Source organism: Sorex araneus, chromosome 2 (genome assembly GCF_027595985.1).
Source record: "Sorex araneus isolate mSorAra2 chromosome 2, mSorAra2.pri, whole genome shotgun sequence".
NCBI lineage: Eukaryota > Metazoa > Chordata > Mammalia > Eulipotyphla > Soricidae > Sorex > Sorex araneus.
Genome location: NC_073303.1, coordinates 269,351,139 through 269,495,317, shown reverse-complemented (window position 1 = coordinate 269,495,317; position 144,179 = coordinate 269,351,139).

Sequence of the window (144,179 nt, the reverse complement as noted above, 5' to 3'; positions counted from 1 at the left end):
CTGGCGATGCACAGGGGTTACTCCTGGTTCTGCACTCAGGAATTACCCCTGGTAGTGCTCAGGGGACCATATGGGATGCTGGGAATCGAACCTGGGTCGGCCGCGTGCAAACCAAATGCCCTACCCGCTGTGCTATCACTGCAGCCCCTCACAATTAATCACTTTAAATTAAAAATATGTATATAATGATCTCACCTCATTGACACCAAATTGCCCAATTATTCCACCCACCTCCTATCTCTCTCTCTCACTGTCTCTCTTGTCTCTCTGTCTCTGTCTCTCTCTCTCTCTCTCCGTCTCTCTCTCTCTCACACACACACACACACACTGCTATGTTATACTACTTTTTCCTCAACATTCCACTGACCCACTTTTCCCTCTGCTATTTTTTTTCAGTTTTTCAATGAGGGGTCAAATACCGTATCTTTTAATACTATATACCCCCTTGTTTTGGTTGTCTATATTCCACAGGTAAGTGACATCATCCTTCATCTGTGTCCCCTCTCACTGACTTTGCTATGAATGATGTCTCCTAATTTCATTCATACTGTGGTGAATTGTGTGACTTCATCTAACTGTTGTATAGTATTCCATTTTGTACATAAGATATCATCTTTATCTATTCATCTGCCATCAGACTGAATGACCACAATGAACTTTAAGTATAGTTTATTGTGGGATTTCTCTGTTAATAATAGTTTGCTGGTTCTCAACTTTTTACTTTGAAAATAGAAATAGAAAATTCCTATATGGCACCCAGTCACCCTATCATCTGGACAGCGTCTAAGTTACTTCTATTGAATTTTCACTTAAGTAGCATTTAAAGTTACACTGAACTGGCTCTCAAATAATCTTTGAGCTTTCACATTTCCATTCATGCTGGGGTTTCTGTTAATTATCATCCTTTGTTTCTTCAACCTCAACTTTTGTTTTTCAAGCCAAGCAAATACCAACTCAAGAGGTTGCAATTTTCTTCAATTGCCTCTGGAATAAATAATGGTATCTCTCAATATTTTACATATTACTATGATCAAAACTTTCTTATCACATTATGTATTGATTTACATGGCCTTTTTGGTTGATCTTGAATACACAGAATTAAGTTCTATATACCTAATAAAATCTTTGGCACATAATAATACTTGCGAGAAGATCTTGCTCTAAACTAAAAGAAGAGTAGGGGAGAAAAACATATATAACATTAGGAATGATTGGAAAATGTTTACTTTATTGCAGAGGTAAGGATAAAATATTATCTTTTATAAAATTTGAGCAACAGAAGAAATTATTCCTGACTGGGGGGAGAAATCTTCAAACAGATGTTCGGAGTAGTAAACACAACATCAAGCATATGCCCAGATAGTTTAAAAGAAGATATATAAAAAACACACTTGGAGTTGTCTCTGATGGATTTAGCTAAATAAAATATATCTAGGGGGTCAGATAAAATCGTTGACTATAACTTCACAAAGGTGAAAAATAGAAAGTCTTGGGATCAAACTTAAGTAAATATTGATTCAGCATCAAGGAAGGGAAATTGGAAAGTGGAGATGATAGATCAGCGTTATTGGTTTTGAAAACAGCAAATGTTAAAAAATTTTTAACGTAAATGCCTGGAAACGGAAAACAAATGCTTGCAATGTGATATGATATAAATGACTTTCCCATACATTCATGCTTGACAGAATGGTGGCAGTAAGTGGAAATCAAAACTAATTTCTCTGGATTTGCTATGTAAATTCTAACTCAGTTTGTTTTAAAGACAAATCAAGCGGATCAGGCATTTCAGTCCACTCTTTACTCTTCCCCACCTCTAGTCTCCAAATTATGTCAATAACGAGCTCTTTATCACAGAACCCTCTTCCTCCCACACCAAGCATTGCTTCTGCTTCTGCCCATATATGGGGCAGGCCAGGAGGAAGGCCTGGGTGCTTTGCTATTTTGCTATTGAGTCCCTCTTCGTTGGCATCTCAGCGGCATGGGATCATAGCTGCTTCCAGGGACCAGGTTGTCTCTACTCCCTGAATGGGTCTCTACTTAACTTATTGTGGAAGTCAGAAAAGCAATCCCGCAATCCCACCCCGCCCCATCATATGCCCCCCCACCCCCATCCCACGTACCACCCTTGGTTCTGTCTCCTCTTCCGGTTTACAGAATCAAACAAGCCAAAAGGCTTCCTTTCTGCCTCCCAGGCAAAGCTGAAATGCTGCATCCTGCAGTTACTTGTATGTTATTTCCAGCCACGGAGGTCTGAGTGGTTCAGTGTTAGGGGCCAGCAGTGCTTGGGGACCACAAAAGCTACAGTGCATACCCCTCCTCCAAACACACACACACACACACCTGGCAGTGTTGGGTGGAGGCATATGGACTGCTGTGGGCTTCTAGGTATGTTCTTCCACCTCAACTTACTCACTAGACCTTTGGAATTTTGTCTTGGAGCCTCTACTATGTCTATACACAGCATCTTTCATTGCATCTCTCTGTTCAGTGACTGCTCTGGTTGCTGTTTTCCTTGTCAGCTCCTAAAGGTTAAAAACATACTGTATTTGGGTGTGGGGAGATTGCTTAAAGGGCTGAGTGCATGTTTTGCCCATGAGAGACACAGCTATAACATACACTCAGCAGAGCCGGGAGTAGAGAACCTTCAGGGTTTGGAAAATCAGAAAACAAAAAGCAAACAAAGTAAATATCTTATGTCTTAATTAAATCAATGAATTGTTTGGTTCTTAATAAAAATGATTGAGTTTTTATTATATAAAGTAAGGCATGTCTATTTATCAATTGGCTGAACAACTTTGTCAAGATAAATATATTAATCTTAGTAATAAATTAAAGTCTTTACAGTCATTAATTAAAAACTTAAATGTCTTTAAAGAGAATGGTTCTAATGCTCCCAATTGTCATTCATGTTAATACTATCACTAACAGACCAGTAAGTTTGTTGCAAACTAGTGAAGTCACAGTTCTCATTATGAATTATGAGAGCAGATCCTGAAAGGCCCTGACCTGACTTTTTTTTTTTTTTGCTTTTTGGGTCACACCTGGCAATGCACAGGGGTTACTCCTGGCTCTGCACTCAGGAATCACCCCTAGCGGTGCTCAGGGGACCGTATGGGATGTAGGGAATCGAACCCGGGTTGGCTGCATGCAAGGCAAACGCCCTACCCGCTGTGCTATTGCTCCAGCCCCTCTGACTGACTTTTGCAAAGAAACCTCTTTCTAGAACAGATTGTTGCTTCCAGATCTACTTAAACTTGCAAACCATTATAGAGATCAATTTGTTTTCTCTCTATTAGTGACTAGGTAATTAGTGTTTCAATATATGTTTAACATTAATTTGTAATTATCATAAGCAAACCAGCCCATTGGTTTCAGATAGTCTTGGGAAATTATTGACAAAAAATGAATATTATGACTATAAAAATGTAAAGTATGCATGCAAGTAGAAACTGAAAAGAGGTATAATAAAAATTAAGTGTTATCAGAGAGCCAGTTTAGGGGTTAAGGTGCATGCTTGGCACGAGGCCAATGGTTCAATCCCCAGCATCACATCTGATCTCTTAAGCACCACTAGCAGTAATTCTTGACGACAGAACCATGAGTATCCTCTGAACAACACTAGGCTTGGCCCATCCCCTTTCCTCAAATAATAAAATAATGTGCAAGCATGATGGAATTATGAGTGATTTCTCTTCTTAGTGCCCGAAACATGAACCCGGAAGTTCAACATGAAATTATCTTTGTTGCTAAATCTTCCACCCCTCTTGAGACTTTTGCCTAGTGAGGAGATAATATTTGGAGTCTATTGACTTTCCTACTTTCAACTGGGATCTATTCTCTACCCTCTACAATAGCCAAAATAGTTTAACATAAAATAATCTAAATTGTTAGACATTTAAGAAATATTGCAGCTATTATAAACTCTTCAATGGCCATGCTTTCTTGGTACAACATACTGTTAACAGAACACTGCCTACCTTTATCTAATCTTGGTCTTGAGATATGGCCTTCCTCCGACCTTGCTTTGACCTATGATGATTCATGGATAGGCACAGAAAGGAAAGATGTGATGAATTGCAGCTGTGAGAGTTACTGTGTATTTTTATTCTTGCTCAAGGCAGCTCCCACATTCTTGAATTAACTGGGAGATGGGACATTTTGCATGTTACAGTCTGCCATATCGTCCTCACTAGGGGGGCTGTTTATGAACAAGAGAAATTGATCCTGCATTTACTAATGGCATCTCATTTCTAGAATGTGACAGAGAAATGCAACCATCAATAAAATGGATGCCCCCCCAACCCCCACAGAATTGGGGCTGGTAAGGAGCTGAGTTATTTGAAATTACACACTGCCACCTCTTTGGTCACGAGGCTTTATCTCACAAAGAAAGTATGTGGTAAAATGATTCATATAGATATGAGGGTTATAATAATATATGCTCTAGTATATAATTTATAGAAAATATGTAATTTATATAATATATTATACTATGTATAATAATTATATAGTATCTACTACACAATCATATTTAGTTTCTTAATATTATACACATTGTATATATTATTTAAGTTTATATAAAATTATATATTTGAATATAGTTTTGTATATATATATATATATATAAGCTACTGAGAATATCTCGCCCACATGGCAGAGCCCGACAAGCTATCCAGAGCATATTTAATATGCCAAAAACAGTATCAACAAGTCTCACAATGGAGACATTACTGGTGCCTGCTCAAGCAAATTGATGAACAAGGGTCTGACAATGATACAGTGATAGAGATATATACAAATCTCCCTAGCCCGGGTGTTTAAGAATGGAAATGTGTTTTCCATTCTTTGCTTCCTACTAGACTTGTGTGAAGAGATAGGTCTGCTTGAATAATGGGAGATAACCAATCATGATGTTATGTCTCAGGTTCTAGAAAAGGAAAAATGAATTACAGATGTTCACAAGACATGTTCACAAGACATCTGTAACTTCTGCTCATTAAAATAGATCTGTGCCAACCATACAACTCATATTCACTCTGCAACATTTTATTTTTTAGGATGGGACTATCTTGGTCTGGGCTGGAGCCATAGCACAGTGGGTAAGGTGTTTGCCTTGCATGTGGCCGACGCGGGTTGGGTTCCTCCACCCCTCTCAGAGAGCCCGGCAAGCTACCTGTATCTCACCCACATGGCAGAGCCTGGCAAGCTACCTGTGGCGTATTCAATATGCCAAAAGCAGTAACAACAAGTGCACACATGTGTGTGTTTACCTTTTCATTACAAAGTTCCCAAGTCTAAATTCCAGAACAATCCTAAACCCAGCTATTTTAGATAAGAGTTTGTGGACCTTTGTTTTCTAGTTACCTAGTTGCAATCTCAAACTGGCATATGCTCCAATTTAAACACAGTGAATGAACAAATGTTACAGAGAGAATGATGATTGATATTAATATCTGAATGGAAGTTTACCCTTGCCAACAAATTGAACTCAGACTTCTCCACAATTGTGTGAGAGTAACTTATTTTTTTGTAGTCAGCCACTGGAAGTGAATAAAGATCAATGACAGATGAGATAAAGAGGGGCATAGAGAGATAAAGAGATGAAGGAGAAGGAAATACACATTAATAAGCAACTCTTGGTAAAGTTCTTGAACTTTCTGTTTGATTCCCCATAAGTGCTTCATCAACTTGGCATAAACAAAACCTTCCATCTTCTGAAATCATGGCTGATGCCCGGAGGCTTGATTCCTGGTTGAAGACTTCTGCTAAGCTAATTGAGTGGCTTTTCTTAGCAATGCCCACACTTAGTCCACTTCTGCCAGCTAGATCTGAGAAGGGGTTGCTTGAAAGTTCTCTTTAGCCTGGCAAAGGTGATGTAATATTTTCTGTGTTTTGAAATGGGCCCACCACGTGGGGTTCAGGAGGTCTAGAGCTTCCTCCAAGCAGTTCTCTGCCCGCAGGCCAGCAGTTCAATGAGAGGAATAGAAGCTTAGACTGCACGAACTATGTATTGCAATCACCTCCTCCTCACACCCGCACCCCCTCTACCCCCCCCTCACCCCATCCACACACACCCATGATGCTCAGGGTCCTCCAGCACAAACATTAATGGGTTTGCTTGAGGATCTCCAGGTCCATACCCAGTGACGCTCCAAAGACCGTTGGTGCCAGGAAAGGAAGTGAACTTAGCTGCATGGGAGTGAGGTTTGTTCCTGGGTCCCTAGCCTGTCTCTCCAGGCTGTGGTGCAGTGGTTTCAATAAACCATCACCAGCTGTCAACCAGTAGGCAGAAGCAATTTTATTGTGCATAGAACTTCCAGAGGTCATCAGTTCAATCCCTAATGTTGCAAAATATAAATATAAAAAAAACAAAGAAAGTCCTCTGATATATTATTTCATAAAAAGAATTTCTATTTGGGTATTTCTAAATTGCACTAAGTCTTCATAACTTCATAGAAGATATTATTTCCTATCTGTTTTATCTCAATCAGAGTCCATACCTATCTGTCTATAATTTTACATAAAGTATTAAATAATACTTAATAATATAAAATTTAACATAATTATATTTATACTTAATAACTATTAAATAATATTCTAAATAATGGTATTTTTATTACCTATGTGTGTATCTGCTTGGATACTATACATATTTGTAAAAATGATGTTTAAGAGTAGTCTTTTTTATTTTCTGGAGTCATACCTGGCTGTGTTTAGGGCTTATTCCTGGCTCTGAGCTCCAGAATCATTCCTGCCTGAGCTCCAAGTAGCACTGATCTTACTTGTAAGTGGCCTTGTCAGCCATACTATCTCTCCAGACCAAGAATGATGTAACCTACTCTTAAAATTTTACTGCATTCATTTTTTTCTCTAAATTTCAAAATTCCTGAATAGTCTCAATGAAGTCAAATTTCTGTCTATTTTCAATTTGAGCTGGAGTTGCTAATTGATCTTAAGTAATTTTTCCTAATCCATTTCTCTTATAATTATGCAATCCAGTAAACCTATGCTGGCTTGATATCCCTATAGGAAAGGAGTTGTGAAGGCACTTAATCTTACCAAAAACAAAGACATTAATTCCCCAGCCTCTGAGTTATTTAGAACTGCAGCTGATCCAATGAAATGCATTCAATTAAATTTGATATTTACCCAGAAGAATATTCTAGTAAACAACAGTTAAATGTTATTCAAAGACTCCTAAGAAACATTCAAGTAGTATTATCACAATCACCATTTAAATGTGTATTGACCCTTCTTGATTGCCTACCCGGGATAATAAAATACAATAGAGACCAAGAAAGAAAGTATCTGATGCAAACATCAAATCATTTTTAGTTATTTTTTAAAAAATAAAAGTCAAAGAAGCTAAACGTAAATGGATACAACTCAGTTTTTCTATTTTTCTAGATATCCAAACATACTTTGGATCAAGTCCTCAGGACTCTTAGCAGGTATCTCCTTGGGTGTATGTACTCCTAATGGTTTCTACCTAACTGTCCCTAACCACAAGGGGAGTATGTCTTTGTAGCACATTAGGATTAAATGAGCATTCCCAACACTTGTCCCAAGAATGTTGGAAATAAAATAATGCTTTGAGTTAAAGGGCAAACTCATTGTAAAATGTTAAAACTGCTTAACTTCCTAGGCTTTATTATATGCAGTAATGCAAATTATTCAATATAGGCAAGTGATTAGAATAACACAATTGTTAACTTTGACTTCCATAATTACAAGAAGTATACTTGTCAGTAAATTTAACCCTATCTTAGGGTCATACTAATTTAGAAACAAAAATATATTCATCTGGAGATACCATTCAATTATTCCCTCAGTGATTACACTTTCTAGTTCCATACCCTCTTTCTCTCCTCAGTCATTACTTTCTGAGGGAACTCACGGTTCAACCCAGTGTATCTAACTTAATAAGCATCATTTTTTTCAGGGTAAAATATGATCTGTCATAATCGTTTGTGTAAGTAAAATGTATACTGATAAATACGTACATAAATATATAGTCTTTTCAGCACATAAGTGCTTAAGTCAGGCAGTCTAATTTGGAATCATGATTTTTCCACTTATTATAACCATGGTAAAGTTTCTGGGCATCTCAGTTTAGAAAAAAAAGCTCTATATATCCAGCTGCATGTTAAGGATAATATTTCAAATCTGTTATGTATCAAATTTAATCATATGAAGTCTCTTTAACATGACATGTGAGTAAGAACTCAATAAGCTCTTGCTATCGTTATGTGAACAACACACAGATATTTCTATTTTTCCCGGGGATCTAGGAAGAGAAGGAGAGCAATATGGAACTGACAGCCATTTGTTCATCAGCCAAGAAGTTTTCTTAGAGCAATGGCTCAAATTAGACCACCAGCAATATTTATACTAACTGGTACCTTATTAGAGGTGACTATTTTCAGGCCTTATCAGACCGAGTGTCCAGAAATCCATTTTAACAAGCCTGCCATATAAATCTGCATATCTATGAAGCACTGCATCAGTACTACTGAACTCAGTCCCCCAGGAGGCACTGTGTGTTGGGAAGAGTTGGGTGTGCAGTGCAGGTTGTAGCTGCTAAGCCGTGATTGATAAGATTTGAAGGAAAACAGGCCATTTGGCTAGGACAGGTAACTCTTAGGACTTCACAAAAACTTGCAAAATCTGGTGAGAAATGGTTCACCACAAGGCATCAGATGTGGAGAAGTAAACACAGAGGAAAGGAAGAAAGTAGTGAGCAGTAGAACCTGGCTATGGACTGAAGAACAAGGCGTTGTCCGTTATTAGAACTAAAGGTCAAGGAAGGGAGCCAGCTTCTCTCTGGAAACCAAGGGAAGTACCACCTGCCTGATTCCATCCAGGGCTTTGTCACTGATGTGTCACTGGGCTGATGCCTGTGGTTAAGACTGAAATGTCATAGCAACCCACAGTAGAGGTGTTTATTCCTGATTATCTTTAGAATACAATGTTTATTCCATTGCTTTGTTATTCAAAAATCATCTCCAGGACTAGCGAGATAGTACAGGAATTAAGGTGTGCTTAACTTGCTCGTGTTCAACCCCAAATAGATTCCTGGTGCCACGTATGGTTCCCCAATCTCCACTAGGAGTGATCTATGGGCACATATGCAAGAGTTAAGCCCTGAGCACCACTGGGTGAAGACCAAATTTGCCCCTCTAAATTCCCCCAAACTCCAAAATACTTATTTCCACATCAAACATTCATGATATAGATAACGGTAAAAATTATCAAATGAGTACAATGACCTACTGTCATCAACCACAAAATGCAGTCACATTTTATTCATTAACTTAAAATGAATAAAATGTGACTTTTATTTCAAACTTTCTCTAACCAAGTCCCAAAGTGACTCTCCAGCAGCAAGGATGTCTGATTGCTCAGAAAATTCCTTGCAAGTGCTCTAGAACCTACAGAGCTCACAGCTGCATCTAGTGAATACCATTCTGGAAGGTTTCCTGGACTTCTAAACATATTTTTAAAAAATAAATGAGAAATGGCTTTAGGCAACAGAAACATGCAATTAGAGCTCTGAGTGAAAATAAATACATGATCAGTCATTTACATTTATCAATGCTTAGCCTTGTACATGTATCACAGGCTTTTGAATATGAGCATGGTTGTTTGAGTCATGTTTTGTTCACACTAACAGCCTTTTGTACATTTTTCACAAAGCTAAGGATACTATTTGTGCTTAGAAATAATTGACTCATGAGTTTTTCTATTCTGTAGGTTTTGTAATTTCGCATCATTTCTGCTTCTCTTGGCAATAATCCACATTCATTGCAAGGTTTTTTTCTCACTTTTGCTGAGCTTGTTTCCAAATATTTCCAGTATATTCTTAAAAACGCTTAAGTTGACTAATCATAACATTCCAATAAATGATCCTATAAAATGGCTAAAAACACATTTGCACAAACAGTGGCTACCTAGGAGGAGCAACATGTTTGAATTTAAGACTATCATTGCTCTGGATTGTTCAATGATTATCATTCAAATGTGCTATTAAGAACATAAATGTCTTATAAATAGCACAACGCGGATTTTACTTGAGACTGCATTTTGTCTTGGGAGAATATTTCCATGGGAAACTGCTAAATATTGGGAACTAAAGGCTCAAACCAAAGTAGTATATTATTTATTCAAAATTATTTCGAATTCTATCCCCAACCCCCTTTGCATGTTTCAGAAATACACAGTACAGAAGTGTAAAATAAAATATCAATAACCTCCCTACTCATTCTACAATATACAGAAACCTAGCTTATAAATAATTAATCCCTTATTTACTTTACATATCTTATATTGTCTTTTGCCAAGTAAATGAACATTATTCATTTTTTGCAGTGTGCCTGTGCTTCAAAACTATTTGCAAGTTCACACGCTCATAGTCAGATAAACACGATGGATCTTTTGAATCACACTACAGACCCAGCACATGGCTTTATTGCTCCATGTTGTCACCAATAGCCAAACACACAATCTCCCTCCCTCCAAAAATTACTGAAGTTGATTTTAATGTGAAAACATTTCCAACATCCTACAAAATTGTTAGGTTACAATTAATTATTTGATAAAACTATGTGATAAGATTCTGAGAAGACTATTTCAAAGCAGAGTCTCTTGCTCCCGTGTCTGGCTGTCTCCACTGGGGCCCCTTGGAGCAGGGCAAGTTGAATTTCTCTCCCCACCCCAAGCAGAGCCCTGGCAGCTGGAGACCTCCCAGCCACAGCCATGCTCAAGGCCCCTCTCCTTGGGCCTTGGACGAGCCTCACCTATGAAGGAAACGGCAGAGGAAGCCAGTGTGCGGGACTCAGGGTTGAGACCTCCAAGCCTGCTCAGATCGGGACTGGGCCTCCTCCACCAAGATCCCCCTTTTTCCAGTAGCTTGGCATCCACACCCAAAAGCTGCCCCTGGCGCTGTGTAATCCCATCAATGTCCAAGATCCAGATACTATAAAACAAAACTCCCGGAAGAGTGTGACTGCATTTGCAACTGTGCAACCTCTTATAGCCTAGTTCTCCCTCTCAGAGAACCTGGCAAGGTAACAAGAGCATCCTGCCTACAAGGCAGAGCCTGCCAAGCTCTCCGTGGCATACTCAATATGCCAAATACAGTAACAATGATGGGTCTCCTTCTTCTTACTCTGAAAGAGCCTCCAATGTGGCACCACTGGGAAGAACAAGTAGATAGAGGCTGCTAAAATCTCAGGGCTAGGACGAATGGAGATGTTACTGGTGCCAGCTTGAGCAAGTTAATGATCAACAGGATGACAGTGATACAGTGATTTCAAAGCATTTAGCTTTGTGAGAAAGAAATATAAGAAAACGAATGACCATAGCAGTTTGGTATTACTTTGCCGACTAATTACTACTATTCATGGCAAAAACTGTAGCTCTCACACTGGAAACCTAATATTATATATTTTTATGAATAAACCAAATTTAGCTTAAGATAGATGCTCATTATATTTTAAAAGATAATGAGAGTTTGTTTAATACCCTTAAGGTTATCAAAAGTGGTTTTCTTAAATGAATGTTTGTTTAACATCACTTTTATTTACTCTCTATCTTAAATATTACACAGCATTATATATGCATTATGTAATGTTTATATTTAGAATATGCACAATAGTGAATACTTAGGTGTCAGAATGAGAATACATGTGGTTAATAGAACAAAATGTAGTAGAATTATAATATTAATGGAAGCAATTTTGCAGAAAGAACAATATGAGAACAAGAAAGAAAATGCAATTTTATGTGTTTTTGAGTGGTCTCAAGGGGTCTGGTCACATCCAGCAATGATTGTGCCTTCTTTCTGGTTCTGTGCTCAGAAAAAAAGCACCATTTAGGTCCAGAATATCTCTGCCTTTGTGTTATTCAGAGCCACATCTATACCATCAAACACAGGCTTGCCTCCAAATTAGTCAAAACCTATTTTTTAATATGAAGAAAATCACACAGTCAATGTATAATATTTAGAGAAATTGGCAAGATACCAGGGTATATTCTGCACAGGGTAAAACAGGAGTAAGATAAAAACAGCTTTAACTTGATGCCTTTATCATGCACAAGTGTGTAGAAGAATTCAAGAGAGTGAGGATTGCTTTATACAGGAACAGTTATAAAAATTGATAAAGAAATCCTTGTCATTTTATTTTCAAATATTTTTATTTACAACGGCACATGATGTATTATATCACTGTAGCACTGTAGCACTGTTGTCCCGTGGTTCATTGATTTGCTCGAGCGGGCACCAGTAACGTCTTCATTGTGAGACTTGTTACTGTTTTTGGCATATTGAATATGCCACGGGTAGCTTGCCAGGCTCTGCCGTGCGGGCAGGATTCTCTTGGTAGCTTGCTGGGCTCTCTGAGAGGGATGGAGGGAGCGAACCTGGGTCGACCACATGCAAAGCAAACATGCTATATATATATATACATATAATATATATAATATATATATTCACTGTATCACTGTCGTCCCGTTGTTCATCGATTTACTCGAGTGGGTGCCAGTAATGTCTCCATTCATCCCAGTCCTGAGATTTTTGCAGTCTCTCCTTATTCGTTTTTCCCAACTATTGGAGTCTCTTTTCAGGATCAGGGGAATGAGAACTATTATTGTTACTGTATTTGGCTATCGAATATGCCACAGGGAGCTTTCCAGGCTCTTCCATGTGGGCAGGATACTCTCGGTAGCTTGCCAGGCTTTCTGAGAGGCATATATATATATATATATATATATGATATATATACATATTAGGGATATATATCCCTTTATGATGATGTGTCGCACGGCCCAGGAATACCTTCACTCATACATGAGACTCAGCCTGAGCATGTAGAAAGCGGCCTGGAGTGTGGCGACGGTGGGGTAGTGGAGGTCGGGTGCTGGGGCTGAGTCCCTTTGGGCGGGGAATCACTGCTGTCCTATATTATAATACATAACATAATATTATACATATATAATACTATATATCCATACAGAGATGGAACATGCTCTTGAGTGCCACAAACCCGCCACTCTCCTGACTTTTGGAGAGTTGACTAATAACATACAGATCAGAAGAGTTTTGGCTTACAGCATTATTTAAAACAACTGATGTGATCTTCCTCGTAAGCCTCCTAACGCCTGTGTTTGGCAGACATTTCAGAGCATAATTCATGGGCTGTGTCTCTTATTCAGAGATTCCCAGTTCTCTATCCCTCCCTCACTGAAAGAAACCTACTTCCAGCACCACCACCAAACACAACCTCTCACTGACTTTCCAGGTTCGGACTCAATGCAACACCCACCAACATTCCCTCCCTTTCTCTGAGGTGACCGCAGACTATTTTCCTGAGGAAACCTCCCTGCATCATTACCTCCTGCTTGGTGAAGGTCTGACCCCAGGTCTTGTTCAAGACTGGGTCGTAAGTGACTGAATTTAACTTACTCAGACAGTGAAGAAAGGTCAATTGTAATTGATTAAAATACAGGAGCCTATGGAAGAAGGAAGCTACCTCTCTTTAGAAATGGTGGCAAAACTCTCTGAAATGTGGTGCTGTTAGATTCATTTTTTCTATTTGGGGAATAGTTTAAATAGAAATTCAAGAAGTACAAATAAACACTGATTTTCAAATTATTTGGATCTAGGGGGTCAAAGATCTCTTCTGAGAATATTGGTTTCCTGCATCAGTTAATGGGGCCTCGGTACCTCCCTCTCTCCTGCATCTCATTCTCCTTACTGTCTCTCACAATTCTCCACTGCATTCCCAGCTTCTCTCTTAAAAATGAAATGCAGTATAAAATGAAGATGTTGCTACTTGCAATTGAAGCTCCCTAGCACTAATATTTTTTATTAAGTCACAGGTTTTTTTAATTGAGTTACATAGCTACAAAGTTGTTCATGAACGAGTTTCCTTCATACAATATTCCAACACTCCTTTCTTCACCTTCCTACCACCAATGTACCAGTTTCCCTCCCCCCTTATATATTTTTAATTTGTATCTTTATATTGGAATTATAATATTTATTTATTTTTTACTTGTGTATTTATTTATTGCTTCTTGGGTCACACCTGGCAATGCACAGGGGTTACTCCTGGCTCTGCACTCAGGAATTACTCCTGGCAGTGCTTAGGGGACCATATGGGATGCCGGGAATCGAACCTGGGTCGGCTGTGCGCAAGCCGACCCTACAAGCTGTGCTATCACTCCAGCCCCAAAATTATAACATTTATTGAATGTGGCCAAGGCTGAAATCTTCCAAGTGATTTCAAAATCTCTTTACTTTTGAGTGCCACATAGAACTTTTCTCTGGTAACCAAATTTCATGTTAGAAAACGAGAGATAAAAACCCAAGTTTTCTGATTTGTAATCCAAGTAGCATTTTCACAATATAAAACTTGATAAACTTCTCATAGTAAAATTAACACATGAGACTGCTTTGTAATGAATGTAGTGGTAGAGTTATACTTTGGGTAATTCTATCCCAATTGCATTTTAAATAAAACTTGCTTTAAAAAAACTCAATCTCATTTCCCTTTTCTAATTACAGAAAATTGAAATAGGACATAGCATTAGCACTTTGCAGAACATAATATCCTAAAACACAAACATCAATGATAATAATCAAACAAAAATAATTTTTTCAGATTGACATATTAAGGCAGCAATTTTCCAGAGCCTATGGTAGTTCAGCTACTTTGACTTATTAAAATGTCGCTTGGTTGTATAATCATCTGCTAAAGATTAAATTTCTATTACTATTAAAGAAAGTCATTCCTAAAAAATATCAGTGGATTGCTTCCAACTAATTTTAAAATGGTAAATACAGAACATAATTGCATGTCAGAAGAACTTGGTCTGTTTCCATAAAGTATTTGAGCTACTTGAAGATCTTTAATTTGACTTTGTAAATCAGTGTATTATATTACCAATGCAATATAAATGCCTGATGATTCAAACATTTATATTGCAAATAGCACTATTGTACTAATTATAAATAAGAAATAAAAAATTGGGAACAAAGAGAAAGAACTTCTAGAGGAGAAAATATTTATGAAATTTTATATTGCAAAGTTATTAATATATATGTGTATATATATAACAGTAAACTCCAGAGTATTTGGTGATAACGAATGGATAAAAGTAGAAGTTATTTCTCCCCTATTTGTACAAATTTGTTTCCCCCCTCAAAATGTATAGATTTGTTTTAAAATCTAAAACAAAATAATTCCATATTTTTTCAAGACATTTTGTCATTGACAAAAAGCCAACTCTTGCCCCCAAATCCAGAAATACTTTTATATAAATTTATAAAAATTGTTTATCCTGAAAAATACCCAAAATAGAAGTACAAAAAACAGTAAAAAAGTAATTTTATATAGATTTTTTTCTATTTCAAATCTAGAGTATATATACAGAAATGCTTATAATTAGTACGTAGGTATGAATTTGATTTTTAATATTAAAATTTATGTAAATCTATGCTTTCTATTTGTTTCACTTTAATGCTTGAATATGCAATGAATTTTTTTTTTTTTTTTGCTTTTTGGGTCTCACCCAGCGATGCACAGGGGTTACTCCTGGCTTTGCACTCAGGAGTTACTCCTGGCAGTGCTCAGGGGACCATATGGAATGCTGAGGATCGAACCCGGGTCGGCCGCGTGCAAGGCAAACACCCTACCCGCTGTGCTATCGCTCCAGCCCTGCAATGAATTTTTAATATATATTTCCTTCTTGAATATATTGAAGGCAGTTGAAGACCTCCAGAACCCAGCTACAGCCATGCTCAAGGCCACTCTCCACACATTTGAATGAGTCTCAAGCATGAAAGCACTGGCAGAGGAACCCAGGTCTGCGGGACCTGGGGCTGAGATCTCCAAGGCTGTTCGGATCGAGATTGGGCCTCTTCCGCCCAGATCTTCCATTTTCCAGTAGCTAGGCAGTCACACCCAGAAACTGCCCCCAGCACTGTGTAATCCCATCAACGGCCAACATCCAGAAATTATAGAACAAAGCTCCAGCAAGAGAGTGACACAGAGTCTCTTGCCCCTGTGCCTGGCTGTCTTCATCAGGGCCCCTCAGAGGCAGGGCAGGTTGAGTTTCCCAACCTGCCCCAAACAGAACCCCACCCGACATCTGGCAGCCTAGTTCTCCCTCTTGGAGATCCTGGTAAGCCACCGAGAGTTTACTGCCCGAATAGGAGAGCCTGGCAAGCTCCCTGTGGCATATTCATATGCCAAATACAGTAACAATGATGGGTCTCATTCCCCTGACCCTTAAAGAGCCTCCAATCATTGGGAAAGACGAGTAAAGAGAGGCTGCTAAAATCTCATGGCTGAGAGGAATAGAGATGTTACTTTGCCTGCTTGAGTAAATCAACGAACAACGGGATGACAGTGATACAGTGATTTTCTTCTTGAAGTTACATCCATTTCTTCACTCTATACTAAACACCAGTACTTTGGTTAGTAAAGTGAACTAGAGACACTGCACACACTTAATATCTATCTAAACTCTTGACTTGCTCCAGATCTATTTCAGTTGTAAGTATCTGATTAGATGACCAGTGGCCAATTTACCTCTTCTTGTTGATCCAAATATAAGATCTTGACTCTCACACCAAATGTCGTTCACCAGGTTTTCACCTTCAAGAACACATTTAGATTCTGGCAACTTCTTGTCTTCTCCATGGACAACATGCTTGTCCAATCACGAGTTTTTCATTGACCACTCAATGTTCCAGGTGGGTGACCATCCTGAAGCCCCTGCCCTCAAAGTCCCCAGATAAGTTCTCAGTGCACCAGGAAGTGGGCCTCTTCAGTTGACATCAGATGTTGTCATTACTTCAATCAGTTTCTTCAGGGTTCCCTATTTTAATCCATCTACAAGTTAAAATATCATACTTACTGCTCTCAAGGCTCCATACAGTCTGATTTCCTTCAGTGACCTACTTCTCATCAGAGGTTTACTTGAAGATTATTAGAAACGGTGTACATGTTCTGTTGGAGATATTTCATCTGGTGGTTTCTGTGACTCAAAAGATTTCTTCCAAAAATATCCACATGGCTTAAACACTTATGAAAAGTCACCTTACATTAAAATTTTTAAAAAGTAGGTGTTCTCTCCCTCCAATGTTATAAGATGTACACAAGTACTATTTAAAGGAATGTGCTATGATTTACTGCTCACTAATGAGTATTGATTAGAGACTAATAATGATTTAGTAGATTCAGTGAAGTTACATGTTGACTTGCAGATAAAGATGCATGTATTTTATCTGCATTAGAAAACATTACCTATAATCCTGGAAATATTAACCAGTTTGTATCTAACCTGGCAAATTTTCTAATGATCTTTACTAAATCACATGTCAGTCCTAAGCTCTGCTGATCTCTTTGATGAACCTAGTTTACTGATTCCCTCATTGAATAGTGATTGGAGTGAAATCATTTATATGCACTGATTTGTCTGAGAGCTATGTTTGTAACTTTCAAAATATTCTTGTAAACATGTTCTTAAAACATATCTGCAGTAGTAACTTTCTCCTTTATTATTTTGGTTCCAAAATCGCTCTGTACTAGAACTTTATCTTATCCCTTTTACTGTGATTTTCTTTTCAGGCACCAATCAATTTCTCTATTACTGGTTACTATTCACTGCTATATCGTTTTAATTTTCTTTCTTCCTCTTGCTAAAATGTAAGATGTAAAATAGTACATATTGTACTTCTTTTTGACTCATGGACAGTTTTACTACTGAAAAACATATCTGTACATTTCTACATTCTGCAAAATTGCAGAATAAAAAATCCCAGGGTTTGATGGGAGGAGAGTGGGTTAAAAGTACACAACTTAGAAAAGCAGTCAGTAACAAATTTGAAGTGACAAGAGGTTTGCAGTTACTGAAGTTCTAAATAAACTCTACCATAATTATGGTACTTTACACTGTTGATAAATGCAGTTCACCTGTGGATGAGGTGCATTATGGCGAAGTAGCAAAAAGAGGCTTATTGGATTGAGTTGCCAGGTCCGCACATGAGATGTGATGAGAGTAGCTTGTTCCACATTTGGGGAACTGAGGTAGTATGTGGGAAGAGGTTCCAGGTGTGCTTCGGTATCTAAGCGGGCATGTGTGTATATATGTATGCATCCATAGGCGTACCTCTTACATGCTCCTGTGAGATTCTGTTCAGAAAAGTGTAGTTTTTCACATTGACCAGGTATTTCTCCCCAATGAAAAGCTATGTACCAGTGAATGCTACGTTTGACAATATGCTAAAATTGTTCTTTATTATAACAATACAATTTAAACACAGTTTTTCAAAATAAGCCTAGCATGGGGCTGGCGAGAGACTATAAGGGTGAAGGTGCTTTACTTGCATTCTTCCTATCCCTGCTCTAATCCCCGGCCCGGGGCTGGCTCCAGAAATCGAAGAGTATGTAGGGTGCATGCTTTGCTGCTGCCCAACTGAGTTTGATCCACAGAACCCCATATGGTCCCATGAGCACTGGCAGAAGTGAGCCCTATGGACCCAAAACAAACAAACAAATCCCTGGCACCACATACGTTCCCAAAAATAGCTAGGGAGTCAGTTCTAACTATTGAACTATGATTAACCTCTCAGAATGACTGGTAGGGGCCCAAATCAAAACAATAAAGCACCTAACAGAATCAAGTATATTCATATTCTACAGCAGAACTTAAAACTTATTAATAAGTTAGAATTGTCAACATCTATTTATTTGTTTTATATATTAGACTTCATAATAAAAATGAGCAGATAGAAGCTACTCAGAAAACAATGGCTTTCATCCAGTTAATGTGGATTTAATATGCAAAACAAAATAAAAATTGATTAGAAGTTTCTATCTTGTTGGATACTTAAATTATTTTGGCAGAAGTAGTCTAGCCAGTGACTAGTATCTGATGGATAGGTTTAAAGTTTGGGGATTTTTAAGATACAGCATTATTGTTAAAAAAATTGATGAAAGTTATACATTTAAAAAATAATCTATTGTTATAATTGTTTAAAAACAATCTATTATAACACAACACCTTAAATTATTGAAAATAGACTACAAAAGTAAGATAATATTTGGATCTGTGGATAGTTTTAGATAATACAGTTTCCTGCAGGTCTTCTTTTTATTCAGCATCCCTGAGTACCATAATTCTGAGGACCTCACCCCACCCCACACCCAGTATAAAATAGGTACAGATAATACTATTTTCTCTTTCCATATCTTTTCTGGGTAGAAGGAAATACTTTTGTCCTAATCCTATATAAAATTTAGATCTGATGTACAATTTAGAGTAAAACAAAATGCTCATATATTTTCTTATTTAATTACATGACTAAAATTTCACTACTGATGTTGAAACAATTATATCAGTGCCCACCATCCACCTCCATTCTGGGGGCGGAGGAGAACTATAATTGCTATTCACACCAACTCTGTTCAATGAACATACAATCTAAAAGAAATCACAATCTAAACAAAGACAGAAAGTTTATTAATAGTCACAACCTAGTCCTTGCTTTCATCAGGAAACTGTTTAAGATCAGCGTAATTAGTTCTGCAGCATCTACCAAACCACAATATACTATAATTTCAATGATAGGAATCTATCTTTTATAGTAAGTAGGTAGAGAAGCCTGAATGTATGCAGTCAGAAGCAAAAAAAAAAAAATGTTCACTATGTCCACTAGTAATGGGATACACTGCTTAATTTATGATTTTTCTCCAACTCGTATAGGCTATTGCTTGCCTTAATGTATCTTTTCTCAATTTCATACTTTCTCCACTAAATCAGTCCTATTCTGTATTACAGATACACAGTAATTATGCTCCTTGACATTAGACCAAAATGAAATTAAGCGCATAAAACGAAAATGTTCCAGTTAAGCAGAACTTACCTAGTAGCTATCAGAACAGATTCCTTAATTTAATCATAATTAGTTTTTAAAAACCACCAAAGCTATAAAGGAGCATGAACTTTTGGTGATTGGAAGGTACCAGATGCTAACTGGATCTAATGAACTGCAGACCTCACCTGACAAAGAAATAATAAAATTTTTTTCATACACTATGCTCTGACCTATAGATTCATCTCAGACTATTAAGGGAGCTAGTTATTCATTCTATCAGCGTTACCAACATGAATTCAACCATCTTTGTAGTAATTAATGTTCCTCTAGTTTTTTCCATTAGCAGATTACACAGAAAGTTTCCTTACTTACAAGTATTTTTTTGACTGAAAAATTAATAGATTCATTGTACAAAGAATACTAGGACTGTCCTGAGTCCTAGTATTCTTTGTTTTAAATAAATTTCATGATAATCTGCTTAACATATTTTAATATTGAGAAAAATTTTCCTTGAAGTTTTCAAGCATTATATATATTCCCATCAAATTAAGCTATCATTAAAAACTCAATATATTATTTGCTACTGTTAGTATCAGATATAATACTGATTACTGCTATTTTAAAATATTTTCTATATTTTCTATGCATTGTTTAATACATTATAAATGGAGATTAGTTTATCATTAAGGAAATATTTTTTACAGTAATTCAATTATTATCATTAGCTCTAATAATCAGACATAAAGTAATTTCTAGCTACTAAAATCAACCTAAAAATGAAATATGAAAATAATTTATAAGCCAAAATAAAAGAATTTCTGTTAAAAGTTAACAGCTCTTTGTTCTAAAGTTTTGTTTTTATTAATCAGGACTGGAGCCATAGCACAGCAGGTTTTTTTTTAATAAAAATAAACATATTTGCCTTGCATGGGGCCGATCTGGGTTCAATTCCTCCATCCCTCTCAGAGAGCCCGGCAAGCTACCAAGAGTATCCCGCCTGCACAGCAGAGCCTGGCAAACTACTCGCGGCGTATTCGAAATGCCAAAAACAGTAACAACAAGGCTCACAATGGAGACATTACTGGTGCCCGCTCGAGCAAATCGATGGACAACAGGACAACAGTACTACAGTGTTTTAATAGTTAAAGAAATAGATATTAGTTTCTATTGTTTCATTTTATTATTCAGTAGGAAATATCCAAGAAAAACAAATTCTTTATAAGCACAAAGTCATATTCTAAGTGTATCTTCCATGACATCTAACATTCTCTAAGATTTATTATAATTGCTTGCTTTTTAGGCTGGAGCGATAGCACAGCGGTAGGGCATTCGTTCACCTTTCACGTGCCTGACCCATGTTCGATTCCTCCGCCCCTCTCAGAGAGCCCAGCAAGCTACCGAGAGTATCGCGCCTGCACAGCAGAGCCTGGCAAGCTACCCATGGTGTATTGGATATGCCAAAAACAGTAACAATAAGTCTCACAATGCGAGACGTTACTGGTGCCCGCTTGGGATGACAGTGACAGCTTGCTTTTTATTGCAATGGCAATGTATTAATATTTAAATAAATTTACAAATAAATATATATGTTTCTTTTTCCTTAATATACAGATAAAAGAACATTCATTCTGCGCCATAAAGAAAAACTAAGATACGAGACCATAAATTTCCCGAAGCTAGCTGAGTGTCAGGCGCCTAGGAGAGCAGAAACTCCAAAACCACAGACAAAACCGAACTGGCTACAGAACTATGAGGCTCATTAAAGCAAATTTAATACGGAGAAAATGTTTTGCTGAAATCAGAACTCAGCTGTTATTTTTCTTACTAAAATAGACTCTTAAAAACTTTCCATTTCTCTTGATAGGTCAAAGAAACCCAAGGGCTGACTCACCTCCTCAGAGCAGGGCAGGAGGAAGGGCCAGGAGCCCAGGCAGGTGGGGGGAAATCGAGAAACACCAAGACCAGGTCACTGTCACAGAGGCGCTTTGTGCGCTCTGCTCCGCGGGCCTCTCCCTGCAGGAAGAGAAGGAAGGTGCAAATGGGACATCAGGCAGTTTCCCGTCCTGCGTCTGACTGGGGCTTGGCAAGCATTTGAGCATCAGGGTCTTTCGCACAAAGGTGGGAAATAAGCCCGTGAAATAAGCTCAGCATTAAGTGCTTAGTAGGAGAAAGTAAAGGTAACAACACTGAAAACCCCGCTGCTCCGGGGCTGGGGTAGGGAGAGAGCAGAGAGAGGAGGGGAGTTGCCTTGTACACAGCCAAACCCAATTTGATTGCATTGCGACCTGAGCACCCCAAGTGTGACCCCTTAGCACTATTCGGAGGAAACCCTGAAAAGGTGTACCATCCCCCACCCAACACAATCAAAAGAACAACATACTACTGGGCCTGGAGCAATAGAGGGTAGGGCATTTGTCTTGCACAGAGTGGACCTCGATTCCATCCCTGGCATCCCGTATGATCTCTGAAAAGCACCAGGAGTAATTCCTGAGTGCAGAGCGGGCGTACCCCCTGAGCATCGCCAGGTGTGACCTAAAAAGCCTAAAACAAAAGAAACAAACAAAAAATCCCACATCTACTCTGCTTATCTTGGAAAAACATTAAAAACAACAACAACAATATACAAATTACTGAGAAATATCAGCACAACTGGGTCGCTGGATTTTGCGCAAATGTAGGATAGAAAAGAGAAATCAGGCCTGGCTTCCCAACGGGAACAAGCCAGAAGGGGCCAAGAGGGTGGGGACTCTGGGGGCAACTAAATATTCTGAATCTTTATTGCCGTGGTGCTAAAAAAGTGTTTTTTTCAATACTCTATAATAGGTTTTGTGACTGTGCACATTTTATTATTGAACCTGACTTCAAAAATAATGACTGCTTACCAATAGATAAAAACTTGGTAGCTAATAAAATTATGATGTACATATTTATGGCTATGTCAACCGAGAGCCATCAGTATTTAATTTTGGTTTTTAAACCTGTGTCCAGAATTAACTTAAAAGCTTGAAAGCTAATAAAAATAGTATGTTTACACATATGTTCATATACCCACAAGGAACCACGATTTAAAAAAATGATATTCAAATTAATATCAGGTATTAATCTACTTTAATCTTCAATATACTCTTGGAAGGAATGTAATGCGTTTTTTTTTATTTTATAGCAGATGGACAAACTGAGGATCAAGAGGCTATAAAGTCAATCCAAGAATACTCAGTTTACTAATAGCCATGCAAGGTTTTGAACACAAACAAGGTAGAGCCAAATAATAATACTTTCATTGCACAACATTCCACCATTAGAGGAAGCTACATATATCTTAGATACAGCCACATAAAGTTATACACAACTGTATATGTATCAAGACCAGATTTTAGCAAACCACACTTTAAAATCACATTTTCCAGCTGGCATTATATGGCAAAGAATTTTGCAAATGCAAATGATCATTATATGATGATATAATACCTAAGGATGAGAGTACACACACACACACACACACACACACACACACACACACACACACGACCTGGCTGGAGAGATAATCCGGTGGGCAGAGAACTTGTCCTGCAGGTGGTTGACCCAGGTTCGATCCTCAGCCTACCTTATAACTCCCCGAACATGGCTGGAATGATCCTTATCACAGACTCAAGATTCAACTCTAACCTCTGCTGGATAGGCCCCATACCACCAAAACACCTTCACTAGAACAATGCCTGGTTTCATGGACAAGAAGATCAAAGAGAACTCAAAGTTGGGGCTTGAGCAATAGCACAGCGGGTAGGGTGTTTGCCTTGCACTCGGCCGACCCGGGTTCGAATCCCAGCATCCCATATGGTCCCCTGAGCACTGCCAGGGGTAATTCCTGAGTGCAAAGCCAGGAGTAACCCCTGTGCATCATCAGGTGTGACCCAAAAAGCAAAAAAAAAAAAAAGGAGAACTCAAAATTGGATTGCTGCTAGTGCGGCCTCCTGACCTCATATCTCTTCATTCTCAGCTATGGAAAACAAATTATCAAATGCTTTCTTTTCAGCAGGTTGACTTTAGGGGGGAGAAACTCCAAATCAATAATAGTGAGTTTTTTGTTGAAATATTGAATGTAACCAAAGTAAAGTGAAAGTAAAGTGAAATGTATCAGTTACACATGCAGGGTGGGGGGCTGGGGAGGTGGGGGTAAGGGGGAGGTATACTGTGATTCTTGGTGGTGGAATATGTGCACTGGTGAAGGGATGGGTGTTCGAGCATTGTATAAATGAGACTGAAACCTGAAAGCTTTGTAACTTTCCACATGGTGATTCAATAAATAATAAATTAATTTAAAAAAATTAAAAATAAGTGACAAATAAAAAAAATGGATTGCTCCCTGTGTGCTCAATGAAGAACTCAGATCTAAATAAAAATATGTGACAAAGCAACACCTTGACTTTTGAGTCTGTCTGTTTTCTTTTCCATTTCTAGCCCAACACTGGACAGCCAGGCTGTCTCCCCTTTAGTGCTAATGGCACCCTGATAAGCCATTGCTATGTGAATATATGTTATGTAGTCATTTAGCTTGAAGTCTCAAGAAAACGTATGTGTCCGTGTAGCTTTCCTTAGATTTTTCTTAAGTTCCTGGACATCATATTTTGTTTTCAATTCAGAGTGTTCTTTCTCTAAATGTTTCTATCTCTGTGTCTCTAGAGGTGAAGACACCCTTGACTCCTCCCGCCTCAGTTTCGTATCCCACTCTTGGTATTCTGATGCATTCTAACGGTCCCAGCCTCTCACATTCTCCACAATAGTTCTTGAGAAAGCTCTGTGCAAAATAGCTTCACCTCCCAGATGGAGTGAGTATTTTGGGGAGTGAACACGCAGGAAAAAAAAATGCACACAAGCAGAATGTGCTATTTTAACTTATTGCATTTTAAAATAAATTTAATAATATTAGATTCACACCAAAATATAACAAGAAATATTTCTCCCAATTTCAAAATGAAAATGTTATTTGAATCAATGTAGGTAAATAAGATCATTTTTATACATGCACTCTTCTCTTGACGTATTAACATTTTTTAAATACAAATGATCAACTTGCATTTAAAAATTGATTGTTTTAACTCGATTAAAACTGACTACAGCATTTCAGAACTTGTCAGCACAGACCTTACACATCACAGGCTCTTAATCTATCCATCTCATGAACAGAACAGATACTTCTCTTCATATTTCCAAATGCTCTGGTTATTTGTACCAGCAGAGCCATTTTTGCAAATCTGAAGAGAGCTGGTGGATCCTGGCTCTACAGTCTATCCTAAATTTACTACAGCCATTCCCTGGATCATATTCCAAGTGTCTGCTCCAAAAGGCTCTTCTCAGTTACTGATCTCTGTCTTTTCTGCAAAGGTTCACACTTGGGACCAAGATGCCTGGAGTTTGACCAAATCCTACACATGAACCTACAAGCAATTTTTTTTTTCTGACTTATGAAGCAGGATGGAAGGCAAAGGACAGTAAGAGACTGACAGAAGCATCAAAATGTGGCAGGACATTTTTCCGGATCTGGGCTTCCTTCCTGGTCACCATCCATCCTGCCTGCTGAGCACTGTCTTCCCAGCTAAAATTCTCTTCCTCGGTAGCTTTGGGAGCCACATGTGATACCTAGAGGCTGTGTTAAAGCAAAGAGGTGACCGAACAGGAGACGCAGCCCCTCAACTACACACCCTGACAAACACTTGGGCTACCTCTTGGTGACTATTTTGATAGCAGGTCATTGGTCTTTGAGGAAATATCTGTCACACATATGGACTCAACTTCACAGTGCAAGCGAATTTGCAATGAATACAATGAATACAGAAATCCAGTTCTATTTCAAAACTTCCTGTAGGATAACATTGGTTTGTCCTTTCTGCCTTGCCACAGGGAGCTTAGGTTTATGGGGTTACTCCCATCACAGTGCTCCCATTCCTCCGTATTTATCTGCAACCTCTTTCTTTGTGCTCTGTTTCCCTAACTGGTCAATTACTTTTATCTCCTAATCAGACTCTGTTAACTTGTAAATATTGCTTTTCTCTTCTCCTTAAGTCGTTTGCATAGATTCAAGTTATTGGACTAAGGAAAGGAGAAAAACACCCTAAGTGGTATTTTGCCCTTGAGCAATGGTGAAGGGCTTTCATATGTTGATTTTTGCTACCAGAGGGGGTGTGGTGGATACCCCCAATACTGGGAGCTGGGGAGAGACCAGGCTACAAGATGGAGGGGTGATGGAGGGCAGAGAGATGAGCGAGAGAGACAGAAGGAGACAGAAATGAGGGGTAGTGTGAGATTAGAATTCGGAGTTTAGTGAGAGTGGAACAGGCGCGTGGGGAGAATGGAATTAAGGGCAACTGATCACTAACCAGCCTGACCATCGTCTCCTCCTTCATCCTCACATGGCATCAGCTGCCTCTGGTGGGGAAGCGGCTCAAGAGCACTGCAAGCAGGCGGACAGAGAGAGATGCAGATCTCCCTAGGTGCCGGGAGATTGCACACTTCGATTGTTAAAAAAAAAAAAAAAAAAAGGAGAAGCTTGTACTTTTTTTTTTTTATTTTGCTTTTTGGGTCCCACCTGGCGATGCACAGGGGTTACTCCTGGCTCTGCACTCAGGAATTACTCCTGGCGGTGCTCAGGGAAGCATATGGGATGCTGGGAATTAAAACCGAGTAGGCCACAAGCAAGGCAAATGCCCTACCCGCTGTGCTATTGCTCCAGCCCCGAAGTTTGCACTTTTGAGTCAATTTAAAAAAATCATTTCGATATTTACACCGATGAATGCATTTTATCTGGTGGCTATTGGTTTTCTGCAGATATCACTGTTAAAATAATGACAGCAGGAACACCCAGGTCAGTAATGGGGGGTGAGGCCATGGCTACCTTTCATCTAGAGGAAGTTCAATGACTCAGGCCTGCTCAGCAGTTTTGAGATAGAGTTTGAAACATCCAGGGTCTACGCTCAGTTCACTGCCTGCTTGAGGAGAGGTCACACAATTTCCGTCCCAGGGCCTCTGGTTCCCCACTGCCACATGCAACTCTGGATGGACATTTTTTATTCCTGCTGCTTCATTTTGGGAGAGATCAGTCCACTTTTCAGAGACTCTAACATACTCCTAAATGCAATTTTTAAAAACCACAATTTTCAAGGTTTTTTTTTTTTTGGCTTTTTTTGGGGGGGGTCACACCCATCGATGCTCAGGGCTTTCTCCTGCCTCTGTTCTCAGGAACCACCCCTGGCAGTGTTGGGGACCATATGGGATGCTGGGGATCAAACCTGGGTTGGCTGCATGCAAAGCAAATGCTCTCCCCACTCTACTAGTGCTCTGGCCCCAGTTTTTCGAGTTTTTAAATCTCAGGAATAACTGGCATATATGTACTAACTCTAGGTGCAGGAAGTGCTGAATAACAGCAAAAGGCACATTCAAGAGAATAAAGAACAAAGGTTACCAACATGAGTGAGAAGGAACTAAACATCTGTACCATTCTTCTGCAGAAAAACTTTATTGTATATTAACATTAAGGGCTGAGGGCTTGCTTTCAGGCTACAGGGGTCTACTGGGTGGATTACATGCATATATATCAAAAGGGTTTACCTAGTGGGAGTGAAGATAAAGTGTTAGGTGCAAAATCCAGGTCAGAATTAAGTTATTTTCCCCTCTCCTTAAATCTGAATAAGGACAATCACCCAGACACCCATACTGAAAATTTAAAAATTCTTAAATAAATTGACATGAGTTCCATTTTCTTCCCGTTCCCATACCGAGACCGACTGTGGAGTATGCAATGTCAATCGAGGGCACTGTTTTAAATTCAGGTCCTTCTGAACTAATGCTTCAGTTTCAGAGGGTGCCAGTGATCTCTAGGTTGCCGTATTTCCACGCAGAGCAATCATGCTCATCAGTTATTTTAACCTGTGAGTTCATTTCCCCCAAGGATATGAACTCAGGACTCAGGCTGATAATTTTTATTGCAAAAAAAAAAAAAAAAACAACCCAAAGACTATATAAGTCCTATTCTCTGAATTTAAGTGAAGGAAAAGACGTGAGTTAGGGCAGGGATGGGAGCCTCGGGCCGTTCTACCAACACAGATAATATTCTTGTTTGCTAGCTATTTGCACAGGACCACAGCTTTAAAAAAGGTAGGGGAGGCTTCCAAGAGATAACGCAGTGGGTAAGGTGTTTACCCTGCATTCAGCCAACCTGGACTCCATCTTTGACACTGTATATGATTTCCAAAACATGCCAAGAGTGAGCCCTAAGCAAGGAGCACAGCTTGGTGTGCCCACACCCGCCTATACCCCCCAGAAAGGCTAGAGGAGGGCAACTCCATGACCTATCAGATATTTAACAAGTTCCCCTGGAAAAGGAGGCGTGGGGAGTAGAATCCATTACAGCAGGCAGGCGAGAGGCCACGGAGGACAGCTGGAGCAGGCAGGCAATGAGCTGCCACGACATTTGTCTTCCGTCCCAGCGGTGTGAGCTGTTCCCATAAATTTCAACCTGAGGAGCAAGCGGCGGCCTCCAGGCCACGGGGCGTGAAGGCAAACACCGCCTTAGTGAAAGTCGCTCCAGAATATCCAGCTTTTCTGCTCCGGGGTTCAGGGCAGACTTCAATCACCTGAGGATTTTCTCATGTTTGTATTTTCTGCACAGAACTCGCAGCCACTCGAAGGGCAATATTTTAAAGTTTGCAGTGTCTCAGGGTGCCTATGACTTCGCCAAAGATCTGACCCCGGCCAGGCAGTTGGGGGAGATTTGGGAGAGATTTGGAACCTAAAATCAATTTACGCTTCCTGAGAAAAAGTCTATATTCGAAGGTGGCTCAGAGAGTTCCAAAATTGCGAAACTAGAAAGGAAGCCAAGATATGGCTCTTGAAAACAAACGTGCTGTTTTCAAGATAACGACTTGGAGGATTGATTGAGGTCGCTGATGATGACTTGCAGAATTAGAACTTCCCTCCTGACTCTTACTCAAGAAGTTTTCATGTGCAAATCTACTTTACAATAGAATTTCCTCATGGCATCAACTCTGTAATAAAGGCTTCTAGATTTTAGACTGCCTGCCCCCTCCCCAATCTTTAACGAACATTATGTCTATTTTCTCTCCGACAATATAAGCTTGTGTTTTTCTAAAAGCCTGGTATAATTCTATGGTAAGAATAAATATACAAAGGCTCTCTTATTTAGGGGGGGAAAAAAAGCAAATGCTAACTCTCCATAAGAAAATGCTTTGAAGAAAAATGAAAACTTACTGAAATATTAATGTCTATATGATCTCCCTTCGTGCTATGAAAAGGCCGTGCTGTGTTACAAGACAGATAATTAGCTGCACTTTGAAGGTCCTTTCCTGTGATCACTCTGATTACTGCTACTCCTTGCGGGGAGCAGATGGTACACTCAAAATGGCCACTGTTAAAGAGGCACTGACCGGAACAAGGAAGGCGATTTGCCTCCAGGTGAGATCAAGGTTAAAGAACCCAGAGCAGAGACGATGAAACAGCAGGCCGGCCAGTGGCTGAGGTCATTACTTCTCTTTAGCCAGATGTGCCCGAAGGAGGGAACTCTACCAAAACCGAACCAGGGAGAATGCGTGGTGGAGCACAGAGAAGTCACTCACGATTTGAGGTGTCAGGTCCAAGCACGAATGAGGGCCAGGCAACAAGCTAAGAAGCAGAGAGTAGACCTTGGCCCCCCTGAGTACAGGACAGGATGGACATGGCAAAGGGAAAGATGTAGAAAAAAGATGCTAAATCGACCTTCTGTATGAGTTTAAGGTGCTAAGAACCAAACTCAGGGCCTCAAATCTGAGGGTCACATGCTCTGACACTGAATTAAGTCCATGGTCTCTAATCACGGTTATTGTTCTATTTCCAGCATCTGTTCTTTTTTCGACTGCCTGAAAGCATGCATCTGAAATGCTTTCATTTCATGTTTTCCAGAGTTCTGATAGCTCTTAATGAATGTAGATAAAATCACGCTAAGGGCATGGCCCAATTGTTCAGAGGTCAATGGAAGCAGTGATTAGCGCTCCGGATCTGAGTTAGAGAGTGTTTTATGTGCTATTATCAAGACTAGATTGTGGAAGGAGAAAAACAACTTGGGCACAGTAACAATCAGGGTCTTATTAGTAAATAGGCTAGTTTGCTTTAGATATGTAATTAATGGGGGAAAAGAATATTTAGGAAGTAAGGATATGACCAGCAATTAGATTTCTCAGAATTCAATACGGAATTAGTAAGGACAATAAATGAAACAATGGAGAAAGCAGACATTGAGGCTAAAAACAGGCGATAAAGGTAGGGGGGAAAATGACTTGCAAAGGAAGCATTCTGATAGCGCGAAAATGATTCTGTCATTTATACAAATGCAGTATTATCTCTGCCTTATGTACTTCACATATTCTGTTGGGACAGGGATGAAATCAGATTGGTAGGGGCGCATATAACTAATTCAGGAAATTTTGTTTAGGAAAAGCATATGAAGAGTTAGACACACAGATTGAGAAAAGGTACTCCAAATAAGTGGCTTTTAGGAATAAGCAACATGGATTCCACCGAAATTTTAATTTTTTTTATTTTATAAAGTTCACAATATTTGATTACATTTAATATTAAAACACCAATCCCACTACCATTATATATATCCACCACTACTTTTCGGACGTTTCCATCCCAAACCCCAATCCCTGTCCTAAAGCACAACCGGAATAATATATTTTGTATTGTCTGTTATGGAAAACCGCAGAAAATGCTACAAAAAGGTATCTATAGAGAAAACAGTGTGAGGATTGTTCTATTTTGGCAGGGGCCATTAAGACCTTCTTTAGGATATCACTAACATGTTGTTAAAGGTTGAGTGATGTGAGCTTTTGAATATATATCTGAATATATGTATATATGCATATATATGCATGGCAGAGCCTGGCAAGCTACCCGTGGCATACTCCAATATGCCAAAAATAGTAACAAATGAAGGTCCTCATTCCCCTGATCCTGAAAGAGCCCCCAATAGGCCATCGGGCTACATTAGCATGTGACAGGGATGAATGGAGACATTACTGGCACCCACTTAAACAAATCGATGAACAGCGGGATGACAATGATACAGTGAGACATATATCACTGTAATCCCATATATATGTATGTATATATAAATATATGTATATATTTATATGTGTATATATAAATACACATATATGTATATATATAAATACAAATATGTATGTATATATAAATATATGTATAAATATATATGTGTATATACACATATGATTGATTGCCTAGTATTTGAATTTCATCAAATGATCCACCAAAAATTTATCTCTGCTCTGAATTGGATAAACACATGCAGTTGTATGTATAGACAATTAAGTAGAGGGAAAAAATGCCACATCAGCAGAATAAGCATCTGTTATCTTTTTCATTGTTGGATTGGAGGAATAAATAGCTATTCAACAATTGGGCAAGTGGTAAGTTTTTCAGTCTTGATCTCAAAACTGTTGGTGCAAATAATGTACCAAGAATAATGCTAGAAAACATTTGGAAAAAATTACAGTCACTGCCTTCTTTACAGCACATTGTTGTAGAAGAAACAAGCAATCTTCTAATACTTATGTTGTTGATACATGAAGTATCTCAAAGGACTTAGAAGTTCATTGTCATGACAGTGATATTAAATAGGAGTGATCAGAGAAGGTACAAGTGAGGGGTCAGGGATTCCTATGCCCTTTGGGTTTCTCTAATGCTGGATGAATAAAATAAATAATTAAAATCAGATAGATTCATTAGGAGAAAAAGAAACTCAACTTTAGGTTGAAGATTCTACTAAAAATAAAAATGAGGCAAACTAGGAGTTTTATTTTCTGTGCTAAAGGACCTGAGTTATCAAGAGAAAAGAAGGCTTCATATGGTGAAGAGAGAATGAATGTCTTCACCTTTTAATACCTTGCCTCTGGATGTTTGTGCTGCCTTATCATAGGTTTCTCTCCCTATCTCCCCCCAAAAAAAGTTTGGGGATAATCTATGTAATAGGCATTATTTATGTAATGGTAAATTTCTCCTGAGGTCCTTAGGATCTCTGTAGGTTTTAGATCATATATTCAAGAGAAAAAAATAGGAAAAGATATCATTTGAACATCTTGGAAAAAGCCTAACTGAATCTCCTTTTTTTTTTGGCGGGTAGGTGGGTCCTACAGAAGATATAAGTCAAAGCTCTAGACTCAGGGAACTGGTGTGATATACTTTTGCTTGCTAAAATCATTTAGTGCATTTAGGGCAGATGGATTGACAAAAGCATATGTGGAATAACATTGGTTTGTCCTTTCTGCCTTGCCACAGGGAGCTTAGTTTTATTGGGTTATACCCATCATAGTACTCCCGAGTCACTCCCATTCCTCTATGCTTATCTGCAACCTCTTCTCTGTGCTCTCTCCCCCAACTGGTCTATCACCTTTACCCCTAATCAGACTCTGTTAACTTGTAAGGTCAGATTCCTCAGACATTTATGATTTTATATTTGTGAGTGAAATAATGATGTTTTCCTTCTCTTATGTCCTTTTACATAGTTTAAAGCAATGTCCTTTTTGTATAGACACAGAAAGACAGTTAATATTATGCTTTTGTAACTTGGGAGTTATTTGACTCCTTGGCATCTGCTTTCTCGACTTAAGCCTCAGTTGCCCTTAGTTCCTAGCACCCAAAAAGAGGGTCCCGATGAGGAACTGGATGGACCCAGGGCAAACTGTGAGCTACCCTCTCACTGAAATGGGCCAGACCAAAGTGCCATAATACTTAACTGTAAGTTAAGAGCTTGGTCATGGACAAATTCTGTCATGATCCAAAAAGTAAAGACAAGATTAGGGCCCTACTAGGGTTAGGAAAGACTAATCTGGCCTGAGCACTGTAGTCTGAGATCTACAATAAGAACCATCCTATAAGATTAATGTATCTCTTACTGTATCCATGCAAAATGACGAATATTATGAATGCTTATATGTTTGTTGGACTAGGAGAGGAGAAACACACCCATAGATGGAATTTTCTCTTGAGTGGGTCTGAATGAGAATTTGTCCTAGAAGAAGCTTCCCCTGATGGAAACACTTTACCTTTGTTGATTGTATGACCACACCTCTGTGTAATTGTTACCCCAACCCCTCATGCTTTGGGATTTAACTAAGTCTGTGAGAGTGGGCTGGGGGAGGCTGAAACAGGAAAGGGAAAGATAAAGGAGCAGGACTCAAGAGGAGGATGAGAGAGATTGGAGAAGAGGAATCAGGAAGTGGAAGAGAATGGAGATGGGAATCGAAATAACTGCAACTGACACCAACCAGCCTTGTCCTTCGTTCTGTCCTTCATCCACCCATCGCCATCGGCCACCCCTGGGTGGGGGAAGTGGCATGAGACCACCGAACGCAGGCAGTGAGAAAGAGCTGCAGAGGCTTTTTGTATTTTATTTTCTTTAATAGACAGCATATGAGGAAGTTGCTGCAGAAAAAGGGATGGGGAGTGAGGGGTGAAGGAAATAATCATTGACAGTACGAGGACACAGAACATGTGCCCCCAAGTGAGGGATGTTCAGTGGAAGTACAATGAGTCTGACTGGGCATTTGGACAACTATGTGGATGGAAGACAGAATAAAGGGATTCCTGTTAGTTTTTTTTTTTTTTTTTTTTTTTTTTTTTTGCTTTTTGGGTCACACCCAGCAATGCTCAGGGGTTACTCCTGGCTTTGCACTCAGGAATTACTCCTGGCGGTGCTTGGGGGACCATATGGGATGCCGGGGATCGAACCCGGGTTGGCCGCGTGCAAGGCAAACGCCCTACCCGCTGTGCTATCGCTCCGGCCCCTCCTGTTAGTTTTTTATTTAATTACCCCAGTGTTTGATGATGATTTTAAACAAAACACAGTAAGATCAGTTTACAGAAAATCACCAATGAACTTGGGTTGAGATGCACATAATTCCCTGAGGCGTTAAGATAAAGAGCTACAAGGAAGACATGCAAAGCTGAATTTTGGCTGAGATAATACAAAGGGGAAGGTGCTTAGGATCAAGATGCCACCAGAATGCATCTGTGCCCTGAGCATTCCCTCCTGTGATCCCTGAGCACAGAGCTAGAATTAATTGCTGAGAAAACACCGCATATGACCCCAAAAGTAAAACCAAACAAACAGCAACAACAAGAAGACAAATTTTGTTATATTCAAGCTAGAGCTTGGGGTAATTAGATACACACATGAAGGTGATGGCTGAAAACATCAAGGAATCAGCAATAAAAAATGGTTCATCATCATCATCATCATCACTGTCATCACTGTCATCCTGTTGTTCATTGATTTACTTGAGCGGGTGCCAGTAACATCTTCATTTGTCCCTGTTGTGTGCTAGTGTAGCCCCATGGTGTCTGCTCGCTCCAGGAACAGGAAGAGCACATTATTGTTACAGTTTTTAGCATATCAAATCCATCACAGGTAGCTTGCCTGGCTCTGCTGTGCAGGAAAAAAATAAAAATAAAAATAAAATCATCATCATCATTATCATCATCATCATCATCCTGTTGATGGTCTATTTTCTCGAGCGGTCTCAGTACCGTCTCTATTCATCCTAGCCCTGAAATTTTAAAAGCCTCTTTTTACTCCTCCTCCCCAACGGTGATGCATGGAGGCTCTTTCAGGGTCAGGGAATGAGACCCATCATTGTTACTGGTTTTGACATATAAATATGCCACAAGGAGCTTGCCAGGCTCTTCCATGCGGGCAGGAAACTCTCGGTTGCTTGCCAGGTTCTACAAAGGGGAGAGTTAGGCTATAAGATGTTGCACGGCTGCAAAGCTTCTGAGAGCTTGGTCTTATAGTCTCTGGATGTTGGCTGTTGGTGGAATTACAAGGCACCGGAGACTGTTCTGGGTGTGACCGCCTAGCTACTGGAAAATGGGGGATCTGGGTGGAAGGGTCCCAGTCCCGATTAGAGCAGGCTTGGGGATCTCTGCCCCAGGTCCCACAAACCTGGGTTCCTCTGCTGTTTTTTTTTTGGACAAGCCACACTCATGAAGGAACCGGCAGAAAAATAAAATATTTTATTATTTTTAAAAAAATGGATTCCTTCATCTATTAAGAAGAAAAAAAAAAACAAATAAGTCCTGAATTTCAGTAGTGGCTTAAACACCCTAGTAGTGGCTTAGCGATTCTTTTACAGTCAAGTCGTATCTACTCATTCTAGGTCTTGAATGGCAGCATTCATTTATCTGAGCTAAGCATCCAGGGTTACAATTTATGCGGCGCTGTAATGAAAGCAACCCAATGTTCAGTGGCATTTTAAAACAAACACTTGTTGGCTCCTCTTGTGTGGACAAGGAATTGAGTCACCGTACAGATGACTTGTGTTGTGTTTTCCCTGGGCTGAGAATATCAGCCTCGAGATTTCTAAGGCTCAGGACTGGACAAACAAAACACATTCCGTCAAAGTCTGAGGTCCGCACCTCGCCTCTCAGTCTCCTCCTAAGTGCCTCCTCAGAGCAGCAGCTCGCTGTAAGCCCCCAGCATGCAGAGACGGGGAACTGGTGCCAGCTAGTTTTCCTTTTGTGATCACCGTCCCCAGGGTTTTGAGATGTCACTCTGCCAGGTCCCACTCATTGGGAATAGAATCACAAAGTTCCCCTGGAGAGAAAGTCACACAGTCCCTTCACAGAGGGTGGCGACAATGATAAATAAGAAGCAGTTTCTAGGCTCAATCTATGAGCTGCGAGGGATTCCTGGACCCAATTTTGAAAGGCACCATCTACGCTAGTGGGGATTCTTTCTGTTCATTTCTCTGCCATCTCTGAGACCCCACTCTTGCCCTCCTGGGTCAATTCCTTTTGGACAGGACACAGGAAGGATACAGCCAGGGGGTTCCCAAGGAAACGCCCAGATGCTGATACAGTAAATAAACATTTATGATCCCTCTTTGTATCTAGCCACGGAAACAAAGGAAGGCATATATTATCCTGGGTGACCACTAGCCATAGATAAAGCTTCAATTGCTTGGAAAAAAATGAATGTTCACTCTCTACTATCAGAGAGTAAAATGAGTAACTATTGAAATTTACCTTATTATATATAAAATTTCATATGAGAATTGTTATAATCCCATAGATGATTATATTCCAAAATAACTTCAGTTATGATCTTGTTGAGCTGGAGTGATAGCACAGCAGTAGAGTGTTTTGCTTTGTATGCAGCTGACCCGGGTTTGATTCCTCTGACCCTCTCGGAGAGCCCAGCAAGCTACCAAGAGTATCTCACCCGCATTGCAGAGCCTGGTAAGCTACCTGTGGCGTATCCGATATGTCAAACACAGAAACAACAAATCTCACAATAGAGACATTACTCATGCACGCTCGAGCAAATTGATGAGCAAAGGGATAACAGTAACAGTGACAGTGATGATCTTGTAAAAACAATCTTGTCTTGAGGCCAAAGGAAAAGTACAGAAGGCAGGGGCACTTGCTTTGCATCCAACTGACCCAGGTTCAATTCCCATGTGGGTCTCTGAACCTACCAGGAGTGATCCCCTAGCGAAGAGTCAGAAGTAAGCTCTGACCACCACTGAGAGGAAGAAGGAAGAAAGAGAAGGTGAAAGGGTGGGAGAAGGGGAAAGAGAAGGACAAGGAGAAAAAGGAGGAGGAGGAAAAGCAAGAAGACCCGAAATAGGAGAAGGAGAAGAAATCATGTTCTGTTTCTGTATTTTTTTTAAGTATTGTTATACTTCCATAGATGGTTATATTCAAAAATAGCCCCCAATCGTGATCTTGTAAAAAAAAAAATCAATGATTTACAGACACAAGGCTTCTGTTACATTGTGTAAGCTCACAAAAATTATTATGTTCATGATTTTCAAACAAATTATTCCCCCTGAGTGTCAATTTGACTGTCTGTGAGCTCAGCTTCCCTTGCTTATTTGGTTTATTTGACGTTATGTCAAGTCAGGAGGAAAGTGAAGATTGTTAACAGCCGCAGAGGTCAATTCTGAGTGATCAATTTGAAAGAAGTGGAACAAAAAAAGTTCACTGTCAAATTTCTTTTGCTCAGACTTGGCAATGCCATCATTGATTGTGAAGAACGCTAAAAGCATGATGCTTTATTTATTTATTTTTTATATGAACACATTTAAATTACAGTACTCTGAATACTGGGAAGTGCATGATATAATGAAATCATAATATAATAAAACAGATCCCACTGCCACACACTGAAAATGACAGATAAAATCATAGTGTTGTGGTCACTTTTCTTTCATCTGTAACTATCATTAAACTTGTGTCCTGAAGAAACCTACATTTTTTGCCTGCTAGTATATAATAATACAAAATGAAAAAGCAAAGTGATACATATTTGATACTGAATGACTTCTCAGAACCTTAAATACTTCAATAAATATAATAAAATTTCCAATAAGAGGTACATGATGCAATAGTTTCTAAACCAACTTGTCTAAACCTTTGTCCATAGAACTACTTTGTTTCAGAAAATTTGGGGGAAAGAGTCTCTAGATATCTCAGTAAAGAGAGAGTACTTTCTCTACTCTTGCCTCCCTGTCTTAGTTATCAAAATAATCCAAATCAAATATTGTTCTGCTCATACCATACAATAATCACTCAGACTGTAAATCTGTAGGGAAGTATTAAACATCAGGTTGAAGAGCTGAGTGCTTAATTGAGGTGGATATTTTCAGCCTATATCAAAGGAATCATGAAATGGTAGGGAAGATAAGATGGAAAGATAATTATATATAATGAAGAGAGTATAGGGTAGGGGATTGTTTAGGGCTCTGTAAAGCCAAGGAAACTTAGACCCTAGTTCAAAACACATCAAAATTGTAAATAAAGCAGGGATAAGAAATTGAAGATAATTGGATGAGATTATGGTAATTTGAGTTTGAGAAGAGCAGCATTGATTTAGTAATTTGGAGTGGTGAATGGTTTAGATAGAATCCTGAGCCAGATCTTGGACTTATAAAGCTTCCTGGGGGCTGGGTGATGAGAAATCGAGAGGCCCAGGGTCACGAGGAGGGTGCCTGGAATTTAAAGGAGCCAGGCCTTCATCCTGCTGAGTCACTGAAGGAAGCTAACAGGCCCGAGGTGTGGCCGTATAACTAGATGGTTTCACTTTTAAAGATCATTCTAGTCATGTGGTAGAACAAATATATTGTTCCATACACATGTGGCTCGTTAACCAGCAAGAGAATTTTGCTAAAGAGTGTTGTGTTAATTTGTAGAATCACTGGGATGCCAAGAAAAAGATGGAGGGTACCAGTGAGGCAGAGACACCTCAAAAGCACACTCCAAACAGGGCTGGTAAAGGAGTTTCTCCTGATAAGGCCATTCAAACCCAAACTCTGTTCTGGAATGACTGAGCATGGAAACCCAGACACAGACTGCTGCCACCACCTACCCTGATCCCTCTCCGGGTCCCCGCTCACTCTAAAACCTCTCACCTCCCTGTAGATGTGCCTGAGTGAGTCATCCTGTAGCTTCCTATTAACTCCAGAGGAGACGAGAAAAGTTGCACTTGGATTATGCTTTTTGAAGGGGAAATTTATAATGTGAGTCTGCCAAAATGTAAACTGAAAAACGTGGCGTCAAAGACTCAGGCTGATGGGAATGAGAGCTACTTATTATAAATGACAGATACTTTGGGACATAGGAGCAGTAACAGCCCAGGAGGCCAGAAAATGTGGCTTGAATCAGCACAGTGGGGAGCAGCCTGATTCAGCCTGAGAGGGAGAAGGTAAAACCAAGACAAGGTCAGGAGAGAAAAAAAGCAAATATCTCATGAGACATCTTGCTGGGATATAAATCTTATTTTTTTAATTTTAAAATGTTAAGCAACCATAGGCTTCTCACCACAATAAGATATGGAGAGGAGACTGGTCTGTTTGAGGGAAACTGAGAATAAAACATGTGCCATGGTATTTCTGAGAAAATCATTTTTTTTTTTGAATCATGCATAATGAGATTAGGTTAGCCATGAAAAGCCACTCAACTGAGTAGCTAAAAATTGATCTACAAGTTTCATGATGTAGCAAAAATATTGATCTACACAGTTAATACTGGAGAGCATCTGGGAATAAGAAAATAATTTAAAAAGCATCAATGTATGGCTGGACATTAACGACCCCCAAAGGCGCGAGGGGCACGGTGAATGGGAATAGGTAGCTGTGACCACTGCCAAGCTATTGTCAGCAGGAAGCCTAGAGATCCTGAGTGTTTGGTATTTACAAAGTTAGCCCAACTGGTAGCTGAGATGGGCACATAGGTTTACAGGCAGCATAGGTATATCTGTCACCATTTGCTGCTATAGCAAATACCCACAAACATGCTGACTTACAATTACACGTACTTCATTTCATCCAATTCTGGAAGCCAGAAGGGCAAAATAGTCTTAAAGTCTAAATGCAAGGATACTAGCAATGCTGTTGCTTCTCTGGGCTCCCGATCAGAGCGGTTCCTTGACTTTTCTAATGTTGAGTGCCTTATACGTTTCTTGATACCTTACTCTGTTCCCTCTTTCTTCAAAGCCATCTGAATCAGATCTTAAAATCTTGTGTCTTGAGCCTTGTCTTCCTCTTCCATTTAGAAAGACCCACGTGTTTACATTCTACGAACCTGAATAACCCAAGATAACAAGTTTATTTTAGGGTCAGTTGATTCATATTTTTAATTCTGCGCACAATTCACCTAATATATAACTCATGTATGGGCAGCAGGAATTAGGATATTGATATCCTGGAAACAGGGGGTGAGGACATAATTTTGCGTATTGTGGTGGTAAAGTTTTTCACTTGGGGGCTATTGTCTCCTTTTCATTTTGCAATATTAGCCTCCATCAGATGCATCCAATATCTAGAACCACAGCAAGAGGAGAAAGAATACTCCCAGATAAAAAGAATTGGGGTATTTCAATTTTTAGGGATATACCTGTTGTGTAACAACACAAAAGAAAGTTTATATTTGTTTCTTATTTTTTTCCTAGAAATAAATTAAATGAGAATTATTTTAACATTGATCCAGAATAAATTTCTTAACTCAGAAGGACCCATAATTGAATGATACATTTTATGTAAAACAAGTTGAATAAAGTATAGCAGAATTTTATACTAATTTAGAGTTTAACATAATCTTTAATTCATGAATCTTCCCATCCATTACTGCCTTTCTATAGCAATTAATAAAGAAGCAGCATTTCTAAGATCAATTAACTTAGACACAGTAGACCAACTACAATATTTCTAATATTTAAAAATACTTTATCATTTAGTGTTGTATACAGCGAGCATCATCTTGGCTAAAATATAGTCCTGGAGAGCCAATCACGTGATCATCAGGAATGCATAGTCAATGTGGTCACTCTTCCAGCATGGTTTTATTTCAGGGAAATGCAGGCCGGGGCTATGAAGGACAGTCAATCAGGTGGGGAACGGAAATGGCTAAGGGGCAGGAATAATAATCGTGAAAAGGAGAACACAGGTTCGGTAATTTCCTCTGTGACCCTGTGCTTCAGCCTGAATGGGCAGCAACCTCTCACTGATACCTCATCTGTGCTCATGGTAATGACAAGAAAAGCAGTTCTCACCCCACAGATATGGCCCGAGAACCAAGGAAAGCCAGAGGGACAAAGAGAAGCAAGAACCCGCAAGAAGAAACAGAACGTTGTGTACCAGCCACAGACCACTGAGCCATGGAGAGTACTGGGATATCAAAGGACAAAATCAGTGAGAAAGCAGCCTGAGGCCGGGGCACAGGACTCTGGGGACCCTGAACTACCTTCTCACAGCTGTAACATAAATCAGTCTGAATTCAGAACGTTATGTAAACTAATTTTTCATCCATAACCCAAGGACCCACAGGTGGAAGTTAGCCAGTTTAACAGTTTGTTTCCTACATGAAAGGTTTGTTAAATCTAAATTTACGACCAACACTTAGGAAACTCACATGCTGACAAAAAGACATGTTTTATTTGTGAAAATGATATCTCTTCAACCCACATGGTAAGCTTATTTCCCATAAGCTCTCTGATGAATTTAAATGTATTGCTGTTGTAGAGGGTAGCTTTGAAATGTTTCCTGTAGATTTGGATAAGCAGCGTATGAATAGCCACAGAGGCAGGGCAGGTCTCTGGCTGGCACCAGAAGACTAAGTCTTAAAATGCCCTGTGTCCAGCTACGGGTTTAGGCAGATTTGGGATGCCGCCTCCTGTGGTCACAGAATCTTGTTAGCTGTGGAAAATAGAGCCTTTCAGACGCTGTCACGACACCTATAAAGGAGAGATGATTTATTCAGGCAGACAGAATGAACTGTTGGAACAGACCCGTGTTTGCTTTCTCTCCAACACAGGATTGATAAATGTCTGTATGGGAGGCACAGGGTTTGTTTGGAGAATGACTTGCTTCTATTATAATCTGTAGAGCACTCGGTGGGAGATTAGTCGGTGTACACCCGCCTCCAACTTTCCCGACGCTCCAATGCATTAATCAGCCAACCCTGCCATAGAAGCAATTCACTCAACTCTTTCTTTTTGAGCTGTAACAAAATTAACTACAATTAGGAAAGGAGAAGTAGCAAAAAATGTAGGTTTCCCAAGATATAAACTAGGGAGAGTGTCTTGACAATGCCAGAGGCCAGGGTTCTAAGAAGAATTTCCCTAAAACTCTACCTGAATATGAGAATAGCAAATTCCTCTTCTGGGTCCTGTTCTAAGGAAGTGTTGACCTCTAATCAAGGAATCGAAGGTGACATCAATTTCTGGGTTTCCCAAGAGATAAATGCAGATTTTATGTAAGCTTCCCAAGAGTTCTGCACCTTGATGTATAATTTGAAAACCAGGGACCACCTGCAGCCAAGAGGGGTTTTACGTTTGATCTTCTAATTTTTAAAATTAAAATCATATTGATTTCGCATTCATTTACCATCCTATCATACCTCTAGATGTGTCTGAGCGTCACTGCATTAATGCCCAATTCTAGTGCTGTCCCACAACCAGATGGAGCACCTCTCTATCCTTTCATTTTTCTGTCTCATAGTCTTCAGAATTTTCTCCATTGGTTTTACCTATGCCAGATACATGTGGATTTTCTTCTAGATGCCCAAGAAAGTAATGAGTCTGACTCATATTAGCAATAAGAACACTAACCCAGGTTCTCCACTGTTGGCTGTGGCAAGATAGTGCCAAGGGCGGGTCCAACCCAGGTTCCTTCTGTTCATAATCTTTGAAGTTCTTTTCCTATCTTGTCTTATGGGGAATGAAAGGTACACTTACTCCAAGGATTTAACGTCCCTGACACGCTGTCTTTTTATTCATATATGCATGTATCAAATAATACATAGCAGAGCCTGGCAAGCTGCCCGAGGTGTATTTGATATGCCTTAAAAAGTAGTAACAATATGGGGCTGGAGCAATAGCACAGCAGGTAGGGCCGTTGCCTTGCATGCGGCAGACGCGGGTTCGATTCCCAGCATCCCATATGGTCCTCTGAGCACCGCCAGGAACGATTCCTGAGTGCAGATGCAGGAGTAAACCCTGTGCATAGTCAGGTGTGACCCAAAAAGAAAAAAAAGCAGTAACAAGTCTCACAATGGAGACATTACTGGTGCCCGCTCAAGGAAATCGATGAGCAAGGGTATGAGAGTGACAGTGATATAGTATTAAGTTAACATATGTGTGTATTTTGTTATGTACATGAGGTCAGACTGAGAGTTTTGTATGATTATGCATAGGATAATATTTTATAAGCTTAATGGACTTCTACTGCATTCTTACACCTACATTTTCTTTCTGACCTTTTCCACTATAGAATCCTTTTGTCATCTTTCAAATATTCTACATCAAAATTCAGGCTGTTAAAACTGTTGCACATATTCCTAAATATCTGTCCCTAGAAGCAATTTATTTGTTACTATGTTTCCTTATTTATGAAATTATTTTGAAAAAGAGTAATCTGTGATATTAATAAGATGATTAAGGTTTGTTTGAATGCATTTGGAAGGAAAGCTTGACAATGACCATATATGGTGTGAGGGATCAATCTAGGGTCAGCAGTGTGCAAGACAAACACAGTAACTATCTTTCTGACCCAGAGATATTATTTAAAGAAATCATAGATTTAAACTTCACAAAGTGGGAAAAAGAACTATGCCCATTGAGCAAACAGATTACAACTAAATATTGAAGAGTCTATGCAAATATACAACAGGTAAACCGTCAATATTAATTAAATTATTTTATTTATTTATTTATTTATTTGCTTTTTGGGTCACACTCAGCGATGCCGAGGGCTTAGTCCTTCCCCTGCACTCAGAAATTACTCCTGGTGGTGCTGGGGGGACCATATGGGATCTGGGGATCGAACCCAAGTTGTCTGCCTTCAAGGAAAATGCCCTACCCGCTGTACTATTGCTCCGGTCCAATATTAAATTATTTTAAAAGACATTAAAAGCTGTCAGGAAAGGAAAACCTTTAAACATACCATTTCATCGTCCCCCTTTACCAGCAGAAATTTTATAGGTTAGGAAAGAGTAGAATAATACCCCCAAATACTAAAGGATAAGAATTGCCAGCCAAGAATTCTCTACTCTACAAAATTATCACTCATAAATCAAGTAAAAAAAATGTTTTTCCAGACAAATGAAAACTAGTATAACTTGCTGATAGCAAATCTGTTTTATAAAAATAATAAAAGAATTCTTCTCCATAGACATTAAAAGGGCTGAAGCAATAGCACAGTGGTTGGGCATTCTCCTTTCACACGGCCAACCCCAGTTCGATTCCTCCGCCCCTGTCCGAGAGCCCAGCAAACTACCGAGAGTATTGAGTCTGTGCAGCAGAGAGCCTGGCAAGCTACCCGTGCGTATTGGATATGCCAAAAACAGTAACAATAAGTCTCTCAATGAGAGACGTTACTGGTGCCCTCTCCAACAAATCGATGAACAACGGGATGACAGTGACAGACATTAAAAATTATATGACAGGAGATGTGAGGAGGCTTAAGAGCCAAGCACATGCGTGACTTGCATGTGGAGGCTTATGAACTATGGGAAACTGTACCTATGAGTATTGATGTATGTGGACCTTTTGGGCTCAGACTGTTGATGGAGTAGTCCTAGTAATCGCTAAGCAACACCAGGAGATGTTCCGATCCCCAAATATTGATGGACATGGTTTCTACAACTGAAAGTAAAAGGAAAGTCAAAAAAAAGCAGCAAGCACATAAAAAGCAGCCTAAAGTAATTAACAGAACTTTTCAGTTATATTTCTAAACAAGATACAGCACAATTAGAGCACACGTTTTAAAGGAAAATAGATCTTAAAAATAACTGCCACTTAAACTCTACAATCACTTCATGGCATAAAAATTTAAGACAATGAAATATTGCAAGGGAATATAAAAAGGAACCTGTACAGGCAATAAAAATAATATGATAATTCACACACACACACGAAGACTAAAAACTTCTTGATAATCAAAGAACAAAAATGAAAACCATAAAAGAGGAAAATACGGAATCACTATAAACACCCCAATATTATGACAGATAGCAATGGTAGTGAATACACTAGAGAAATATAAGGAATAAACAGTGACCAAAAGATAAATGGCAGTAGTGAACCTCCTATATAAATTAATTACCCTGAATATTCATTGGATGCACTCACAGACTAAAAAGCTCAGACAGATTCTAAAAAAAAGAGAACCAGATCATTGTAAATTTATAGGAGATGTGTGTAGGTTCTAAAGATAAAAACATTGAATCATATTGAAAGGGTGCATATCAAGCAATCAATAGAGAATGAAAGGTAGGAATAGCCATACTCATTCCGATAAAATAGACATTCAGAAGAAAAAGAAATAAGAAAAGGCACTAAATAATGATAATGTAATCAATTCATCAATAAGGTGTAAAATGTGTTAATATAAATGCCCCTAACACAGGAGAAGCAAAATATCTGAAGCAAATAATGACCATTCTAAGCGGGGTGGATAGTAACACATAAAGGGGATTTTAACATCTCTCTTACATGTCAGATGTAAGAGAATAAGTAATCCAGATAGAAAATTAACAAGGAAACTTTGATTTTTTTATGTGATTTTAGGTCAAATGAAAATAATGGACAAAATAGATGCAGAGAAAACATTCCATCCTGAGGCAGAGAATATAGATTCTTCTCAAGTATTTATGGAACATTCCAAAGAGAAGACCATAAACCAGGCTACAAAAGCATCAATGCATTTATGAAGATTGCAATGAATCCATATGTGGAAAAAAAAAATGATTGGACACAACTTTCCTGCAAGAATGAGCTGGAAGACAGTCAAAGTTGTCTTCTTCCTGGGAAACAGTGGAGTATCCGGCAGGATAGTGTCACTAAAAGTGAAGTTGTCATCATGCCCAGGTGAATCACATGGGTGACATTGGCAGGAACAGCTCGCAGACTCAGTGAACCCGGGAGACAGAGAGGACAGTCATGAGGGACTCTCATCTCTGGTATGAACGCATCAGATGGCATGACTTCCAGTCAGTTTTCTGTAACCGATATACTGGGACAATTGTTGGGCACATGTTAAGTGACATTAGCCCTTAGACTTTTGAGTGAGAATGCTGAATGAGCAACAACATTCATCAATTTTAAATTCAAGAAAGTGATGAGTCCTCCCCGCCCCCTGCCCGCCTCGGCTTGGGGCTTGTCCTGAAGCCCCCACCTGGCACCTTTCCGCCGCCGCCCTCGGATCCTGACCAATCCCCACTCCGCTGGTTAGGCGTGTGTCCTCATTTTAGAGGGCGTGGCCTAGAAAGTGGGCGTGGCCTCTTTCCAGAGCAGCCGCAGTTATTTTTTTTTACCATTCCATGCATTGTCCTTTGGCCACAATTGATAGAATTCATTCCTCCAAAGAACTCCCTGACCATCTTAGTTACTATATGTTAATACTCAACTAACCCAGCCTATCCTATCTTCACGAAAACTGTCAATGAACACATCAACTTGCACACAAAAGTCCTTTGTCAAAGGAGCATAGCCCCAAATCTTCAGTTGAGGTTCCTCCCAAGCTAACGAGAGCTCCAGATAGTAAAGCCCATAACAACATGAAGAAACAGAGAAAATCCCCACCACCAGGAGAGAGCCAAGAAAATATCTCACTGACCTCAGCAGCGACCTCCCAGAAATACACCCTCCTCCCAGATAAAGAATTCAGAGAGGAAATTGTGAGGATGGTTCACGAACTCAAAGAAACTATGGAACGAACATCCAATAAATTAAGGGAGGATATGGATGCAGCATTGGAACGCTCCACCAAGATAATCCAGGAAGAAATGAGAGCAGAAATTTCAAAGCTACGAACAGAAGTCACACAACTAAAAGAATCAGTAGATGAAATTAAAAACTCCGTAGGAGCCCTCAATAGTAGAATGACTACAGTCGAAGACAGAATCAGTGAGCTTGAAGATGAGCTGCACAAAGCATATAGGCAACAACAAATAATGGCAAAAGACCTCAAAATGGCTCTAGAGTGAGTTAGAGTCCTAGGGGATGATCTCAGGAGAAACAACATAAGAATCATGGGAGTGCCGGAACCACACGGAACCAATCCCAATGAAAAAAAGCACCATTAAAGACATCATTGCTAAAAAATTCCCAGAGCTAGAGAATGCAGACATCCAGATACAAAGAGTCCAAAGGGTGCCAGTTAAAAGGGACCCAAATAGAAAATCCCCAAGGCATATCATAGTCAGAATGATGGATGCCATAGATAGAGACACAATACTGCAAGCAGCAAGATCAAAGAAGGAGATCATATACAAAGGCGCACCCCTTAGATTCACAGCAGACCTATCAGAAGAAACCCTCCAAGCCCGAAGACAATGGTGGGATATAGTGAAAAAACTTCATGAAATGAAAACCTCACCAAGAATACTCTACCCTGCTAAACTCTCAGTTAAACTTGAAGGAACCATACACTATTTCATGGACAAGCAACAGCTCAGGAACTTCATAGACTCAAGACCAAATTTAAAAGAAGGACTCAAAGGGCTACTATAAGACAAGGAAAAAGACCTATAAGAACAACAAACCATACAGAAAAATGGCAGAAAATCCCATGACAATAATTTCTCTTAATGTTAACAGGCTAAATGCACCAATCAAGAGGCACAGAGTGGCAAAATGGATTCGGAAACTAAACCCAACTTTCTGCTGCCTACAAGAAACACATCTGAATAGTCAGAACAAACACAGACTAAAAATCAAAGGATGGAAAACAATCCTGCAAGCAAACAGCCCCCTGAAAAAAAAGGCAGGGGTGGCCATACTAGTATCCGATAGCATAGATTTCAGGCTGAAAAAGATCAGAAGGGACAGCAAAGGTCATTTTATATTCACCAAGGGATATATACAACAGGAATAAATCACACTCCTAAACGTATACGCACCTAATGAACGACCAGCTAAATACTAAAAAGAACTCCTAACAGAATTTAAGGAGGACATAACTAGCACCACGATAGTAGTTGGAGATTTCAACACTGCCTTATCACCTCTGGATAGATCGACAAGAACAACACTCAGCAAGGAAACGATGGCCCTGAAGGAAGAAATGGAGGAGACAGGGCTAATAGACCTATACAGGGCTATATGCCCTAAAAAGAAAGAATACACATTCTTTTCCAGTGCACACGGAACGTTTTCCAAAATAGACCATGTTCTGGGCCACAAATTATACCTTAATAGAATTGGGAAGATAGAAATTGTATCAACTATCTTTTCAGACCATGATGCACTGAAGATGGAAGTTAATCATGCACAGATGCGGGGAACCAAATCAAACACTTGGAAATTAAACAACTCACTATTGAACAATGAGTGGGTCACGGAGGAAATCAAGGAAGAAATTAAGAGATACCTCAAAACAAATGAGAATGAAGACACAAGCTACCAGAACCAATGGGATGCAGCTAAAGCTGTGTTAAGGGGAAAATTTATAGCTCTGCAAGCCTTCCTCAGAAAGGAAGAAAGGGCCTATATAGATAGCTTGACTTTGCAGCTCAAGATCTTAGAAGAGGACCAGCAAGAGGAACCCAAACCAGATCGAAGGAAAGAAATAATAAAACTTAGAGCAGAAATTAACGATATGGAAACCCGAAAACAATCCGTAAGATCAATGAAACAAAGAGCTGGTTCTTCAAGAAAATAAATAAGATTCATAGACCGCTAGCAAGACTCACAAAGAAAGAAAGAAAGAAAGAGAGAAAACCCTAATAAACCGAATCAGAACTGAAAGGGGGACATCACAACAGAAACCAAGGAGATTCAAAGGATCATCAGAGACTACTTTGAAAGTCTGTATGCCACAAAACAAGAGAACCTAAGAGAAATGGATGAATTCCTTGACTCCTACAATCTCCCAAGACTGAGCCAAGAAGACGTGAAATACCTCAATAGGCCCATAAACATCAAGGAAATCGAAACTGTAATCAAAAGTCTCCACAAAAACAAAAGCCCAGGTCCAGATGGATTCACTGGCGAATTCTTCCAAACATTTAAAGAAGACTTGTTGCCAGTTCTCCTCAAGCTTTTCCAGGAAATTGAAAAGACAGGAACCCTTCCGAACAGTTTCTACGAAGCACATATCTCCCTAATACCAAAAGCAAACAAAGACACCACTAACAAAGAAAACTATAGACCAATATCCTTGATGAACACTGATGCAAAGATCCTCAACTAAATACTAGCAAATAAAATCCAACAACTCATCAAAAAGATCATACACCATAACCAAGTGGGATTCATCCCGGGGATGCAAGGATGGTTTAACATTCGGAAATCAATCAACATAATCCATCACATCAACAAAAGTAAAGATAAAAACCATACGATCATATCAATAGATGCAGAGAAAGCATTTGACAAGATCCAACACCCATTCATGATAAAAACTCTCACCAAAATGGGTTTTGGAGGAACTTTTCTCAAGATAGTCAAAGCCATATACCATGAACCTATGGCAAGCATTATCATCAATGGAGAAAAAGTAAGGGCTTTTCCTCTAAGATCGGGGACAAGACAAGGATGCCCACTCTCACCACTTCTCTTTAATATAGTACTGGAAGTATTAGCAATAGCCATCAGGCAAGAAAAATATATTAAGGGGATTCAGATCAGAAAGGAAGAAATCAAGCTCTCACTATTCGCAGACGATATGATGCTATACCTAGAGAAACCTAAAAGCTCTAGTAAGAAACTCTTAGAAACAATTGACCTGTACAGTAAAGTCGCAGGCTATAAAATCAATACCCAAAAATACATGGCCTTCCTATATGCAAACAATGAGACAGAGGAAAGGGACATGAAAAAAGCAATCCCATTCACAATTGTGCCCAAAAAAATCAAATATCTTGGAATCAGCTTAACTAAAGAAGTAAAGGACCTCTACAAAGAAAACTATAAAATGCTATTCCATGAAATAAAAGAGGACATGAGGAAATGGAAACATATCCCCTGCTCATGGATAGGGAGAATAAACTTTGTCAAAATGGCAATACTCCCAAAAGCATTATACAGATTTAACGCGATCCCTATAGGGATACCCATGGCATTCTTCAAAGAAACGGAGCAAGCAATCCTGAAATTTATAAGGAACAATAAATGCCCACGGATAGCTAAAACAATTCTTGGAAAAAAGATGATGGGAGGCATCACCCTCTCCAACCTTAAACTCTACTGCAAAGCGGTAACAATTAAAACAGCATGGTACTGGAACAAAGGCAGAGCTGCAGACCAATGGAACAGGGTGGAATATCCCAACACACAACCTCAAATGTATGATCATCTAATCTTTGATAAAGGAGCAAGAGATGGGAAGTGGAGCAAGGAAAGCCTCTTTAACAAATGGTGCTGGCACAACTGGACAACCACATGCAAAAAAATGGGCTTAGAACTCGACCTGACACCATGCACAAAAGTCAGATCAAAATGGATTAAAGACCTCAACATCAGACCACAAACCATAAGGTACATTGAAGACAAGGTCGGCAAAACCCTCCACGATATTGAAGATAAAGGTATCTTCAAAGATGACACGGAACTAAGCAATCTAGTAAAAACAGAGATCAACAAATGGGACTACATTAAACTAAAAAGCTTCTGCACCGCAAAAGATACAGTGACCAGAATACAAAGACTACAGAATGGGAAAGGATATTTACACAATACCCATCAGATAAGTGGTTAATATCAATGGTATATAAAGCACTGGTTGAACTCTACAAGAAGAAAACATCCAACCCCATCAAAAAATGGGGCGAAGAAATGAACAGAAACTTTACCAAGGAAGAGATACGAATGGCCAAAAGGCACATGAAAAAGTGCTCTACATCACTAATCGTCAGAGAGATGCAGATCAAATCAACCACGAGATACCACCTCACACCACAGAGACTACCACACATCCAAAAGAACAAAAGCAACCGCTGTTGGAGAGGGTGTGGGGAGAAAGGGACCCTTCTACACTGCTGATGGGAATGCCGACTGGTTCAGCCCTTTTGGAAAACAATATGGACGATTCTCAAAAAACTAGAGCTTGAGCTCCCATTTGACCCAGCAATACCACTGCTGGGAATATATCCAGAAAAGCCAAAAAGTATAGTCGAAGTGACATATGCACTTATATGTTCACCGCAGCACTGTTTACAATAGCCAGAATCTGGAAAAAACCCGAGTGCCCTAGAACAGATGTCTGGTTGAAGAAACTCTGGTACATCTATACAATGGAATATTATGTAGCTGTTAGAAAAAATGAGGTCATGACGTTTGCATATAAGTGGATCAACATGGAAAGTATCATGCTAAGTGAAATGAGTCAGAAAGAGAGAGACAGACATAGAAAGATTGCACTCATCTGTGGAATATAGGATAATAGACTATAATACTAACGCCCAAGAATAGTAGAAATAAGTACCAGGAGGTTGTTTCCATGGCTTGGAGGCTGGTCTCTCATTCTGGGTAACTCAGGGAAGGGACCACCAAGTAAAATGTGGTCGGAGGTCATGTGGGGGAAGGGTGATGCGGGCCAAATACAGACTAGAGACTGAACACAATGGCCACTCAATACCTTTATTGCAAACCACAACACCTAATCAGAGAGAGAGAACAAAATGGAATACCCTGCCATAGTGGCATGGTGGGGTGCGGGGAGACGGGACTGGGGAGGGGGGGAGGGATGTTGGGTTTACTGGTGGTGGAGAATGGGCACTAGTGAAGGGATGGGTTATTGAACTTTGTATGGGGGAAACATGAGCACAAAGATGTATGGATCTGTAACTGTACCCTCACGATGACGCACTAATTAAAAATAAACTAATAAAAGCAAAATAAAAAAATAAATTAAAAAAAAGAAAGTGATGAGGGCTACAGATAAATAAATACTTTGTGAACAAGTAGAGGGTAAATGGCATTTGAAATAGGAGTGCAATGCAAGCTTTGACCCAGAATATGTTCATATTCAAAGGTCTGCATTACGTGCGGGAATTTACAAAACAGACTGAGATCTATCCATGAGGGAGAAAGAAATGTTTTTAAAAAGTTCATTATCCTGATAGTGAAAATGTCTCAAAGACTCATAACCATCGGTGTAAAATACTATCTGACAGAAGATTAGATGTAGGAAGAGAGGCTGGAGCAACAGCACAGTGGATAGTACTTTTGCCTGAGAACCTCCAGGGGTAATTCCCGAGTGCAGATCCAGGAATAACCTCTGTGCATCTCCAGGTGTGACCCAAAAAAGAAAAAAAAAGAAGGAGAAGGAGAAGGAGAAGGAGAAGGAGAAGGAGAAGGAGGAGAAGGAGAAGGAGGAGGAGGAGAAGGAGAAGGAGAAGAAGGAGAAGGAGAAGGAGAAGGAGAAGGAGAAGGAGAAGGAGAAGGAGTAGGAGAAGGAGAAGAGAAGAAGAAGAAGAAGAAGAAGAAGAAGAAGAAGAAGAAGAAGAAGAAGAAGAAGAAGAAGAAGAAGAAGAAGAAGGAGAAGGAGAAGAAGAAGAAGAAGAAGAAGAAGAAGAAGAAGAAGAAGAAGAAGAAGAAGAAGAAGAAGAAGAAGAAGAAGAAGAAGAAGAAGAAGAAGAAGAAGAAGAAGAAGAAGAAGGAGAAGGAGAAGGAGAAGGAGAAGGAGAAGGAGAAGGAGAAGAAGAAGAAGAAGAAGAAGAAGAAGAAGAAGAAGAAGAAGAAGAAGAAGAAGAAGAAGAAGAAGAAGAAGAAGAAGAAGAAGAAGAAGAAGAAGAAGAAGAAGAAGAAGAAGAAGAAGAAGAAGAAGAAGAAGAAGAAGAAGAAGAAGAAGAAGAAGAAGAAGAAGAAGAAGAAGAAGAAGAATTGACCACAGGATTTAGTAATATAATGGTATGGTTGCAGATGAAGTTCAAAACTTAGATCTCACTGGAGACAACAAACGGATTAAGTCGAAATCTTACTTTAGCAGTTCTAGTCTAAAAAGAGGCAAAGAAATAGAAGTTATCCATAGAAGGAAAGGTATTCATAAAAATAAAAACTGTAATATTTTTGAACGTCAAAAAATGGCATCATACTTGTAGCTACTATGAATGAGTGAGTAAAATTAATGCCTGAGTGAGTAGAGAGAATTTCTGTGTAAGTAGAGTGAATGAGCATAGAAAGAGTGTCATTAGATAAGGGACCCTAGGAACAAAGATAAATATTGCTAAAATCTCAAACATACTTGAATAAGTAAACACAGAATTTAGAGTTTTCAGAATACTTCTGATAAACTTTGTTTCTTGAGTAAAAGCAAGTAGCATGCCTCATTGACAGCAATTATTTTCAAAAATCTTTCACATTTCTTATAAATTACATCATTATTTTCAGAGGAAAAATATGCCAATGCACTTAGAGATAAAACTCTGTTCACAGACATGTTATTTTAGAGAAATCGTAGTTTAAGCCTTCTGGACGTATTTGGAACAAAAAGTAAAGAAGGATAATAAACAAACAACTTTTTAAAGAACTCATCAGAATGAATAATTTTGACCAACCTTCCTATGAGAACCACTAAAGCAATTAAGCAATATACTTATTTTCTCTACATGCAGTCACTGGATATGTCAAGTGAAGAAGTCTGAAACCTACCGGCACATAGAATGCCACTGAATTAAATCTAACGTTTGGGATAATATTAGAGATTTTAAATATCCTGAAGCTATTATTATTTTAAATAAAATAATAAATTAAATAATTAAAAATATCTTAGGCACAGTGATGAACAATACTGTTAATAATAGGACTTTATATGCAAAATATTACTGGATCAAAGTATTACATTACCACACCCTCTACCAGGACGTCTGTTTCTCTCCTACACTGACCCAGAATTCCCCTGTACCCGTAAGATACTCCCTCTTTCTGCCACCATGGTAAATTTTCTAATAATACCAGTTATGAGTTGCCTTTGGCAAATGTTGTTCCATTACTATGTTTCTTAATATCCTACATACCAGAGAGATCATTTTGTATGTATCTCTCCTTCTAAATTCACTCAGCATGGTACTCTCTAGATCCATTCCCAGAAGATCAAATTGCTTGGTTTCGTCTTTTTTTTTCTTTTTCTTTTTTTATAGCCCAGTCCTATTCCATTGTGTATAAATAGCACAGATTCTTTTCCCAGTCCTCTATGTTGGACATGGGTTGTTTTCAGAAGTGGACTATTATGAAGAGTACTGAAAAGAACATAGGAGCCCAAATATCTTTCCTGAAGGAAGTGTTTGGACCCGAGGGTAGATGCTCAGAAGTAGGATTGTTGTGTCATAAGGAAGCTCAATTTTTTGTGGGTAGTTTTTGGCTTTTTTGTTTGTTTGTTTTTTGGGTCACACAAGGGAATACACAGGGGTTACTCCTGGCTCTGCACTCAGGAATTACCCCTGGCGGTGCTCAGGGGACCATATGGGATGCTGGGAGTCGAACTCGGGTCGGCCGAGTGCAAGGCAAATGCTCTACCCTCTGTGCTATCCCTCCAGCCCCAGTGTTTTGGCTTTTTTTTTTTCTTTTTGGGTCACACCCAGCGATACTCAGGGGTTACTCTCGACTCTGCACTCAGGAATTACTCCTGGCGGTGCTTGGGGGACCATATGGGATGCCGGGGATCGAACCCGGGTCGGCCGTGTGCAAGGCAAACACCCTACTTGCTGTGCTATCGCTCTGGCCTCTGGCCCCCTGTTTTGGCTTTTTTTAAGAAGGCTTCATATTGTTTTCCCAAAAATGTTGAACTAATTGACATTCTTGTCAACAGTATGAGTCTAACTTTGCCCCACATACACATCAACACCAGTTGCTTTTGCTTTTAGGATGTGTGCCAGTCTCACCGGCATGAGATAACATGAGATAACATATCAGTGCTGTTTTGTTTTGAATTTCCCTGATAAGGATGCAAAGCAATTTATCATATATTTTCTGGCGATTTTTATATCTCCTTTTGGGAAAATTCTGTTAATTTCTTCCTCAATTTTTTTTGTAAATTTCCATGGTACTTTATATAGCTTGGATATTAACTCTTTTTCTAATGAATAGTGAACAAATGATTTCTCTTAATATGTAGGGTGTCTCTTTATTCCGGTCAGTGTTTCTTTTGTGGTAGCACTGTAGCACTGTCCTCCCGTTGTTCATTGATTTGCTCAAGCGGGCACCAGTAACGTCTCCATTGTGAGACTTGTTGTTACTGTTTTTGGCATATCAAATATGCCTCTGGTACCTTGCCAGGCTCTGCCATTCGGGCAGGATACTCTCGGCAGCTTGCCGGAGTCTCTGAGAGGGACGGAGGAATCGAACCCGGGTCGGCCCAGGTTCAAAAACAAAAACAAAAACAAAGTGGGGGCACCCTGAAAGCTGTTTCCCATCTCTCAACGGTCCCCACGCCCCTGAGCTGCTCCACCAAGACCCCCGTCTCCCTGCCCTTGCTAAATGCCCGGCATGCACCTCCCTGCCCTGCGCCCGGCCACCCTGCCCCCCTCTGGGTACTGGGGTCACCAGTGCAACAGCACAGCTGGCTGCTGGCCTGCACCCGAGACCCTGGGTGGTTACCAGTGATTCTTCCGCCCTGATTTTAATCTCCTGGGCACTGAGCTGTGAGTCCACCTTCCCCAGATGCTCCAGCCGCCCCTGACACCGCGGCGCCCTGCTGGGGGAGTGAAGGCCGGTGGTCTGCCCTCTGACCAGGGGCTGGCAGGAGATGGCATGTGGACGCCTCCATCTCCCCCTGCAGTGTCAGCAGAGGGGGCAGGCCCTGGTGAGTGGCCTCCGTGTCTGGTGCTTCTGCCAGCCCCGGTGCCTGGGTTAGGGTCTAGCACGCCCCCTCCCCAATTGTAACTGGCCTTGGGAGCTGCATAATCACTAGTGGTTTCCCCACGCTTGCTTGCAACTTGGCAAACAACCAAGGTCCTTGGCGATCTGGATTTGGGTGTGGCCCACAGCTATACAATTGTTTGGAGAAACAAAGAGTAAGTTCTGTCCCTGTCACATGCACAGCCTGGGATGAGGCCTTTTATTTTTAAAGGGAACTGACTTCACACGCAGGCTCATCTTTTCTGTTCTGTTGATTCCTCCTCCTGGCTGCCTGGAATGCTGCTGAAAGAGCTGGCGCTCCCGCAGCCAGTCTGAGCCAGGAGGTGACTATCAAGATGGCAGCCACATGGCTGGCTCGGCAGAAAGTTTTTGTGGAGAAGTGGCTGGGTCTCTGGGAAGCTCTGCCAAACCTGGACGGCCAACTTCCAGATATTTTTATGAGTATGAGGAACAAAACCCTTACATAAAAGCTTTTTCTTTTATGTAAGCTTTTTTCTTTTGTGGTGCAGAAGCTTATTCATTTTAAAATAATTACATCCAACAAATAAGCCATAAAGTTATTCTCATTTAAACTCACATTTTTATGAACTCACATATGAACAGTAACCAAATCTATGTGGTAGGTACAAGTTTTATTGCTTCAGATGGTGTGAGTGTTGTTTTTGTGTTGCATGGGTATTAAAATTTAAACCTACTTTCATTTTAAGTGTTACCTTCTAGCTTTTAATATGTTCTTATTTAAGGAGTGTGTATTTGTAGATTTATTCTTGTTACTGTTCAGATGGAGGATAGGTCTGGCTTGAGGACAGAATCTTGAAAACACAGGGACAGAATATGTCCAGAGAGTCACAACCCTTTTCTGTCAAAGAACAGATACAAGTAAATATTTTAGTCTTTGTGGACAAACTATGCTCTCTGTCATAATCTTTTTTGTGTCTTTCTTACAGCTGTTTAGAATATTTTTTAAAACTTATTAGTTTGTGGGCTGTGCAAAAGCAAGATATAGAAAACATTTGGTCTCTAGCCATAGGTTCATTAGTATGTATGTCAAAGTCTGTTTGAGACAGTTTAAACAAGGTTAAATTCTTCAAATTTAAAGTCATGGAATCTACATGTAGGATCTTGGGCTAACAAAATATGTATTTAGCATGCACACTTAAAAGAATATGTATAGGAGCTGGAGCGATAGCATAGCAGGTAGGGTGTTTGCCTTGCACATGGCCAACCCGGGTTCAATTCCCAGCATCCCACATGGCACCCCAAGCACTGTCAAGAATAATTCCTGAGTGCAAAACCAGGAGTAACCCCTGTGCATTACCAGGTGGAACCTAAAAATAAAAAAAAAAGACTATGTTATAATAGAAACAACTTAAGCTCATGTGCTATAACTGTTTAACACACTGAGGAGACTTAAGAAACATAGTTTTGGGGCTGGAGCAATAGTATAGTGAGTAGCACATTTGCCTAGAAAATGGCTCACCCAGTCTTGATCTCCAACATCCCATATAGTCCCCTGAGCATCACCAGAAGTAATTTCTGAGTCCAGAGCCATGAGTAATCCCTGAGCACCAGGTTTAGTTTTTGAAACTTTGACTTTCATAATTCAGTCTTTTGTTGGTTTGTTTATTAAACAGTTTTTGGTCTTTGAAACACACCTGGCAATGCTCAGGGCTTCATCATCATCATCATCATCATCATCATCATCATCATCATCATCATCCCGTTGATCATTGAATTTCTCAGTAACATCTCAGCAGTCTCAATAACATCTCCATTCATCCTATCCCTGAGATTTTAGAAGCCTCTCTTTACTCCTTCTTCCCAATGATGCCGCATTGGAGGCTCTTTCAGGGTCAAGGGAATGAGACCCAGCATTGTTACTCGTTTGGGCATATGAATATGCCATGGGGAGTTTGCGAGGCTCTCCCCTGTGGGCAGGAAACTCTCGTTAGCTTGCCAATCTCTCCCAGAGGGAAAACTAGGCTATAAGATATCAAAGCAGCTGCACACTTCTGGGAGCTTGGTTTTAAGTCTCTGGATATTGGCCGTTGATGGGATGTTGGCTGTTGGCCACTCAGGGCTTATCCCTGGCTATGTACTTAGGAATTACCCCTGCACTGCTCAGGAAACCATGCGGATCAAACCTGGGCCAGCTGACTACAAGGCAAGCACCCTACCCACTGTACTCTCTTTCCCATCCCGTGACTTAAATGTGACATGATCTGAATACTGAAACATATCTATTAATCTTCCTTTTCACTTTCTAAAACAATATGTTCAGCCCTTGGAGATGTGGCATGCAATTTCATGTTATATCAGAAATTCTTTTCAATACTAAGTATCACTCTATCACTGTATCACTGTCATCCCGTTGTTCATCAATTTACTCGAGTGGGTGCCAGTAATGTCTCCATTTGCCCCAGTACTGAGATTTTAGCAGTCTCTCCTTACTCATCTTTCCCAATGATTGGAGGCTTTTTTAGGGTCAGGGGAAATGAGACCTGTTATTGTTACTGTATTTAGTTTATCAAATACACCACGGGGAGCTTGCTAGGCTCTTCCTTGCTAGAAGACTGTGACAAATACAACTTAGCCATGACAAATACAACTTAGCTATTGCTTTATTAATTAGGCAGAAATGTATTTGTCATAGAAGACTATGCCTGGGAATAAAGCTTTAACTTTTTAATGGCATTCAACCTCTTACGTTTATATGTAGTATCTTTGACTTTAATTCTTTCCCTAAATTAGAAGCAAAAATTCTTTACAGTTTAAATTCTTTTAAGTTAAATAAACAGAATAAAAATGGTGTATGGTTTCCTCAGTGGTTAAGATAATTCCTTCACTTAAACTGAGTGTATAAATGCCATCTTTTCCTTTCCTAATGTTTTACAGGATCCAGAGTTTAGTCTGAATTTTAGATCTTTCCAGCTATTATAAGAAAATGTTGCCTTTGTTCTGCATTTACCTTCACTGGTTCCTCTACAGGAAAAGATAAGAAAACATCTTGGAATCGTTTCTGAATAATAGTGACTCATGGATATACAGAGATATTTACATTTTTCTTTCTGCCAAAAATCAAAATAATCACTACAATGCTCCCCGTGAAAGTGACGTGGGCATCCACAAATGTTTCAGCAAAGCACACAGGGGTATAGTTTGCATACAAAGACAGCTGCTTTCCCTGCTTTCAGAAGTTGCAGGGAGTTCTGCCAGGACAATTAAGAAATGACACAGTGACAGTGACAGAAAGACAGTTAATAAAGTATACATACTCGAAGCTGAAAGTCACCACTTTAATGATGAACAGAGAGCGGTGGCTGAAAGAGAAAGTCAGTCTTCGGTGAGTAGTAAATGACTTCCAGTGTCAGGAGGCAGCTGCTTGGGGACGGGCCAGAGAACAATGTGGAGAGCAGATGACAATATATGCACAAAGAAGAATAAATTAGCACGATGAAAGAGAGAGGTTGAAGGATCAGAGAGACCTGAGCCAGCTAAGGGACAGAGGGAGAGAGAGAGAGAGAGAGCGAGAGAGAGCGAGAGAGCGAGAGAGAGAGAGAGAGAGAGAGAGAGAGAGAGAGAGAGAGAGAGAGAGAGAGAGAGAGAGAGGGGTAGCACTTCACCAATATTTCAGAAAATGGGTTCAAAGTTTACACCAAACATAATGGGACAGTGGGATAACACAAGGACGAAATCGTGAAGGATTAAGGCCTTGCGTGGGTAAATCTCAATTTGATTCCCTAGCTCTGAACATCATCTCCAGATCAGGAGTGAAGCCTGAGCACAGAGACCGGAGTAACACTTGACCAGCTGAGAAAGTAGAAAGAAATGTGCCTTGCACACAACTCACTTGGGTTTAATTTCCAGCACCAGATATGATAAGAAACTATTCTCCCAGACGCCATCAGTGTATGAATGAATGTTAGGTACCCGAGCTAATTGGGTAATTATGCTCACTATTGTTCTGCAATAGCACAGCGGGCAGGGCGTTTGCCTTGCACACGGCCAACCTGGGTTTGATTCCTCCATCCCTCTTGGAGAGCCCGGCAAGCTACTGAGAGTATCCTGCCTGCACGGCAGAGCCTGGCAAGCTCCCCGTGGTGTATTCGATATGCCAGAAACAGTATCAACAAGTCTCACAATGGAGACATTACTGGTGCCCACTCAAGTAAATCGATGAACAATGGGACAACAGTGCTCCGTGCAAACACTGCCTCATTTCTCTTCTGTGCACTAAAGTCTTCTCAGTCTATTTCGAGTTGAGCAAGACATGCCTGCCTTTTATTAGTGCTTCTTTTGAAAGACAACTTTTGAATGATGTTCATGGATAGGCCCTGAGCTCACATGCACATAACACCTGAACCAAGCTCACCAAGCACACCTGGATGCTCTCTGGGAGGCCTGTCACAGTCTTCTAACGCTGAGAAAGAGAACACAGTACTTCAGTACTATGTTGGGTATGAGGGAGCATTTTGAGTCATGAAATCATTAACCCAAACACAAAACTCTGCAAAGCAGAACCCAAGGAAGTGTAAAGGATACTTGTTTGCGTCAGGAGAGCTGAAATAAGAAGGCAGTGTCATTTGTCTGACCTTACCTGGGAACACATGCCTGGGAGACATGCTCTCAATTTTTCAGTTCTCTGCGTACGCAGGTCTGCAAAGGACTACCTGTCAGGGATATTGATTCGGAGTTATAAATAAATTTTAACCTGTAGGCAGATTCTCAGACACAGAATCTGCACATAATGAGGATCAAGTGTTCCAAAGCTTGGGTTTAGTTCTCATCACAAATGCTGTCACCTAGCGTACTGGCTGCTAGGGAAAACGAAACCTAAACAAGGTGGAGAAAGGGCCAACGATCCACATTGCCATGTGGAAATCAAATGAACACTGGCCTTATCGGCCATGAGCCAGATGTTTTCCACCGGGAAGTGGACTTCTTAAGAGAACATGATCTCTTTGGATCACATGGGATCTCTCTGGATCACAGCTAGGCTGTGAGCCCAACATCTGGGCCACCTCCCCACAAGCAGCTGGGGGTATATTTCTAGAAACATCTGGGGCATTAGTTTCAATGCCACCCGCAGGATCATTTGTGTTCTGTATGTCTAAATCTGCCTACTAGCCTTTTCCCTCCCTCTCTGTGAGTTTTTTTTCTCTTCATCTCTGTCACTAAAATGCCAACGTTGTCCAAGGCACTTTTAGTTTTGTTTTCCTAGCAGGCATTTTGTTTATCTCTTTGGCTGCGGTAGAATATATTAGTTTAGGATATGTTCTGATCAATTACGCCAAGGGAGGGAGTAACTTCTTAGTTTTCTATGGAAAGTTGGGTTGAGTTTAACACTTGATGCTATTTCTTCAACTTGCTTACTGGAAACCAAGTCACTAAAGCTGTGAGTTACTTATGTATCCTGTTCATGAACCCTCTGAACTACATTTTTGATAAAGAAAGTAGCAATGTTGTGTGCCTAAGGCACTGTTTCCCAAAACTGTTTGTGTCCCAGACAACACCTACAAATGGACTAGAGGAGTGTCTATCTCCCACACTGAGTGAGAAGTCATGAGATACTAACAAGAATTATGCCTTTGCTTGTCATTTTCACCCTATTTGATGTCTCTTCCACATCTCCTGATGTCTTACTTAATATGCATTGGTGTTTTAATACCGATGGTCCTCACCCATCCACTGCAGGAATGTGAAGTTGAAATGTCAATGTCAAAGGAAATGATCCATAGTTCCCAGGGCTGAAGTCATCAAAGAATCAGATTCATAACTCTGGGCCTATTAAATCACACATTGAAGAAAAATACGAGGAGGCTATAAGTAATCCATATAGAATGCTTTGGTAAATTGAAAAAAAAAAACCCTTTAATGTAAACTGTTTTAGTTTTCCAAAAACTTGCTATAAAATATACTTTTTGTTAGAACATGATACTTTCTACTGTAACAAATAAATTTAGAACCTTCTCCCATCTAATTCAATTTCATTATTCCAAAGGAAAAGAATTTTTGAAGATTTTGTTATGCAGTATCATACGGGGCTGCCGTTGTCAAGGACTTTGTTGAATGAATAGCTACTTGATATGAAACAAAGTCAACTTTGTAATAATAAGTAGGCAGTGATGGGAAAATGAAGTCATAGTTTGCTGAAACTGTGCGGAACTGGAGGTATTATGTCAAGTCCAGTGAGTCAGAGAGAGTTCTCGCATCTCTGGATTCTAAACAAAACAAGATAATAGGCAGTCCTGAACAATGAGAAAACCTGGATACTGGAGTCCAAAACCATCTTGAAAGAATGTGAGGCTGAGGGCAGAAGACGAGGGTAGGCATGATGTACTAACAGTGGTGGGTATTTCTGTGGTGGCCCGGGGAAGTAATTTTGTATATCAATGCCATAAACTTGAATATTAGTGAAGCTATTAAATATAATAAATTAAAATAATAAGGAATAAATAAAACTTATAAAGGATGAAAGTAATTCTCTTAAAAAAATACATTTCAACACAACAAATGAGTTTCAATCAGAAACTCCATCTACGGACACAATTATGAAAAAGATGGAAATTTCCTTTCTTCTTTTTTGTTGAAGTCTCTTATTCTACCAACAGAACCAGCCAGGGACCTTCCTTCCTTTTAAAATTTCTTTCCATAAACTAGAAAACATTGTTCATTTGGGCTGCCAGCATTCTCATTATTAAATAGAATCAATCATTGTGCAAGGCGCATCCTGTAGCACTGAATATAGGACAGTGACCGCTGAAAGCTAAGATGACAGAAGAGGACTATAATTTGCTCTTTTATAGGAATAAAATGGCAGATGAAGGTCAATACTAAAAAGGCTCTGTAGCACTGTCATCCCGTTTTTCATCGATTTGCTAAGGTGGGCACCAGTAATGTCTCCATTGTGAAGTTTGTTACTGTTTTTGACATATTGAATACACCACGGGGAGCTTGCCAGGCTCTGCCGTGCGGGTGGGATATTCTTGGTAGCTTGCTGGGCTGCCGGAGAGGGATGGGTTGGGGGAATCAAATCCGAGTCGGCCACATGCAAGGCAAAATCCTACCCACTGGGTGGAGGTGGGGGGTGGAGTGGCAGGAGGCAAACTGGAGATATTGGTAGTGGAAAATGGTCACTGGTGGAGGGACGGTTGTTGGAAAATTGTATGACTGAAAACCAACCACGGAGAACTTTCTTTGTTTCTCACAGTGATTCAATGGGGAAAAAAAAAATAGGGGAAGAATGACTTACAGACTCATTTAAGAAGAAACAGAAGACATAACCACAAAACCACAGAAATCATCTTGCTTGGGGCACATCCTGTCTCCAGCTTTGCTGGTTATCAAATCTTGGTCTGCGCTGCAATCCACCTTTCTAGCAGCATCTGAGTCAATCTCCTCCTCGTCTAACTTGACATGAGGCAAGTTATTCTGAAGCAAGCCTAGGAGAATGCAGCCGGCTCACTTTGCCTTCAGGTTGGACTCATCCGAACCCAGAAAGCCACCTGGGGCTATGCCTTCCTGTCCCTGTCCTGGGCCTCGTGAGATACCATCACCAGCCTCCCTCCCTCCCCGCTCCCTGGACACAGCTCAAACATTATCACAGGTTAACAACATGCCTATGCAAACCACCCTTACTGATAACACACTGAAAATGAACTGTTAGAAAAAGGACACGTCAACATTGACTGATAGGTCATTTCCTAATCATTGTTTTAGCCTCTTTCTTTTTTTTTTCTGATTTGCAATTACCACAAAATAGACATGTTTGATTTTGATACAATGCAGCTCTCCTAATTTGAGGTAACACTACAGACATGCAAATCAGAACAGCCAATGCTTCCATTACATGAGGTATATTCTTTAAGGGATCTTATCAGACTAGGGAAATAGCTCAATGTAGGGGACAGTCTGTGGGCATGCAGAGGCACTAGGTTTAAACCCTGGCCTGAAAGCTCCCTGGAGCATCTCTGGGTGAGATTCTGTGACACTGCTTCTGGGACTGAAGACCTTTGCATTGACCATCTGAGCAAGGACCTTTAGGACCAACAATTGCCAGGAGTAAATCCTGTTAGGGAGGGAGAGAGGGAGGGAGGGAGGGAGGGAGGGAGGGAAGGAGGGAGGGAGGGAGGGAGGGTGGGAGGAAGGGAGGAAGGGAGGGAGAGAGGAAGGAAGGGAGGGAGGGAGGGAGGGAGCCACCTCCCCCAAAGCCTCACCAATGGCTTCTAGCAATCTGTGCCCTGCCGTGTAAATGCATATTTCATAGCTCAGGCTTTAGCAAATGCTGCATCTCAAGCCCACCCAGGAGGGTTGTCAGTCACTCTGTTGTCTTTTTTAATTTTTTTTTAATTTTATAAAGTACTTCATAATATTTGATTACATTTAATATTCAGACACCCATCCCACCACCATGACACCTTCCACCACCATGTTTCGGATGTTTCCATCCTGAACCCCAACAGAGCCAAAATAATATATTTTATATTGTTTGCTATGAGAAACTGCTGAAAATGCTACAAACAAGTTCCCTTAGAGGAAAGAGTGAAGATTGTTGTATTTCACCAAGAGGCCATTAAACCCTTTTATAAGAGATCGCTAACACACTGTTAAAGGTTGATCCTTGTGTGTGTTTTTATATATGTATATATATATATATGTAAATATTTCCCTCTTAATTGGTTGCCCCGTCCTTTGAACCCCATCAAATGTAGAGCGGTACTCTTGTAGTATGGGCAGGGTGTGTGTTATGAAGTGCCCAGGAATAGGCTCACCTGTGGGTGAGGCTCGGCTAGAGTGAGTGGTCACTCCATTGTTAAGGGTCTTTGGGTCTATCTTTCTGGGTTAACCTTCTGATTAAGACCCAAGTTACCTGGGAATATTTTTTACCACCCAAAATTATTCCTTGGTTGCCATGAAGCTCTGAGTGGAGAGCAGGGATGGCGTTGGTCTTATTTCTATTCCCAAGCCTTTGCTGATAGAGATACGAATATAAACTACAGAATACAAACTATAAAATATGTATTTTATGAATAAAAATTCACAATGTGGTTTGTAACTGGATATGTGTTTTCTTTAGAGAATTACCGGCTTTGTTAAGAAATAAGTGGGTAGGTAGGACCAAGAAGAAATAGGGGAAACTAAAGAGGTGGAACCATTGTTGTATTATATACCTCACACCAAAAGCATGGCCAAGAACTTCAATACAAATAAGGGAAAATAATCAGTTCAGTGTTTTATTCTACTTCTCTTGTATTACTCTCCCCAGTATCATTCTGTGAACTTCCTCTCTGGAAAACATAAAGAAGAGAACCACTTCTTTTCAAATGACTTGGAGTTCATACCTCAGAATGTACTAAATACAGAGCAGTTATTATAATAAATATAATATATCTGCATTCCTACAGCACCCAAGTGCATATTTACATTGTAATTGAATATGTATTTGTGTACTCAAATACGCTTGCTGAAACTGCGAATGAATTCTCTTCTCAGAGAAAATTTTGCATTTTGGAGTTTCTGACACCCAAAGGTAATACAAAATCCAACAAGGAGTTCTAAGCCATAGCACAGCAGGTAGGGAACTTGCTTTGCACATGCTCAACCCAAATTTGATCATGGGAATCCTATAGGGTCCCTCAGATCCCAGCAGAAATGAGCCCTGAGCACAGATCCAGGAGCAAAAGCTCTGAATCAGCTGGGTGTTGCCCCTAAAATAAAAATAAATTCAACATAGTGTTAAAAAAAATTGGTCAAGAAATTTAAAGCCTTTATTTAGTTTATATCATGGAATTGGTCAACATTTAGGATTCTAGAATGGAAAGTTTAGTTCATTGGTAACACAGATCATAGCAAGTATTAGTTAAATTATTCACTGAGGGTCACAGAGAGAGCTCAGGGGATCAGACAGCTGATTTGCACAAGGACAAGCCTGGTTTGATCCCAGACACTACATCCGGTCCTCAGAACACCACCAGGATTGATCCCTGAGCACAGAGGCAAAAGTAAGTCTGAGTAAATTCAGGTGTAGCCCCCAAACAAACTGAATATTAAACTTGAAGTAGGATTAATCAATTTATATGTGGACTTATATATTTTTCCTTGATATGTTGTTCTTATTGTCCATACTTTAAAATGGGGGGAAGCAACTTTTTAATTATTACATGCATATTTATTATTATATGCACATTTAAGCCATAATTGTGCATTTAATAATATGCACAGGGACCCTCTGCGCCTAAAGACTTTGATTCCAGAGATGTAACACATTCGGGCATCCAGCGCAGCATCCGATAGCGATGCACTGGGACACCAAACTGGGCTACAACTCTGTGTTGCCGGGGGTGGATTTTTTTCCTCCCCACCCTGTCTTCCTGCACAGAAAGCAGCGGCCTGGCAGCACACACGTGGCAGGCGCCATCTTCTGTGACTCCAGACCCACAGGTATTCGGTTTTTACTTTTGTGGCTCCCAGGAACTCATGGGAAGGGGGCGTAACCGGCACGCCCTCGGCCCAGATAAATCCGGAGCCGCTGAGCGCGAATCGGACCCTCTGCGCCTAAAGACTTTGAATTCAGAGACTTCTTACAGCAATGCACTGGGACTGTGAGCTGGGCTATGTAATTTCTGGCAGAATTTTCCCTGGACTTTATACAGAAATCCAAAACTGCGCGGACGCAGCAGCGTCCGCGCGACTTAACATTTATAATTGTCAGCAATGTGAAACGGTTCCATTTGAACAGGTCTGACTTGGGGGGAAACTCCAAATAATAACAGTAAGTTTTTGTTGAAATATTGAAGATTTTTAATGTAGCAGCCACCTCTCTGGACTGTGAAATAAGCAAAAGCCCCACGCTGGCTGACGCGGCATGGCTTACACCATACTATGAGGCGCAGGAAGGGGGATGAGGGGGGAAAAGAAAAAAAAAAGGGAAAAGGAAAATGGAAAAAAAAAAGAGAGAGAGATAGTTATGTACTTGTAGCAGTGGGGCTACATATCTCTCCATTTCCAGCAATGAAAAACTAATTATCAAATGTAGTAGGTCTGTCTCTCTTGGTTGGAAACTCCAACAACTATAGTGAGTTTTGTGTTGAATTATGGAATGTAATCAAGGTAAAGAAAAAATGAAGTGAAATTCATTAGTTATACAGTAGGGGGTAGGGGGCGGGGGCGGGGGGTATACTGGGGTTTCTGGTGGTGGAATACGGGCAATGGTGAAGGGATGGGTGTTTGAATATTGTATAACTGACATATAAACCTGAGAACTATGTAACTTTCCACATGGTGATTTAATAAAAAGTTTAAAAATAAATAAATAAAAAATAATATGCACATTAGGTAAAAAAAAAAGGATTGGGTCAAAGTCATGGTTCAAGTGTTCATGCATTTGCTTTGCATGAGCAAAGCCCGGGGTTCTATCCCCTATACTAGGTGGCCTCTGATCACCACTGGGAACAGCCATCAGAAAAAGGGAAGGGAAGGGGACAATCGGGGGTTGAGGAAGGGATGGGACTTCTTTTTTTTTTTAATGCATAAAAGCCATACATAAAATGGCTTCAAATTAACTCTGCTATGAATATTAAACTGGTTACACCAAGTATTCTAATATAATTTTCCAATTGTGATATTCCATCTCCTGCATTCTCTGTATTTTAAAATAGGTGCTACTAGATAACTGATGAGATCAGAGTTGATGAGTGCAGAAATGAATGTGCAAATCTGTCTCAATGAGCCTACAGTCCTGAATTAATGTGGAGATGTTCTCTGGCATAAGGATCAGTGGACACTATCAGAAACAACACAACATACACAGTTATAACAAAGAATAATACCAATCAAGACATTATCAGGATGTAGAAGAAGGAAAAGTCCACTCAATATGTAGCTACTTATACACCTGAGAATAATATTTGAATATAAAAGTCAGGGGCACGTGTTATCAAAACTTTCCAAATATACATACTTGGGGGTACAAATGGCCATTAGTAATTCCTAATAAATTCACTGATTGTAATAAATTACTAAACACTAAATTACTAATTAATACATTACTAAATAAAATTTAAAATAGTTTTATTAGTAAAATAATAAAATAGGAAACAATTACTGATTAATAAATTGCTAGAAAACATTAATTTATTACTAAAATTAATAACTAATCATAATGATTACTAATTACAATTAATAATAAAAATGGCAGTATCACTGCTCATATAGGATAACTCAATCAGTTTCAGATTATGTGCGCTTCCTAGTTACGGCATCCTACTGACTAAATTTCTCCCATAGATGGGCATGAAAGTGAGAACAGTATTAAAGTGATTCTCTTCAAGTCAATCTGATTTTTCTTTGTTTGGTGGCCACCTCAGCAGTGTTCGGGGCTTACTCTTGACGCTGTGCTCAGAGGTCACTCCCGGTGGCACTCAGAAGACCGTATCTGGTACTGGATTGAGTCGAGGTGGGACTTGTCCAAGACCTTCTCCCCTGGAAGATCTCTCCAGCCTCTCATTCTATTTTATAAACTAATAAAGTTTTGCAATAAAGGAGACTACAATCAACCACGATAGAATCTCACTTACCACATCAAAACTCTGAGGAAAGTGAGCCTTTATATAGGTTTGGGGATGCAAGGACAAATGCTGCATATAATACGAATTACTCACAACCATCAGTTAACTAACAATGCACTAAAGACTTTTATGAATATATTTGTAGGAATGTCAGGACCCAGAAAACCAAAACCAAATGTAAATTGTGCTATAAATCATGAAATAAAAGAGACGATGGGAGGAGATAGAAGAGTTCAGTCTTTTTTATATCAAATTATAAAAGATAGTATTAATAGAACCAGTGGTAACTTTAAAGGCCAAGGACATGTGTAAATACTTAAGGGATGGTACCATAGCAATAAAAAAGATCTCGATTTCAAAGTGGTAGAAGATTAAAAGACAATCAAATCAGATCTATCATCACAAAGGAAAAATTTTAAAAAACACAAATGCCATAAAAAGAGTAGAAATAAATGCAAAGAGAAGAGAAAATGGAAAGAAAAGTAATGGTGCTGAAAAGATGTTATACATAATTGCAAATCTATCAGGATTCAGATTAAGAAGAAATTAGCAGATTAATCTGTGATTAGATTTTCTAATCATAATAAATCTAATCATAAGAAAAGCACTGGCAGGCATTAATAAAAACTACCAAATATGGTATGTCATTATGTTATTTTAAAATAACTATTAAAAACACAATTTTAGAGAAAACATATATAGGTTGGAACGTGGAAGATTATGTGGCTGGCACGGGTGAGGCACTGGTTTAATATCAGCACCACAAACAAAATAAATGAACCATTCTCTAATCTATGTAGGCCACGATGCATACCTTTAGGATATAAGCAGTTAAGATGCATTTGTTTTGAAATGCATCTCAAGAGCTGGCGCCACAGATAACACAGATGTTGGGACATTTTCCTTTCCATGGCAGACATGAGTGTGTTCCCCAGAAACCTGTGTGTATCCCACGAACGACTAGGAGTGATCACTGAGCACAGAGCTAGGAGTAAGTGCTGAATACAGCCAACTGTGAACCCAAAAACTAAAAACAAAGAAACAGATCTTTAATACTAAATCATAAAAATGTTGGGAAATAAACTATGAAATTTTTCAAGATTTGCTTTAACATGTAATATAATCTGAACTTTAACTCTAGAAAATATCCCTGTGGAATTATAGTTTTAAATTATACATAAGCATTGTTACCAATAATTATATCCATATCCCTTGGACAGATTTATGCATGAGAAAAAAATTAAATTAAATATAATTTAATTTCTTATATAATAAAATATCCACCATGTTTTGTTTGTCATACTTACAGCATAGAAATTAAGTTTCTTTCATTTGCTGAATATAAACTATTTCACTGCCCCTTGTATCACATTTTAAAATTATCCTATTGTTTTTTAATTACTTTACTTCTAAAATGGCAGTTGCTATTTTATTTTACTATTTTATTCAGCATTCAGAAGCATGATGATTTTCAAATAGACTAAAAATTGGGGTTAAAACATTTTAATCATGATAACATCTAATTGGAGAACTCAATGTAGCTCTTTTAAAACTTGCATTTGCCACAAAACGATTGCATTCCATAGTGGTTGGTACCCACCTTAACTTGTAGCTATTAATTAACATTTAAAGGGAAAACAGAAAACACACAACCAGTATATAGTTGAATGAGCATTGTTAATACCTTCAGTGAATCTTTTCAGTGAATCAAAAGATTTGTTCAGTAAAATAGATTGAAAAAGAATGACTCATTTGTAGTCTACAGAAGTTTTGAATTAATACATTTAGAATTGGTATTTAATTATATCCATGCAGTCAAGTAACGGGTAGTATATTTAGTGCATTTGAAGTGCCTGAGGAATAGAATTAAAACAGGTGCCTGGGTATAAGTTTTACACTTTCATATCACTGAGACAGGCACAATTATATTTTCCAGTATTTTAGCTCTGTAGGCATTTATAGGTGTTTAAACATCTAGGCTCTCATGGATGCAAACTGTTTGTCGAGGAGACAGGAGCTGAGAGAGATTACACTTGGTGGAACCAGGGAACCTGCCTGTTTGCCAGCCTTGATTCTCTCTCAGGGAATCTTAGAAAATAAGATAACACATTCACAGATCATTAGCAGGTCCTCCACTGCCTCACCCATGTCAGTTTATTCCTCACAAAAATACTGAAAGGCCTACTAAAGTTGAGAGAGGGTTACTTTCTTGGGGGGAAGTGTCTTCCACAAATTATCAAATGCTTCTTTTTCAGCAGGTCTGACTTTGGGGGAAGAAACTCCAAACAATAATAGTGAGTTCTTTGTTGAAATACTGAATATAATCAAAGTAAAGAGAAAGTAAAGTGAAATTTATCAGCTACACAGGCGGGGTGGGGGGTTGGGGAGTGGGGGGAGGTATACTGTGATTCTTGGTGGTGGAATATGTGCACTGGTGAAGGGACGGGTGTTTGAGCATTGTATAACTGAGACTTAAACCTGAAAGCTTTGTAACTTTCCACATGGTGATTCAATTAAAAAAATTAAATTAAAAAAAGAAAAGTGTTCTCCAGACTTGAATTGGAGTTTTGCTTCTGAGCCATGCTTTTGAAGCATACTTTACAGTCAGACCTACTTTACAGTCTGCTGGGGGCCGGCGAGAAAGGAGAGGTTTGCTCCCCCATGCCACGTAGGGTCCCCTGAGCATCGCCAGGAGTGAGCCCTTGTTGGGAAGCAGTTTTCCCCAATGTGCCCAGACTCGTTGTGCACCGGGTCCAGGCAGACATGGCGTGAAGGATAACGGGCCCGGAGAAACCACTCCAGGAACCGCGGATGGCCGTTCACTTTATTGCCAAAGACACACGTATTTCATAAAGGGTGTCGGCTTAAGAGGATGGTCCAATCACATGAAGTTTAGCATCACTGACCTGTCCCCTCTCCAACTCTGCTTTGACCCAGTCCAACCCCAATTAGGGCAGACGCTGCAGTTAGGAATGACTCCCTAAGGGTAGGGGACAATTCTAGAGGGGTTGGGTGAGACTCAAGGCCGGATATCTAGTGCGTGTCACTGTGCCCAGATACTCCCCGCTGGGTCACTCTGCAGGGACAGGTCTTATCTGCTATGCGGGGACAGATCTTATCAGCTCTGGGGCCTGTTTCTATGTTTCACAACCCCTCTATTTAGAGCCAGGATTCAACCCTGAGCACTCTCACTGGGTATGGAATAAAAAACAAAAAAATAAAAAATAACTACATAACTAGGTATACGTGTATGTATGTAAAATCACTCTGGGGAGTTTATCCAAGTGAAACACAAGATATACTCCAGATTTATTGAATCAGCCACTTTGACACATTCCTATTGTTCAAAAGACACTGGAGAGGGGCTGGAGTGATAACATAGCAGAGAGGGCATTAGTCTTGCACGCGGCCAACCTGGGTTCGATTCCCAGCATCCCATATGGTCCCCTGAGCACTGCCAGTAGTAATTCCTGAGTGTATGAGCCAGAAGTAACCCCTGTGCATCGCCGGGTGTCACACACACACACACACACACACACACACACAAAGATACTGGGGAGACGGCGCATGCAGGATGGACCCCCCTCCCGAATTATGACTGACTGTGTTAGGAACATTTATGGTTCCTCTTTTTTATTGTGAGGGCCACACTCAAAGCGGGAAGGCAAGTGGTGCCAGAGATCAAACCCAGGGTCTCACAGGGGCAAGCCACGAGCTCTCCCGCTGGAGCCTCATCCCTCACCCTGTACAGAGCGTTGAAAATTTCGGAACCCATCCATAATCACAACGAAGAGAAGGGAAACACAAAACAACTCAATGGGATCCGACTGCAAATTCCTTGAAAGAGAGGCTGCAAAATGGCAAGCCAGAGGAAACTGAATATCGAACAGAAATCACCAACAGATGATTCATTGGGACAGAGGTGCTCAAGCCATGCACAGTCACGAGGTAGTGATCATTCCTGAGAAATGGTTCTTTCTGCTTCGCCCAGTTTAGCCCTGGCAGGGCGCTGCTGTACCTGCTACCGCCCGAATCCCAAAAGGGGCCGGGACAGATAAAGGAGGGCAGAGCCCTGCCCCCAGCACCTTGGACATCAGCCACGGGCTTCAGAACTAAGTGCCTGGCAGCCCGATGTGGAAGAGCTGGCACAGCGAGGCAGCCTGAGACGCTCCCCGCTCCTGCAGAAACCTCAGAAGACGCCTCATCAGCGCCCACAAGCTCCTATAGCAGCGGATACCTGCGCAGCCTCCTGGGGAGAGAGGGCTCAGGTGGAGACCAACTCTGGTCTCCAGAGGCACCGAGCAGGAATTCGGACTCCAATGGTCCAGTCAGCCCAGTGATTTTATTTTTTTATTATTTATTTATTTTTTTGCTTTTTTGGGGTCAAACCCGGTGATGCACAGGGGTTACTCCTGGTTCTACACTCAGGAATTACTCCTGGCGGTGCTCAGGGGACCATATGGGATGCTGGGATTCGAACTCGGGTCAGCCGCGTGCAAGGCAAACGCCCTAACCACTGTGCTATCGCTCCAGACCCCAGCTCAGTGATTAAAAAAAAAAAAAAAGATACCCTGACAGTTTGACCCTTCTCATACTAGATACTCTTGGTCCAAAAGAAAAATTCCCAAAACTATAGACTATAGTCACAGAGACTTCTACTAGAAAAAAGCAAATGCAAATGTATGCGCCCCCGCGCACGCACGCGCATACACACACACACACACACACACACACACACACACGCACACACGCACTTAAACTTTGTTAACAGAATGAGAAGAAAATTTCTCAAAAATCAAATTAGTGGTATGGGACTGGGGAGTCTCACACACAGAGCGCGCGCGCACGCACACACGCACGCACACACACACACACACACACACACACACACTTAAACTTTGTTAACAGAATGAGAAGACAATTTCTCAAAAATCAAATCAGTGGCATGGGACCGGCGAGTCTCACAAACAGGGCATTTAAAATATTCTTTACCAGAGGCCCTAGAGATTAGAACCAATGAATGTGGAAAACACTCCGCCCGATTCCTCCCCAAAACCCAGGGTCCGTCAAACCGGCCTGAGTGGCAGAGAATCACCAGAATTCCTGAGCACCAGATGAGTGCAACCCAAATAGAAAAAAAAAATTATCCTTTGCTAAAGGAGAAGGGGAAAGAAGGTGGAAGGAGGAACCTGAGCTGGCAATTTTGCTAGAGCTGGCATTAGAACGGTGGTATGAATATGGTGAGCGATACGCCTATGAAAGGTGAAGTTGAACCCAAAATCTTTTCTAAAATCTCAAATTCATAGCATATCAGGAGGATAATATTTTAAAATCCTCAGAGAAAAAAAAATAAATTGCATTGCCTGTGAAGGGACAAGAAACTAAACAAATCTAAAGTCAAACAAAATGAGCAATTCTAATCCCAAGACTCTAGTTTTGTCCTTTTTTGGCGGCTTCCTCAGTGAGAATATCTGACATGGGGTTATTTCCTGAGGTTCACAAGGAAACCCACAGAGTCTTCAGTTAACTATAAAGGCATGTCTTTCAGGTAGTAACAACCCCAAATCGATTCACTGCCAAAACCAATAGCAAAAATTATACTTGGAGGTGATATTTCAATTTAGAAGTGAGGATTGTGCGTGCTATTTCCTCTGCTCCTGACTGTACTGAAGTTCTGAGGTGATGCAACAACGTATGCAAATGAACAAGGCCAGAGTCATGAGATACTAGAGATATCAGACTTTGCAGGTGACAGCTCTTCTAGGTCTTCTTTGGAGAGCCCGAAAAACACCTCAAATTACGTGCTCCTCGTCTTCCTCCTCCACTTCCCCAAATTAGTGACTTCTTCCTCTTCATTTTTCTGATAACAAAACAACAATTCTTGAGCATGAACATCTAGTCTTGGATTGTTTTTCATAAACAATACTCATTAGAGGATGAATTCATACATTTGTAATTTTATTTACTTAAAGCCATGCTCATCAACCCAAATCAGTGACTATTAAACAGATAGTACAACGCTTATTTTAAGACAAGTATTCAATAAATACTTCAAGTAATAAATAGACACATGCTGAAAGATTTGTGTGAAAGTCAATGTATTGCTGGTTGTTAGAAAGCCCATATACTGAGGCCCAGAGAGATATTCCAGAGGGTAACGTGCTGACCTTGCACAGGGCTGACCCGAGTCTACCAATAGAGATCTCTGAATGCAGAGCTAGGAGTATGCCCTGAGCACAGTCAGCTGTGGCCCCAAACAATCAATACACACTTTCCAACAAGACAAACAAAAACTATGGAGCCAGAGAGATAGTACAGTGTGTAGGGCACTTGTCTTGCGCATGGCTAACCCAGATTCGATCCCTGGCACCCCACATAAGCCCCAAAGAAACACCAGGAGTGATCCCTGAGTACAAGCCAGGAATGAAGCCCTGAGTGTTGCTGGGTGTGCCCCAAACAAACAAACAAAAAACACTCATACATTGAAGGTGAAATAAAATAAGGAGTAAATAATAAAAATGGTCAGCGATGTTTTATACGTACATATGTAATATATAGATTGTCAGATTAATATGCAAAGTATATGTTTCACTTTAAATGAATTAAGTTATATTAACTCTTTTCATTATGTTTTAAAGTAATAAAGAGATCATTCTATCTGAGAAAAGACTTCATCATAGCCATCCCATGAGTCCCTGGAGATCACATAAAATATTTAAGCATTCAAATTAAATTAGATATTTAAAAACCATCAACTTTAATTGCCATTTGACAATGTTCAAGAACATCCTTTGAAATATGAAAATGAAGCTTCAACATGATGAAGATTAGTCAGGGACCCTCATGTGAGAGATAAATATGAGATCTTTAAGATACTCAATCACAATATTTTCAGAGGCTATTTTAAATCAGCACTCTAAAAAAAAATACAATAAAATAAAATGCTGTACTTTAAAAAATTCCCTGAGATCAGGTGAGGGGGCAGTATAGAAGGTAAGGCATTGTCTACATGCAGCCCACCAGGGATTCAACTTAGCACCATGTGTGCCTGGAGTGATCCCTGGAGTGAGTTGTAAACTTTGAGAATTGGTTGACATGTTCCAAAAATAGGCATCGTTTATATATTTTTTGTAACTAGACACTTCATTTTTTTCCTGCCATAACTGATTTTAAAAATACTTTGAATCTTCCAAATCCTGATGTTTGCAACAGAAATCAATGTACTTTTTCTTGTAGTAAAGATAAATCTAGTTATCAAAGTGGCCAGGTTTGCTGTCTGTCGGACTGCAGGTTTACAGCTGGCACCAGAGGAACTCAGGGTTAAGAAGCTTTAATTATGGTCTCTGGAGCACTGCAAGGAACGGTCCCCGAGGAAGGACCAGGAGTAAGACCTGAACAGCACTGCGTGTGGCCCCAAGATAAATCCAAACAAAAAAGCTTTAGCTCAGTAAAAATTGGAGGTTCTCTAGACTTTACAAAAATAGTTTACATCCCACTCCTGCAGCATTGCAATGTCTAAGAAACAATAAAGATGTAGAGATTATAAATAATTACATAGGGACTACAAAATATATTACTTGATTCTCTATAAAGCATATGTATGTCTGCACTTGGTTCACTGTCTAACACATCCCTGTATATCAAATATTTTAAAGAAGCAAAAGCTCTAGGGTCTAGGGCCACATGAAAAAATTACATTTACCTGTCACTGAGACAAGGCAGATAATTTTCCTAGCCTCAGATAAACAGGGTAGTGACTTACAGCACCTGCCTGGCAAGCATAACATCATGAGTTTGAATCCTGGGTGCCCCGCATATGCCAGCTGCACATCAGAGTCATAACACAAAGGGATGCAACTATCAGGAGCAGCACAACTCAAGAGTGATAAAATTGAGTAGACACTTTGGGCCTCAAACTTAGGTAAAATTGAATAGACATGGTGAACCTCAAGACTTCCTGTTTTAAAATGACTGGCCAAGAAGGTTTGGTGTATTAACATAGTATACCATGGAGGCTGGGCGGCCACGCGGTCTTCTGACGTCCCGTGGAATCCAGTCGGTAACAGCTTTAGTTCAGCGGTCATCTCTGAATCACACTACATGACCGGCCCATCTGATTTTTGATGCCTTGGCAAACAAGACAGTGTCCCTGATTCTTGACCGCTGATGGAGGTCAGAACTCCTCGTCAATATTGTCAAGGACGGCATCTTCCCATGTTGCTGCAATAGTGCCAAAGAGCTCCCAGTTGGTGGTCATTCTGGGAGTTGTCTTCTTAGACTTAAACTTTGCAGACCTTTCTTCCCGTTCTGTGAAGTAGAATTTTGCACAAAGGAGATGGTGGTCTGATCCCATTTGGAATTTGGGGACAACAGCGACATCGGTCAGGCAAGACCTTTGATTGAATATGATGTGGTTAATTTCATTGCGGAACTGTCCACCGGGAGACTTCCATGTCCAGCATTTAGATTTGGCCTTCTGGAAATGTGAGTTACCATGGATGGTCTCGGTCAACATGATGAATTCAGACAGTCTCTCACCCTGATCATTCCATTATGGGTCCCAATGTGGAGTTCTTTGGCGACCTTCTCGGACATATCTTGGCATTAAAATCACCGACAATAGTCTTGTAGATGGTGTGTTCTTCTTTATAAAACTTCTGTTCCATGTAGAATCTCTCGATTTCTTCTTTATCATAGTTGGAAGCTGGTGCATAGATGACGAAGATAGAAACTGCAGGCAGTGACCCACATCTATTCTTTAGACAGAAAAATCTACAACAGTTTTTTTTCCCCCGGTTACCATATGACCAGCACAGAATTGCATATCCAGAAATATCAAGTATTCTACTTAATGAGCAAAACTGTTGCCCTCTTTGAACACTCATTTCCTTTACTTTTTTTCCCTCCGATGTGGCGGGGGCGGGGGCAGGGGGAGCCGGCAGAGATGGAATCTAATGGGGTTAGCTTCCCAGCCCGTCCACTGTCCTTCTGGCTGGTGGGTGTGACTTGCATAAGGAGCAGAGAGCCAGCACCATCGCTCCTGGCTCAGTAGGGGGAGCTGTTCTCTCTAGAAAGCTGAGCCCGGGAACAGTTCCCACTTGCACTGGATTTCTTTTCCTGATGGAGAGCAGTTTCAAACCACTGTAAGCCACTGCATCTTCTCTTCAGAGCTTAAAGGACACTGCAAGGTTTTGCGTGAAGACTTCCATAAATACATGTCTCCCACATGTTCCAATTCATGATTGCCCTTTGGAGATGTCTTCACCTCTATTCACTGAGAAACTAACATCTTTTTATTTTCTAAATGATCTTGTTCAAAAGATGGGATAGTCATTCATTTTCTTCTATGTGTAAGGCCTTGTCATAGACATTGCAAGTAAAAAGTGCTACCACTAGGAATAACATTTTTCCTCAAATAAATGGGATAAGAAGGAGTTGTGTTATGGGCACACAGTAATCAGTGTTTCTCAGTCTGTGCTACTTGCTGACCCTCTGTTTGATGCCTTGGGCCCTTATGTTCACCTGTAATCCCATGGAATATCTTGAGGACCCACAGGGAATCTATCTGGCCCTCAATTGGGAAACACTGGTCTACAGAAGGCTATGGAAAGGTGTTCAGGAGAGGAAACACCTCTCCTGAAAGAGGGAAGAAATCCCTTCCACAGTTCATTGCCAAGTATAATGTGGGATGTTAGACATCCTAATTAATTTTAAAGAAACATTGAGGACACATATTTTAAGTGTGTTTTTCTTTGATTTTTGAATAGTATCAATCTACATTATTTAAAATATCAAGGGAGTTATACACTGGCATTTAGATGTGTACAGCTAACATGTCTATCAGGCACTGTTGGGTCTAAGAGCTTGAAACTTCTATCAGGATTCATTCATCCCCTCATTAGCTCTGAGAAGGTTAGAGAGTGATTGTTCTGCTCTTTATTTCAGTAACTGCATTGCTCTGGCAGTGGCTGTGAGGTTGGGCAAATAGAGGCCAGGACAAAGGTCTTTTAAAATAGAGACAAAATTCAAGGTAGGTTTGGTCCCTTTGCCTTCCTTTCTTTGCAGACTCTGACTTACAATGTTTGTCCTGCTGGAATTTGAGGTTAAAGATTCATTCTGTGACCAGCCAAGAGCTAGAAGCTGACCCTCAGATTGTCCTGATGAATTGAAAGGTTTCTGTCACACAGATCTCTCTTCCTCAGGCACAGCTCAGTAAGCACAAAAAATGTTTCAGAACTCAGAAGCAAACTGCTCGACTGCAAAAAACAAACACTTCATCTGCTCTGCTTCCTCTGTGTGGCTTTCTAATTCTGAATTGTACATTATAAGAGCACTTGCAATAAAGGTAATTCTAGTCATAGGCAATAGATTTTGTTAAACTGTCTAGAGTAGGTTTTAAATTTTTTTTCTGCAAATGAAAAACAGATTATAGCCTTAATATTTTAGCTCCATCTGAGGTAGCCACAAAAGAATCACAGGTTAATCAATATAGCCAAGCAACTTCCTCTAAAAAAAGAAAATCTGCTCATAATAATTACCCCAGTGGGTTGTTTAAGGTATGAAATACAGCGGAAAAGATGTTGATTGATTGCAATGAATTTCTGGCAGCTGTAACCTTTGAAGCATGCAATGCATTAGCATTGTCTCCTAATGCTTTCAATAATTGTTCTGAGTTGATGTTTGTCTTATGATAAAGGTGCTTCATTTATTCACAAAACAGCCATTGGCTGAGCATTTTAACAAGTACCCCAAAAAAGGCCTGTATATTTTTAGTTGACAACCAAATGGCAATGTCAGAAATAACTTGTGCCATACATAATTGATGAAGGTGCACTTTAATGTCTGTTGTTGAAATACTGTTTTCCTTTGTGAGATTTTAAATACGGCCAGCTTCTAGTTAAATTTACTGCATTATTACATTTACAGTTACGCGATCTTCTACTGTAAAGAACAAATATGATGCAGTTAAAGGAAATGAAGTCTTGCCTCGTAGGCAAGTTGTTGCCCCTTCAGTTGTTAGTGTATTAATTTTCAGTTAGTTCAGTTATTAAATGGTTCAGTTATTAAATGGTTTTCTAATCATTTTTTTTCAAATAATTTCAAATCCAGACAAAACAGCAGGCATGCTTCCATGACCAGATCATGGAAGTTTTTCTGGACTGCAACATTACGGAGAAAGCTAAATGACTCATTTGATCATAATTAGAATCTTAAGATTTGCAGAGTTTTGGGACATATTACATAGTTTGTCATTTTCTAGTACAAATATGGGATTGTCCAATGATCAGGCTTGTAGAAAGTCCTACAATTTTAAGGGTTTAATCGTTCTGTAAAATATGGAATAACCTCCCCCCAAATATATCTATTAATGTGTATCATCTTCAGTCTCCAACCCACATTTTAGACAATGCTATGTACTGTCACCCACAGAAGAGTGTAATAATTGAACTTACAACCCTGTTGCTGTTTTTCCTGCTTGCGCATTTGCACATTATTCGTTATATGCATTGCGATCCATGTATCCTCTTAGACCTTTTAGAAAACTGAGAGTATTGACACCTTCTGTTCAGGTCACTGAAGATGCACGTGTGACCTATGGGAAATGTGAAATATGAGAGAGGAACTTGAAGTTAGAGAAGTAGGAAATATCTGTCCTCCCAAATATTTGATCCACCTGACTGCGTGAGGGGCAAATGACTCACACAAGACTGCGTGAGATCTGGGTTGAGAAGAGAATGACAGAAGTCCACAAGGTGTCCACGGCTACGCTGGCCTGCCCTTGTGCTTCATGCTGCTAGATCATTAGAGACATGACAGAATGCCCACAAGGAACCTGCCAGAAAGTACAAGAAATGGAGTGATGGATTGTCTGATATGTTTGGTAGGCAACTCACTAATATGTTCAATTCAGAATGAAAGGCAATTTTTACATAGTCTTCTTAAAAAAAGAGATGCTTACTTCAGGATTTATGGTTTTATGACACATTTAAAAGTTTGGGACCAAGGTAGATGCATTTAGGTAGAAAGTAGCAGTAAGGCGGGAAAGTAAATGCTAAGCATGAGAGAAGAGGGATAATACAGAAGTGCCAAGTGGAAATGTTTGACCTCTCTTTTAAAGTTTCATTATGCAAATTCTCCTTTCCTATCAAGTACTCAGAATATTCAGTATACTCTGCAGTGCATACTGTTGTGTTTTTAATGTCTGTATGTGTCTATGGGCTCTTGTGTGTTAGAGAGAGAAAGTAAAAAAAGAGAAAGACACAGGGAGAGAGAGATGGCGGGATGAGATAAACTAAGACAGGTAAAGACAGATCCAAAACAGAAAAAAAATTCTCCTGAGTAACTGTGTTAATTTCTGCTTTCTGATGTGAAGTTAATGTGAAGGCCACACCATATTTTTAGGAACATTAGGGTAAAAAATTGATAATACAAAAAAAAACATACTTTTTATCCATCCACTTTTCTAACAATGGAAAGAGTCATAATGATATTTGAGGTGAATAAATAAGTATTCATAAAAATTAGATGAACAGGAGTTCAACATGAAGGACAACATTATACTGAAGAAAGAAGAATTTCATATGAAATTTTCTTCACTCTTTTAAAATGCATTCTGTTGTCCCGTGTTTGCGTTGGTTTCCACCAAAGAAATAGGGAAGTTTCACATCCTACTCAACAACAGGATGAATGAAAGAGAAAATAGCAGTTTCCCTCAGAGGCTTGTACTAATAATTTGATGAGTCTATAAGTAAAGAGCTAAGAGAGTAACTGTGGGCACAGAGCACTTAGTACTTATTGAATGTTTCATTAATAAAATTACTATTTCAGAGCAATAATTACAAATATCTCTTAGAAAAAAAAGGCAAAACAAACGACTTGGTTTTGCTAAACGTTGGCAGTCTGAAGTAACCATTGAAATAAAACAGATGAAAGTTCTTGAATATGCTTCCTTAGCTCTGCTCTCGGCATCTTCTTAAAAACAGTGCTCCTGGGAACAGCGTGCTTAGTTATTTCTTCTCTTGATCCACTCCACAGTCACCTAGAGAAACGCCCTTAATCTGACCAGCTATTCTACTTTGAAGCATCCACCTCCCAAACACAAAAGCATTAGTTAGAAAAAAATATATGCACAACCCACGTTTCCTATAGCCCTTAAGACAAGAGCCAGGCTGGGAAGGAAGCAAAATATCTAACAGCAGATGAAGGGGTAAAGGAGCTGTGCTACATATACACAATGGAATATTACAGTCCCCAGAAGAAATGAAGTCATACCAGTTGGCAGCAACTTGGATGGAATGTAGGGGTGTCGTGCTTAGTGAAATAATACAGGGTAGAAGGATAAGCACAGGGTGAACTTTTTCAACTAGTAGACAGAGAAACAAATCAAGGTTATGGAAAAACCAATCCATAATAAATCACCTATACTAGAATCCGTACCTAGGAATGCAGGTCATGGATGGGAAAAGTGGGAAATATGTGTTATTTGGAACCCATAGGTGGTGGCAGGTCTCGGTCTGGTGTTTGGGAAGGTAACGGTCAGCCCCTAAACCATAGCTGTTAGCCAATAATGGAAGGAGGGTTGGTAGAGAAGGAACATTGGTCCGGAAGTTACATAGGCTTGGGGAAGGGGGTGGAGTGGCTGAGAAAGCAACTTTGTACATCACAACCAGGAGGTTTTGCATATTGTGACCCTCTCACCTAAACTCTAATGATTTCAATGTATTTAATAGCAACAACAAAAAAGACAAATATAACTAAACATTGGCTTTTTTATTATTCATTAATTTATTTTTAATTAGTGAATCACCGTGAGGGTACAGTTATAGATTTATACATTTTTGTGCTCATGTTTCCCTCATACAAAGTTCGAGAACCCATCTCTTCATCAGTGCCCATTCTCCACCACAAATAAACCCAGCATCCCTCCCACCCTCTCCAATCCCATCTCTCCCACCCCACCCTGCCACTGTGGCAGGGTATTCCCTTTTGTTCTCTTTCTCCAATTGGGTGTTGTGGTTTGCAATAAAGGTGTTGAGTGGCCATTGTGTTCAATCTCTAGTCTACATTCAGCATGCATTATCCTTCCCCTGCATGGCCTCCAACCACATTTTACTTGATGGTCCCTTCTCTATCTGAGCTGCCCTCTCCCCAGAATGTGAGGTCAGCTTCCAAGCCATGGAGTCAACCTCCTGGTACTTATTTCTACTATTCTTGGGTGTTATTCTCCTACTCTGTTATCCTATATTCCAGAGATTAGTGCAATCTTTCTATGTCTGTCTCTCTCTTTCTGACTCATTTCACTTAGCATGATACTCTCCATGCTGATCCACTTATATGCAAAGTTCATGACCTCATTTTTTCTAACAGCTGCATAGTATTGCATTGTATAGATGTACCAAAGTTTCTCCAACCAGTCATCTGTTCTCAGGCACTCGGGTTTTTTCCAGATTCTGGCTATTGTAAACAGTGCTGTGATGAACATATAAGTGCAGATGTCATTTCTATACTTTTTTGCTTCTCTGGGATTTATTCCCAGCAGTGGTATTGCTGGGTCAAATGGGAGCTCAATTTCTAATTTTTTGAGAATCATCCATATTGTTTTCCAAAAGGGCTGAACCAGTCGGCATTCCCACCAGCAGTGTAGAGGGTCCCTTTCTCCCCACATCCTCTCCAACAGCGGTTGCTTTTGTTCTTTTGGATAAACATCAGTTTTTGTTGTGATTTTTTTCTTTTTAAAAATAGATGAATCACAAGTGGGTGGAGGTTTGGGTATGAAGACCTGGAGCACGCTGGTAGTGGGTGCAGTAACTACGATAGTAGCACTGCACTGTACCACTGTTGTCCCATTGTTCATCAATTGCTCGAGCGGGCACCAGTAACGTCTCCATTGTGAGATTTGTTGTTACTGTTTTGGCACATTGAATACACCACAAGGAGCTTGCCAGGCTCTGCCTTGTGGGCAGGATACTCTCGGTAGCTTGCCAGGCTCTTTGAGAGGGACAGAGGAATCGAACCCGAGTTGGCTGTATGCAAGGCAAACGCCCAATGCTGCCCCTTCAGGCATTTTTCTTCCCTACTGAAGATACCATGTTCACTAACAACTCAATCTGTCTCTAGTTTCCCATTACAAACCAGTGAGCACAGTCCTTAGGAATGAACGGAGGAGCAACTTCAACTAAAATAGACTCACATTATCAGTCAGGATGATTATCGACCTTGAGACTATTATTATAGGAAATGGATAGATTAGATTATCTCTATGACCTTTGATAGTTGTAAAATGCCATAAATATTTGGTTTTATAACCCGATTTTGACATGCCATTGAGAGCACAGAGAAATAACATCAGAAAATACGCTTTCTAATGTCAAATCTATTCACGCATTCTGTTTTTAAGCATCACACAAAGCTTAAGTTATCATGACTAAAGGGATTCAAAGTCTCTACAATTATTGTCTCTGTCACATCGATTCTACATCAAAGGGAGTAATTAGAAAATTTCAATAACTGACTACCATTGATATGACTCAGATTAAAAACAGGAATTCTATCATTTTAAGCTTTGAAGCATATAAAACACAAGCTATAGCATTTCCAAACTACATTTTCCTACCCTCGTTATACTTTGACACATAATTTGTAGGCACGTGATAGCTATGGTCGAGGTACTCATCATGCCAAAATAAATTGCATTGTATTATTCATCTATTCTAAAGAAAAACACCTCACAACCTATTTTAGCACACTAAAATTCTGAAAACAAATATAGGAAGCATAATTTTTAGTGTATTTTTTACTGAAATACCATGAGATACAGTAACATAGCTTTCATGTTTGTGTTTCAGCCACATAATGATCGAACAACCATCCCTCTACCAGTGAACACCCTTCACCACCAATGTCCCCCGTATCCGCACCCTCAATCCCCACCCCACCCCTCTATGGCAGACAATTTCCCTCTTACTCTCTCTCTCTCCTTTTGGGCATTATGCTTGCAATATGGATACTGTGAAACCATCATGTTTTGTCCTTTATCTACTTTTAGCACACAGCTCCCATCCTAAGAAATCTTTCCAACTTGCCTCATGAGCTGGGGAAGAAGAAAGTATAATATTTTAATCACACCCTGGCATTGTCACTTAAATAAGTTTGCCTTGATAGTACCAATAGGACTGCCTCACTGGCATGTCGCTCCCCAGGACTGATCCCCAGCACCTGACCAGGAGTGATCCCTGAGCACAGAATCAGGAGTAAGTCCTAAGCATGGCCAGATGTGGCCCAAAAGTGAAACACACAAACGTTTGTCTTTAACTTGTACATTTTTTTTTAAAAAAATTGCACCATGCTTAAAACATAGTACATTGAAGATGTCACATGAGCAAAGAGCGTATCCACTCTTGAACTTCAGTTTCCCTGCAGGTTTATGTATTCATGATAAAAGTGTTTTATGTTCTCAAGTGAAAATCCATCATGTTGAAATGTTGTTTCCTAGAAAAGGAGCTGTCACATTGAATCCAAGCATACACTTGTAATTTTGAAATCATGCATTAAAAGAAATGTTTCTGCATTCTGGAAGAGATTATTAAATAAATTAAAAATCATACAAATGATAAAAATGTAGAGATATGTATTTTTATGTGCTTTAGTTTGTTGTAAAAACTGACACTATTAAACATTTATGACATTAAATATAAATCTCTATGGATTTTAGCTAAAATATTTGAAAGTTGAAGAATATTGTAAAAGTCCTTTCTTGGATGAAAGAAGAGTAAAAAAGTCTTATTGGAAAGTATATAAAATAGGAGTTCTTTATGTTATAACATAATTACTATATATTTGGCGTTATATTTATCATGATTTACTAACCTATCTAATATGTGTATGCACTGTATATGTAAATAGCTTTAGAATCTGAAAATCCAGGGTTAAATCATTTTTATAGGCAGTACTTTATTCAATTATTTATGTAATTCCAGAGAAATAAAATTTTCCTTTACTTGAAAATAACATATGTCATAGAGAAAGTATTCACGAGATTCAGTCATAAAATACAACATACAATAAAAAGGAAAAACACAAGTTTCTTAGTATTTAGCTAATCAGAGATATTAATTGAATATACTTATGTGTAAGGCCTTCAACATATATCAGAGAAATTTTTCAATTCATTGAATATTTAAGCACATATACCTCACCCCAAATAAGGTATCTATATATTGACATAAATATATGGATATGAAGAATGAAATAAATACATATTTGTTACTCAGTATGAATTTATAAATGTTGTGACTAAAGTGCAAGACAATAAACCATTAAAATTTACTGCAATGGTCTTAATAGAAATGCAGAAGGTAGGTGTTAAAAAGTTTATTTAATTAATATAAAGTTTTGATAAATACAAAGTTTTTGGTTCAGTGACATTAGAAACAGAAAGAGGTATCAAAAAAAAAAATTAGGAACCTCAACATGGTTCAGGATTGTTGAAAATAAAGTCTAATAACTGATGAGAAAAACCCTTTTTATTTTAAAAAGTCAGACCTAGAGAGCTCCTTAAGGAAACCTTTCAAAAGGCCTCTTGGAACTCAAGTAAATAATTAAAATAGTTTTGGTAAAAGCTAACTTTATGGGAACCAGAAACATATGGATCGAAGAAAAACTCCTCGGGGCCAAACTCATTAAAGGTTCTTCTAATGCAAAACATTTGAAAAGCAGTGAATGAGCTTGCTGAATCTAAAACAACTCTGATTTTCACAGATTTAATTACTGAGCAAAATGAGTCCACATTTAGTCTTTGATACCCCCACATTTTTTTTTAACAAAACCATACAAAACACTCATTAATTCATTCCAGGAACACTTATGGAGTATCTATTTTATGCCATGATGTCTTTCGACTTTGAATATACAACGGTGAATTAGACAAAATACTTGACTCAAAAGCCTCTATTCTGTTAAGATATGGTAATATCACAAGGTCAATATAACATCATTTAAAACTACTTGCATGATTTTTTCATGTAAACTTAACGGACTTAATGCAATAGATTTTTATGACATGATGTGACACAAAAATGAGGCTGAACTATGAAACATTTTGCTGGTAGCTGGCACAGATAAATATGATAAAGTTTCCACCTAAATACATCTTTGGCAGCTGAAGACATTTTAACATTTCTTTCTCTTTTAATACATGGAATTCCCTACTTTTTTCCCCCGCATTTGCACCTTCCAATGGAAGTTTTCTGGACTAATAAAATTTTGCCAACATTTCTGCTCCAGTAGATTTTGAGTAGCATCTTTTTCAACTAGATACAGCGAATGGTGGAGAGTGAAACACTGTATCAACCTCTTTGGCCTGTGCGGGATTTACAGTGTTTGATTTAGCAAGAACAAGCATGCAATTCCATTTCAAAAGCACTTTTAAGGACATTTGGAATTAACGCTCTTGTATTTCCCTGTAAAAATTTGCTGACAGTTGGAAATGTAGTCCTATCCCAGTCATGATTTATAATATAATTTGATTGATTTTTATTTGAGGCCCCACTCAGCGATGCTCAGAGGTAATTTCCAGTTAGATGCTATAACGCTGGTCATCGAGACACACTGTAAACAAAATCAAAATCAGAATCAGTTGAGGTCCTAGGCTACCGTAATATACCAAGTAGTAAGGAGCAAATGATACATAGATCACACAACCTTCCTTCTGGAGACAAGAATAAAATGCAAGCCAAGGAGAGGGGACAATGGTGGATGTTTTTAGGTACGTGTCATGGTGAAGTCTAATACTCGAGGAAGTCATGTGTTTTCTATATATTTAAATGCATGTGCATATATCATCATACTTCATTGTGTATGAGTATCATATACATTTTTACATATACATATGTAAAATATGTATACATATACAAATACATATTATATATATACATATACAAATGTATATATATTTGTATATGTATATATATATTATACTTATATATATGTATATGTATATATATGTATATGTATATATATACATATACATATTTGTATATGTATATAATATATACATATACATGTATATGTATATGTATATATATATTATACTTCATTTCAAATACTGTGGAGTTTAAGTTCAGAATGAACACATACTAAAGAAATAAAGTAAACCCAAGGAAATCCATAAGAGAAGAGAAACAGAGACACTAAAAATGGAGCAGAGACACCTTACCTAAAATATGGACACTGATAAGAACTCTTTTATGGTAGGAGCAAAGGGTAGGGAGAGAGGCAGATCTTTGGATGAATGTGTGTGCGTGAACTAACGAGACGTCTATGAGTTAATCTGACCATTTCTGACAATTTCTACAATGTAATGTGTTGTCACTTAAGGGCACAAATGAGAAACTCAAGGAAAGTAGGAATTTCACTATAAGGAATTACTTCAAATTTTATTGTATAAAGGATTTAAAAATAGCACAGCATATAGTAGTCACTGTCACTATCATCCTGTTGCTCATCGATTTGCTCGAGCGGGCACCAGTAACGTCTCCACTGTGAAACTTGTTACTGTTTTTGGCATATCGAATACACCACAGATAGCTTGCCAGACTCTGCCATGTGGGCGGGATACTATCAGTAGCTTGCTGGGCTCTCTGAGATTGACAGAGGAATTGAACCCAGGTAGGCTGCATGCAAGGCAAATGCCCTACTCAATGTGCTATCCCTCCAGCCCAATTTAACAATGAGTATACAAAGATTTTATGATGGCATATCACTATAAGAATTGAAACAGAAGAACAGAAGTAACATTATTTTATGGTTTGCAATCACAGATGCTGTGATCAAGCAAGCAATAGTAAACAGAAAAATTTAGTAGAGTTTTTCCTTCAAGATAGAAAATAAAATATACTGGAAGGCTATATGACAAAACGGTGGGGCAATCAAGTATTCCTTTGTCAGCATGAGAAGAATTCAGGAGTAAATCCTGACCTGTAGTGACTTATGCTGAATGACTGATCAAGGCAACCTTCTAGATCTTGGTTCAGAGGTAAAGACCTTAATTTGGAAGAAAAATATACCTCAGAGCACATCCAAGGCAACTGCATGAGCTCTGAGTAAATCCAGAACTAGAACAACTAGAAAGGCACAGTCAGTACACTTGCTCTTGTCTTCCAAGCTCAACTCAGAGCTGAGGATAAAATTGAAATCATCTTCAGACATCATCTCTCTGATCCAGTACCCACTGTGTGATAATGCTTTCCAATATGCAGACCCTGATGAGGATGAATAATACCTACTCCCGGTCATTCAGCAACTAATAATGCAATGCGTATTCCTAGTTAAAATTTATAAAAAGAACCAAATCTTATCTTTAACCATGCAACATAGAAATAATCCTATAAACAGCGGAAAATTGAGCTTCTGGCTAATGGAGGACCTATGTGTGTCTGATACCTTGCAAAGACCTTGGCGAACATCTTTCACACCAAACTCGTAAGTCAGAAAACTGCAAATCCTATATTTGTCCTTAGAGATTGTCAAAGCAGTGACCCTCTAATGGGGCAGGAAACTATTTATAGATTTTGTGTGTCTTTTAGGAAGTAAGGAGAAGTAAGGACTGCCGTAGGATAACATTGATTTGTCCTTTCTGCCTTGCTACAGGGAGCTTAGGTTTATTGAATTACTCCCATCACAGTGCTCCCATTCCTCTGTGTTTACTTATAACTTCTTTCTTTGCTCTGTTGGCTTGAAAATATTGTTTTTCTCTTCTCCTTAAGTCTTTTGCTTGGTTAATTCTGAGCAATGTCCTTTTTGTATGGACACAAGAAGACAGTTAATGCTATGCTTTTGTAACTTTGGAGTTGATTGACTCTGAATATTTTTTCCAGGACATCTGTTCTCTCGACCTAAGACTCAGTCGCCCTTACTTCATAGAACCCCCAAAACAGGTCCTGACAAGGGACTGGATGGACCCAGGGCAAGTGGTGAGCTATACACTATCCTGGCATCAAAATGGGCATGACCAAAGTGCCATAATGCTTCACTGTAAGTTAGGAGGATGGTCATGGACAAATGCTGTCATGATCCCAAAAAGCAATAACTAGATTTGAACCCTGCTAGGGTTAAAAATGATTAATCTGACCTGAGCACTGTAGTCTGAGTGTGTGGCAAGATGTACCCAGGAAAACCACCTTATAAGCTCAATGTATGTCTCACTGTGTCCATACAAAATAACTAATATCAAGAAATAGAATTAAGAAGGCATGGTGTCCGACATTTTGTGGGTCCATTGAGCAGGTATGAACTTTTGGCGCGGAAAAAAAAAATGTGCTTTAAACTTGAAACAGCCGCGGGATACCGGGGCAGTCCCAGCTGGGGCCAGCGCTCTGCTCCGGCCGAGTTTCGACCCAAGTGCCCATGCCTCTGCCTAGCCGGTGGATGTGGAACGAGCAGGAACCAGAGACAGCTTTAGGATTTGGGGTTCCAGCAAGTGCTTGCAACCATGTATGGAGACTGTGAACTAAGCTTTTGCTACATGCTGTTCCAGGAAGGGAAATGATTCATTTTCCAACTTAAATCTCCGCGGACTTAATTACTATAATACAGAAATTGTAAACCGCGCGGTAGCGGCCGCGCGACATATTATCTCTTCATTCTCATCAGTGGAAAACTTATTATCAAATATTTCCTTGTTAATAGAGCTGTATTCTTGGGGGATAAATTCCAACAAAATAGTGAGTCGGTTTTGAAACTCCAACAACAATATTGAGTTGTGTGTTGAAATTTGGAATGTAATCAAGGTAAAGAGAAAAGGAAGTGAAATTATCACTCACACACGGGGTGGGGGGGGCTTGGGGGGTGAGGGGTGGGATGTATACTGTTTTTTTTGTTTTTGTTTTTTATTTTATTTTGTTTTTGTTTTTATTGGTGGTGGAATATGGGCACTGGTGAAGGGATGGGTGTTTGAGCATTGTATAACTGAGATATAAGCCTGAGAACCTTGTAACTTTCCACTTGGTGATTCAATAAAATAAAAAAAAAATAAACTAAAATAAAAGAAATAGAATTAAGATGTTAATTAAGTTATTGGAGTAAAGAAAGGAGAAAAACACCCTAAGTGGTGTTTTGCCCTTGAGCAGAAGAAGGGCTTTTGATACGTTGATTGTGCTACCAGGTGGTTTGTGGTGTGCCTACCCCCAATGCTGGGGAATTGGAGGGAGAAGAGAGATGAGGAAGAGAGAGAGGTGGGGGAGAGAGAGATAGAGAGAGCAGGGCAGCAAGATGGAGCACAGAGGGACTAGCAAGGGAGACAGAGGGAGAAGAATGTAGGGAAGAATACAGGAGTAGGCATGTGCAGAGAGAGAGCCCAGGGTGCGAGGTGGAGCCCAGACAGATGAGCAGGAGAGACAGGAGGAGACAGGAATTAAGGGCGGTGTGAGGCTAGAATGGGGAGCTTGGTAAGACTGGAACAGGCGCGTGGGGAGAATGGAATCAATGGCAACTGATCATCAACTGGCTTGTCCCTCATTTCCTCCTTTTCCCACCCCAGGACAGGGAGTGGCCCGAGTCCACGAACCCGGGAGGTGAGGGGGAGAGCTGCCAGGGCTCCCCTAGCCGCCTGGAGATTACACAAACAGCCCGGAGTCAACATTGCATTAGTATTCAAACACAGCACCGGCAACAACAGAGTAGTCCGAAAAGAACCCGGGTACATATATTCTAGCAGCACCAGAGTAAGAGCAAGCCTTGGGGCAAACTAAATGATATAAATTAAATATTTATAAGCAAATATTATTGCTTCTTTATTAATGGTCCTAAGTACATTAAGGATGCCCTCTTGAGGAAAACAAAAAAGGATCTTCAGAACCTAGAAAAATAATAGTGCCTGGACAAAAGTATTCCCGAAACTACAATTAAGATTTGTCATTAGTCTCTTGGAAAAGATAAACTGATGACAGGTACCATTTGCATGGCATTAAGGCAGTGGACGAAGAATTTTGACTGTGCTTATTTAACTCTCCGTAAGCTTATTTATTCTCTGCTGCTGCCGTAAATGGCAGAGCTAAAGTTTGAACACAGATCATCTAACTGTGATTTATTTTTATCCAAATGCTATAGCACGGACCTACTTTTATTAACTTTTTTATTTTTACACAACATGTTCTTTATAATGCAGAGGTCGCTAAGAGAAAAATTTCTCCTACCCCCCGTGTAATTCTCAGGCCAGCTGAGCAAACAGTGGACATCAGACAGCCAGAAGGAGGAAAGAGTGAATTGGATAGCACCCACATGGAGAATTTATCTGGCTATAAATTCCATGGTACACAGACAAACAGGAGGTTTGCTACGAGCTTCAGGATTGGTAGAGAGAGCTGAGAAATTAGGAAAGATGTGGGGGTCTCACATGATGAGAAAAGGGAACCTTATTTGACAAAACTGCGTTATAAATGTTTACCTTGCTACACAATAGGGTTTCCATAAAAAGGTTATTCCTGAAAACAACCTTCAATCTGGGTAGTTCTTTATTCTTTATAGTCATGGTGACAGCTTCTTTTGAGACTGCTGGGGTCTCAACAGGCCTTAGTTTCACAAGTCAAGTTGATGAGTATGGGAAGAACTCTGCTCAGAGCGCCTCTGAATGGGCTGGGAAAGGACAATTGGTAGTGTGTGTCCATCACATTGGGTGTCTGTCCTGTCATCAACACACACTGCTGAGACTCAGCAGATCTTACCTCACCCCTCCTGTGATGAAGCTTGTCTAGGATGGAGAAGGGACACTCATTTTTCTCTCTACCCGTCTGTTTTCTTGACTGAGATCGCCTCTCCAGACAGCTAAACATGACAAGAAAAAGTTTATGAACAAGTGTGCATCCATGGGTGACACCCTGGGAAAGTGAATAATTGCCCAGGAGAAAGCCTTAGATTTCAGGATTAAAAACCATCCCGAGGGGATAAAGAGCTGAAGGATGGGTAATGGTTTGGAGAAAATAAGGACTGGTTCTAAAAAGAGTTGGATAGTGGGATCATTTGTCACAAACTGTGTCTCAAGGTGGTGTCCACTGCCAGCACAGGAAGTTTCTGTTTCTGCGACAAGTCTTCCTGCCAGAGTTGGTGAAACTCTTGGGAGCAGACTCGTCACCCACAGCTCCTCGGCGTGAATGTGTCTTCAGGCAGCTCTGGGGAGCTACTTCCTGGTGCCTCAAAATAATCACCTGAGCAAAGTGTCATATCTTGGGGTGGCTCATCCTGAACTCGAATCATCCCACATTTTGGGGTAGAAAACTCAGCTACCCTTTACTACTTATAGTTCTGTGATAATAGTTGATGAAACATGTAAAGAGTATTCATGTTGTTTTGTCTATAAGTTCATTTTCTAGGGAATGTGTAGATAAAGATTGAATGATTGGATGATTATTTTCATCATTAATCTTCCAAAAATGATTTATTTCAAAGCTATAAGTAGTAAAGGGTAGCTGAGTTCTCTACCCCAAAATGTGATGATTTGAGTTCAGGATGAGCCACCCCAAAATATGCCACTTTGCTCGAGTGATTATTTTGAGGCACCAAGAAATAGCTCAGTTCCCCTGAGCTGCCCGAAGACACATGCACGCCAAGGAACTGTGGTGAGCACAGCCAGTAGGGCATTTGCCTTGCACATGGCTGACTAGGGTTCAATTCCTCCATCACTCTCAGAGAGCCCATCAAGCTACCAAGAGTAGCCTGCCCGCACAGCAGAGCCTGGCAAGCTACCCGTGGTGTATTCGATATGCAAAAAATAGTAACAACAAGTCTCACAAATGAAGACGTTACTGGTGCCTGCTCAAGCAAATTGATGAGCAAAGGGATGACAGTGATATAGTGAATTTTTTTGTTTTGCTTTTTGGGTCATACAGTTGATGCTCAGGGGTTACTCCTGGTTCTTCACTCAGAAATCACTCCCAATGATGCTCTGAGGACCATATAGGATGCTGGTAATTGAACCCAGGTTGGCTGCATGCAAGGCAAACGCCCTACCTGCTGTGCTATCATTCCAGCCCTCACCATTAATTTTTAAATTATCCCTTGAGATCACTAGTTATTAGAAATATTCAAATAAAAACCACATTAAGTTTTTTTTTTTTTGGCTGGAACAATAGCACAGTGGGTACAGTGGGTAAGGCGTTTGCCTTGCACTCAGCTGACCCAGGTTCGATTCCCAGCATCCCATATGGTTCTCTGAGCACTGCCAGGGGTGATTCCTGAGTGCAGAGCCAGGAGTAACCCCTCTGCATTGCCAGGTGTGACCAATAAAGCAAACAAAAAAAAAAGGTAACTAAAAACCACATTAAGTTTTCACCTCACATCTGTGAGAATTGCCTAAATCAAAAACATTGTAAACAACAGGGTTTTGCAAGTATGTGGAGAAGAAATAATCCTAGTACACTATGGGAATGAAGCCTGGTGCCAGCCCTAAAGAAAACAGCAGAAGGAATTCTCAAAAATAAAATGGAAGTTCCATGTGCTCCATAAATACGACTCCTAGGCTTTTCTCTGAAGTCTCTCACTGAGAAGGCTACTGCCACTCTGTATTTCTAAGATCCACACATCAATGCATGAAGCCAGTTGAAAGACCATCACCATCCAGAGATGGTTGGATATAGAAGCTGTAGTACATATACTCAATGGAATACTATTCTGCCATTAAAAAGGTAATGTGTGTACACATATGCTGCCCAAGCCCATGTGCTGCTTGGCCACATGGTCAAGCACATGCCGTGCCTGAGTAAATATGTTGCCTGCATCTCCCTGCTTGAGATGGGGACTTTCATGTCTAATGCTGGGGTGTTTGTGTAGGGCTCTCTCCACCCTTGGAGAAGCCTGCGTCAAGTCTCCTCCCTCCCTCTCTCTCTCCACCCCACTCCTTCAAAAACCCTCCAAATAAAGTCTATTTACTTAAAAAAAAAGTAATGTGTGCTGCAGAGATAGGTTAAGGTACTGAAGCACATGCCTGTCATTCATAAGGTTCTAGGTTGTGTCCTCGGCACCACCAGGGGACCATGAGTACTCCAGGTTACCTCTGTGAACATCCCCCAAACAAACAACAACAAGATTACATTGTGTTATTTGGAACCAAATCGATGGATCTTCAGGTGATGCTACTAAGTTACATAAGTGAAAGACAGGTAAGAAATAGTGTCTCTAATGTGTGGTGGGGTAGGAATAATCAAAACATGTGAACTGGCAAAAAAGTAAAATTGAGGACTGAACGTGATGACCACAAAACTAGTTATCCAAGGACAAACGGGTAGATGCGAGGGCTTTGGAGAGACAATCGTTTAGTGGAGGAAACAGTGATTATTACACATATACACAGGTCTGAAGCAAAAACCTTGAAATTAAAAATAGTACAAGCCAATGCTAAGTCAATAAAAATAAATGATAAAAACTAAAAAAATCTCTGGTTTATATATAGTAAACAAAAATCAACTTTCATTAACTCACGTTACAAAATCACAAAGCTGACATAATTGGTGGTTATTTTAAAAGTGATGAAAAACTCCCAGTCTTTAGGTAAAATTTTTCTTTTTTTTTCTCTTAAATTCATATCCCCACTCATGCATTTTGAAAGCATTGAAATAAAAGTTGCAGCAAACCTGTACCAGTAGAATTTTTCCTCATCCCGTGTTTGCAGCAAATGTCTTTCCAAGCAACCTACGAAAGCTCCCCGCAAATTGCCTCCCTTTTTTCTGCTTTATAACGTCCCATAAAACTGCCATAGCATTGTACAAAGCTGAGTAAGCGCACACTTGAATACAATGTGTAAACTGTAGCAGGAACAGAAAAATAATATACAATTACTGAGAGATTTATGGGCATATTTAATGTGAGACAGTGAATCTTTGCAGAAAGAACAAAACGGCATTATAAAGTAGGCATTATGGTTTGAACCTCACCAAGAATTTCCAAAGCAGTTTAAGAAGGCACGAACAAAAGCAGCAGTTTGGCCCAGCCTGGAGAATGCAGCTGCAAACATCATCCAGGGTGCCTCTTGTTTATGAGAGAATAATACATTTGTCAGTCGGTTTGTCTCAGGATATTACAGGGCACAATACCTGTCACAGAAGTACATTTTGTCTTATGACGAATGGAAAAATTGAACAACATTCAAAACATAACAGTCTGTGGAGGAAGATTCATCTTTTTAAAACGTGTCATTGTTTTCCCCTTGAAAGAGCAGTATGTGTACATTTAAATTTGTTCCATTTGTGGTACATGTAATATACTTCGTGTGTGAAGAAAACAGCAATGACTCAATATTGAAATTATTTCTAGTAATAAATCTCAAGTATACTGGTTAAAATAAATTGAAGTTACATTTAACTGTGGCTATGTGTACCCTAAAATGTAGAAAGAAGGATAAACTAAACAAGTCCATCTCCAAAATTAAGACATCAATGAACAGAAATAAAAGGTAGAAAACAGCAGTAATGTAAGTGAAATGTTTCTCTACATGCACATTGAAAATTATCTAAAAATAAAAAAGTGCTAAATTATTTGATTTGATTGATTCTTTGATAGATTTGGTTTGTAGCTTATTAAGCAAAGCATTAGGGGTAGGAATAATTATCCTTCCACACAAACATAATCTGGCTTTCCAGATACATTTTCTATTTTTAGCTTTTCCATTAAATTCATCTTGCCAATCAGTTCCCGCACTAAGAGCGGACACTTTTGTTTCTTCTTCTTTTGTGACTCATAGAAGCTTTAACATCAGACTATGAAGATAAAGGAAATACTGTTTGCTCTATTAAAAAAAACAGCTATTATTCCCACTCAAGGTTCTTGAAATGCTCAATGAGCTATTAAATCCCATTTACATTCTTGAAATTGTTGCAACGTAAAGACATTGCTGAAATACTCTTTCACGTGTTACTGAATTCTTCCATAAATTCTAACCTCGGCTCCTGCCTCACTCCCACAGGTACTCCCAGCGAAGGAGACTTGAAAGAACTGCAATTTAAGAGAGCGCGTTTTGAATGGTATTAATACAGCAGTCATTATATGCTTATTAAAAACATAGTTTGGGGGCTTGAGAGATAGGACAAAGGTTAAGGTACATGACTTGCATGTAGCTGACGCTGGGTGCCCAGAGACACTGAGTCCCCAGGCATTGCTGAGTGCTGAGGTCCCTGAGCATCACCACCTGGGTCCTGGCTGCCTCTGGGGCACCCCAGGCGTGGTCCAGGTTTTACCCACCGCTGCAAACAGAACAAAACCCTCAGGCCCCCACAGTCAACTCTAGGCCTGGTTGGGCAAGAGTTACCATGGGGGGCCCAGGCACCCTGAGTTTCACCAAGCAGACCTAAAATAAAGTAAAATTTAAAAATAAATTGAAGAAAAAACATTGGTGTCTTAGTAGCACTGCAGCACTGCTGTCCCATTGTTCATCGATTTGCTCGAGCAGGCACCAGTCATGTCTCCATTGTGAGACTTATTGTTACTGTTTTTGGCATATCGAATACGCCATGGGTAGCTTGCCAGGCTCTGCTGTGTGGACGGGATACTCTCAGTAGCTTGCTGGGCTATCCGAGAGATGGAGGAATCAAACACGGATCAGCCATATGCAAGGCAAACGCCCTACCCACTGTGCTATTGCTCCAGTCCCTGGTGTCTCAGTAAAAAAAAAAAAATAAATAAATAAAAATCAAGGGATCAGAGGGATATTCCACGAGTTATAGTATTTGCCTTGTGTGGTCTCCCAAACCTCACCAGAGATAATCCCTGAGCAAAGGGGCAGGAGTATGTCTTGAGCACCAGATGTGACCGTACCCCAGCCCCAAACAAACTGTATCAATGTATGACTGTCATCCCACTGTTCATTGATTTACTCAAGCAGGCACCAGTAACGTCTTGATTACACTCAGCCTTGAGATTTTAGCAGCTTCTTTTTACTCATCTTTCCCAACGATTGGAGGCTCTTTCAGGGTCAGGGGAATGAGACCTATCATTACTGTTTTTGGCATATCAAATACGCCATGGGTAGCTTGCCAGGCTCTGCCATGTGGGCAGGATACTCTTGGTAGCTTGCTGGGCTCTCTGAGAGATATGCATAGATCTGTTACAGTATTTGGGATACAGAGGGCAGGGAGTCTCTTGCCCACATGCCTGGCTGTCTTCCCCAAGGCTCCTCGGAGGAAATGGGCTCCAGCTTCCCTCCCCACCCCAAGCAGAGCTCCTGGCGGCCAAAGACCACCGGAACCTAACTACAGCCATGCTTCAGGCCCCTCTCCACATGTTCAGATGGGCCTCATGCATGAAAGTACCGGCAGAGGACTCCAGGTGTGCATAATCCCATCAATGGCCAATATCCAGAGACTTAAAAGCGAGCTCCCAGATATCTTATAACCTACTTCTCCCTCTGGGAGAAACTAGCAAACTACTGAGAGTTTCTTACCCACATGGGACAGCCTTGCAGGCTTCCCATGGTGTATTCATATGCTAAATCCAGTAACAAGCTGGATCCCATTCCCCTGACCCTGAAAGAGCCTCCAGTGGGACATCATTGGGAGGGCCGAGTCGAGAGAGACTTCTAAGATCTCAGGGAAAGGACGAATGGAGAGGTTACTGAACCCACTTGAGAAATTGATGATTGGGGCTGGAGAGATAGCACAGCGGGTAGGGCGTTTGCCTTGCACGCGGCCGACCCAGGTTCAAATCCCAGCATCCCATATGGTCCCCTGAGCACGGCCAGGAGTGATTCCTGAGTGCAGAGCCAGGAGTAACCCCTGTGCATTGCCAGGTGTGACCCAAAAAGCAAAAAAAAAAAAAAAAAAAAAAAAAAAAAAGAAATTGATGATTAATGGGATTTTGTGATCATGATTGTTACTGTATTTGGAATATGAATACACCATGGGGAGCTTGCCAGGCTCTCCAGAGCAGGGAATTGACTCTTGGTAGGTTGTCAGGTACTCCAAGAGGGAGAACTAGGCTATTAGATGTAGGGAGCTTGGTTTTATAGTCTCTGGATGTTGGTCATTGATGGGATTACACAGCGCTGGGGGCAGTTTCTGGGTGTGACTGCCTAGGTCCTGGAAAATGGGGGATCTGGGTGGAAGAGGCCCAATCTGAGCAGTGTTGGAGATCTCAGCTCCAGGTCCCGCACACTTGGGTTCCTCTGCCCCCTGCCGGTTTCTTCATGCCTGAGCCTCATCCAAATGTGTGGACAGTGGCTTTGAGCATGGCTGTGGCTGGCTTCCGGAGGTCTTCAACAAATAAACAAATTACCAAAATGTGCATCTGTCAAGAAATCCCAGTGGGAATTGGGAGTGAATTTGGGTCATGATGATGGATAAGATGAAGATGACCTGGCTGTGGAGGTGGGAACATTTGTGCCTGAAACCCTACTAGAAACAACTTTGAAAGTCGTAGCATCTAAATTTTTTTTCTTAAACTCAAGGACATAAAGCTATGGAAGAAAAACGTCTTCAAACTATGTCTTTAAAATAGATGTAATGGGCCAAAGTACAGTAGGTGAGGCACTGCTTTGCAAACTGTCATCCTGGCTTTATCTCTCTGCACCCAAAATGGTCCTTCAAGTCCCACCAGGAGTTATCCTTGGGCACAGAAGTAGGAGTAAGCTCTGAGCATGAATGGTTGACCACAAAATCAAAAGAATAAAATAAACGAGTAAAATAGATGCAATGACCTGTTTCCCAAATTTAGGACTCACGTTAAAAAAATCATAGAAGCTATCATTTAGTATGACTACAGTACTCGATTATTTCTTTTGTATAATCATGGTGGCTATGTTTTATGTTAATCCCAAGCTATGAATTTCAAAGAATTTTCTCATTCTTTAAAATTCATCAGAAATTCAGAAGTAAAATTTTATTTACTTTTCTATGAATGAGTGCAATGAATTTCATGTCTATCTCAGAATTACTACATGTATGTTTTTCTGCATTAAAATATAACTTAATTTGTGCCTGACCAGCAACGAAAAAATAATATAGTTTAAGATTATGTTGGAAAGAAGTTGACTGTTTTGACTGTTTAATCAAAATCTATAAAATAGTTTCTAAATATCTAAATTTCAAAATATCTAAATGAATTATACTTTGAAACATACTATCAAGTGCAAATTTTCACTTACAGATTTCAATATCTGCTATGTAGAGGAAGGCATCAATATTCAGAGACAAAAATAAATGTTTTGTTACCTTGAAGAACATGGGCACAAAGCTAGGAGGGTAGTAGCAAAAAAAAGCATGTGAAAACTGGCCAACGGTTACAATGGATGGATTTGCTTTTTTGACAGCATCAGAGAGAATGTGACCATCTAAACAAACTAACATTGGGATTTTGTCATGTAAGGCTTTCAGGAAAAAAAAAATTTCTATCTCTGTGTCAAAGGATCCTCAACAAAGAAATGAGCATATCACTAAGCGAATGCCAAAGACATCTGTAAATGCCCCAGGGCATGCACAATTGCTGGGTAGAGAGTTTTTCACAGAGTATGCAAAGTTCTCACAGATGTAGCAAGTCTACACATTACTGATTTAGCAGTGGAACACACACACACACATACACACACACATACGCACACACATACTCACACCCCAAAATACTTGGAAGAAAAGTCTATTCTACAAGAATCACAGAAAACATAACAATCACCAAGTCATCTTTTAAAATTAAATGTGCACAGTGCACAAAAAGAACCAAAATAATGTAGAACTATATTTCAGCTAATAAAGGTAGAACAATGAAATAGAAGAACATCACTGTATCACTGTATCACTGTCATCCCGTTGTTCATCAGTTTGCTTGAGTGGGAGCCAGTAACATCTCCATTAATCTCCCTGTAGCTTGCTAGTGCAGCCCGATTGGGGGCTCTTTCAGGGTCAGGGGAATGAGGACCGTCATTGTTACTGCTTTTGGCATATCAAGTATGCCACGGGTAGCTGCTGGCTCTGCCATGCAGGTAGGATACTCTTGGTAGCTTGCCGGGCTCTCAAGAGAGATGGAGGCTTTTGGGGCGGCCTCTAATCACCTTTACAGGTGTTCCCAGTCTACTGAATGTAAGCTTTAGGTCGACTGGCATGTTGTAACAATCTGCACACTGACAAACACACACCTGCCTGCGACTCTGGGCAGCACCTGGGACATCTGAGGCCTCAGGTTGATCTCCTTGAGGTTGATGGAGTGCGCCCGGAGGTTGTTGAGCAGCTGGCAGAGCAGGACCCTATCACAGACGGTCTGTGCCAGGTCACACACCTGCACCAAGTCCCAGGTCACCCGGTGGTTGGCTGACAGCACCGTACAGTGGATGAGCCACTGTGCACACTGCTGCCACAGCTCATGTCCGACAGTGCTTCAACTTGGCCTGGCCAGGGCAGGCGGCCACACTACAGTCACTGTCTCCAATTTCTCCATGTCCTGCCAATGCCATTCCGTCTGAATCTTGCAGAGCAGTTGGCGACGTCCATCAGGAATCACGCAGAGTTCCAGAAGGAATCCGGCATAGAGTCCCATGCCTGGTGTGCTGAGCCATATGTTGCATGTTGCCTAATGTGAGATGGTGAGTCGGGTTCGGGAAAGTGTGAGGTTTACGGGTGGTGTTGGCGCCATCTTGCCTCCAATCAAATATAGTGTGGTAATTATGGAAAACAAATAGGGAGTGTCTTATGATGCGTCGGTTTAGGAATATGCACATTCATATGTGAGGCTCAGCCTGAGCGTGTGGAAAGCGGCCTGGAGCATGCCAGTATCCTCCTACTCTTTCCTGCCCTCCCCCTGCTTCTATGGCAGGCAATTTCCCCACACTCTCTCTACTTTTAGCCATTATGGTTTGCAATACAGATACTGAGAGGTTATCAAGTTTGGTCCTTCATCTACTTTCACCACACATCTCCTGTCCTGACAGATTCCTCCAACCATCACTGATTTAGCGATCACTTCTCTATTCCAGCTGCCTTCTCCCCCAGTTCATGAGGAAGTCTTCCAACTATGGAGCAATCTTCCTGGCCCTTGTGTCTACTGTCCTTGGGTGTCAGTCTCATGTTATGTTATTTTATATTCCACAAATGAGTGTAGTCCTTCTATGTCTGTCCCTCTCTTTCTGACTCATTTCACTCTCCATGTCTATCCACTTGTAAGCAAATTTCATGACTTCATCTCTCCTAACAGCTGCATAGTATTCCAAAACTCTAGTCTGTGAAAAAGATGCTTTCACTGTTAAAAATAGAGACAAAGATTTTTTTCTGAAAAATGGGTCAAGGCATGAAAAGTAGGAATATCATTTCTCTAATGTAATTTAAAATAATGAGAGCAAAAAATACTTTATAATAAAAAATGAAGTCAAATTATACATCATATATCATATATATATATATATATATATATATATATACCACTCTACCACTCTGGTGATACTTTGATGCTTACTTAGCTGAAAATACATGCTCCGGAGGCATTATTTATTTTATTAGTTGTTTAAATTATAATTAGATCACTGTGAGATAAACAGTAACAAAGTTTTCCATGATTGGGATTCATCCATACAATGTTCCAACATCCATGTTCAGGAACCTTTAGGATTACACCCTGCACTAAAGGAGGTTATGTGAGACCAGAATCTTTTACTTGCTAGCATGTGCTCTAATGTTATTAATATTATTAATGTTATTATGGAAAGCACTTCTTAATGACTGACAAGTATTATTTTTTTACTCCAAACACTGGGACTAGGATTTATTCTATTTAATAGATGAACAAAATTCAAATGTTGAAAAATGTAATCACTTGTAAAGATAGAAGGTGGCAATTAATAGACCATGAACTTGACCCTTATTCTTTCAACTCAAAACAGGAAATTTATAAGATAAATATTAGTCAAGCTACATATATATACACATACATATGATATAATACATATGCATATATACATGTGCAAATATGCTTATAAATTATAACATTTTAAAGCCATTAGATTCCAGGTTCAAATCCAATGTAGAATTGGACATCATGTCCAACTTTAGAAGATAAAGCTGCAAAAAGATTTAATGAAGTAAGAATCTGTGCCCCATAAGTGAAACAACTATTTCAAAACATACTGACACAATCACATCTGGAGATATAGACACATCATTAAGTCACAGAAAAATCTGCTTCCATGCTTGCTCAAGCTAGCTAACCAAAGCCACGCTGAGTTAAGAAATTAGAGTTGGTAGTCTATAAAAAGTCCTGGAGACTGTGTAAAGAGTAGCCTTAAGGTGAGAATTTCCCAGAGGTCACATCAGATGGAAGACCCCCCACAGGCTCACAGACTCTATTGCTACTTCACTGAGGTGAGGATCTCTGAAGAAGACTCTTTCGTGTCTCTGGCAATGAGACGAAGTGTCATTCTGAGATCTGCCCAGTGCCCTTCCGTATCGAACCCACAGACTCCAAGGCTAAGAGCGTTGCTTCCACTCTCACTCACTCTGGCCTGGAACTCAACTGAAGGTCTGTGTGTGGAAGGTAAAGGCAGAAGTCAACGCCCCCAACCCACTAAAGTGGATGGTTTAATCCTAAATTGTTTCATTAATTGACCCTGCTCTCTTCTTGCCACCACACGCTCACAGAGACCTCGGAGTTATAATGAATTACAGCTGAAAGGGCTGTAATATGCTCTCACTGATAATCATTTTGAAAAATAAAAAAAAAAAACAACTGACACCAACACAACACTTAGTTAAGCTGAAATCTCCGGCACATGCAACTATAACAAATTTTAGCAGTCTAGCCTCTAGCCGGATAAAACAACTGCTCCTAGTAATTTACCTGATTTCCTACTACCCAACATACTATATCCAGTTATTTATTTAAAATTACAAGGCAACGCCAAGGAAAGGAAATAGTGTCTGAAGATACCAACCTGGGCAGCTGAATCCGACAGGCAGGACACAGAAGCTAGAATTACTAGATGGCATTTTAAATCACTATGATTAACACAGAAGCGCCAGTGGGGAAAAATAGGCATGCTTCTCTTTCAAGAAAAGATGGATGAAGCAGGCAGAGGGATGGAAATGCTAAAAACTTATTTTAAAGCAAAAAAAAAAAAAGGGAGTTACAGTAACCTAATGAAGATGAAGGGAGCCTCCAATGGAACCTCAGTGGAGAAAAATTGTAAGAAAAGAATAAAACATCAAAATACAGTATCTCACGTTGCAGGGAAACATCAACACGTGAGTGTTTAGACTACAGGAAGAAAAAGAGAGGAGAAACCAAAAAGAACTATTTATAAAAATGAAGACTTAGAATGTCCAATGGGAGAATAATGACAAACACCAAACCAGAGAGGGAACACAGGGCAGGAGAATTGCCACAAAGAAGTCTGTCTACCTCAGATTGTCATATTCAAATAGTAGAAAAATCTAGACAAAAACAGAAAAATCTGAGACAAAAGCAAAGGAGAACAAACAATGTATTTTTAGAGGAAAAAATGATAACATGGTTTATGCCAGAAACAATGAGAATCGGGAAGAGTGGAACCAAAGTACTTAATTTTGACCAGAATTAAAAAAAAAATAAATTAAGGGGCTGGAGTGATAGCACAGTGGGTAGGGCATTTGCTTTGCATGCGGCTAACCCGGGTTCAATTCCCAGCATCCTATATGGTTCCCTGAACATGGCCGGGAGTAATTCCTGAGTGCATGAGCCAGGAGTAACTCCTGTGAATCTCCAGGTGTGACCCAAAAAACAAAACAAAACAAAACAAAACAAAAATATTGAAACACTCACCTAAATGCAGTGAAATCATTCTTTTAAAGTGAAGGGAAATATCTGGTGAAATGAACAGAACAGTGGATTTGTTAACAGCACAAGTGGAAAATATATTAAATACATTAAATATATTTTATATATTTATCTATTCAGGAAGAACAAAATGATAGGGTTATTTTCCTTGAATCTCTTCTAAGAAAAAATATTGAATAAAAAATAGAAATAAATTTTTGTGTGTGTTTCTTATTCAATGTAGAGGATAAACATTAAGTGACTAAGAGTAACTATGTCTTGGGTGATGTAGGACATAGACAAATGAAATAAATGGAAACAAACCAAAAGAGATAACATAGGGGCGAGAGTAATAGTACTGCAGGTAAGGACCTTGCCTTGCATGTGGCTGACCAGGGTTTAATTCCATTGTCTTTCAAACCCACGGAGCAGTGATCCCTGAGTGCAGAGCCAGAATTAAGCCCTGACCACTGGAGGGTATGGCAGGGAAGGGGATGAGACTGGGAAAGAGGGGAGTGAGGAAAAAAGGAAAGGAAGGGAGGTAAAAAAAAAGAAGGAAAGAGAAGGGACAGGTGAGGAAGGAAAGGAAGGGGGAGGGAAAGAGAAAGGAAGAGGAAGGAAGGGACTAATGTTATTTGAAGGGAGGGTTGAAGATTTCCTAAAATTGGGTATTTATATTGTCAAATCTAGATCATAAGTTTTTAATATAATTGATACGCTAAGGCAGAGAGTCTCTTGCCCGCCCACCTGGCTGTTTTCCCCGGGGCCCTTCTGGAGGGGGTGGGCTTCAGTTTCCCTCCTGCCCCGAGCAGAGCTCCTGCGGCCAAAGACCTCCAGAGCGTAGTCACAGCCATGCTCAAGGCCCCTCTCCACATGTTCAGATGAGCCTCACGCAAGAAGCTACTGGCAGAGGAACCCGGTGTGTGGGACCCTGGGCTGAGACCTCCAGGCCTGCTCGGATCAGGACTGGGCCTCTTCCGCCCAGATTTCCTGTTTTCCAGTAGCTAAGCAGTCACACTCAGGGACTGCCCCTGGTTCCGTGTAGTCCCACCAATGGCCAACATTCAGAGACTTAAAACCAAGCTCCCGGAAGCATCATATAGTCTAGTTCTTCCTCCGGAAGAACCTGGCAAGCTTACCGAGATTTTCCTGCCCACATGGGAGAGCCTCACAAACTCCCCATTGGTGTAGTCATATGCCAAAACTAGTAACAATGATGGGTCTTGTTCCCCTGACCCTGAAAGAGCCTCCAATGCAGCATCATTGGGAAGGACGAGTAAAGAGAGGCTTCTAAAATCTCAGGGCTAGGACAAATGGAGACGTTACTGAGACCGCTCAAGAAATTCGATGATCAACAGGATGATGATGATGATGATGATGACGATGATGATATGCTAAGAAAGAACTTCAGCTAAAATAACATAAAACGATTAAATTCAGAGTAGGTGGGATATATGGAGCAGGGGGAAGAAACAAGAATCCAGCAATTAAAAACAGTTTTTGAAATAGTAGGAATTATTCCAATTATATAAATTAGATGTAAAGAGTTAAAAACACAATTTTAAGACCTCTAGACATGAATAGCTAAATTTATCATTAAAAATAGATTGCAGATGCATAAAAGCACATGGTCACATATTCTTTATTAAAAAGTTCAGTTAAAACATAATTAGTGGCTTAGAAGTAAAGGAGTAAGAAATAGGAGAAATATATGCAATAAGTGAGCAAATCAAAAGAATGTGGGGCCAAGAAGATAGCACATTGGGTGGGGCACCTGCCTTTCACACAGCCATGCTGGGTCCAATCTCTGCAACATATATTCTCCTAAGCACTGACAGGAATGACCCCTGAGCAAAGAACCAGAAGTCATTCCTTCTCATCGTTGGATGTGGCCAAAAAGAACCCTAACGAAAATGAATGACAATTGTATTAATTTCAGAAAAAGAGATTTCTGAGCTAGCAATATTATCAGGGAAAAATACTACAAATAAAGGGTCAATTCTGGAAAAAATAATAAGAGTCCTAAACATGTACACATTTAACCATAAGGAATCAAAAACATAATGGAAAATATTAAAATTAAGGGGGAAAATTTAAAATTTCTACTATTATCAGGGAGAAATTGGATTACAAGTAATTGACAGGTCCAGCAGGCCTAGAATCAGGATGGAAACAATTGAATAGCTGGACTGACCAGCACGATCAAGGCACTAGGTGCAATGACATTCCCGGAATATTTATTTTTCCACATAAAACCTACATGCAAATAACTTTAGCAACTTTATTTTAATCATCAAAAGTTGGAAGTAGCCAAGATGTCCCTCAACAGGTGAATGGATAAACAGATTATGGATCCGCCATAGAACAATTATTATTTCAGATATAAAAAGGAATGATCTATTGAGCTATGCAAAAGATATGGATGAATCTTAAACATGCATTGCTTCCTGAACAAGGTAGTTTGGGAAGTGACATATTGGATAGATCCTATCATCTGAAAATCTGGAAAAACCAACACCACTACAATGTTAAAAATGCTCAGTGTTTACTAGAGAGCAGGAGAAGGAGGGTCTAAGAGAGGCCCAGTGGATGCTTTTGCACAATTTAAATCTTCTTTATTTATTGCAGTGGCAGATACATTACACTATGCATTTTTTTAGTAAAATCCAAATCTAGATACCTTTGCAGTGCAAATTGTGACCTTAATGTATGCAATTGCAAAGAATAATTTTATAGGTTAGGGGATTCTAGGATGAAGACCAGAATATGAACAGATAATCCAAGTGTACTATAATAAAAGTAGTCATAATGAATGAAGAGAGGATTCAACTAAAGCAAGAAAGACACAAGATAACAGAGTTGATTCTGCAGATGAAGGACGAGGATCAATAACCATGGAATATGGGTATTCACTAAAGGCTAGGCATAGTCCAAGGTGGATTCATTCCTTCCTCCAGCTTCTAGAAAGACTAAAGCAATCCCTCACACTCCTTGATTTCAGCCCTGTGACAAACATATTGGGCCTTTGGACTTGTCACCAAAAAGAGCATGAAGTCTCATCTTATAAACTTTTAAGTGGCAAAACTTGTACTAATATAATACAAAAATAATAGCAATAGGGAAACGATTAAGTTGTATGGGAAATGCATCTTCATTTCATAATTATTCTCTAAATCTAAGACGATTCTAAATAAGTCATTAAAAGAAAACAATGTCAGTTAATATTATGAAGATAGATAATATTATCAATATCATATAATAGATAATATTATCAATAGGTTGTAAAAGAATATCAGATAATATAACTACTCAAGGGACTGTATGGGATGCCGGGAATGAAACCCTAGTATTCTGCATGCAAGGCAAACGCCCTACCCGCTGTACTATCGCTCCAGCCCCTTGTCTTGCACCTGGCCAACCTGGGTTCGATTCCTCCATTCCTCTCGGTGTTAGGGAGAGAGAGACTACCGAGAGTATCCCTCCCACACGGCAGAACCTGGCAAGCTCCCCATGGTGTATTTGATATGCCGAAAACAGTTAAGAGTCTCACAATGGAGATGTTACTGGTGTCTGCTCGGGCAAATCGATGACCAATGGGACAACAAGTGCTACAATATAACTACTACACATGTACAAATAACCCATCCTTAAATATTATAGCTGAAGTAGCAAAACTAACAGTATTTGTGTTCATGAGATTTCAGCCTCTGTACTTACTGTTGCCTCTGCGTTAGAACAACTTCCTGGATTTTTTGTTGTTGTTTGTTTTTGTTTCGGAGCCGCATCTGGCTTTAATTAGTGTTTTTTCCTGGCTCTATGCTGAGGGATCACTCCTGTCAGTGCTTGGGGAACAATATGTGATGCCTGGGAACAAGACTGAGTGAGTATGTGCAAGGTAAGCACTCTCTCTCTCTCTCTCTCTCTCTCTCTCTCTCTCTCTCTCTCTCTCTCTCTCTCTCTCTCTTTCTCTCTCTCTCTTCCTCTCTCTGTCTCTCTCTCCCTAACAGCTTCCTTAATTTTTATGCCAAAATAAACCTTGACTAATTTATGAATAATATTTAGAGAAAGGGTAGTAGGGTAGTTCATAGCATAGTAAAGAGATGATCAATATAAGCAGGCAATTGAAGAGGGGGTAAGTGCCAAGAATGGAGTAAGAAATCTAAATTAGAGGTCTTTCCACCAATCAGAACAATGAGGTGAATTTTCCAGAACCTTCGGTTTGATCATTGTATGAATATTTTTCTTCTATTTTTGTTTTACTGGTGGTGCCTAGGGATTACTCCTGCTCACGGGTCCTTCCTGGCAGTGCTCAGGGTACCGTGGAGGTCCAGGGATCAAACTCAGCTTGGCTATTGGCAAAACACATGCCCTTACCTCTATGCTATCTCTTCCAGGCTCAAGGTGCAGATGTTGGCCTTGGAGTAAGAAGATCTGATTAATTCTGGCTAGAACAACCAGACTGAGTTCTTGAATACTTAAAGCCAGCAAGAGAATGGGGAAGGAGGAAAACAAAAGCCTATAAGTGACAGTGACATGGTCACAGGAAAAATGCTCCTAAACTTCTGATGTACCACCTTTTATCTAAAAAGTTAATGAGAAATATGCTAGTTATAAAAAACACTTTTAGAAATAACTGTCCTGTTTATTTTTCATATATGAATTAAAGCAAAAATAAAAAACAAATACTTTAATTTTCCATTTATATATTTTATATAAAAAGCAGTTGAATCATGTTTATAAATGACTACATCAGTCCTTACATATTTAATAAAGTATCCTATGAAACTGATTACTTGTGCACATATATATGCTCCATTCCATGTAACGCTTGTGTGTATACATGCAACTGCAAAGAAAAATTCCAATTTAAAGAGTAGCTTCTAAAGGAATAAAATCATTTCAAGTGTGGATTCTAATTTTATATTTATGAAGCCAATGAGTTAAAATTCGCAAGGTATGACATTCAATAAAAACTATTTTGCTTGCCAAGAAGGCACAAAATGTAACTCATAAAGCAAGGGAAAATAATCTATAGAAGAAAACTTAGAACAGATGTTAGAATTAGCAAACAGAGACATAAACAGAATATTATAAAATATATTCTGTGTCCAAATGTTCAGTGAAGGCATGGAAGAAACAGAAAATACCCACTTTAAACTGACAGAGTGATAAGATAAAATTCATACACAAAATATGAACTGAAAGGAATCTATAGCAGCTTAGCTATTACATTAAGAAGGGGAATATATCTGGATGCATAGCAAGTGATGTTATCCAAAATAGAACAGAGAAAAAGGAGATATTTTAAAATCTTCAGCATATCAAAAAACTGAAGAAAATAAAGTTGCATACTATATATGCACATGAAATTACCAGAGAAAAGAAATAGACAGGGATGCTATCTTAATTCCTAGTGGCTAAAAGAAGTCCATATAATATTATTATATACTCATAGATGCAAGAATCTCAATAACCTCTCAGAAGAATAAACATCAGAATCCTAAGATGCTTTAAAAGGCACCTATCTAAAGAGTCATCAAAAATAAACTCAAACAACTGAGAGAAATACTTAAAAGCAGTCGGAGATAAATTACACACAGAGGAACAGGTGGTATTTTGGTTATGAAGACTGGTGTCGGGATTATGTACAGTGGAAAACAACAGTAATAATAAAACGTCAGTCAATTAAAAAATAACTTGTAAAAACTGAACAAACAACAACAAACATCAAAACCTGAATGCAGAAAAACTGGATAGGTGTATTAAGAGAGAGAGTGGCAAAGGGAAGGAAGGAAGGAAGGAAGGAAGGAAGGAAGGAAGGAAGGAAGGAAGGAAGGAAGGAAGGAAGGAAGGAAGGAAGGAAGGAAGGAAGGAAGGAAGGGAGGGAGGGAGGGAGGGAGGGAGGGAGGAGGAGGGAAGGGGAGGAAGGGAGGGGAAGAAGGAAGGAAGGAAGGAAGGAAGGAAGGAAGGAAGGAAGGAAGGAAGGAAGGAAGGAAGGAAGGAGGGAGGGAGGAAGGGAGTGAGGGAGGGAGGGAGGGAGGGAATGAGGGAGGGAGAGAGAGAGGAAGGAAGGGAGAGAGGAAGGAAAAGAGGGACTCCATCTTATATCATATATAAATGCTAACTTAAAGTGGACTAAAGGCTATGGGATGACACCAAAATCCATAGCATACAATGGGGAAAATATACAAAACTCTCAAGAATATTGACCTCAAAGATTTCTTCAGTGGATTGAGTCCAGTGGCAAAAACAACAAAAACAAATTCAAACAAATAGGATTATACCACATAAGAAAATTTCTGTATGGTACAAGAAAGTCAACTAAAAAAATTAAAAGGGATAGAATATTTTCATACCATGAATCAAACAAATGGGCAATATTCAATATTTACAAAGCATACACAAAGCTCTATAGTAATTTCGTCATGACAAAATAACTAAAACAAAGAACCTCATCAACCAATTGGAAAAGAAGATAAACAGACACTTCATGAAGAAGACTATGGGTAGCCAGCAGACAGACATGTGAGAAAGTGTTCATTGTCACTTTCTGTCAGGGAATTAATCAAAGTGATAAGGAGATATCATCTCACAGCACTGAGGAAGACTTGTTTCAAAATGGAACCAGCCAGCTTTGGGATGTGGTAAGAAAGGAATTTTCATTCACAAATCGTAGGAATGTTGTCTGTTCTAGCTTCAATGAAGGTGGAGATTATTCAACAAAATAAGAATAGATCTTTCAGAAGACCTGGTGATTTATACTTCTGGTATAACCGAAAACACACTAAATTGTAATAGATATATACACACCTATGTTTACTGAATTATCAGTATAACAGAATATGAATCAAAATGTTCAGATATATATATAAATGCATAAAGAACTGTGGCTTAAATATATAATCTATTTGAACAATATCTAAATCTAAGAAAAGATAAAATCTTGCACATAGCTGCAAATTGGATGGACTGGAGGTTTCATATTAAATAAATAAATCAGAAGGAGAAGGATAAATACTAGTGATCTCACTTGTGTGATAGACAGAGAGAGAAAACAGGGGAATGAACAGCATCAAATGGCAGACCCGTATCCTTGGGTCACAAAACTGCCAAGCAGTGGTACCAGACAGTGAGTGGGGAGGCTGGGGTCATTGGAAACGTGGACTGGACATGAGGCACAAACAATACTTGAGGGCCTTGGGCACTGCGGTAATGTTGAGGGTCTGGAATCTTGGTCAAAACCTAAACATTAACAACTGTAATCATGTCACTTTAACTGTAATAAAATTAATGCAAAAGTAAATGTGGACTGCACACGCAATAAAGGAATTTGGGGTATAATTGTAATTACACTGTATGTATGTAGTAATGTTTTGTATGGGGAGAAGTAATGGGGTCGAGACAAGGCTGCACCTCAGGGCTCACTCATGGTCCTGTGCTCAGGGGTCACTCCTGCATGGGGGACCAAGTGAAGCCAGGGCTTAAACTTGGGTCAACTGCACACAAGCCAAGTGCCTTAATCCCTCGGCTATTCTCTTATTCTTATGCAAGTCATTTAATTACATAATGTACTATTTAAGATCCTCCTTGAGCTGTATTACGGATTCACCACCAGGATCTCACCATTCTATAAGGAAGTGATCATTGACGTAAAGAGAGGGGTTCAGCAGGGCAATACCATTTCACTGAAACTCTTCGGTGCCACCCTCGAGAACATCATGCGATGACTGGAATGGGAAAGAATGGGAGTGAAGATAGATTTTTGGCAACTACACCACCTCCACATTGCTGAGACATCATTCTAATAACACCAAACATTAGCCAAGCGGCACAAATCCTGGTTGATTCCCACCGAGAGTGTGGGAAAGTCAGACTGGAGCTGAATCTCAGCAAAACAATGTTTATGAAAAATGAACTAGTCCCTGATATTCCATTTGTTCTCAACAGAACAAACATCTCTGAATGCAGCAGCTATGTGTGCCTGGGTTGAGAACTCAGCATGAGCAATGACTTGGCGCCAGAACTGTGCAGGAGGAGCAGCACGGAGCCTTCAAGAACGTTAAAGAAGTGATTAAGAGGACAAAGAACCTCTGGCTTTGGGCACATCTTTTTGACTCCACCATTCTTCCTGCACTAACATAAGCCTCAGAGACCTGGGCCCTATGAAAATGGGTGAGAATGCTATTCAGGTATCCCAAAGAAGAATCAAAAGAGCTATGCTTGGAGTATCACATTTCACTCAGGTGAGAGAAGGAATCCGGAGTTTTGAACTCCATCGATGATCAAGAATCAGGGATGCTGTCTCCTTTGCCAAGGCATCAAAAATCAGATGGGCCGGACACATAATGCGATTTAGAGATGACCGCTGGACTAGAGCTACTACTGACTGGATTCCACGGGACGTCGAAAGACTTCTTGGCCACCCATCTATGAGATGATCAGACTTCTTTGTCAAAACCCTGAACAAACAGTCTGAGGCTCTTCCTGTCCTGGAGCGAGCAGACACCATTGGGCGACACTTGCATACGACAGGGACAAATGGAGACATTACTGGAGCCAGCTCGAACAAATCAAAGATCAATGGGATGACAATTGATACTATTTAATAAAAATGCTTTGTAATATAATAAAAGTAAAATTTTTACAAAAGCACAACATTGAAGATGTCAGGAATGAATATATACAATGGACAGACGCAAACCTTAAGAACTCTTCTGATTTCATATAATCTGTATGAATGGTTTTGGGGAGAGGGGCTTCCCAAGTGATGCTCAGGAGCCCTGAACAGGAACTCTCTGTCAGTGCTCAGCCCCTCCAGTACAGTGCTCCAACACAAAGGCCTGAAAATGAGGTGTTCTCTTGGTCTGTACTGTGCTGGGATATTCAGTCATCCCAGTGGTGGCCAGGGACTTCAGGGGTCCATCCATCCCCTGGGGTCTGGCACTCCACCCAAGACTGCCCCTAATGAAGCAGAGGGTCCTATAGTGCCATGGATCATATCAGGGCATGTCCCTTATGCATTAAATGCACTGTAGCCTTTTTATTATTTTTTATGATGTCATAGAGGGTGACATTTAAAAATATTCCTGTACCACCATGGAGAGAGAGGTGTTAGAATATTGTATGACTGAAACCCAATTATGAATAGCTTCATAATTGTTTATATCATAGTGATTAATAATTAAATTAAATAAAGCTGCAATAACTACTAATAATAAAATAATCCTTCATAAAAGAAGAAATAGATTAACAGGTGATATATCTTTCAGTTTTGTCTTAGAGAACAAGTGAACCTCTGAGCTCCGAATGAAAAAGACATGCTTCTTGAGAGGGTATAATGTTAGCTAAGTCCTGGTAAATGTTTAAGATTTTAGTGGGGACAGAGTGGGGGTGGGGTGGATGCAAATAGAATATCAAGAGTTAAAACCGCTACCCCTTATTGATATAAGCTACATGAGTATCATTGGCACACTTTTGAGGTGACATTTTAGGTTACAAAAAATAGTCTGCTGTAAATATAATTATTCAACTCTTACAGATAATAAAGATTATATGTGAAAAAGTGCAAGTTTGTACTGGCCATCCAGTAATTACTGAGCTGAGCTGAGTCACCCCTGGCTGTGCCTATACACGTTTTGTGCTTGTAATCATGCCCTGGTAAATGACTGACAGGTCTGGAGGAAGGAATGATTGGTTGGCTTTGGGTTTGGTCGGCTTTGGGAGGCAACTACACCAGCAAAGTCTCGAGCAATCAGTGAGTTGGGAGGAAATAAATCAAAGCCATTTGAACAGAAATAGTGGTAGCCAGGAGGAGGACGGGAATTTGGATAATTTATTACACTAAACTGAAGAAAGAAAATATCAATAAGAAGATGTGATCAGGGTCAAGTTTTCCAGGGATATCAAGGAGAAAAGAAAGATGAAAGAGAAGATAAAATATGTTCTTCCAGTAATCTATAGGATCAACAGAACCCTTAGTTGTTAAGAATTTCCCGAGCTAGTGAGGGGTACCAAGAATACAGAAGAAAGATAGAGAAGTGAGCACGGTTGTGTATCCTGGAACTTGTTAAAGTGGAAAGGAACATACATTGGGACATTTACCCAAGGGGGAAGAAATCAGTATTTTCATTTTGTTCCTGTTTCATAACGAGATTTTGTTTTCTGGGCCACACCCATTGGTGCTCAGGGCTTACTCTTGGCTCAGCACAGAGTAATTACTCCTGGCAGTCTTTTTTTCTTCCTCTATTGTCATCCATTTATTTAATTATCCATTTATTTTTGTCACCAGACTCATACTTTTATTTTGGTTGTAATCCAGTACATTAATTATTTTGTTCCTCAGATTGTTCGAACTTTGACTCCTGGGAACTTCTCCAGTTGATCTCTTTGCCTACCCTCTGTCACTGCATTTTATTTACTCCTGGCCGTGTTTAAGGACCGTGTTCAGTGTCTGGGATCAAACCTGGGTGGGCCACCACAGAGGCAAGACTGCTACCAGCTGGACTAACACTCTGGTGCTGTTCCTGCTTTCAAGGAGACAAATTTTGCATATTTATATACATAACGGATGGGCCGGAGAGATAGCACAGCAGGTAGGACATTTTTCTTGCACAGAGCCAATGCGGGTTTGATTCCTCTGTCCCTCCCAGAGAGCCCGGCAAGCTACTGAGAGTCTCCCACCCGCATGGCAGAGCCTGGCAAGCTACCTGTGGCATATTTGATATGCCAAAAACAGTAACAACAAGTAATAACAATGGAGACATTACTGGTGCCAACATTATTGCTCAGTCGAGCAAATAAATGAACAAAGGAACAACAGTGCTACAGTGTTACAGGGTCACTAAAGGAATTAAAATAATAGGGAGGCACTGAATTCAGAGTAAGTATGAGAATAAGGAGTCTAAAGGACTTTGTGTCATCCTATAGTGTAGCCCATTTTGGTATTTAGGGTATTAATATTAGGTATTCTGTTGAAAACAACTCATCTTCACTATTAGTCTGCTTATACTTTATGAGTTGTGTGAGGAATGAGAACAGAAAATAAGACGAGTCTCAAAATTCCCTGCAGGCATCATGAGCCATGAGAAGGGAATCAGAGCTGTAGGACCAGGCAGGAAGCTTGTTCATGGAGCTCTTTTCAGATGATAACATGAATAAAATATTTCCTGTGTTTTCTGTGAACACTTGCAACAATTGTGGAATTTGATTACATATCACGGGGGTGTTGTGTACACAGAGGCTTATTTACAGAAGAAACAGCTCTTAGAAATCAGCCTTCCCTCATAAACCCCTTATTTATTTTTTAAAAGATGTGCTCCTAACCATCACAGTGCATTCTTCTGCTGATTTGTATAACACATACATGTCAGAAAGTCACTTTGCCACCCTTTGTTTATCCATCTGAATGCTTAGTTTGTCAAATGGAACCTATATCTATTCTAAATTCTGAATGCAATGACCAACAAAGCAGAACTAAACCTCAATATCCTCTAGGAAGAAGATACTTTCATTTTTTAATTGGAAAACCAGTTACTACTAATAAGAGTACTTTCCAGGCACATCACTCATTGTTTTTGTAAAAAAGCAAAACCATTTAACCAGTCCAATAGACATGTCACCAAAAGAGACATTACTGGGCTGTTTGAGATCTAGGGAGCTTGGGGAGAGGTCAGGGTGTGAACATTGATGGGATAGATTAAGGCTCCTTCTCCTCCCGGCAATGAGAAACCAGGACAGAGATTCAGGGTGAGGAGTTAGCAGGGATCACAGGTTCTCTGTTTACCTGAGTGGTAGCACACATAAGAGATAGAGGAAGGAAAAACTTGAAAAACGTAATGTCAAGCTAATCAGTGTGAAAAAAAAAAAAAACAGGGATGCTGAAAAGTGCTTATTTGCATATTTAGCTCAGGGAAGAAATTATATGCAATTTACTGGAATAAGTTTGTGGCATTAAAGATGCTAAAATTTTTAAGTGGCTACTTTACTTAAAGAGAAACACTTTTCTAATAAAAAGGACTCACTTTTCATCAATGGACGTTTGCACTCCGTGCCGAATCTCTCCTCTTATTATTTCCTCTTCACATCTCATAACTCAGCCCTTCCTGAGTGCTGTGGAGCTCCCTTCATAAGACTGACTCTAAACTGACCCACACTGGAACATGCCCCTGGCACTGCTGAGAATGGCCCCTTGCTCCTGTCCAGATTCCCCCATCAGTCCAGTTGTGTGGGTGGATAATGAGTTCCTTTGAGCTCTGTCTTCCAGCGGAGTTTGAAAACCATGATCTCCTGGCTGAAGATCACCAACTACTCATGAGGTAGTGTGTGAAGCAGTGGAACAAAAGACTTGGAGACTGTTACATTAGAGTCCCATCCATGTGTGCAGCTTGAGTGGTGGAAAGAAATAATCTCCTAAATATCTACACAACATCCCCCCTCCCCCAATACATATAACAATGCCATTAAGGAAATATGCAACTGGGTGAATTCCAAACAGAAGGCAGAGGCACAACCTGAGGCAGGGCCCGTCCCCTGCAGTGGGAAGAGGGGACAGAAGCTTCCACATTGACTTGAGCCATATTTCAGACACACACACACACACACACACACACACACACACACACACACACACACACACACCCTTCCTGACTTTCTGCTTGTTGCTCCCCCACCTCTGGTTGAGAAGAAAGAGAGCAACCTCTCGCTTAATCCCTCAGCATCTTCCAGGGGGCTTGACTACAAAGACTCACCCAGACCAGCAATAACACTAGAAAACCAATGGGGAAAATGTCTAGAAACACATCAAGCTTCACGAGTGAAAACACTATCACTGAGGACATAAATTCCACCAGTAAATCCGTAGTGTCTTTGATGACACGATGATAAGAATATTCACTGAGTTTTTTAAAAAAAAAAGTTCATGTAGTCGATAAATCACAGGAAAGTATGAAAGTCAGTATTAAAAAAACACGACTACAGCCAGAAATGACAGAAATGAAGAGCAAGATAGGTGATATAAGAAACTCAACAGAAACAATGAACAGCAGAATAACAGAAGCTGAGCAAAAAAGATTGAGGAGCTCCAACATGAGGAGCAAAACACTAGTAAATAGTAAGGGGGAAAATAGTCTAGAGAGAAGTAAAGAGTAAACCAGAGAACTGTGGGACGAGGCCAAGAGGAACAATATAAGAATTGTTTTAATCCCTGAAGAACAGAAAAGTAAATATGATGAAACAATAGAAAGTGTTATAATTAATAAGAACTTCCAAGAGTTGAGGATTATGGACACTAAGATCCAAGAGAAACTAAGGATCCCAATGAAAATATGTTAATTTATAAAAACTCCAAGACATATTATACTCGAAATGACAACATTCAAAGATAGAAACAGAATATTGGAAGCAGCAAGATCAAAAAAGTAACTCACATTAAAAGGAAAGCCCATAAGATGTACAGCAGATCTATAAAATGAGATTCTACAATCCAGAAGACTATGGAAGGATATAATGTAAAAACTCAACAAAATGAACAAAATCACCAAGAATACCCTATCCAGCTAGATTATCAATCAGCTTTGAAGGAACACAGAGCTTCATGGACAGAAAACAGCTCAGGGAAGTCAGAGCCTTGAAACAAGTTTTGAAAGAAACATTAAAAAGAGCTCCTGCAAATGACAGGAGAAAAATCAAGTAGCATTGAGTATGACATTCACTAATGGTTGTCCTCTACTAGATTTAGAAAGGTTAAAAACACATATGATTCTCCTCTACTAGATTAATATAGGTTAAAAACACACAGCAATTGATCATCAAAAATTGACCCTTATTATTTTCTATTTGCGTTCTTTTAAGTAATTTTGTGGAGACCAAGTAATATGAAATAAATTTGCTGTATACCTGCTAAGGAGGCATTTAAAAAAAAAACTTCACTTATGACTGGGAAGACATGTTGATTTCTACAATAAGATCCAAGTACAAAATAAAATTGAATGCAATATAGTTTAGATTAGATGCTAGGCTTGAGACGTTAGTTATGCAAGTAATAATAGGCAGTATACTATATAGTATTAAATTATTGAGATTTCTAGGTTAAAATCATATAGCAATCAATACAAATGAAATTTTGTTGATTTATTTTCTGATAATTCCATTTGCCATTCAAGTTTTGTTGGAGCAAGTAATATGAAATAAACTTGTTATATGCTTGCCAAGAGGAAGGCTGGAGGAAGCCAGGAACCTATGGACAGGGGTGAGGAGAAAAGGACATTGATGGTAGAATTAGTGTTGGAATATTGCACACCTGAAAGAACTCTATTATGAACAACTTTGTAAATTATGGTGTTCTAATTAAAAGGAAAAACCCATATAATAGAAATCAATTTCAAAAAATATTTACACAATTTAAAAAAAAGGAAATATGACTTTAAAAGTATTGATCCTGATATATTTTTCATAATGTAAATGAAAGAGACAAAGGAGGAAACATTGTAACATTTGTTAAATTTTTGTAACAATTTATCGTATTATATGTGACACGGTAGAATGGGCAAAGATATTTCACATATAGAAAATTGCTATGTGATCTTAAATTTAGGAGGATTATGGCATGCACAGGAAATCCCTCACCTCCATTTATTATGTCATGTCACTCTCAAATGGAACGCTGGGCTCGATGTGAACTATATGAAAGAAATTGTAAGACAAACCTAGACTTGACCCTAGAGTTTGTCACATTGATTATTGTCTCTAATTCTGCAAACTATGTTTCAGAGAGAATCACTTGAGTTTTCTTAGGTACTTCAATTTTATCAGCAATGAATACTTTGTGCATACCACTTCGAAATTTTGTGTTTCTTATGTTTTGATGTATTGTATTTGGCTCTAAGATGGGGGAACACTCTTGGCGGTGCACAAAAGACTTTGGGTGCTAGAGTCTAATCAGGGTTTTCTCTGTGCAAAGTGGGCTCAACCCATTGAGCAACTCGGTTATTACCTAATACAGTAATTTATACACATTAATATTACATGTTATTTATTGTCACTGCAACTGTCATCCCATTGCTCATCGATTTGCTTGAGTGGGCACCAGTAACGTCTCCATTTGAGACTTGTTATTGTTTTTGGCTCGAACACGGGTCAGCCACAGGCAAGGCAAATGCCCTGCCGCTGATAGTCCAGTGGGGAGGGCATTTGCTTTGCATGTGGCCAACCTGGGTTCGATCCCCGGCATCCCTCAGGGTCCCCTGAGCACCACCAGTAGTGATTCCTGAGTGCAAAGCCAGGAATCAGCCCTGAGCATTGCTGGGTGTGACTCAAAAAGCAATTAAAAAATTATAATCATAAAAAATGAACTGTGCAATGTCATTTATTAAACTTATAATGTATATATATACATAATCTTTATATAAATAAAAGTCTAAATGTTGTTTCACAAAGAGTAAAGCCAGGTAAAGTCCATGCTTTAATTGATGATTATTGTTTCATTCCGATCATAATTAGGCACAAAAAAAAAACACCTGCATCCTGTGGCAATCTTGTCATAAGTTAGTCAACACCTGAGAGATGTGAAGCTATTGTTCACAAAATGACTGGTGAAAATGTGACTTATTAATTTTAGTTGTTTAACTTACTGTGAAACCACTGCAGAATTGTGTTTCTCATTGGCCTGTCAGATTTCAAGACTGATTTCTATTTTTAGATTATTAGATGTTCTTCAGCTTAGCAAAATTTCAAAGTAATTCACATCTAGAAATCTGGTAAATAAAGAATATTTTAAAGACAAATGATTCTTTTCCAGATTAAATGTCTGCAAGCATTATAATTTAAAACTCTAGCTACCCTGGTCTCTTTCTGGATTTGAGACACTTTGAAAATTTATTAGTAGGTTTGGTTGTCTTGGATAATACCATAATAAGATATAGTAGCCCCTCCTATGTAATAAATTTGAATGCTCAAGATAGTTTTGTGTTAGCCTAAGTGTAATGTATCATTACTCCAAGTCTCTACTTTCTCAAGTTTATGCACATGCTAGTGGCTGAATCAAGTTGATGTAATGTCTATTTTTTCAGAACATAACAAACTGGCACAAATCTTCCAAGGATTAAAATATTCTTAAGAAAACATATAAATCATTGATTGTTGAAAATTAAGGCTACTATTAGGACATTGCATGTAAATATATAAATTATTTGTTATCTAAGGTGCATCATTAATGGAGTAAATCAGCTTCGAGCAATTCAAGACTATAAAATCTTTTACATACCAAGAGCTTTGACTGATGAGACATTAATAAGGCCTTTATATTCCCCTCCTGTTTACAATCCACAAAGAGATGAATTTAAATTGCTTTTACAAAAGGGGTATAATTCTTTTTAGCTTTATTCAGGAACCATTCACTATACTAGGGGAGTAATTAGTGAGATTGCATAAAATTCAAATTATAGGTGATATGTAAAGGTGATCAACTGATGTTTCTTCTGAGTAGCATACAATTTGGCAAATGTGTCAAGGTCTTACTTTCTTGGGGAAAATAAACCTTCGTGCTAATAGTAGGGGCACTCAATGATATATAAATATTTGTTTATAACTCTGCTAGTGTTAATTTAAAACCCTTGACCCATCCCTCCCTGAGAGTTTGTCTGCATTGTCATCTAGAAGATGTAGGCAGCTGTTTTCTAGATACTTGTCATGGGATGGTAAGCATTGATGTGTATCTAATATCATTATTTTGTAATTATTTTTTCAAGAGAATGAAAACTTGCTGCTACCCGGTGCCAGCTTCTTAAGAGAGCAGTTTTCATCACAGTGGGTTCACTGGTTAAGCTAGAGCTTTTTGTTCTCCAATTTGTGGGGAATATCTGTAGATATTCAATTTGAAATTGTAGCATTCAATTTGAAAAACAGGATGGTGAAATTCAGTTGTCTCATTACCAGAGATCATGTTTTAAGTATGCAAGAAATGCATTGCTGAATTAGTCCATCTGTCAGTTATGCAACTTCAGTATTTCATAAGTGTATGTGAAAATTCTGCTTCAAATATATATTAAGAAATCGACATTAATCTTTGACTATTCTTCAGACATTATTCTATTGTCTAATGTTCTGTGATTTTTCTCTGACAGATAATCATGGTCTCTTCTAAATTGTTTCAGTATTCTGTTACTTTTCTTTGCAACTGTTCATCTATCTTCTTCAAACCAATCTCTTACACACACACACACACAACACACACACAACACACACACACACACCTCCAATTAGTACAATAAATGACCCACTCAGCCTGCAACTTACTTCCCAGAATTTTTTCAATCCCCATAATCTAAAATTCCAACGCTTTTAGCCCTCTGAAATTTAGCCCCATCATGTATTTCTTGCCTCTGATAACATGTACATTTCCATTACTCCTTATGTATGTTTTGCATTATACATGGAGGTTTATTAATATAATTTTTCCACTCATATTATAATCTCTTTCCAAGAGGATGATTAAAAAATTCTTAAAGGCATTATTAAGAATCCCCTTCACATAATTTGTGGCACTTTTTCTTCAGTCAATCTACCAGGTATACACATATTATTTATCATGCTCCAGAGTGTCAGATGCTCTCTCTACTCAGTTCCAGTAAAACTGGAGTATCACAATAAATGAGGCCACTGTCCTTTGGAGGCTTAGAATACAATAGAGAATAAGGCTCTGAACAAATTAACAAAAATTGCATCACTGAAAACGGTGAGGCACACAATAAAGAAGAAGAATGGGGTGAGAGAGAAAAAAAGTGACAGGGAAGGCCCTCCTACAGATTGGGAAAATGGGGTTGTCATGTCTCATGATACAGGAATAAGCCCAGTGTGATAAGTCAGTTCACTACAGCATCAGTAGGAAAGGAATCCAGGTCTGGGGTAAAGTTGGAGAAGATGCCCCTGGGGTAGTTTTACTTCCAAAGCACAACTGGATAGCAGCTATATGGGCCTCTATCACCCTCTTCTCAACTATGGGCAAACAGCAGGGCCTGAATCTTCGTTCCACCATCTACGTTTGGTTAATTGACATCAGTCATTTCCTCTGAGCTGGAAATAGAAGCAAACAGAAGCGTGATTTAATTTATGCAAGAAAAGTGCAGCATGTGTGTTTTTCAGAGTGTACTTAAATCACTGAAGACGCTAAGTATATGTTTTATTAATTGTATATTTTCTTGGAAAATAGGACTCGAGCTTGACAAACAGATCTGGAAGACTAGAAGTTTTCCCAGTTACTGAAACTGTGCATTTACAGAGTACACATAACACGACATTGCAAGCAAAGTATGAACTGCTGTGACCACGCTGACCTTGGCCAACAGCTCCAAATGGCAAGTATGAAGGTCAGCAAACGTGGTGAGACTCTCCGTCTTGGTCAACAAGCCCGAAGGATTAAGGATAATTCACAGACAGGCTGATTAAATTTAAGGTGATTTATCCAGATAGAAATGCCTCAGCATAAGAAAGCACTGCCTCACGAGGAACTCTCCTCACACTCATCCCAAGAGCATTAAGGACAGTTCACACAACATTGGTTCAGACAGAAAAATCTACAGTTCAACAAAATATGTAGCACTTAATAATTATATCCTCTCCTAACTCATTGATTAAATATACCATTAGAGTACTATTTCCACTTTTTCACTTAACAATCATACCCTCTCCCCCCTTTTTGGTTAAATTTATTATGATATTACTATTTTAATTTTTCTTTTAGGCTTATTCTCTTTTCCAAACCCCTCATTCATATTATTTTTGTTTATCTCTAATCCTTCCAATTATTTTCAATGGTTTAAAGGATTAGGTATCATTTAAAAATAATGGCATTGAGGGGAAAATTAATGCATCTCATTAAAAGTAAATAGCAGGTATAATTTGAAAATAAAATAATTAAGATTATTTCTAATCCTTTATTCAATTTCTTCCAAAATGTTGAAATTTTTCTAATAGATTTAAGATGATATAGAAATTGTGAGTAAAATAAAAACTCAACTAAATTATACAAACATGTATTATTATTAAGTATGAGTATTTCAAGGACCAGTGAAATAGTATAACAAGTAATGCACATTCCTAGCTTGAAAAATATCTGGAACCCCATATGGTCCCCTGAGCCCACCAGGAGTGAACCTTGAGTAAAGACCCAAGATTTAACTCTGAGTATAGTAAAAAAAAAAGTGCCCAAGAAAATAAGTATTTTATTAAAACTAAACTGTTATTTTAATATTCACTACAACTCTATCTGGTTTCATATATAAAACTGGGTTACACACTTCATGTAAGTACAAGGTTACCAAAATATTTTGTAGAAAACCAGTGGCAAATATTTTGGATTTATAAGCCTGACAACTCTATTTAAGGTGCTCATTACAGCATTAAAATAGTCATTATTAGCAATGCATAAATGCATGAGTACCAATGTGTTTATTAAATAAACCATCTCCGGATTCACACTGGATTTTGCTTATGGACCCTAGTTTGATAATCTGTGAATTGTATATTTAAAATATAGCACTCGGATTTGAATTGGAGTCATTTTAAATATATGTGTATTGTATATTTGAAATAGACAAGTCATTTTTGGACATTGGATTACATATCTCAAGCCATCCTAGGGATGCCTTGCAATCACAAGCAAACTGAAACTTGAAGAGTTAAAGGAGCAACTCCCAATTCTCTTGGAGTCATGGTTGAATCATATTGCAACCACACTGAAATCCAGACTCCAGCCAGGAAGTTGATTTCTCTCTTCCTGGCAGCATGCTATTCAGATTCTTTCAACATGCTTCGGAAACAGGACCAGCGGAGTTCACAAGCCTCCACTGGTATTAGGAAGCAAGTCGTCATTTGTTGAAGAATTTATTGAAGGATTTGTTCACTTGCAAAAGAGAAAGAGCAATTGTCCCGAGAGCTGTCAGTCATGTGGTAACTGTTTCCCTTTCCTGGCCAAAACCATATCAGCGTTAAGGGACAAATTCTGAGAAACCCCAGCTCCCAAGCACTTGTGATTAAAAAGACTTGTCTGTGTATTTGTTTTGCACACCAGTATTTATGTTTCCCTTCTTGCCTTCAAGTAGACTCAGCAAAATTCTTATCCCATTTCCAGAAAATAACCTGATAGAACTTTGGTCACATCATGGCACTGTGATTTGGGAGATCTTGAGCAAAATTTTCAGCTTGTGCCCACGGGTTACCCTAGGAGTCCTGAGGATAGAGCAAGTGAACATTGCATAAATGGGGGTTGGGCACAGCACAGGACTAGGAGAGCAACCAGTAGGACCAGGGGAAGGAGAGAAACCTCTGGAAATGGGCAAAAGTCTACCTGAAATACACTGATTCGGAGGACGCTTTCGTATCAAAGTGTGCTACCAAACAACTTACATCTCTGATTTAACAACTTACAGTTCTGACTGAGTGTGCATAAAAGCTTGCATTTGGCTTGGAAAATAATCTGAATCGAATAGCTATTTAGTCTTTAAAAAACTGACAGATTTTCCTCTGCAAACAGCACAGCTTCAGAATGACAGAAAAGGGGAAAAATAAACATGAGCCCATAAAGGTAATAGAAATCCAGGCTCTTCCATCTGAAAAGCGATCAAGCTTAGCTGCCTAATAGGTTATCTCATATTATTGCACAGCACCCGGGCTGGAGCTGCTGACAGCTGCCCTTTGACTGAAATCCAGGATGCAAACTACACAGCTAACTACCTTCACCTCAAATACCTGTGAGAAAGGATCCACAGGGCAGGTCAGCACATCTGCAAAGAACGCCACAGAACTGAAGCTTCCCATTCAATAGCAAAATGTACGTCAAATATTTTGTGAGACAAAACTGATTCTAAATAGCAGGAGTTCGAGTGTGGTGTGTGCTCCAGTGAAGAGTGCCTTTCCTCTTGCATCTGTAATTCTGTCAAAGGAAGACCTTTCACTGCTGGTCTACCACTGCAGGAACTCCTCTGTGTGGTTCAAAGGAGAACATGCCAATATTAGACTAGCTACCCTCCGGTTCTTGTCATTGTCAATGTTAAGAAGTTAGGGAAACAGGTTCAGAAAGTGTGTTTATGTAAAAATACAGGACATTAACCTAGGTTTCTCTAAATCTGCAGCCCATACCACACAGCCCTGAACTATGAAGACATCACTCAATGGAATCAACAAGGTTGTGCTACAATTAAGATTTGCAATGACTTAGAGCTGAACCACCTTTGAGTTCACTATAATGGGGCAAGAAACGTTCCCCTGTCTCATGTTTCCTCTTTCTTATTCCTGTGGTTTGATGATCCCATTTCTCTGTTTATTACTTGTCCCTTTCAAACAAATCCGAACCCTCTGTTGATTTGCTTAAGTTGGAAAAGGAAACTCCAGAAATTCAAGACTGACCATTCTACTTGTTCCTGACTTATATGTCTTCAGTGGATTTCTTCTGGACTCACTTTTTAAAAAATGCTCCAGAAGATATTCTGTGAAACCATTTTGAGATATCAGGAGACATCCTTCTAACCACCTTGGAATTAAAGGAACGGTGGCAAGAGAGATGTAAGACTGGTGAAAGGTGATTTATCTACATTTGTAACATGCCGGGCACTTAAAGAGGAAATCACACTTGAGCCTGTATCAGGAACCTAAGAGGTGTCTTGTGTAGGGTACAAAGACTTCCCATTTGCCTAATTCTTAAGGAGTCTGAGGACTTTCAATACTATGACTTGAGGGTGATTTACTTTCAGATGCCTTGTTCACCATTACCTCTGAGTTTTTTCCACTGGAAATTAAATCATTTTTATAACGTTGAGACTACACAAACTAAGCAAATTTGTGAATGATCAACCTTTTGTAAGCAAAGTGAATTTATACATATTATATCTCAGAGTTTAAAACATTGGCTGTTAACAAGAGAAAAAAAAAGCTATGTTGCCCTGTCTATCTTTCCAGTAATAGAGAAGGTGATAGTCTATAAAGGCGTGGGAAAGAATGGGAGAGAGGGAGAGAGAGAGAGAGGAGAGGGAGGGGTGATCCAATGATAAGTTGGGTTTGGGATTTCGTGAATAAACCCCACTCTCGCCAGCGCTATTCCACAAATTGGGGATGATCAGGTAGATAAGGCAGAACTCTCAACTGTGCCCCTCAATTTGAGAAAATGCAGAGTCTCGTGTGTCATCCAAAGGGCACCTTTCATTCTCTTTCCCATATCTTCTTGTTATTTACATTAGTAACACTGCACCATCATCGTATTTTATAAAGCCCAAGACTCATTTAAATGCCGGGAAATTGTGCCAAAGGGACTTCATTTACCACTGACTGTGTGGGGGATAGAGTTATACAACCCCTATTAATGCTAATGGGAGTTCATGAATAAATCTTCACGAATACAGAGAAAAATGTATCCCAAGAAGGACATGAAATGAAGACAATAGGTTCACTCAGGCAAAATTAAATGGCAGTTTGATTTTCTGAGCTAAAACCTCATAAAAATAGAAGTCACTTGCACTTAAAATCATTTAAGGATAGAGATTTCCTTAGTAAGTATTCACATATCTTTTTGACAACTTAACTGATAATACGCACAAATAACAATTTTTATTATTGGCAATTACATGTACTTTCCCAACATGTAATGACCATTTAGGTAGTATCCATGTGTCTTGCAATTGTCATTGAATATTTAGATGATAAAACACACTTTTAGAAATAGATCACCATAAAATTATATGGTAGTAGTAATAATACTACATACCGGAAACATGGTGCCACTGTGAACTTCCATGGATAATAAAAAATGAAATATTTTTTATGCTTTATTAGCAAATGGTGCTGCTACTTTTAAAAATATGGTGGCAGTTTCAAAAAAAAACTGAGCACAGCGGCCACCCAACACCTTTATTGCAAACCACAACAGCTAATTAGAGAGAGAAAACAGAAGGGAATGCCTTGCCACAGTGGCAGGGTGGGGTGGGGGGGAGATGGGTTTGGGGAGGGTGGGAGGGACACTGGGTTTACGGGTGGTGGAGAATGGGCACTGGTGAAGGGATGGGTTCCCAAACTTTGTATGAGGGAAGTATAAGCACAAAAGTGTATAAATCTGTAACTGTACCCTCACGGTGATTCTCTAATTAAAAATAAATAAATTTAATAAAAAAAATAAAAATACAGTTTCAAAAAAAAAAATAAAATAAAAATATGGTGGCTGTCCTATTAAACTGAGAGTGATAATAAATAATGTCATTTCAATCAGGTTTTTAATATCTTAAAAATATAAGCAATTAATATTTAATTCGTATTTTGAATAAGTCATCTATTTATGACTACTTTGGTTTATTTAATATACTTGTTTACATGAAGCAGTAAAGACCTTCTATAATAAACTTTTGATGTTTCCTTATTTTAATAGCATAATTTCCATATATAACTGCGTGTTCCCCTGGAGATCTCTCCGGCCCGCCGAGAGACAACAGTGGAAAGCGCTCCTAATTGGGTGGGTTCTGTGAGCGGTCCCGATCTGAAATAAAACTAGTGAGGATAATAAATAGGGGGCCCAAGACGACACATGCCGATCAAGGGCAACTTTATTAACAGCCATGCTGGTTTTATACTTTTCTTAGCAGGGGGTTGGTACATAAGTTGTCAATCATCAGGGAAGTGTCTTCTCAGACCAAATAAGGAAAGGTTCAGGGTGTATTTGGTGGGCTTACAACATTCTCCAAGAGTAGGTTGAGAAATAGTGGGGAGAGGAAGGCAAGGGTTTATCTGGCAGGAGCATCTGTCAGGAGGAATGCACAAGGCTTTTTGTGTAGAGGAAGGCGTTCTACTTTACGGGCTTTTTGGTGTCTCTTAGTTAACTGCCTTGGGCTACTTTTACCTCTTGAGTTTAGCTATTTCCTTTGTCACAAGGGCACCTGTGCCTCAGGTTATGCAAAGCTGGTAATGGAATTTTCCAGTTTGTCCAGAGTAAAGGTTTCAGGGTCCTCTTTTGTTCAGGGTCCTGAGCAGTCCCCAACATATAACAAAATGTAAGTGTGTATAAAGTAATGAATTTATGTATACCAACAGTCATTTTGTTAACTTTGGTTATACACAAATTTATTAATCTTTTATTAAAATTGTATTTTCTAAATATGTTAATAAAATCAAAGTCATATAATTGGTCTTACTAAAATGTGTTTAATTATTTAAACCTCTCTCCAAACAATGCACATTATTTTTTAATTGAATCACCATGAGATACACAATTACAAAGTTATTCATGATTGGTTTTCAGTGATAACAATTTTCCAACACACATCCTTTCACCAGTGAACATTTCCCACCACTAGAATCCAGTCTTTTGAGAAAAAATGTGAGCATTCCTCAACAAACTAGAAATTGAGCTTCCATATGACTCAGGAATAATGTTTCTGTGAATATACCATGTAATCCCAACAACACATAGTGCAAATACTATGTGCTTGTCTATGTTCATTGCAGCACTATTCACAACAGCTACACAATGTAGCATTGGTTTGTTCTTTCTGCCTTGCCAGAGGGCTCTTAGGTTTATGGGTTGTACCCAATGACATTGCTCTCTAGGCACTCCCATTTCTCTGTGTTTATTTGTAACCTCTTTCTTTGTGCTCTGCTTCCCCAACTGGTCAATCAGCTTTATCTCCTTATCAGAGTCAAAAACTTGTAAATATCGCTTTTCTCTTCTCCTTGTGTCCTTTGCATAGTTAATTCAGAGCAATGTCCTTTTTGTATGTATAGACACAGGAGGACAGTTAATGCTATGCTTTTGTAACTTGGGAGTTAGTTGACTCCAAATAATGTTCATTGCTCGGTATCTGTTCTCTGGACATAAGCCTCAGTTTCCCTTACTTCCTAGCACCTGAAAAGCAGGGTCCCGATGGATCCATGGCAAACTGTGAGTTACGCTGGGATTGAAATAAGCCTGGCCAAAGCGCCATAATACTTAACTATAAGTTAAGAGCATATTCATGGGCAAATTCATCATGATCTAAAAAGTAGCAATTCCAGAATGTGGAAGCAACCTGAATTCCCCAGAATAACAACTGGATAAAGAAACCGTGGTACATCTAAACAATGGCATATGATTCAGCCACTGGGAAAGATGAAGCCATGAAATTCACTTATAAATGGATTGACATGGAGAGTATCATGTTGAGTGATATGAGTCGGAAAGACAGAGACAGACCATAGAGCAATTTATTGAACTCGTTTGTGAGACATAAAAAACATAGTATAAGACTAATATGAAAGAACAATAGAAACAGGGACCAGGAGATTTGATGTGTGCTTGGAAGCTTGCCTCAAGTGCAGACAGAGGAGAGTAGTTAGGATACAGAAGAGATCGGTATGACAATGACAGTTGGAAATGATCACTCTGGACAACAACTGGTGCTAAAAGGAGCTGGAGAATGTACATGATAAACTTTCAGTACCTATATTGCAAAACATAACCCAAAAGAAAACAGAGAAAGAGGAAAGTTGGATATGGGAGGGGAACAGTATATAATTTAATATTTCAATTCTTAGTTTTTTTAAACTTAACTTTTTCTTATAAATCAGGTCCACTATATATTGCATCTTAGTTTTTAATTGTTATGTCTATAAATGTGCTAATAATCAAATTTATAACTAGATAAGATACAGAAGAACTTATCAAAATAAATTTGTTGGGGATAGAGAGATAGTATAGCAGGTAAGATCAGCTTCTCACGTGACTGACCTGGGTTCATTCCCATCACTTATATGGTCCCCCAAGCACTGCTAGGAGTGATCTCTGAGTTCAGGGCCAGGAGTGATCTCTGCACTGTCAGCTATGGCCCAAACTCTTTTCCCTGCCAAGAAAAAGTAAATAAGTCAAAGAGAGAAGAAATAAAGTCATATACCATGTATTCCAGACCACATTATATGGGCTTTGTTTATTTCTGTTCGTTTTGGTTTGCTTTGATTTTGGGGGGGCCACACCCAGTGGTGCTCAGGTTTTACCCTTGGCTCATGTGCTCCTTGGGGATCACTCTTGGAGGGGATCAGTAGGCTGTAGAGTATGCCAGGGATCAAACCTGGGTATAGGCATGCAAGGCACGCACCCACCCTGCTGCACTATGAACCTAACCCTGATTTTTAAATATCAAACTGCTAAAAGTTGAAATTAAACTTAACATTGGATACAAAAATTAGATTTACTATGATTCATCATCATTGACTTTATTTTATAGTCTTACCAAAAGGGCAAATTTCATTTTATTTTTTAACAGTTGTGGAGGCATCATGATTTACAGTAACATGTTATTGCTTTATGCTTACAATGCCATTTCACCACACCTATCTCAAGAATGTCAGTATTCTTCCACCACTGACCTAGGGACTTTCTCTCCCCTCTCTCTCTCCAGGGTTTCTTTCCTCTGACTACTCTCCATTCTCTTCATTTCTTTCTAATTTATGCATGAGAGAGATCATCTAGCATTTGTCATTTTCTTTATGACTCATTACACTTAGCATGGCACTCTCCAGTTCTATCCATATTGAAGAGAAATGCAATATTTCCTCTTTTCTCATAAACTGGAAGTATGCCCTTGACTTAATCTTTAATGTTAGAAGCGAGGAAGGGGACTAGGAATGTCAAATGTTACCTGGAACTGCCATCTGGACGGACGTAAAGGTCAAAATTAGAACTCCTAACTTTCCAAAGGCAGGTGTGTTTGGTGATCATACAAATTTAAGCAGGACAAGGAGGTTTGATACGCAAAATGCGATTGTGAAAACACATGTCCCCATTCAAGATCCTAAAATCACGCCCTTTCACATTCCAGGAATGTTCCTTTGGCCTAAGTGAGAACAGGTAGTTACTGGTCCCCAAACTCAACTTTCCACTGAAGAGCATTGTCAGTGTTCTTACAAGGGAAAATATAGCAAATCTGTCCTGGACTTGGCATTGCTTTTATTCACAGAACATGTGTAGTAATAATCCTTGGGCTATTACATCTCGGTCACTGCCACCAATGACAGTCAAAGTGCTGCTTCCTTTCCCTGCATTCTCTTAGATTTCTTTTTATTTTCTTTTTGCTTTTTGGGTCACACACAGGGGTTATTCCTGGCTCTGTACTCAGGAATTACCCTGGCGGTGCTCAGGGGACCATATGGGATGCTGGGAATCAAACCCGGGTCAGCCACGTGCAAGGCAAATGCCCTACCCACTGTGCTATTGCTCCAGTCCCTCTCTTAGCTTTCTTAGCTGCTTTATCTTTCTAAGCCAAAACACTACCAGCAAGAGATGTTTGTGTTGCTGGCAGTGGTAGTTCAGTTGTTTTGTGAAAAAACTGCATTTAGTTTTGTGAAACCTGGAATACTGAATGGAAATAAAGATGTGTGCGTGTGCATGTGTATGTGTCCATATAACATCTAAGTATCTCAATCTAAAAAGTATAATTCACAAGTCAATGTTTTCAACTTTCTCCTTCTTTTCCCAAGGAGAGAAAACCCTAGCCAAACAGGAATTCACCCGTCTTTCTTTGATGCAGGAAGCAGCCGGCTGAAATTTATGCCTCTTTCTTTTATCTTCTGGGAAAAGGAGAAACAGCTGACTGACTCTGCCTAGCCCGTATCATAGAGAAATACAATGTGTCCGAAAGGATGGAATAAGGATGGTGAAAATGCTCGCCCTGAATACTGATGGGAGATCCTTCCTGGGCCTTCAAAGTGTGTCAGAGTCTTTTATTTCAGAGAAATATACCGACCAACACCAGATCCTAGATTCCTGAAAATAGGAACATCTACCTCCAGTCTCTCAATGTTTTCATGGAAAAAATAGATATGAGGACATTTGTCCTTTTAGAGGTGAGTCCAGAGCTTGCTTCACACAGATCGTTACTGCAGAGAGCGGCTACAGGGATAAGATAGTTGCTTTATGCATTAGCGGAGTAATGAGTGATGACAGGCGCTAAGAAGGGACACTTGGTCAGCTGCCATGCCCATAGTCCTAAGTGGGGACAATAGCAACAAGGGAGCGCGTGGGGTGTTTGTTCAGCATGACAGTCCTCTTCCAGTGATGCCTTACGGTTCATTCCCTTTGCTATGTCAAATTTTCATTATATGATAACAGTGATGCGTCGTTGGATTTTTGTTTTAAAATCCAGTTAGTATTGAAGCATGGAACATGAAAATAAAAGTTTCTGTACATTATTTTTAGAGACTTCTTGGAATAGTCTAATTTTAAGATTTCATATCATTATCTCCAGAGTTATGAAGGTCACATATACAGCGACTCTTTAATTTTTCAATAGTGAACATGATTTGTCTTTCTTTCAAACTTGGGGCACTTTATCAAAATTCTACCCTTTTCTTTTCCAATGTTGAATCACTGTTAACAATATATGCAAATGATTTCCTAGGTTTTTATTTATTATGTTATAACCATTTTATTCACCTTCTACTTTTTTATGCAAACTATTTTGGAGAATCTGTCTTAACCGTATTTTTTTTTTCTTTTTGGGTCACACCCGGCGATGCACACAGGTTACTCCTGGTTCATGCACTCAGGAATTACTCCTGGCGGTGCTCAGAGGACCATATGGGATGCTGGGAATCAAACCTGGGTCAGCCACATGCAAGGCAAACGCCTTCCCCACTGTGCTATCGCTCCAGCCCCTGTCTTAATCTTTAAAAGTATGGAAAAGTGATAAAGAAAGTGCATGCAATTATTCATTTATCTGATATTAACACACTTGCTTCATTGTTTTCTTGCATATATTTGCTATATTGTGTATATTTTATATATAAAATAAGACAGGATTGGAGAATCTTCTCCCTGCAGAGACTATCTGTGTATTTATAGCATCGTTTTCTCCTGGCCACACAGTCCTAGGCTGCTGGGTCACAGGCAGCCACTTCCTAGCCCACTGTCTGTTCATCCAGTCCCAGGACCAAACCTCAGGATCTCGTGGGCCTTACACTGCCCAGCATCGAACATTCCCAGCCCTGGCCCTTACTACGGATTCACTTTACACCAAAGGCCCCTAGCCGCTTAGCCAATTCTTTGTAATAAAAAACTCAGTCTTCTTAAAAAGAAAAACTAGAAATTTAAGGAACTCCTATTTCATCAACTGCTTTTAGGTTCATTTCAGAGTTAGCTCGGTCTTCTTTCCTCTATCCTTGCTCCTATGGACTCCTCACAAGTGCTCCTTATTTCCTGGGGCATCAGGAAGTCCTCACAGCCTGTGGCCTTTCTTCAGGCTCCCTCGTGGCCTGTCCAAGGCAATTCTGGAGCTCTCCAGACTCACAGGTTATTTGCTGCCATTCTGAGTACTCTGCACTCACATTAGTTTTTCTTGTTGTTGTTGTTTTTAATGTTTTTATTTTACAAAGCAGTTCACAATATTTAATTACATTTACTATTTAAACACCAATTCCAGCACCATGACTCCTTCCCGCTGCCACATTTTGGATATTTCCATTCCAAACCCCAATTCCTGCCCCCCAAACAGAATCAAAATTATATATTTTGTATTGTTTGTTATAAAAATCTGCTGAGAATGCTAGACAAAAAGTCTCCTTAGAGGAAAGAGGTTGAGGATTGTTGTATTTCAACCAGGGGCCATTAAGCCCTTTTATAAGAGACAACTAACATGTTGTTATAGGTTGAGCCTTGTAGATTTTTTATATATATATATGTATATCTGTAAAAAAAATGTATATCTCCCTCTAAGATTGATTGCCTCCTACTTTGAACCCTGTCCAATGTGGTGCAGTAATTCTGGAGTATGGGTGAAGTATGTGATTTGAAGTGTTGTGGCCACACAGTCCAGGAATAGACACATTTTTTCTCTGGTTGTTCGTGGTTATCCATTTAGAGATATGAATGAAAGCTCCTGTTGTTAGTAGATATTTATTGTAGGGGTAAATATTCTTTCTAGCAATGATTTTTATGACCATTACATTGAAAAATTAAACAAAAAAGAAATGATATCCTCCACTTTAGAATTCCAGTAGACCTTATTTTTTTTTTTTAATATATCAATGTTTTCTCACATGCTGCTTGTCATCGTTGAGACATGCCTGGCTCCATCGGAGACTCAGACACATCATCCTCTCTGTTTTGACTAGCCGGTTCCCTGCTTTCTGCAGGGATTTTGCAGCAGCCTCTTCACTGGTCTCCTGTATTGTCAGCGTTCATTTCTTTGAAATGAGAAAGCAATCACTTGAGAAACTAAAGCATTCATTCTGTCGTGCCCATTGTTGGAGTGAAACAGGGCCATAAGAGATGGCAAACGTTTCTCTTCTGTTAAATAAAATATCTCTGGACTTCTCGGAAGGATGGTGCTGGGGTTACAGCCCTTCGTGCTCTGGGGCTACTCATGGCTCTGTGCTCAGGAGCGACCCCTGGCGGTGCTTGGAGAACCAAATGTGCCAGGGATGAACTGGGATTGGCTGTACCTTTCCTCCTGTTACCTGTCTGGCCTCCTTGCTTTACACTCGTCAACATGGATCACCGATGGAGACTGCTAAGAGAGGAACCGCTTACTGTTGAAAGCAATTTCCTCAGACATAGTGTTGGAGGGAATGACAGACTTTAAAAATGAAAACAGGGCTGGAGTGATAGCACAGCGGGTTGAGCATTTGCTTTGCACTCGACCAATCTGGGTTCGATTCCCAGCACCAAATATGGTCCCCCGAGCACCTCCAGGAGTGACTCCTGAGTGCAGAGCCAGGAGTAACCCCTGAGCATCGCTGGGTGTGACCCAAAAAGCAAAATAAAAAACAAGAAAGAAAGAAAAATGTACACTAGGAAAGGTGCATTGTACCAGCACAATCATTTTATAGTAGAATGGGTGGAAAGAACTAGATATTCAAGCAACTGCTTAAGTGGATTTGGTTCCTACTCTCCTCAGGAGGTGTTATAATTATTCTGTTAGGGGCATGCCATTGAAGGACTATAGAGTTTTATTCAGGTTTATTTCTAAAGTAATTTTTGGATTTAAAAGTAGAATAACTTAATATGTGTTGTTCTCACTGGGAGTCATTCCAGTTTCCCCTAAGCTTCCATATAAAGACAGGATTTGGGAAACGATGAATAGGATAATCCTTTTAAATCTTTCCCTTGATTGGAAACAGTTCAATTTATTCTAGAGGCAGATTACTGTGAAAGGAGTTCAAAATTAAACTTTCATAATACGTTTTGCTTCAGGGATATGCAGAAACATCTAACAATATTATATGCTGATAGTTATTATAATATACACATTACTTTAACCTATGTCATTTTTACCCCACCTTCCAGTGATGGGACCCCATTTCATTTGGGGGTGTTTCTTCTCCCCGTAGTAGCAAGCAAGGAATTATGTTATCATTGAATCCCATGCTGACTCTGGGTTTGCTATGGGATGGATCTTTCCCGGGGACTTCTCTGAGACCTCTTTGGTTCTGTCCATACACACATGAACACAGAACATGCCAGCTGGAAGGAATAGGAGGTTCAGGGGGCCCCACACACCTTGGGGCTCCCCTGGCTCACGGAGCATCTTCTCCTGCTCATTCCTGAGCTTTCCTTGCATCCGTTAGCCCAACTTCCCCACCCAGGAGTCTCCTATTTTCTGAAACTACTGTGATGTTGAAATTGAACTTAAAAAACCCTCTTTCCATTACAGGCACCCGACTTACATAGAAAATTATCCATGAATATGGCAGCCAAGAGAGAAGAAAGTGCATAGATGGAGAAGGTGGGCTATACCTTAACTGGAAGCCAGCAGCTTCTGTATACGCTCAATGAGTTACTCGCCTCTGGTGCTCTGCTGAAGAAAGGATTAATGGCTCTCTCTCCTAAAGCAGGTTGCATCTCAAAACAACAAAAGGGACTCAACAACATAACTGGGTACATGTGTTAAAAGCACCATGGAAAGAGGTAACCAAAATAATGTAGCGTGAATGAAAAGATTGACACTGAGGGCGGCATCTAGTTTTGGCATAACCGGAAGTGCTGATGGCGAACAAGTCAGGCAACTGAATTCAACCTGGAGCTCCAGAAACAGAAACTTTGAGTCTGTCAGTTAGGGCGTGTAGTAGGGTAAAGGACAGAATTATAGGCACACACTAACATGGACATTGAAAAACATACACAGAGAAAGGATTAAGGACGAGGAGCTGGAAGAAAGGCGGGAAGTATAATGCATTAGCAGTGCAGTGCCCAGGATCCATCACTTAGCTTGTTAATTTTAGGAGAAAATTTCAGCTTTTACTAGGAAGCACGAACTGAGTTCAAAAATCTGTTGTTTTCAAAATAAAAGCAGGACCAGACGGATGGTCAGAGTTAAGGTGGTTTCCCTGCATGTGACCGACTGAGATTTGGTCCCTAGAGTGCCATGGGTCCCTGAACAGACCAGAGTGAGCACAGAGCAAAGAGTAGCTACTACTTTTGGCAACGTCCCCTAGCCCGGCCAAATAAGAAAAGTAAATTCACTGAACTAAATGAATGATTTTGTTTGCAGATGGGGTTTCAATTCTGATTCCCTGACTACAAATCCTTGGCCCTTGACTTTTTTTTGATCTTTTCATTTTTTATTTTTTGTAATTTATTTAGTTTTTAATTGGCGAGTCACAGTGAGGGTACAGTTACAGATTCACACATTTTCGTGCTTGTTTTTCCCTCATGCAATGTTTGAGAGCCCATCCATCCACGAGTGTCCATTCTCCACCACCTTTGAACCCAGTATCCCTCCCACCCCCTATCCCATCCCCCCACCCCACTCCACCTCTGTGGCAGAGGATTCCAATTTGTTCTCTCTCTCTCTCTCCTTTTGGGTGTTGTGGTTTGCAATAGGGGTATTGAGTGACCATCATGTTCATTCTCTAGTCTACTTTCAGCGTGCATCTCCCTCCCCGCTTGGGATTTCCAATCACATTTTACTTGGTGCTCCCTTCTCTATCTGGGATGACTTTCCCCCAGAGTGTGAGCCCGGCTTCCAAGCCATGGAGCCAACCTCCTGGTATTATATACTACTATTTTTGTGTATTAATCTCCTACTCCGTTGTTCTATATTCCACAGATGAGTGCAATCTTTCTATGTCTGTCCCTCTCTTTCTGACTCATTTCATTTAGCATGATACTTTCCATGTTGATCCACTTATATTCAAAGTTCATGACTTCATCTTTTCTAACAGCTGCATAGTATTCCATTGTATAGATGTACCAAAGTTTCTTTAACCAGTCATCTGTTCTCGGGCCCTCGGATTTTTTCCAGATTCTGGCTATTGTAAACAGTGCCTCGATGAACATATAAGTGCAGATGTCATTTCGACTATATTTTTTTGTTTCTCCAGGATATATTCCCAGGAGTGGTATTGCTGGGTCAAATGGAAGCTCAATTTCTAATGTTTTGAGAATCGTCCATATTGTTTTCCAAAGGGGCTGGACCAGTCGGCATTCCCACCACCCTGATTGACTTTTCCACCATCTGAGGTGACTATGGCGGAAAGTGTCTGCAATCCCCCTCTCATGGCTCCTGCTTGTGGTGGCAGGGGCGTGACCGTCTCTGGGGAGTCTTTGTCCTGGGTTCCACCATTTCCCAGGGCACTGCCAGTGTGTCCTGGGGCTTCACAACCCCTAGACTTTCAACGGTCATAGATTCTGGAAGTCTCTTTCCTCCCTAAGAAAAGCCTTTTGTCTATTTTAAGCATAAAATCATAGTGTTTTCCTGAAGCTTTCATTTCCAAGGAAACAAGTGTGGATCAAAAGAATAACCTCTGTCTGCTACAGCTTTCCTAATTCACAGAGGCCTGTGGAAAAGGAACAATCGTTACACAGTTCCAGCATTTAAAAAGTTGTTCAAATATTTAACCAATTAAGTGCATAAATTAATGCATCAATTATTTGGTCTATTGAATCAATATTTTTAAAATATTGAGAATCGAATATGCATGTGAAATACCTCTCAGTGCTTGGAATCTAATAGTAAAAACCTAACAAGGAAACAATAATCAAAGCAGAGAATGTGCACAGGTGCTTAGTCACTTTGTCACTGTCATCCCGTTGTTCATCGATTTGTTCGAGTGGGCACCAGTAACGTCTCTCAATGTGAGACTTATTGTTACTATTTTTGGCATATCCAATATGCCACGGGTAGCTTGCCAGGCTCTGCTGTGCAGGCGAGATACTCTCGGTAGCTTGCTGGGCTCTTCGAGAGGGGCGGAGGAATCAAACACGGGTCGGCTGCGTGAAAGGCGAACGCCCTACCGCTGTGCTATCGCTCATAGTTTCTGAAAATCAGGTGCTTAGTACTGGAGCAATTATAGCACAAGTGAAGAAAAGTTGGAAATCTAATGGCAAAAGCAGCATTTCTTTTTTTTTTCTTTTTTTGGGTCACACCCAGCGATGCTCAGGGGTTACTTCTGGCTCTGCACTCAGGAATTGCTCCTGGCAGTGCTTGGGGGACCATATGGGATGCCGGGGATCAAACCCGGGTCGGCCGCATGCAAGGCAAACGCCCTACCCGCTGTGCTATCGCTCCGGCCACAAAAGCAGCATTTCTTAACCTGGGCTATATAGTCCCTTGCGGGGAACGCAGGCAAACGTTGTATATACTGGGGGTCATGGCATGAGAATATGGAGTCAACTGCTAGTACAGGGGGAACAGAAAGTGAGGGTCAACAGTTTTTAAAAGGTTGATAAATACTGGTGTAGAACTACAAAAACTATCCCTGGGATGCCCATCCTGAATTTCTCTTTGAAGTCACACACACACACACACACACACACACACAGGCACATATACACAAATAATAGCAAACCTTCAATTTATTTAAAACTCTTATTCAAGTGAACATATTTTTCTCTTAAACACTACTGACAAGTGTATACAAACATGAAATTCTTAAGAGAATTGGAGCAGCATGAAATACATTAATCAGAAAGTTTATGAAATATTCAGAGCAAGTATATGGAGGTGGGTGGGTGACTATCACTTCAACAGGGTGGAAAGAAAGGAATGAAGATTGGAACTTATGTGAGACAGGCAGTGAGCCAGGAGCTTATTTGAGGAAAGAGAAGTGCAAGGAGGTCTGGGGATGGCTGGCCTGGCTTCCATCACTGGTACCTCATTGGGCTCCCCAACCTTAACAGAAGTGATCCCTGAGCACAGAGCCAGGAGTAAGCCCTGTCCAAAGCTGTGTGTGATCCCAAAATAAACAACAAAAAAGAGAGCACCAAAAGAAAAGGATCTAGCAAAACAGGTCTGCCTGGGGAATGAAATGAACGTCAACAGTGAGTTTAAGGAGTATCATGAAACACGAGCTAAGGCTGAGTGTGTGTGTGGGGGGGGGCGGGCAGAAGTCATTGTGACCTGCTGTCTAGCACTTGTTTGCATTATGTGTCTATCCTGTGTACTTAACAGTGTTTAAATAATCTTCTCACTAACAAAGGTGTTATGTGCTCAAAATTAGTTGTTCTAATAATTGTTTATATCACCTGGAGACATTTCACAAAGTCCTGAACATTGATGCTGATGAAATGTTTCCGTGTAACTTTTAATGCACAGACATAGACATTGGATATGCAGGAAATGGAAATGTTTCCTAGAACACCGCCATTTTCAGGGAGTTGAATAAATCTGTGACGTCCCCTCCGTGTACCGGTAGCCTCTCCTGCCATGAACCTTTGTGCCAAACAAGGGGAGGGAAACAAATAATCTTATATAGACTGAAAACTACCAAATGAAAAAAAGAAAAGGAGACTTGTGTGAACTGAATATTTTAAGTGGAAAAAAATGCATACTTTTTGCCAACAAAGTTGTGTATACAAGAAAGCAAAACAAACAGTCAAATAACTAGCATAAGAACCAAAAAATGAAGACCATGAGGCAGCCCTACTTTGCTGACAAACATAAACTATCCTCAGCACTTTTGGAAGGGACACGAGCGATTTCTGTGAGGGCAAAGATGTAAAGAATTGATCTTTTCTTTAAAGATTAAAGAAATTAGTGGGGCTAAAATGTTGTTTTTTGGGGGACAGTCACACCTGGTGGTGCTCAGAGGTCAATTCTGGTTTGTGCGATGGGATCACTCCTTGCGGTACTTAGGAGCCAAAATGCAGTATTGGGGATTGAACCGAAATCGGCCTTGGGCACAGCCTCACCTCTGTAATGTCTCTCTGCCCCCTCTCTTTATTTTGCTTTCTCTTGCGTGGGGGCCACACCTGGCTGTATTCATAGCTTACTCCTAGCTCTGTGCTCAGGATCATTTCTGGTGGGGCTTGAGGGACAATACCGGGGGGGCTGGGGATCTAGTTTGGGACAGTCACATGAAGGCAAATGCCCTACTCTGCACTACCTCTCCAGCCCTGGGCTCTCTGTCTTTAATGCACATCGCTGATATTTCTAATGTCCTCAGAGGAGTTTGTGACTCTAGCCCGAGACTGCTGGCCATGGACCCAGCCTCCCAGCACTGGTGTGGGAGGTGGCCTCTCCCCAGCTCCCAGGCCTCCTAAGTGTCCTTGCTCCTAAGTGTCCTTGTCCTTGCATTGTCTTGAGTTCCACAGAAAGTGATGAAGGTCTTGCTGCCTGCAGCCAGGGAGCACAGAGCCTGCAAAGAGCCAGGGAGGTCTGGCTCACACTGGGCAAGGGAGAGAGGGCTGGTGATGAACGAGGTCAGAGAAAGTGGACACCTGCAGAGCTCGCCTGCCCTGATGCCCAGCTCATCCAGTCTCTCCACAGCAGGTGCCAGGCAGAGAGGAGCCTTTAGCTGGTTTGATGTTCCACACAGGAGCCATCCCTGCACGCCGGGCAAAGCACAGAGGGCAAATTCACGAGGAAAACAGAGACTGTTAAACCAACTACAAATTAGATCATTGGAACAGGCAGGGACAGTAATGCAAGAACCACAGATTTTGCTTCAGAAGTGTTGAAGGGGGGCTGGAGTGATAGCACAGCGGTAGACACAGGTTCGATTCCCAGCATCCCATATGGTCCCCTGAGCACCGCCAGGAGTAATTCCTGAGTGCATGAACCAGGAGTAACCCCTGTGCATCGCCGGGTGTGACCCAAAAACCAAAAAAAAAGAAGAAATGATAAAGGCCCCCAAACTCTTGGGATTGTGGGTGGAGGTCAGGTTTAATGGCACACAAATGTAGCAGCTCAGAATTATTTATCCAGAAAATTCACCCCTCACACATATGACAGAGACATATGTAGGTAAAAGCAAACCAGGGTTTGTGTTCCCAGCAGAGATGTACAACTAGAAATAATAGATGTAGGTATCCAGACTCTAATTGAAGCTCTGATCTTCAGTGATGAATAGAAAGGGCAAAGAAACGGAACGGAATGTGACTATGAAGCAGAAACCACCACACTTTCCCGTGGGGAACAAATACTCTACAGAACATCACGACATAGACAGCCATGCACCAAGTATGACTGGGCCGGGTAAATGGACTTCCGAATTGTAAACTTTCCTACACTTTATAGGAGGAGTTCTTAAATTTATTTTGCCGACTTCAATATCTCCCTTTCAGAAAAAAAAAAAAAAGCATAAATCAGCCCACCCACCAGCCTGTCTTCTTTCATCAAGTATTTAACCAATTGCAAGCACGGCTATATCAAACTGCCCCAATATTCCAATACCCATGCCAGGTAGGACTGCACACTTTAGAAAACACCTTTTTTTTTGTAGGAAAAGTTAGATGCTAATCCAAAATAGACTCTAGAAGTTAGAACGTTTATAGCAAAATTCCTGGGGCAACAATGGACCTGGATAGCTACAAATCCAACAGATTTCATTAAATGAGATATTTTAAAAATAGGGTATGGGAGCTGGAGAAATAGCACAGCAGGTAGGCATTTGCTTTGCACACAGCCGACCTGGGTTCGATTCCCAGCATCCCATATAATCCCCTGAACACTGTCAGTAGTAATTCCTGAATGCAGAGCCAGAACTAACCCTGTGCATCACCAGTGTGACCCAAAAAGCAAAAATAATAATAATAAAAATAAAAATAGGGTATGGCAGATCAGAGAGATAATACAGGGTTATAAGGTTAAAGCGATCACCTTGTATGTATCTAATCTGGCTTGAAATCTATTACCACATGTAGCCACTAGAGCAGAGTCAGGAATAGGCTCTAAATACCACTGGGTGTTGTACAAAAACTAAAATGGAAGGAAGGAAGGAGGGAAGGAAGGAAGGAAGGAAGGAAGGAAGGAAGGAAGGAAGGAAGGAAGGAAGGAAGGAAGGAAGGAAGGAAGGAAGGAAGGAAGGAAGGAAGGAAGGAAAGGAGGGAGGAAGGGAGGGAAGGAGGGAGTGAGGGAAGGAGGGAGGGAGGGGAGGAGGGAAGGAGGAAGGGAAGGCTAGGAAAGCAAGAGCTATTATATTAAACTCCAATTATTAATCTAATTAAAAAGGAAGTATCAAATTATAAGCAACAGCTATTATGTTTACTCTGAATAGAAAACATTTATTTCAAATATAAAAATGCTACATATACCAAAAGTAAGTTATATAAGTTTAATAATAGTCAATCTTCAGTTATGATGGATTCTGTATTTGTGAATTTGCCTATTCACTGAATTTATTTTTCAAGAAAATCAATGTTTGTAAGTGCTTTTCATGATCATTTACAGACATATGCAGAACTGCAAAACTCCTGGAGACATTAAGTGGATAGCAAGGAAATATCATAAACAACTTTAAGCCAATACATTTGACATCTTACATATAATGGGCACAATTTTCTGGAAAATTACAACTTTCTAAAGTGGACACAAATGAATATACCGAACAACCCAAGATCAATTTAAATTCTAACCGTTCTTGGTAAAAAAAATAATGTTTATGAATGTTATATATTGCTTGTTCTGTTCAAAATACCTCTAATGGGGCCTGCACATATGGTGGACCTTGAAGCTTATGGCCCTTAATTATTCTAAAAATCCACTTCTGATCTTACAGAATGAATGAGCATTTCCATGCACTAGGAAAACACAAAAGAATTTGCCAAGGCTGCATGGAGGCACACATCAGAAAGCAGCGGTTCCCATTATTATGGAGAAAATGAGGAGAGAGGGGTCAGACAATCAAGATGATTAATGCCTTGTTTCCCTGAGTGTTCATCATAAACTTCATTTGCATAAGTGACCTGTTTCCTTGATCCCACAAACCCTCATTGACATAAGGGCAGCCAATCCTAGAGCAAAGGAAGTTTGCCCCATCTATATAAGCTCAGATCATGGCATGGTGGGGGTGTTTGGGGGGGGTCGATGTTTGGATATGGAGGTTTCAGTCCGTGCTACCAAATAAATAGATGAGTTCTGACACTGAAGACATCTTTTGATCAGTGTGACAATCCAAGGTTGTTGGTTAGCCAGTAAGGTTATTCATTCCCCTGAGAGCCTGGTGAAGGTCAAACCCACTGCCATAGGATGAGGAGCCCAGGAGCTCGACACTGGCAGTGTGGCTCTTTAGAGCAAGCAATCTTTTCCTAATAACAAAAGGTTGACTTCCCTATATTGTTGGAAAGTTGGGAGTTAAATATAAATTGCTTAAAAACATTCCTGTAGCACACTCACAGTGGTAGCAGATGTGGCTTGATAGCACAAACTAAACAGTTAAATAGCAGAGACTCTCTCCCAGTAATAAATAGTGGATTCTCTCTGTATGCTATATAAAGCAGAACTGAAAATCAGAGACAATAATGAAATTGATGAGGCGAATAATATTTTCTATTGCACGCAGCCGACCCAGGTTTGATTTCTCTGCCCCTCTCGGAGAGCTCAGCAAGCTACCGAGAGTATCTCGCCCACACGGCAGAGCCTGGCAAGCTCCCTGTGGCGTATTTGATCGCCAAAAACAGTAACAACAAATCTCACAATAGAAACGTTACTGGTGCCCGCTTGAGCAAATGGATGAGCAATCAGATGTCAGTGACAGTGACATTGAACTATAAGACTGAACAAATAAAAAGCATATTTATCAATGCATATTGTTTTTTTTTCTTGTTTGGGTCACAGGCAGCAATGCACAGGGGTTACTCCTGGCTCTGCACTCAGGAATTACCACTGGCGGTGCTCAGGGGACTATATGGGATGCTGGGAATCGAACCCGGGATCAACGCGTGCAAGGCAAATGCCCTACCCGCTGTGCTATTGCTCTAGCCCCCTCTCCAGCCCCTAAAAATTCATTTTTTTAAGAATCATTCTAAGACCCTTTTCTGGTTGTCAACCTCAACCCCAAATTATATCTTAAGTTTTATTCCTTCCAAAGTAGTTTTCTACTTTCTGAGATCTCTGCCTGAAACTATCCACATGACCCTGAAAACTTGTTATAAGCTTTATTATATACAACTTGACCTTTGCTCAAAGAGTCTTCACTGACGTTGATATAGGAAAGGGTTGGGAGTAGAGGCATACTCTGAAGTCCTCCATTTTTAAACTCTTTCTCATTCATCAATTTGATTTCACAGTCTCTCATGAAAAGAGTACCAGCCTGATACTTGGCCTACTTGCACCCCATGAATAACATGCTTGATTAAAGTTACGAGCTTAAAAACTGGGGACAACTGTGGCCTTTGTATGTATTTGATACACAGAGTTGTACCAAACATTCCAGGGAAAGCAGTAAATGCTTTCTACGGTACCGTTTA